General features: G+C 42.4%; 6 protein-coding genes across 11 annotated transcripts; 2 read left to right on the top strand and 4 right to left on the bottom strand.

Moving 5' to 3' along the window:
• Positions 1-30,956: 30,956 nt before the first annotated feature.
• On the bottom strand, positions 30,957-31,245 carry ccdc157 (coiled-coil domain containing 157). Its single transcript, XM_060930656.1, has one exon. The coding sequence runs from the start codon at positions 31,206-31,208 to the stop codon at positions 30,957-30,959; it is 252 nt and encodes an 83-aa protein (XP_060786639.1). The 5' UTR covers positions 31,209-31,245.
• A 504-nt stretch (positions 31,246-31,749) lies between these two features.
• sf3a1 (splicing factor 3a, subunit 1) lies at positions 31,750-42,078 on the top strand. Its single transcript, XM_060931114.1, has 15 exons — positions 31,750-31,967; positions 32,608-32,717; positions 33,757-33,967; positions 34,044-34,301; positions 36,579-36,653; positions 36,822-36,972; positions 37,084-37,280; positions 37,391-37,508; positions 37,600-37,907; positions 37,990-38,235; positions 38,518-38,725; positions 38,820-38,980; positions 39,077-39,178; positions 39,406-39,477; positions 40,873-42,078. The coding sequence occupies exons 1-15, from the start codon at positions 31,926-31,928 to the stop codon at positions 40,972-40,974; spliced, it is 2,361 nt and encodes a 786-aa protein (XP_060787097.1). The 5' UTR covers positions 31,750-31,925; the 3' UTR covers positions 40,975-42,078.
• A 3,134-nt stretch (positions 42,079-45,212) lies between these two features.
• On the top strand, positions 45,213-55,836 carry pold2 (polymerase (DNA directed), delta 2, regulatory subunit). Of its 2 annotated transcripts, none has more exons than XM_060931113.1 (11): positions 45,213-45,359; positions 45,996-46,217; positions 48,851-48,972; positions 51,027-51,150; positions 52,386-52,500; positions 52,577-52,775; positions 52,847-52,927; positions 53,517-53,674; positions 53,992-54,119; positions 54,296-54,397; positions 55,231-55,836. In XM_060931113.1, exons 2-11 carry the CDS (start codon positions 46,004-46,006, stop codon positions 55,389-55,391), a joined length of 1,404 nt encoding a protein of 467 aa, XP_060787096.1. In that variant the 5' UTR covers positions 45,213-45,359; positions 45,996-46,003; the 3' UTR covers positions 55,392-55,836. The 2 variants fall into 2 exon arrangements, with proteins under 2 accessions (XP_060787096.1, XP_060787095.1); XM_060931112.1 differs by having other exon boundaries at positions 48,833-48,972.
• Positions 55,676-98,429, bottom strand: aebp1b (AE binding protein 1b). Of its 2 annotated transcripts, none has more exons than XM_060931110.1 (22): positions 97,961-98,429; positions 82,767-82,841; positions 82,463-82,672; positions 79,633-79,938; positions 79,245-79,358; positions 79,062-79,157; positions 75,363-75,443; positions 74,797-74,856; positions 73,003-73,077; positions 67,046-67,129; positions 62,178-62,287; positions 61,046-61,185; positions 60,880-60,964; positions 60,131-60,275; positions 59,843-59,931; positions 59,600-59,723; positions 59,268-59,464; positions 58,802-58,981; positions 58,068-58,680; positions 57,855-57,994; positions 57,597-57,696; positions 55,676-57,243 (listed from the first exon to the last, which is right to left on the bottom strand). In XM_060931110.1, exons 1-22 carry the CDS (start codon positions 98,094-98,096, stop codon positions 56,621-56,623), a joined length of 3,783 nt encoding a protein of 1,260 aa, XP_060787093.1. In that variant the 5' UTR covers positions 98,097-98,429; the 3' UTR covers positions 55,676-56,620. The 2 variants fall into 2 exon arrangements, with proteins under 2 accessions (XP_060787093.1, XP_060787094.1); XM_060931111.1 differs by having other exon boundaries at positions 74,797-74,853.
• Positions 98,430-110,193: 11,764 nt separating this feature from the next.
• Positions 110,194-123,133, bottom strand: elmod3 (ELMO/CED-12 domain containing 3). Of its 4 annotated transcripts, XM_060931105.1 has the most exons (14): positions 123,077-123,125; positions 122,188-122,288; positions 119,827-120,259; positions 119,353-119,424; positions 119,191-119,253; positions 119,047-119,116; positions 118,890-118,952; positions 118,223-118,311; positions 117,996-118,119; positions 117,435-117,557; positions 115,542-115,672; positions 115,332-115,408; positions 114,445-114,572; positions 110,194-114,336 (listed from the first exon to the last, which is right to left on the bottom strand). In XM_060931105.1, the coding sequence occupies exons 3-14, from the start codon at positions 119,860-119,862 to the stop codon at positions 114,095-114,097; spliced, it is 1,218 nt and encodes a 405-aa protein (XP_060787088.1). In that variant the 5' UTR covers positions 119,863-120,259; positions 122,188-122,288; positions 123,077-123,125; the 3' UTR covers positions 110,194-114,094. The 4 variants fall into 4 exon arrangements, with proteins under 4 accessions (XP_060787088.1, XP_060787089.1, XP_060787092.1 ...); XM_060931106.1 differs by lacking the exon at positions 122,188-122,288 and having other exon boundaries at positions 123,077-123,133; XM_060931109.1 differs by lacking the exon at positions 123,077-123,125 and having other exon boundaries at positions 122,242-122,262.
• A 6,385-nt stretch (positions 123,134-129,518) lies between these two features.
• On the bottom strand, positions 129,519-134,516 carry star (steroidogenic acute regulatory protein). Its single transcript, XM_060930655.1, has 7 exons — positions 134,453-134,516; positions 133,293-133,400; positions 132,866-132,993; positions 132,491-132,649; positions 131,013-131,197; positions 130,812-130,905; positions 129,519-129,638 (listed from the first exon to the last, which is right to left on the bottom strand). Exons 1-7 carry the CDS (start codon positions 134,514-134,516, stop codon positions 129,519-129,521), a joined length of 858 nt encoding a protein of 285 aa, XP_060786638.1.
• Positions 134,517-144,179: the final 9,663 nt, after the last annotated feature.

Raw genomic sequence — 144,179 nt, 5'->3', positions numbered from 1 at the left:
TCCAGTCTGATGAGCATCAACAACGCTTTTTCTAAGATCCTCAGAAATCTCCTTTGTTCGTGCCATGATGCACTTCCACAAACATGTGTTGTGAAGATCAGACTTTGATAGATCCCTGTTCTTTAAATAAAACAGGGTGCCCACTCACACCTGATTGTCATCCCATTGATTGAAAACACCTGACTCTAATTTCACCTTCAAATTAACTGCTAATCCTAGAGGTTCACATACTTTTGCCACTCACAGATATGTAATATTGGATCATTTTCCTCAATAAATAAATGACCAAGTATAATATTTTTGTCTCATTTGTTTAACTGGGTTCTCTTTATCTACTTTTAGGACTTGTGTGAAAATCTGATGATGTTTTAGGTCATATTTATGCAGAAATATAGAAAATTCTAAAGGGTTCACAAACTTTCAAGCACCACTGTAAGCAAGTGATTCACTGCGTGCTGAATCATTTCATGCAATTTGTGTAATTTTCATTTTTAAAACACCTTTTTGAGTCATTTATGTAAACGCTATTTATATAGAATTTGGGGCACAAGTTTTATTTTTGGTTTTCTGAAATCAACACAGGGTCAAAAATATACATACAGTCACCTAATATCTCATCTCATCTCATCTCATCTCATCTCATTATCTCTAGCCGCTTCATCCTGTTCTACAGGGTCGCAGGCAAGCTGGAGCCTATCCCAGCTGACTACGGGCGAAAGGCGGGGTACACCCTGGACAAGTCGCCAGGTCATCACAGGGCTGTCACCTAATATTTGCTTTAAAATCCCTGAGCAAATTTTACCTTTACTAGACGCTTTTGGTCACCATCAACAAGCTTCCGGCAGAATTCCGGTTGGATATTTGACCTCTCTTGCTGACACAGCTGGTAGCGTTTGTGTGTTTCCTGGCATGGATCCAACTTTTTAGCACAATCCAGATATTGTTGATTTATCGTCCTCCCATAAAACAAATCTAGTCAAGATCCATTTCCTGTAAAACACGTGAAACCTCTTCAGTTTTGTCTCAAATAAGGAACACCTCCTTCCAAATAGTGCAGACTTTATGTCAGAGGCCACAATTATGTATTTATTATATTAATTTAATTTAATGCTAGTGCGGCGGCACAGTGGTGTAGTGGTTAGCGCTGTCGCCTCACAGCAAGAAGGTCCGGGTTCGAGCCCCGTGGCTGGCGAGGGCCTTTCTGTGTGGAGTTTGCATGTTCTCCCCGTGTCCGTGTGGGTTTCCTCCGGGTGCTCCGGTTTCCCCCACAGTCCAAAGACATGCAGGTTAGGTTAACTGGTGACTCTAAATTGAGCGTAGGTGTGAATGTGAGTGTGAGTGGTTGTCTGTGTCTATGTGTCAGCCCTGTGATGACCTGGCGACTTGTCCAGGGTGTACCCCGCCTTTCGCCCGTAGTCAGCTGGGATAGGCTCCAGCTTGCCTGCGACCCTATAGAAGGATAAAGCAGCTAGAGATAATGAGATGAGATGAGATAATGTTAGTGCCTCAAATTGATGGAACAAACAATAACCATGTGCAAATAAATAATGCAGGCTAAAGAGTTGTTTCTTTTTCTTTTGTAAATGTTTGTTTGTTTTTCTTTCTTGCCGATCTTAATTTCTTTCTTATTCTCATATTTTAATTTCTTCCTACAGTTTAATTAATAAAATTTAAGCCTATATACTATATAAATTATTATAAAAATTGATCACTTGTGTCACTTCTTCTCACATTCAGGAGAAGGGTGTATAAACTAATGCTCAATACTTCATACTGTCACATTGTTGTGGATAAATAAATCATTCTGTTTCTGTGGCAAAAATAAAAAACAGTCTGTAAATGTTCATGCAAATTTTATCTTGCTTACGCTTTGTACAGGTCAACGTTTAACCTGAGCCTGATTTTCAGGATTTCTGTCCCTGGGCTCAGGGGCGATGTTTTCTGTCACTGAAATATTTGAACATATTTGCATATTGGGAAAATTACAACAAGCGCTGAAACATTCAAAAAATTCTTTTCCTGTACAAAGCCTTTTTTCTCAGTAATAATGGTGTGAGAGTCAAGTTTTAAAATAATCCTGATTTAAAAGCCTGAGAAAGCTGACATGGAAATCTACAAGATGGAGACAGGGCGAGCCATCGTTCTTACCAAAACCGCTTTGATGGGAATTTGTTCTACGTTATTATGGCAAAATCCTGGACATGCGTTCCATCCAAAGGTGAAGTGTTAAGGCTCAGCGAGGGGGGAGTGGAAGGGGTTCAAACACTAATCCCAGCTGGAAAAAAGACCAGAAACACAAACACTGATTACAGGCTTTTTTAGAGACGGAAATGACAATGAATTAGAACAAGCGCATTAATATAAACACCTTCTGACCAAAATGAAGTGTTGTTCTGTAAAGGGAGAGATTACAGAGACACAAGGGTTTTACTGGGAAATACGCCACTGGTATTTTTAATCCGGGACATGGAGAACCAAAACCAGGACATAAATCTCTATCTGTCACTCGTGAGGAAATCGATGAGTGAGTTGTTTTGATAAATTTGGGGACTTTTTGTTTGTGAATGTGACGATATAATAAAAAGAAAATCACATGTTGGCTTAAAGAGATGAAGTTTATCTTCTCGTGTTGAAAAACTCGCATTTTTCATACGAAATACATCACAGATCTGAGGGACATATTTAAATAATATTGAGTGGCTTTTTGTCGTGGTCTATCAGATATATTCCATTCAGCTAGCATGATAGTGAACGAGTCGAAAACGAGCAGCTGAATGGAATATATCTGATAGAGCATGAAAAAAAAAGCCATTATTATTATTATTATACATACACATTCCTTTTGGGTGTTTAACCCATCTTTCTCTTTCAAAATTCTCTCAAAATCAAATGAAGCAAACCTGGCGGCCATGTTTGTTTACAAATTGTTACAGTCGCTTACTTGCTAGCGCAGAAGTTTTACGTCTCCAATGTGTGACGTCATGTTGTCTTGACAACCATGCAACATCATAAACCATATCAACACTCATTCTCCATTGGGTAGAGTGGCGTAATGCACGCAGGATAAGCGATATGCTAACAATATTGCATGCTATCGAACCAAGTGAATGAAACCCGCTAGAAGGAAGTAGAATATGTTTTTATTCCATTGAAAAGGTGTCCTGTATGGATAATAATTCTCGATATTTCACTCTAATGACATCACTCCTAGTGTTTTCCCGCTGACTAGATGTGCGTTGGCAAAATGGTGAACCGGTTCAAAATTAAAATTCTTTTGATTAACTTGTGGCTTTTTGTGTGTGTGTGTGTGTGTGTGTGTGTGTGTGTGTGTGTGTGTGTGTGTGTGTGTCCATATAATATAAAGAACATTACGCAGTGGTGTGAAGATATAAAGTTTATCTTCTTGTGTTGAAAACATTTTCACTCATTTGCTTCACTCACTTGTGGATATGAAGTTTATTTTCGAGTGGGGACTGTATATATGTACATTCACCACTCAAAAATAAACTTCATATCTTCGTGTCACCGTGTAATATTCTCGATGTATTTTGCGGTTACTCTTACTGCTGATTCCCAACTTCACATGTGACCTGTTTTTGTACGTCCTTCCGTACTCTCTTTAAACCTGATATAATGGAATTGCTCATTATCCTGTCTTTATTTATGCTCTCTCTCTCTCTCTCTCTCTCTCGCTCTCCTGGACACTGAAATAATTAATCACAATTTTTTAAACAGCAAATCATGAACAGGAACAAATCAATATCACACAAGCAGCAGCGGCTCATGACCGTAGATTTTGGTGATGCAGGATGACATTAATAACGACATCGCCTCAAATAAAATGGAGTCGAGACGCTCTCACTTGTTCATATATCATGAATGTTTAACCTCACAGTAATAATGTAGTAGACAGTTAAGAGTCGACAGCGTACAGCCATCCAGCGTTGAGTCTCAGCAGCTCATGTTGAGTGCTTTAGATGAACCTTCCTTTGTTAAACTGTGTCAAAAGATCTTTAACAAGAGTCAACTGGTCTCAGGGACATTTTTCAGTGACAGGTGGCAGTAATATTTTTACCCCGACTACATTTCAAAAACCACACAAAAGACCTGAAACTGACTCAAAGCAGTTAGGCATCAGAAAATTCTTGTTTTTCTCAGCTGTTAAGCTGGAACAGAGTGTTCGTGCATACATACAGCGCTTGGTGCAGAGTCTATTGTCGACCACTAGGTGTAATAATAACTGTATGGAAGTGAAGTAAGATGGCAGGACAAGGTCTCCAATGGAGAAGTCCTCAGGCGAGCCAGTACAGTAAGCATCAAAGCCCTTATCACAGCCTCCCAACTTCTTTGGGCTGGACACATCTGGCGTATGCCTGACACACAACTACCCAAAGCCGTTTTCTACGGAGAACTGAGCCGAGGAAAGAGGAGACCAGGAGGACAGAAACTGAGGTACAAAGACGTCTTGAAGAGGAACATGAAGAATGCCGGAGTTATTGATCAGACGTGGGAAAGGGACGCCTGGGATATAGCAACATGGTGAAGCAGAGTTAAAAGCTTAGTGTCTGCAATTGAAAACAAGCGTCAGAGGGAGAACACGAGAGCTCACGAAGCCAGATGTTCCATAGCAGCTGAACCAGACCATTCATGCTACCACTGTGGACGACTCTGTCGCTCTGGTGTGGGCCTCGCAGCCCATCTGCATTTCTGCATATCCTAATGAAGCGGTCATCATCACTAGCGATGGACAGCCAACGACGATGATGATGGAAGTGAAGTGGGGCTGCTGTGTGCTGCTGTGTGGGGGAATAATCAACTAAATTTGAGAGAAAATATTGTGTATGGCTGCAAATAAAAATGAGAACTGATCAGGATTGGTCAGAAGGCAGGAGTGCTATTAAAAATCAAGTCATTTATTAGCTCATCTGTCCATAAGGCCAATTGCCATGGCATGGCGTCCGTCGTCCACAATTCAGTTAACTCGTATCTCCTCCGTCAGTTTTCCACAGATTTCCGTTCTGATTGTTTTGTTTGAAAGAACTCATCACTCCACACAAAACATGATCGTTGTTTTGTCATTTTTTTTGCTAACGAGTTCGTCTCATCTCATCTCATTATCTCTAGCCGCTTTATCCTGTTCTACAGGGTCACAGGCAAGCTGGAGCCTATCCCAGCTGACTACGGGTGAAAGGCGGGGTACACCCTGGACAAGTCGCCAGGTCATCACAGGGCTGACACATAGACACAGACAACCATTCACACTCACATTCACACCTACGCTCAATTTAGAGTCACCAGTTAACCTAACCTGCATGTCTTTGGACTGTGGGGGAAACCGGAGCACCCGGAGGAAACCCACGCGGACACGGGGAGAACATGCACACTCCGCACAGAAAGGCCCTCGCCGGCCACGGGGCTCAAACCCGGACCTTCTTGCTGTGAGGCGACAGCGCTAACCACTACACCACCGTGCCGCATCTAACGAGTTCGTAATTAGGCCAAATTAACAAATTTTCCAGGCCTCACACTAGAATTGTATCTGATTCCAGTTCTGATTGATGTTTTGGGTCGATCTTCCCTCGAGGAATAGAACTTGGTCATTTGTTTGTTGATTTTCCTGTTGTAAACAATTTGTTTATAACTTTGTTTATTTTCAGTTAAATCGTGTCTCCTCCCTCCTTCAGTTCTCAATGGATTTCAGTTCTGATTGTTTTATTTGAAAGAACTCGACCTTCTGGACAAAACTTGCTCATTGTATTGTCAATTTTTTGCAAACAAATTAGTCATTAGATCACTTAACAGATTTCCTTCTGATTAGAATTACATCTCCTCTCATTTATCATGCGAACTCAGTTCTGATGGATGTTTTGGGTCGATCTTCCCTCAGGGAACAAAATTTAGTCCTTTGTTGATGTTCCTGTTGTAAAGAGTTTGTGGTGGCGGTTGGTCCTCTCTCTCTCTCTCTCACATCGTCACATTTCAGTTCTGTTTGATATTTTGGTCGTCGAGGTTTTTTGGATGGCAGGACAGATGAGATACTACACCCCTGATGTTCTGGTATTTAATAACACTCACTCCTATTCATTTTGGAAGGAGTTGCCTAACACAAATACAAAGTTCAACATTGTTGTCCAAATCTGGGATGTCCCACAGCGTGTTCTGGCATGTCCTGGCACAAATTCAGCCCTGCAAAGTTGCACCCAAAACCTTGCCCTTTAAATTACTAGCAGCTTCACAATGAAGATCCAGTCTCTTCAGAGTAAGGCCCAGTCTGAATTTACAGGAGGGAAAATTTTTTCTATAATCGAGTGACATTTCAGTCAGGGTGGGCGTGTCCTTGCCTCGTACGTACCTGCTGTTTCTGGGATCCAAACCGACCCTGATCGCTGCTAATCACTTACTGAAGATGCACAAATGAGTTATTTCATCTTGTTGTTGTTTTTTTCCTGACTGTAAATTCACGTCATCTTATATAAAGATGTTTCAAAAACACCAAAAGCACACTTAGAATTATTTTTTTTAAATATGAAAAACGTACGGAAGCCGAGAGAGGCCCTTCATATAATCCTTTTTTTATTCACCTTGTTATCCCGAGATAACGACATAATTAATTCAGTATCTCGAGAAAACAACACAACTAATTCAAGATCTCGAGAAAACAAAACAATTATTTCATGATTTCGAGTAAACAGCTGAGAAATGGTTCATTCAGGTGTGCCAAGAGACTTGTGATATGCTGACTTTGGGGCTATTTCTCATTCTGTATAGACGCAACTTTGGTCATTAGAATGTCTGGAATAATCGATCACCTAATAAGGCAATATTTTGATCAGGGGTTGGCACAGGGAGAGATTGCATTAAGTCTTTTAATAAGGGATCATTTCAAAATGAGTCCGCGGCACCTCCGCAGAAGACTGGCCCGGCTTCGTCTCTACCGACGGAGATACAGTGATCCAGCTGAGATCATGAAATAATTGTTTTGTTTTCTCGAGATCTCGAATTAGTTGTGTTGTTTTCTCGAGATCCTGAATTAATTATGTCGTTATCTCAGGATAACAAGGTGAATAAAAAAAGATTATATGAAGGGCCTCTCGCGGTTTCCGTAAAAACGAGACCAAAACTTTCAAGTCTCATTTAGTTTAATATAAACATTAAAGTATTCTCCAGTTAATGTCAATACAGAACAAACAGTTTAAGCCATGTTATTTTATTTTATATGTTGTTTTTATAATACTAATATTTATAATGAGGGAAACTAATTGTAAAACGCTTTATGTTTATTTTATGGTGACTTTCTTTAGAGTTTCGTAAGTTGTTATGAATAATGCGACATTGTGTCAACATCTGTGTCAATGTTCTCATTCATCTCATCTCATCTCATTATCTCTAGCCGCTTTATCCTGTTCTACAGGCTCGCAGGCAAGCTGGATCCTATCCCAGCTGACTACGGGCGAAAGGCAGGGTACACCCTGGACAAGTTGCCAGGTCATCACAGGGCTGACACATAGACTCTGTGTCAATGTTTTAACTCAATAAACCATCCCAAGGCACAATAACGGGTTACTATGGAGGTGAAAACACGTAATGTGCAAACAACGGACTCCTGTTTTGTCCTTTTCAGGAGTGGAGAGTGTTTATGAGGTTTGTGAGGTGTGTGAGAGAGATTTATTATTAATATTATTATTATCATATTTTCTTGAAATTTCTGTCCATTATCTGTTCAAAATCAAAGGACTCGGGAGGGCGGGGCATGCACGTGTTTCATCAAGGCATGTGAAGCCAGACAACTGAAACCTCTTTAACCTCTGCCCATGTTGCATCACTATGAGGAAAGCGCTATCTGCCCTCTTCTACATATATGAGCTCACAAACTCAGACTCTCAATTGTCTGTTGTGAGAGATGGTGTTTAGGTCCCGCCCTCCCTGGAAGCATGGCTAATTTTACTCTCTCGGCTCCCAGCCAGTGATATCTTTGGTATTGTTGGCATTTGAACTCATGAACACTTGATGATCAGACAAAAGCATCTTTGTTGTTTCAAAGGAACCTGGTTTGCACCTGTGTACTTACAGCAGCAAGCAGTAAATCACTTTCCCTTCAGGGTTGTTTTTTGTTGGCAAATTCTGTTCTGATAAGACGTAATGCTGCTTTCAAATGCTGCCTCCTTAGAAGTTTGTAGCGGAGCAAAAGTTGGCTGTGTTAACGTGTCCGAAATGGCGCTCGATATTAATTTCTTGTTTATGGAACTATTGTATAAATATTGCACTCACAATTGCATGGTATAGTGGGGATTTTTTTTTATCAATCTCCCAGGTGATAGTTCTGATAAAACATGACAGGGATAGAATGGATACCGAAACACAGCCACTCGGCCTGATGATCAGCTGGCAAAAGACCAAGGTCCAGAGCCTAAGCAACTGTGAACCTCCCCCAGCATGGCCAGTGATCAGACCGTATGGTGGAAGTAGTGGACAGGTTCTGCTATCTTGGTAGCACAATTACCTCGGACTGTAGGAGTATAGTGGACATTCAGATCCGAATCGGGCGTGCTGCAGCAGTCATGGCCAGCCTACAGAATATCTGGTCAGACAAACACCTCTCAACCAGCACCAAGTAAAGCTCTACAACAGCCTGGTCCAACCAATCCTACTGTACAGAGCCGAGTGCTGGACCCTGACAGAGACACAGAAACAGCACCTCTATGCTTTTGAGAACAAGTAGGATTTTTGGTCTCCACTGGCAAGACTTTGTCTCAAACATCACCCTGCATCAGCGTGCCAATCAACCACCTGTCACTAGCAAAATTCTGGCAGCCCGTCTCCGCATATTTGGTCACCCAGCCAGGCTACTTCTAGAACCAGCCCCTGAAAGGAAGAGACCCAGGGGCAAACCCCAGAGTAAGTGGACCGACCAGCTGTCTGCTGACCTTAGGGACCTGAGTCTCGACCTAACATCAGCCTGGGAGGCGGCACAGAACAGGACAGACTGGAGAACCTTGTGCCGAGGCACCATGTTCCTGCAGGAGCAAGCGGACCAATAAGTAAGTAGAATGGGTTTGGGAACTGATTCTGAATTCTGGATGATATGAATGCGGGACAGTGAATCCGCCGTATGCCTTCTCTAAATCCACAAACATACAATGCAGATCCTTCTGGCCTTCTCCACACTTCTCCATCAACATTCTCAAAGCAAATACTGCATTTGTAATCTCAACAGCTCGTATCCACGGACTTATATCCAGGACGTCTTGTCTTATCTTCCTGAGATACTCTGTTCGACTTTTATTTTTTCCTGTCGTACTGTAGATCCACCACTGTTATTGTGATTACTGAAATGGTTTTTAGTCCATTTTTTTATTATAGTATTTGTTTTTGACAGACGTCTGCCCTGGGAAGGGCGGGTGGGGTAACAGGAGGGTGAAAGTTTGTTTCCTATACTTTGTGTGTTGTGTACATTTGTCCATTTATTTGTCATGTGTTAAAAATAAATAAAATAATTGTTCACAAAAAAAAAAGTTTCTTGTGGTGGTTTGCAGACACTACAGGTGTCATTTATATCTAAAATCTGTAGGATGTTCGTACAGAGTGCCAGATTAATACTTTATACATTCTCACCGGCTACTTTAACAGGAACTTGTTGTTGATTCTAAGATCTCTGTTCTTGGCTGCAGGAGTGGAACCCAATGTGTTCTTCTGTTCTGCTGTTGCATGCTGAGATGCTTTTCTGCTCACTACGGTTGTAAAGAGTGATTATATGAGTTACTATATCCTTCCTGGCAGCTTGAACTGCTCACTCTGTCCATTTTCTGATCTCTGACCCTCTCTTATCAACAAGGCGTTTGTTTCCACCCACAGAACTGTCGCTCACTCACTCAGTGTTTTTTGTTTTCTGCACCATTCTGTGTAAACTCTAGAGACTGTTGTGTGTGAAAACCACAGATCAGCAGCTTCTGAAATACTCAAACCAGTCCATCTGGATCAAACCAGCACCCATACCACAGTGAGAGAAAGTCACACTGTGAGATCACCATTGTTCCCATTCTGATGTTTGAACACTGTGAACATTAACTGAAGCTCTTGATTTGTATCTGCGGGATTTGATGCATGAAGGGATCGGCTGATTAGAGAACTGCAGGTGGATGTAGGGGTGTTCCTAATAAAGTGGCTGGGGTGTATGTATTGGATGTACTTTATTATTATTTGTAAACCTGTGGTGTTGCTGTATTATTATTCCATATGTGCCTTGAGTCTGTGTGTACAGATGTGTACCGAGTCCGGCAGCTTGGCGTTGAATCCAGCTGTGTGTAAATCTGTGCTCTTCAGTGCTGCAGCACTTTTTATTCCCCTCATGTTGTTGTTGTGTAGCTCGTGTGAAGGGGCGCTGGAGGTCACCGTGAGACACCACATGGTGGTAATCCAGGCCTGTTAATGGTCCACACCACCCTGCAGAAATCAGCTCTATCCCCTTCGGTCACCGTGTACACCACTGTGTACATCACTACTACAGTAATATAGCGCCCGTATCGTGACCGGAGGGGTTGTGGTAAAGGGGCAGAGCAGAAGGGCAGCGATCTGAACGGCCATGATGAGTTCCGAGCTTCGTTCACACACATCAGGGGAGAAAAAAACACACACATTCCTCACGAGCCATCACTTTGGGTAACGCTCACAGAAAGGGGTTCTCTCGTTCTTGCTCTCTCTCTTGCTCTCTTTCATTCTCTCTCTCTGTCTCTCTCCCCGTCTTTCTTTCTCATTCTCTGTCTGTCTCTCTCTCTTGTTCTCCCATTCTCTCTCTCTCCCCATCTTTCTTTCTTGTTCTCTTTCTCGTTCTCTCTGTCACTCTCATTCTCTCTCTCTCTCCCCCCCACTCACTGTCTCTCCCCGTGTCTCTCTCTCTCCATCTTTCTCTTTCCCCGTCTCTCTCCATCTTTCTCTCTCTTTCCCTCCCCCGTCTCTCTCTCCCTCCCCATCTCTCTCTCTCCCCGTCTCTCTCTCCATCTCTCTCTCCCCATCTTTCTCTCTCTCTCTCCATCTCTCCCCGTCTCTCTCTCCCTCCCCATCTCTCTCTCCATCTTTCTCTCTCTCTCCCCGTCTCTCTCCCCATCTCTCTCTCTCTCCATCTTTCTCTCTCTCTCCGTCTCTCTCCCCATCTCTCTCTCCATCTTTCTCTCTCTCTCCGTCTCTGCCCGTCTCTCTCTCCATCTTTCTCTCTCTCTCCGTCTCTCTCTCCCCATCTCTCTCTCCATCTCTCTCTCCCCATCTTTCTCTCTCTCCATCTCTCCCCGTCTCTCTCTCCCCATCTCTCTCTCTCCGTCTCTCTCCCCATCTCTCTCTCTCCATCTTTCTCTCTCTCCGTCTCTCTCCCCATCTCTCTCTCCATCTTTCTCTCTCTCTCCGTCTCTGCCCGTCTCTCTCTCCATCTTTCTCTCTCTCTCCGTCTCTCCCCGTCTCTCTCCCCATCTTTCTCTCTCTCCATCTCTCCCCGTCTCTCTCTCCCTCCCCATCTCTCTCTCTCTCCGTCTCTCTCCCCATCTCTCTCTCCCTCCCCATCTCTCTCTCTCTCCGTCTCTCTCCCCATCTCTCTCTCCATCTTTCTCTCTCCCCGTCTCTCTCTCCCCATCTCTCTCTCCATCTTTCTCTCTCTCTCTCTCTCCCTCCCCATCTCTCTCTCTCTCCGTCTCTCTCTCCATCTTTCTCTCTCCCCGTCTCTCTCCCCATCTTTCTCTCTCCGTCTCTGCCCGTCTCTCTCTCCATCTTTCTCTCTCTCCGTCTCTCCCCGTCTCTCTCTCCCTCTCTCCGTCTCTCTCTCCCCATCTCTCTCCGTCTCTCTCTCCCCATCGTTCTCTCTCTCTCCATCTCTCCCCGTCTCTCTCTCCCTCCCCATCTCTCTCCCCATCTCTCCATCTTTCTCTCTCTCCCCGTCTCTCTCTCCCCATCTCTCCATCTTTCTCTCTCTCCATCTCTCCCCGTCTCTCTCTCCCTCCCCATCTCTCTCTCTCTCTCCGTCTCTCTCCCCATCTCTCTCTCCATCTTTCTCTCTCTCTCCGTCTCTCCCCGTCTCTCTCTCCCATCTCTCTCTCTCCATCTTTCTCTCTCTCTCCGTCTCCCCCCGTCTCTCTCTCTCCATCTCTCTCTCCCCATCTCTCTCTTTCTCTCTCGCTCTCTCCCCATCTCTCTCTCTCTCTCTCTCTCTCTCCATCTCTCCGTGTCTCTCTCTCCCTCTCTCAGCTTCTAACGGAGTAGTTATTTTGTACCATTTGGGAGTTTATCCCTCACAGGGTCCATATTGAACGGCATCAATAACAAAGTTTCTCTCTCAAACTCCTACAGAAATAAAAATATGATAAACACTTTTTTTAAAAGTGCAATGATTTTTTTTTTACAGAAATGTTTTGTTCCTCTTGTGACATCTTTATTGCCTCCTGTATCGGGACTTTAATAAGAGTGATTTTCCGCAGATGGAGATATGTGCAACTGAACTGTGGTCACAGCACATCTCGGGTCTCAGTCAGAGAAAGGAAAGAAGGTCACGTCCCCTGAGCTGAAGATGGAGCGTGAGCGTGACTGATTTATTCGTATGAGGAATAAACCGTTCATTCGAGTCTGAGTGCAAAAACGGGGCTCAGCTTTTAAATCCAGGATAGAAAACACAGAGAGTCGTGTGCACCGCAGCATTCTAACAGTATTTGTTTGATGTCATGCATGTGAGCGTCAGGTGGTGACATCACGTCCTCCAGCGGTTCATCCCAGAGGAGCGCGTGCGCGCAGCCTGGCGCGGTTTCATGTCCACTCGCTCTGCGTCTGGAACGATAGATAGCTGGAGAGTCTGATGATGAAGAACAGAGGAGGAAGAAGAAGAAGAAGAAGCTGAAGATGTGCTCTGCTTTTCTTTTCTTTTTGCTCTCGTGTTCACGCCTGAGCTTCCTGCGTCGAGACGTGGGATTTGATCTCCTGCACCCGGCTGACTGAGTGTGATGGTCTGAGTGTGTTTCAGTTTTGCGAGGGTGTTAGTCAGAGTCTCGTTCTCCTGCTCGAGAATCCTGATCCTTATCGAGTTCACCTTCAACTGCTGCTCCATATCACACACCACATCACCTGTACCTGAGAGAGGGGGAGGGGGAGATTCTTAATCAGCCTATTAACTACATATTAATAAACTTCATACTGAATTACTGAGTCCGGGGCGTTGCAGATACATCAGCATTCACATCCCCATGTGATTCAACCCCCACAATTTCTGCTCTCAGTGTACCCCGTGACTGACGATCACAAATCACTGAGGGGGGAAAGGGCATTAAAGCGGTCATCTGTCTGCTGCTAAATAACAGGTCTGATACTACGAATCAGCACACGCTCTCGCCATCTACCGGCCGAAATGTGAATCTGTAGAACAGATGAAAGATACTCAAGAAGAGGAGAAATGCGGAACAGAAATCAGGAATGTATTCATACAACTGCCACAAAGTGAGGCCCCATGACGCTGCTACATCTACGACACATAAGACATTTAAAATGCCTCATATGTGAGTGTCGGTTCTCAAAAAAGACCTGATTCAAAGACCCGACTCTTTAGTGAATGACTCATCACCACTCGCTGTTCTCATTTTTAAAAACAGTCGGTTCAAGGAGTCGACACTTCTGTGAACAAATCATCACCACTTGCCTTTCTCATAAAAAAGAGCTTGTTCAAGGAGTCGACTCTTTTGTAAATGAATCATCAACATTTGCTGTTCTCATTTTTAAAAAGAGTCGACTCTTTAGTGAATGAATCATCATTTGCTGTTCTCATTTTTTAAAAGAGGGGCGGCACGGTGGTGTAGTGGTTAGCGCTGTCGCCTCACAGCAAGAAGGTCCTGGGTTCGAGCCCCGGGGCCGGCGAGGGCCTTTCTGTGTGGAGTTTGCATGTTCTCCCCGTGTCCGCGTGGGTTTCCTCCGGGTGCTCCGGTTTCCCCCACAGTCCAAAGACATGCGGTTAGGTTAACTGGTGACTCTAAATTGACCGTAGGTGTGAGTGTGAATGGTTGTATGTGTCAGCCCTGTGATGACCTGGCGACTTGTCCAGGGTGTACCCCGCCTTTCGCCTGTAGTCAGCTGGGATAGGCTCCAGCTTGCCTGCGACCCTGTAGAAGGATAAATAGAAGGATAGAAGGATAGATTTTTTAAAAGAGTCGACTCTTTTGTGAATGAATCATCACCATTTGCTGTTCTCATTTTTTAAAAGAGTCGACTTGTAAATGAATCATCACCATTTGCTGTTCTCATTAAAAAAAGAGAACCGGTTCAAGGAGTCAGCTCTCATCTCATCTCATCTCATTATCTGTAGCCGCTTTATCCTGTTCTACAGGGTCGCAGGCAAGCTGGAGCCTATCCCAGCTGACTACGGGCGAAAGGCGGGGTTCACCCTGGACAAGTCGCCAGGTCATCACAGGGCTGACACATAGACACAGACAACCATTCACACTCACATTCACACCTACGCTCAATTTAGAGTCACCAGTTAACCTAACCTGCATGTCTTTGGACTGTGGGGGAAACCGGAGCACCCGGAGGAAACCCACGCGGACACGGGGAGAACATGCAAACTCCTCACAGAAAGGCCCTCGCCAGCCCCGGGGCTCGAACCCAGGACCTTCTTGCTGTGAGGCGACAGCGCTAACCACTACACCACCGTGCCGCCCCTCGCTGTTCTCATTTTTTTTTTTAAAGCTGGTTCAAGGAGTCGACTCTTTTGTGAACAACTCATCACCACCTGCAGTTCTCATTTAAATAAAAAAAAAAGAGTCAGTTCAAGGAGTTGACTTTTTTGTGAACGACTCATCACTGTTAGCCATTCTCACTTTACAAAGAGCCGGTTCAAGGAGTCAACTCTTTTCTGAACAACTCATTACCACCTGCTGTTCTCATTTTTAAAAAGAGTCAGTTCAAGGAGTCGACTCTTTTGTGAAAGACCTATCACCACGAGATGTTCTCATAAAAAAAGATCCAGTTCAAAGAGCCGACCAGTTTGCTAACGACTCATCACCACTAGCTAGGTTTTATTTCACCAAAACACTAAAATTAAATGGGGGCAAAAGCAGATTGATAGAACTGACCATTTCTTATTGATTCGATCTGAATTAATATGCAAAAAGTAATTAATTATCATTATCTGACAAATCAAACTTTATTTTTAAAAAAATTAATTGATGAGCTCAAGGTGAGTAACATATCTCCCAGGTGTGTGTGTGTGTGTGTGTCTCACTCTGTGGTTTAGTGTGTTTGGGATTAAGTTCAGGAAAAGCCACCAGGATCCTCTCTCTCTCCTCAGACTGCCGTAAATCCTCAGTCAGCTTGGACACACACTCCTCCAGCTCCCGGAGTCGCACACACTGCTTCTCTCCGTCCTCTTTCAGAGACAGGACCTCAGACTGGAGGGACACACACACACACACACACACACACACACACACAAGGATCCCTTAATTTACAGTTGGATTTAAAAGCAGTGTTGTAAACTCTGTTTAAGGGAAAGTAGCTAATACACTCTCAGAATGTCTCCAGATGATGTCAGAGATTGATTTGCATATTCAGTGATTTTGTCATGGTCATTTGCACATCAAAGCATGTTCCAAGAAGAAGGAAAATGTTGGTTACATCACCACAAACTCACTATCGCTCGACGCAAAGGAAAAGGTTATGAATGGAAAACTGGCTAGAAATTAATCAGCACTTATCAGCCAATCAGAACGCAGAACTGTACAGCAGCTCTGATTGGATATTAATGTGCTGGTTCGAACGCGTTTCTATAGCAACAGCTGGTTTGAACACATTTCTACAGCAACAGCTGGTTCAAACGCATTTCCGTAGCAACAGCTGGTCCGAACGTGTTTCTATAGCAACAGCTGGTTCACAGAGACACTCTACATGATGCTGATTTAACACTGATGGAAGGAGTCTCCAGTTTCAGAGGAAAGAGAGGCAGGGGAGGGGGTGACTGCTACAGTGTGTGTGTGTGTGTGTGTGTGTGTACACTACCTCCTGCTGTGTGAGTTGTTCCTGCAGTGTGTTTCTCTCCTGTGTGGTGCGTGTGAGTGTGTCAGTGAGCTCGGCTTTCTCATCCTCACGCTCCTCTAGACGACACCGCAGCTCCTCATCCTGCTGCAGCAACACGTTGATACGCTCCAGCAGGGCGCGCTGCTTCACCACCATCACCTGACACACACACACACACACACACTCTTCTAATGTCATAAACAGAACACCACAACACTGATACACATACAGATGACTAGAACCTGAGAGTTTACACACACACACACCTCATGTTGACGCTGAGTGCTGTGATATTTAGCGCTCTCCTTATCCAGACGTTTCTGTGTGTCACTGAGCTCCACCGCCAGATTTCTCTTCTTCTCCTCCGTCTCCTTCCATCTCACTTCCTCCAGACGAAGCCTGTGCACTTCATCCACCAGGGAGTCTCTCTCACACTCTACACACACACACATATATAAACACACATTTCGTATTATCTCAGTAGGTTAATCAGGTTGCTGGAAGTCGGACTCACCGAGACACCGCTGTGTTTCTCTCAGCAGCTCCAATTCTCCTTTCAGTTCGGAGATTTTCACTTCTGAAGCTGCAGCTCCTGAAAAAGAAACGTTCACAGTCCTGAAAAGGGAGAGAGACAACCAAAGAAAGAAAGAAAGAAATGTTTTTTAAAAACCTGTTAGAAGAATAAAGGGGAAATGTTAATACTGTAGGAGTGAAAACTGAATAAAAGAAAGAATCTGGATGGTTTTTTTTAAAGTACAAGAAAAAGGTGAGGAAAAGAAAGAAAGGAAAAAGAAAAGCTGAAAGCAGTTTAAAGGGAAAACAATAAAAAGAAGCAATAAAAGGAAAGATTAAGAGTAAAAAATGGGGAAAGGACAGACATTTGACCTCACAGTGACCTTGACCTTAGACCTTTTGATCTCAAAATCTAATCAGTTCATGTTTGTCCCAAAGCGTACAAATGGTGAAAGTTTGGTGAAATTCCTTTCATTAGCCTTTGAGATATCGCGTTCACAAGGTTTCGGGACGGACGGAGGCACGCATGGACAGACGCACGCACGCATGCACGGCCGGACAACCCAAAAGCATAATGCCGCCTGCACCTTATGGTGGCGGAGGCATAAAAAAATTGAGAAGCAGAAAATACCTGAAAGGAAAAACAGTGAAAAGAAAGGAATACAAAATAAATAGCAATATAATTTAATTCAGTTTAAAATGAAAAAATGTAAAGGGGAAAGTAATCAGCAGTTAAAGAGAGTAAATTATAAAAACAAAAATTAAAACCATCAAAAGCAGATAAAAGGAAAAGGAAAGAAAAGTGAACATTAAAAAGTGCGAACGCAGTGAAACGAAAAAGTGAAAAGTGCATTGATTTTAAAAGTGGTTAAAAGTGAACGAGTGTGATGTTGCTGTGCACCTCGTCTCAGCTCCTCCTGCAGCCTTCTGAACTCCTCGTCTCGTCTGCACTTCTCCTCCTGCAGCGTTCGGAGCTCCTCGTCTCGTCCGCACTTCTCCTCCTGCAGCGATCGGAGCTCCGCGTCTTGTCTGCACTTCTCCTCCTGCAGCGTTCTCTCCCTCTCCTCTCTCCTCCTCCTCTCCTCTCTCTCTCTCGTGTTCGTCTCCTTCTCTCGCGCCAGCTGTGCTCTGAGCTTGTCTCTCTGCTCCTCTGCTCTCCTCAGTGTGTGTCTGAGCGACTCCACCGTCTCCTGAACCTTCACACACAAACACGTTTCAGCACAGAACAGAACAGAGCCGTGTATTTATTCATAAATAAACAACAATCCTGTTTCTCACGTGAGCGACGTGTTCCTGGATGCATCCCAAATCCCTCTGTTGCTCGCGGGCCCACAGGGTGAGGTCGCAGGCGGAGAGGCGGCCGAGCTGCAGCGTTTCCTCTACGGTCTGCAGGAAGCTCCACAGCGAGCAGGACAGACCCAGAGCCTGGCACAGAGACGCCACGGAGTGAGCGCTGTCCTGCAGCACGGCCTGGACTCTGGCGCAGGCGTCGCACGGTCTCAGGGCCGACTCTGCCGTCTGACAGCTCACGCTGCAGCACGTCACTGAGGGCGTAGGGGAAGTGCGGCGGCTGCGGGAGGGGGACGAGGACGCAGCTGAGCCCCGGAACGTGCAGTTGGAGATCTGGGGGTCACTGCGTGTCCTGCTGCTGCCTCTCCGGCTGGAGGAGGAAGGTTCCGGCCTGGACGCGCTGCTCGTTCTCTAAAAATATAACACTGCGTTAATATTTTACTTTTAAACAAAAACTCTTCTCACAGTCGATAAAATATTCAACATTCTCTTTCATTTATTTATCTGCACCAAACTGCAGAGAAGGGGATTTCTGGACCTGGGAATATTTACGTATAAATGGATTTAACTGACTGATTTCATTTTATTTCTACTTTATTATTATTATTATTATTATTATTATTATCCAGTGGAAGTGATTTATGTGTGAAAGAGTTTAACTGCCCAAGTTAAAATTGTTCTTAAAGTTCAGTATCAGCTGAAGGTCGACGTTTCAGTCTTGAGATCAGAGAAGAAACACCGTCCCGGTGCCGCCTCAAATCATCACTCTGAAACGCAGCTTACAGGAAATAAATCATGTGGAATAAATCAATGTTACGTTTTTATGAGGATTCACCTGTTTCCTCTGCTGGCTGCTGAAGTGGATTATATTTTTCCAGTAGCGTTTCACCACCGGGCCAACACACACCGACCTGCCGGCCTTCCCACAATCCCCAGCTCTCTGTCGTCCTAACATCTGCTCAGTGTAGGTGTTAAAACTCTGCAGCAGGAGTATCAGTCTGCGCACGCACACACACACACACACACACACACACACACACACACACACACTTTAATAAATTGACCATCACTGCAGATGCCACAGAATCCTTTCATCTGTCCACATGTGGTTTATTTGCACTCATTCAGCACGTTACCGTTTCTTTATATCAATAAATTCATATTGAACGCTGACCTTTAAACCGTCTTCAAAACATCAAAACAAGAGTTCAGTATTAGAGGAACGTTTACCTGTTTACTGCTCTTCATTTCCTTTAGTGATATTTAGGACAATAATCAGTAAAAGTCCAAATAAATAATGCAACAAAAAAAAATCACAAAGTTAAAAGAAAAGCAATAAAAGATAATTAAAGGGAAAAAGATAAAAAGAAAAAATTAACAAAAACTTAAAGAAAAAGAAAAGAAAAACAAGACGACAGAGGCATCTATATCCCCCAACCTATAGACCAACTGTAGCCCAAGTTTCAACATATTATTTGTCACATTTTTCAAGTTCTGCTGCAGGAAACCAACCCGACCTCTTTACACTGACCTCAGCAGCCCATGGCATAAACCCACCGGATCTTTGGTCCAGGGGAGCTAAACATTAACATTTCTCACATTTCTTAGTATCAAAAGGCACAAATACATTACTTAATCAACACAGATACCAACTTTCAAGACCAAACCAATCATAGTTTTCAAGTTCTGCTCCGGAAACAAAACCGACCCCTAAGACTAACCTGAAAGACTGAGTCTGAAATTGTTTCCATGGAAACATGAAAAATTTAAAGTTCTCTAATTTCTTAGTATGAAAAGGCACATCTACATCACCTTGTTAACATGTATACCAAGTTTCAAATTCGTATCATGAATAGTTTTGGATATATGCTCCGGAAACCAACATTGCTCTTAGAAACTAAGTCAAAATCTATTTTTATGTAAAAATTTGAAAAAAAAAATTTTAAAAATCCAAAATAGCAAAAAGCACCAGTTCGCATGTTGCTCAATATGTATGCAAAGTTTCATGAAGATATCTTCAGTAGTTTTAAAGATATGGCCCAGAAACAAAAACGTGGCCAGACGGGCGGAACCCGTTTCTATATCCCCCACTAAACTTCCTTTGGGCGGGGGATAAAAAAGAAAAGTTAAAAGAAAAAAGGTGTATAATAAAATAAAAAAAGAACTAGACAGAGACTGACAAAAGTCACTGCAATTTGCGCTAGCTCACCTCTGTCAATTGAAGGTCAAGGTGAAGGTCATTTTGCTGAACAAAATAAAAAATGATTGAAAAAATCATGAAAATTGAGAGAGTTATAAGTGATTGAAAAAAATCCCGTTTTTCATGGATCATTCCGGTTTGGTGATCCGGATCAACACCAAAAGTCAAAGCAACGTAACTCAGCCCAGAGGTGCTCTTCATGTGAAATTTGATGATGATTGGTTGAAAACTGAGGGAGAAATAGCATCCTAAAAAATGTTAGGAGAAGAAGAAGAAGAAAAATAAAGTAGAAAGATCCTGAGTGAGAGTAACAATTTGCATCAGCGCTGCTAGCACAAATTAATTAACAAAACAAAAAATGAAAAACAAAGGGAAAGCGTTAAAAAGTAGAAAAGGGAGAATGTTAAAAATACAATCAATAAAAACAGAAAAAGAAATAAAAGTCCAGTACTGCAGAGACAGACAGACAGCTGCAGGTCGGATGGTGTGACAGGAAGGGTTCTGAAAGACTGTGAAGACAAACTTTTGGAGGTCTTCACAAAGATCTTCAAAATATCCCTGTCCAAATCCATCGTTCCACCATGCCTAAAGTCTGCTCCAATAAGCCCCCTGCTGAAAAACGCCTCAACGGTACCGGCCCAGTTGCACTCACTCCGGTTATCATAAAGTGCTTTGAGAGGCGGGTTCTGCAGCGCATCAAAGCCAGCCTCATCGTTCCAATTTGCCTACAGGGCAGATAGGTCTACAGAAGATGCCATTACCACAGCTCTTTACAATGCAGTGACCCACCTTGAACACCAGGTGGCGCTATGTGAGCATGCTCTTCATGGACTTTAGCTCCTCACTCAAAATAATCACCCTGAGCAGACTGCTCACCAAACTCACTGATGTAGGACTCTCTCAACCCATCGGTTACTGGATCAAGGACTTCCAGACCAACAGCCCCCAGTCTGTTAGAATACGCCCATACCTCTCCCCCACGCTCACACTCAGCACTGGTGCTCCACAGGGCTCTGTGCTGAGTCCCCTCCTCTACACCCCCAACACATATGACCATACCCCCATCTACTAAACAGTTCAGCATCTCCTTTGTCGTATTTTGAGCTTCATAATGCGATAAATGTTTTAAATGGGAGACAGGTCTGGACTGCAGCAGGCCAGTTTAGCATCCAGACTCTTTTACTACGGAGCCATGCAGTTTTAATATGTGTAGAAAGCAGTTTTGTCTTGCTGACAGAAGGAAGGCCTTCCCTGAAAAAGATTTTGTCTGGATTGCAGCATGTTGCTCTGAAACGTGTTTATATCATTCAGCATTAATGATGCCTTCCCAGATGTACAAGCTACCCATGTCATGTGCACTAACGCCCCCTCATACCATCACAGACGCTGCTTTTGAGCTGTACACTGATAACAAGCCGGATGGTCCCTCTCCTCTTTAGCCTGGAGGACGTGGGGTCCATGATTTCTAAAAAGAATTTCTACTTTTGATTTGTCAGACCTCAGGACGGTTTTCCACTTCGCCTCAGTCCATCATAAAAGAGCTCGGGCCCAGAGAAGGGGGCGGGGTTTCTGGATATTGTTTATATCTGGTTTTAACTTGCATTTGTGGATGCAGTAATGAAGTGTTTTCACAGACGATGGTTTTCTGAAGTGTTCCTGAGCCCATACAGTGATTTCCACTGCAGACACATGTCTGCTTTTAATGCAGTGTCTCCTGAGGGCCTGAAGATCACACGCATCCAGTGTCAGTTTTCAGCCTTGTATCTTGCATACAGAGATTTCTCCAGATTCTCTGAATCTTTTAATGATATTATGGACCATAGATGATGTGATCCTCAAATTCTTGCACTGTTTGCCCACGCAGTCTTTCACAGAACGGTGAACCCTGCCCCAATTTTACTTCTAAGAGACTCCGCCTCTCTGGAATGCTCGTTTTATACCCAATCGTCTTACTGACCTGCTGGCAATTAATCTAATTAGTTGTTTTTGGTTTTTTACATTACACAACTTTTTCAGTCTCTTGTTGCCCCTGTCCCAACTTTCTGAAACGTGTTGCTGACATCAAATTAAAAAAAAAAAAAAATTCAGTTTCAATATTTGATATGCTGTCTTTGTACTATTTTCATTGAAATATAGACTTTCCATGATTTGCAAAGTATTGTATTCTGTTTTTATTTACAGTTTACACAGCGTCCCAACTTTTTGTGGATTGGGGTTGGATATAGTTAGTCAGTCGAATGCACCTGGAAAGAGAGAGAGAGAGAGAGAGAGAGAGTGCAAGGTCTTTTGAAACAAGTTTGTATTATGGCTATCGAATTAATGTTTCTTAACTTTTAATTGTAATTATATCTCGCTCCTTCATGTACACAGAGAAGAGCACGCTCAGACTCGAAAGTTTACATTTTATATATATATATATATATATATATATATGTGTGTATATATATATATATATAGTGGTGCTTGAAAGTTTGTGAACCCTTTAGAATGTTCTATATTTCTGCATAAATATGACCTAAAACATCATCAGATTTTCACACAAGTCCTAAAAGTAGATAAAGAGAACCCAGTTAAACAAATGAGACAAAAATATTATACTTGGTCATTTATTTATTGAGGAAAATGATCCAATATTACATATCTGTGAGTGGCAAAAGTATGTGAACCTCTAGGATTAGCAGTTAATTTGAAGGTGAAATTAGAGTCAGGTGTTTTCAATCAATGGGATGACAATCAGGTGTGAGTGGGCACCCTGTTTTATTTAAAGAACAGGGATCTATCAAAGTCTGATCTTCACAACACATGTTTGTGGAAGTGTATCATGGCACGAAAAAAGGAGATTTCTGAGGACCTCAGAAAAAGCGTTGTTGATGCTCATCAGGCTGGAAAAGGTTACAAAACCATCTCTAAAGAGTTTGGACTCCAGCAATCCACAGTCAGACAGATTGTGTACAAATGGAGGAAATTCAAGACCATTGTTACCCTCCCCAGGAGTGGGCGACCAACAAAGATCACTCCAAGAGCAAGGCGTGTAATAGTCGGCGAGGTCACAAAGGACCCCAGGGTAACTTCTAAGCAACTGAAGGCCTCTCACACATTGGCTAATGTTAATGTTTATGAGCCCACCATCAGGAGAACACTGAACAACAATTGTGTGTATGGTAGGGTTGCAAGAAGAAAGCCACTGCTCTCCAAAAACAACATTGCTGCTCATCTGCAGTTTGCTAAAGATCACGTGGACAAGCCAGAAGACTATTGGAAAAATCTTTTGTGGACAGATGAGACCAAAATAGAACTTTTTGGTTTAAACAAGAAGCGTTATGTTTGGAGAAAGGAAAACACTGCATTCCAGCATAAGAACCTTATCCCATCTGTGAAACATGGTGGTGGACCAGCTGGGACTAAACACCTCCCTGTGCAACTGGCTGCTGGACTTCCTGACAGGGAGACCACAGGCTGTACGGGTCGGCAGCAACTCCTCCAGTACCATCACATTGAACACAGGGGCCCCCCAAGGATGTGTGCTAAGCCCCCTCCTCTTCACTCTGCTGACACACAACTGCACACCAACATCCAGCTCCAACCTCTTCATTAAGTTTGCGGATGACACGACTGTGGTGGGTCTCATCAACAATGGCGATGAGACAATCTACAGGAGTGAGGTGAGTAGTAGTAGAGTAGAGTAGAGTGTACTTTATTGAAGTAAAGCCGCTTGGCCATGTGGTGCAAGGACAACAATCTCCGCCTGAACGTGGAGAAGACGAAGGAGATTGTTGTGGACTTCAGGAGAGCGCACACCCAGCATGCTCCACTAACTATCGACGGTGCTGCAGTGGAGAGGGTGAGCAGCACCAAGTTTCTGGGTGTGCACATCTCTGAAGACCTGTCCTGGAACAACAACACCGCATCACTGGCCAAAAAAGCCCAACAGCGTCTGTACTTCCTCTGCAAACTGAGGAGCGCAAGAGCCCCGGCCCCCATCATGCACACATTCTACAGAGGTACCATCGAGAACATCCTGACCAGCTGCATCACCTTGTGGTACGGTGCCTGCACCGTGTCCTGCTGCAAGACTCTGCAGCGCATCATGAGAGCAGCTGAGAGAATCATTGGTATCTCTCTCCCTTCTCTTATGGATATCTATAACTCCCGCCTCACCCGCAAAGCCATCAGGATTGCAGGTGACCCCACCCACCCATCTCACAGCCTCTTCAGTCTGCTGCCGTCGGGGAGGAGACTGCGGAGTCTCCGGGCCAAAACCAGCAGGCTCAAGGACAGTTTCTTTCACCAGGCGGTCAGGAGGCTCAACTCCCTCCCTGTTCTGCCCCTCCTCCCCCCTCTGCCCCCTGCCACAGATTCTGCTCGCACACACCCCTGCCCCCCCTTCAGCATCTGACATCATGTCACCCTCACAGTTCCCCCCCCAACACACACACACACACACACACTCTCAACATTCATTCGCACACTGAACTCAGGGACTGTACATTTCACTTTACCTCGCTCATTTGCACTATTCCGGGCGGCACGGTGGTGTAGTGGTTAGCGCTGTCGCCTCACAGCAAGAAGGTCCTGGGTTCGAGCCCCGGGGCCGGCGAGGGCCTTTCTGTGTGGAGTTTGCATGTTCTCCCCGTGTCCGCGTGGGTTTCCTCCGGGTGCTCCGGTTTCCCCCACAGTCCAAAGACATGCAGGTTAGGTTAACTGGTGACTCTAAATTGACCGTAGGTGTGAATGTGAGTGTGAATGGTTGTCTGTGTCTATGTGTCAGCCCTGTGATGACCTGGCGACTTGTCCAGGGTGTACCCCGCCTTTCGCCCGTAGTCAGCTGGGATAGGCTCCAGCTTGCCTGCGACCCTGTAGAAGGATAAAGCGGCTAGAGATAATGAGATGAGATGAGATTTGCAGTATTCCGCACTACCTCACCTTAACAGCTTTTAGTTTATTGTTTATACTGCTTATCTCATGTTTACCTGCTATACCTCAAGTGCCCTTGACTGTTTATTTTATGTCCTTTTGGTCCAATTTATATGTATGTGTAGATATATATATATATATATATATATATATCAGATAGTACAGTGGTAATGCTCACTGACTACGACGCAGGAGATCGGGGTTCGAATCCCGGTCGGGGCAAAACATCATCCAGTAAGGGTCCTTAGGCAAGACCCCTCATGATATATCAGCCTACCTCAGGAATGAGTGAAGACATAACTGATAGAGTCATACCGGCTCAGACGTCACCCGTCTGTGTCAGTTGCTAGGGAACCAGGGCAAACTGATGAGAAATGAGCTACTGGAACAAGACATCGATGGACGAGGACAGAAAATACGGATTTGCTGGAATGCTTGTTGGATACTTCGAAACCCACAATCAAGGTTACACAATCAAGTGTTATTAGCCCAGTGTTCCGAAATCGAAATACTATCACAACTAGAGATTAATGAAATACAACAACGATGCTACGGCAAGCCAGGAAGACAGGTCAGCGGGGAGATGTCATCATCCCCACAACCAGAGATTGGGTACCAAGCCCTAACAGCCTCAACACAAGAGCTGCTGACCTGAGAAGGAAGATCGTGACCCAACTGGAAACCTGGAGCCCCCGACGAATACTGAAGCTGAGTTGCCAAGTACCTTCAGAAGATCTACTAGTAGATGTGTCAATCTCCACAAGAACCATCACTGAGACCAACAAGCTAATACACAGTACAGCAACAGTAATCATGGAGATGCTTGGACACAAGGTGGGCTCGGGACATAACGAACAGTATCCACCATGGAAGAGACGATTAGAGGCCAAGATAAAGGCAGCACGGAGAGAAGTTAGCCAGCTAGCTGAACTACAGAAAGGGAACATGGTGAATAAAGGGGCACCCAGGAAGTACAACTCACTCTCCATACCAGAGGCACTCGAAACTGCCAAACAGCGACTAACAGCTCTGGCCACCTGGTTGAAGAGATACACCAAGGAGAATAAACAAGCTGTTCTCCACTGAACCAGCCAAGGTGTACTCTCAGTGGCAGGGGAACAACAACCGGTCAGACCCACCAAGAGCTGAGGTGGAAAAATACTGGAAAGACATATGGGAAAGAAAGGCATCACACAACACAGATGCCCAATGGTTAGTGGACCTAAGAGCTGATCACAGCAACCTCCCAGAACAAGAACCAGTAACCATCTCAATGGCAGACGTCCAAGAAAGAGTGTCAAAGATGAAGAGCTGGACAGCACCAGGCCCCAATATGATCCATACGTACTGGCTGAAGAAGCTAACTGCACTCCATGAACGCCTAGCAGCACAGCAACCAGCTGCTGAGGGATGGAACCCACCCAGAATGGCTAATCCAAGGCAGGACAGTCCTAATCATGAAGGACCCCCAGAAGGGACCCATCCCATCCAACTACCGGCCAATTACCTGTCTCTGCACAACATGGAAGGCCCTGTCAGGCATCATTGCAGCAAAAATGAGTAAGCATGTGGCTCAATACATGAGCGAGGCACAGAAAGGAATTGGCAGTAACACCAGAGGAGCCAAGCACCAGCTACTGGTCGATAGAACAGCTGCCCGAGACTGTAAGAAGAGACAGACCAACCTGTGCACTGCCTGGATTGACTACAAGAAAGCCTATGACTCAATGCCACACACATGGATACTGGAATGTCTGGAACTGTATAAGATCAACAGGAACCTAAGGACCTTCATCCATAACTCAATGGAAATGTGGAAGACAACCCTAGAGGCCAACTCAAAACCCATTGCCCAAGTCAACATCAAGTGCGGCATATACCAAGGAGATGCGCTATCACCACTGCTGTTCTGCATAGGCCTGAACCCCCTCAGTCAGATCATCATGAAGAGCGGCTACGGGTACCGATTCCGTAGTGGGGCAACAATCAGCCACCTGCTCTACATGGATGACATCAAGCTGTATGCCAGGAACGAGCGAGAAATAGACTCGCTGATCCACACCACCCGGATCTACAGCGATGACACAGGGATGTCATTCGGACTGGACAAGTGTGGCCGGATGGTCTCAAAGAGAGGCAAGATGATCCAGACTGAGGGGATTGACCTACCAGAGGGCAACATAGGTGATATCCAAGACAGCTACAAGTACCTTGGCATCCCACAGGCTAATGGAAACCATGAAGAAGCCACAAGGAAGTCAACCACAGCCAAATACCTCCAGAGAGTAAGGCAGGTCCTGAAAAGTCAGCTGAATGGTAAGAACAAGGTCCGAGCCATCAACATGTACGCACTACCAGTCATCAGATACCCCGCTGGTATCATAAACTGGCCAAAGGAGGAGATAGAAGCCACAGATATCAAGACTAGAAAGCTCCTCACCATGCATGGAGGGTTCCACCCCAAGTCCAGCACCCTGAGACTATACACTAAGCGGAAAGAGGGAGGCCGAGGGCTAGTGAGCATCAAGACCACGGTCCAGGATGAAACATCGAAAATCCGAGAATACATCAGAAAGATGGCCCCAAAGGATGAACTGCTAAGTGAATGTCTCAGGCAGCAGAACCCTGATGAAAGTGCAGAGGAGGAGGAGGAACAGACAACCTGGAGAGACAAACCCCTACATGGCATGTACCACCGTCAGAGGAAGTGGCTGATATCAAGAAATCCTACCAGTGGCTGGATAATGCAGGACTGACAGACAGCACAGAGGCATTAATCATGGCAGCACAAGAATAGGCCATAAGCACAAGAGCCATAGAGGCCAGGATCTACCAGAGTAGATCAGACCCAAGATGCAGACTGTGCAAAGAAGCCCCTGAAACAGTCCAGCACATAGTAGCAGGGTGTAAGATGCTAGCTGGATCAGCGTACATGGAGAGGCACAACCAAGTGGCTGGGATAGTATACAGGAACATCTGCAACCAGTATGGAATAGAAGTACCCAAGTCCCAATGGGCCATACCACAGAAGGTGGCTGAGAACAACAGGGCCAAGGTTCTGTGGGACTTCAGCTTCCAGACTGACAAACAGATCCTGGCTAACCAACCGGACATAGTGGTGGTGGACAAAGAGCAGAAGAGGGTGGTGGTGATAGATGTGGCGATCCCAGCTGACGCCAACATCAGGAAGAAGGAACATAAGAAACTTGAGAAGTATCAAAGGTTGAAAGAGCAGCTGGAATGGATGTGGAAGGTCAAGGGTTGCGTGGTCCCCGTGGTAGTGGGGGCACTTGGGGCAGTAACCCCCAAACTGGGAGAGTGGCTCCAGCAAATCCCAGGACCAACATCTGAAGCCTCAGTCCAGAACAGCGCAGTCCTAGGAACATCGAAGATACTGCGCAGAACCCTCAAACTCCCAGGCCTCTGGTAGAGGACCTGAGCTTGAGGATGACATGGATACCACACCCCCACCGGGGGTGAGGAGATTTATATATATATATATATATATATATATATATATATATATATACACACACACACATATGTGTGTGTGTACAGTACCAGTCAAAAGTTTGGAAACGCCCTCTAATTCAGTGGTTTTTCATTATTTTAAAATTTTCTCTGAACTGTAGATTAATACTAAAGTCATCGACATTATGAAGAAATATATATGGAATTATTTGGTAAACAAAAAAGTGTTAATCAAACCAGAATATGTTTTATATTTTAGAGTCTTCAAAGTCGGCACCTTTTGCTTAGATGACAGCTTTGCACATCTTGGCATTTTCTCAGTCAGCTTTACGAGGTAGTCACCGGGAATGGCTTTCAGTTTACAGCTGTGCCTTGTCAAGAGTTAATTTCTTGAATTTCTTGACCTCTTAATGTGTTTGAGACCATCAGTTGTGTTGTGAAGAGGTAGAGTTGGTATACAGTGAACGGCCCGATTTGAGTACTGTTCTAATCCATATTATGCCAAGAACTACTCAACTAAGTAAAGAAAAATGACAGCCCATCATTACTTTAAGAAATGAAGCTCAGTCAGTCTGAAAAAGTTTGGGATGAGTTGGACGGCAGAGTGAAGGCAAAGCAGCCAGCGAGTGTGCAGCACCTCTGGGAACTCCTTCAAGACAGTTGGAAAACCATTTCGAGTGATTACCTCATGAAGCTGATTGAGAGAATGTCAAGAGTGTGCAAAGCTGTAATCAAAGCAAAAGGTGCCTACTTTAAGAATCTCATCTCATCTCATTATCTCTAGCCGCTTTATCCTGTTCTACAGGGTCGCAGGCAAGCTGGAGCCTATCCCAGCTGACTACGGGTGAAAGGCGGGGTTCACCCTGGACAAGTCGCCAGGTCATCACAGGGCTGACACATAGACGCAGACAACCATTCACACTCACATTCACACCTACGCTCAATTTAGAGTCACCAGTTAACCTAACCTGCATGTCTTTGGACTGTGGGGGAAACCCACGCGGACACGGGGAGAACATGCAAACTCCACACAGAAAGGCCCTCGCCGGCCACGGGGCTCGAACCCGGACCTTCTTGCTGTGAGGCGACAGCGCTAACCACTACACCACTGTGCCGCCTACTTTAAGAATCTAAAATCTAAAACATATTTTGGTTTGATTAACATTTTAAAGTTTACTAAATGATTCCTTACATGTTGCTGCATAGTCTGGATGACTTCAGTATTAATTTACAATGTAGGGAAAAAAATAAAAACATCGAATTTGAAGGTGTTTCCAAACTTTTGACTGGTACTGTGTGTGTATATATATATATATATATATATATATATATATATATATATATATATATACCTGTGAGTGTTTAGTCTACGTCTATTTCTTATCTAGAGTGTTTATACTGTTTATATTGTTTTATTTCAGTTATTCTATTTTTATTTATTGCATTGCCTGTTTGCACCGTGGGTCAGAGAGGACTGAAATTTCATCTGTTCCGTATGTTGAGCATGTATAGCATATTTGACAATAAAGTTGACTTGACTTGACTTGATGGTTTGGGCCTGTTTTGCTGCATCTGGGCCAGGACGGCTTGCCATCATTGATGGAACAATGAATTCTGAATTATACCAGCGAATTCTAAAGGAAAATGTCAGGACATCTGTCCATGAACTGAATCTCAAGAGAAGGTGGGTCATGCAGCAAGACAACGACCCTAAGCACACAAGTCGTTCGACCAAAGAATGGTTAAAGAAGAATAAAGTTAATGTTTTGGAATGGCCAAGTCAAAGTCCTGACCTTAATCCAATGGAAATGTTGTGGAAGGACCTGAAGCGAGCAGTTCATGTGAGGAAACCCACCAACATCCCAGAGTTGAAGCTGTTCTGTACGGAGGAACGGGCTAAAATTCCTCCAAGCCGGTGTGCAGGACTGATCAACAGTTACCGCAAACGTTTAGTTGCAGTTATTGCTGCACAAGGGGGTCACACCAGATACTGAAAGCAAAGGTTCACATACTTTTGCCACTCACAGATATGTAATATTGGATCATTTTCCTCAATAAATAAATGACCAAGTATAATATTTCTGTCTCATTTGTTTAACTGGGTTCTCTTTATCTACTTTTAGGACTTGTGTGAAAATCTGATGATGTTTTAGGTCATATTTATGCAGAAATATAGAAAATTCTAAAGGGTTCACAAACTTTCAAGCACCACTGTATGCCTATGTATTTTGATCCTGCTCTTTCTTTTTTGTTGTGTCAGTGCACCATTAGGCTCACTAACCACTTTTGTTGTACTCTGTGAGATGAGAATAATGGAATTCTAATTCTGTTTCTGATTCCAACAGAGAGATAGTGTGTGTGTGTTTATAAGACCACGTGGTCTGACAGTTTGTACAGTGTTTTTTAAAGGGTTTGTGTGAGACAGACTTCCATCAGAAACAACTCCTCATTCCCTCTGGATGATCAGATGATGTCTGCAGTCCTCACTACACTGTCCAGTTCAAATCAATCATTTTTGTCAATTAATTGAAGCATGACGTCACCTGTCAATCACCAGTTCAAACAGCACGATGTGTGAGAGCTGGTTGAACTCCTCCTCTCCCTCCACATAGTCATACTGCTCCAGCAGCTGCACCAGGTCCAAATCACACGACTCTTTATCCGGGAACTTCCACGACCGGAAACGGACCGGTCCGGTGCGCGAGAACACTTCCACCAGCGTTTCCTGTAAATCTATCACATCTCTGCGCAGACTCTCCACACAGTCCTGAGTTCCTAACAGATGAGTCATGGTGCAAAACAGATCGATATCATAATAATCCCTGAGATATTACTCTCCGCCACACGCCGAGGGAACCGCGCTCTCCGTTTGCGACTCGTTACCATGGAAACACGTACTCATCCAGCAAGAGAACGTCATTTCCCAGAACCGCGTGCGCTTATTTTTTTAACGGAAGTGAACTTTTTTCTTGTTTTTTTTCTTTTATTTCACACACAAATATATAATTTATTGCATTATATGATCTATTATTGAGTTTAATATTGTCGACATGACTACTAAATAATTAGATTTATTTTATTCAGCCGGAATCAACTCTCGAATGGTTACTGGGATATGTAGTTTGAAAATGCACTAAATAACTTATTCTCATCAAAATGTACATTTTAGAAATTATATAAATAGTCAGTACATCATAATATCTCCTGAGTTCACAGAAAATTATACAGAAACTTGTGTCAGGGTGAAATCTAAACCAAATGCAGGCGCAAAGTTCATTTCCACGACTTCATTTCCCACAATTCTGTGCATATTTAGTTACCGGAAGTGATCTCATATTCAACACCAGCGGCTTCCTTCACGCCGCGAGACGGATTTTTGTTCTCAACGTTTTAAAGTTCTTTAAAAAGTAAACGTATTTTTTGTTACTCAGAAAATAAGTTTACTCTTTAAGGATCATTAAGAAAAAAGTTGTTCGGATCAGGTTGTGGGTTTTATATCCGATCAGCGATGCTGCCTGTACAGATTTCTCAACCGGAAGTCAACAACAAGGTAAGAGCTAACGGTTAGCTTAGCGGCTAATGATCTTTATAAATATATGTATTTTTTAAAAAAACATTTAATCATATGCATTTGTATATAACACTTTAACACTATGGAACATTTTCTGATTCTAAAACCCTTTTAATTGTGTTTAGATGAAGCTGCAGGTTCTGTGGTTTCTCTTAGCTAGATGAGCTAACGTTAGCAAACTGCAGGCGCGAGACTGGAGCTAGGAATGTAGCTTAAAATGTCATTTTGGGGACGTAAAGTCACTTTTTATAGGCGCGAGATACTTTCTGAAATATTTAATATACGTAGCTTTGCTATAATTTTAAAATTGTGCACGTAAAATGTGATTAGTTCTGGGCGATATGACGTTATAATATCGGTGTCGCGATATGTTTACGTCACGATACCGGTTCCTTACTGTTATCGTCAGTAGGTGTGAGTGCGCTTGTGAATCTAACATTAACGTTACAGTTTCCTTTCCTTAAAACGCTTCCAATTTTTGTGGAATTGTGTTGGTTACTGATGCTTTTGTTTTATTTTCGTTCATGCATCATTTGCATGTATTACAAACAATGGACATGGTTACCCTTATATTTGTTACACGCATGTTAAAAGGACAGGTTTTGTGTTTTGTACGCAGGCCGATGAGCAGAAAGAAGAAACTCCGGCCACGAAACCCATCGTGGGGATCATCTACCCTCCTCCTGAAGTGCGCAATATCGTGGACAAGACCGCCAGCTTCGTAGCGAGGTACGGTCCCCGACACCGATCCCCAGCACTGCGGCCTTTCATGCTGTTTGTGATGATTCATCCAGAATCTGAGATTTCTGCAGTCTGTTCGTGTTATTATTCTCTAACAGGCTGTCTGAGGATATGGAAGATCCTCTAACGGAAGACCGATGACTAAAGAACATATTTGTTTGTAGCTCGTTAACTAGGAAACATGAAATGTCTCATCTCATTATCTGTAGCCGCTTTATCCTGTTCTACAGGGTCGCGGGCGAGCTGGATCCTATCCCAGCTGACTACGGTTGAAAGGCGGGGTTCACCCTGGACAAGTCGCCAGGTCATCACAGGGCTGACACAGAGACACAGACAACCATTCACACTCACATTCACACCTACGCTCAATTTAGAGTCACCAGTTAACCTAACCTGCATGTCTTTGGACTGTGGGGGAAACCGGAGCACCCGGAGGAAACCCACGCGGACACGGGGAGAACATGCAAACTCCACACAGAAAGGCCCTCGCCGGCCACGGGGCTCGAACCCAGGACCTTCTTGCTGTGAGGCGACAGCGCTAACCACTACACCACCGTGCCGCCCCGAAACATGAAATGGTTTCACTTTTTTTTTTTTTAATATGATCTGTTTGAGCAGAGCTTTTTTTTTTTTAAATCTGTGCACTGTTGTATTAGAATTCTGGTGAGATGTCTTTTATCTTTTATAAAAATGGTTACATTACATTTCCACCATCACTACTATCATGCTCAAAGCTGTTCCAGAGGTTTTGGTGTCGTGTGATTGGTCCATTTTGGACAAGTGTTGTTTTTTTGCACAAGAATTGTCTCAGATTGGTGTGAAATCATCTTCTGATAATGAAATGGGAACATTATGTATTCTCACAACCAAACACATATTTTTTTTCTTACGTTGGTCGATTATCACCTCTGACAGCGAAACCAGGGCAGAAAATCGTTCACTTGGTTTAATGATTGTGCACAAACCTAAATATCTAGATGCATACGTCATGTTGTGGAAAAAGTTACGACTGAATCGCTCTGTACAGGAACGGGCCGGAGTTTGAAGCGAGAATTCGTCAGAACGAGATCAACAACCCCAAGTTTAACTTCCTGAACCCCAGCGACCCGTACCATGCCTACTACCGCCACAAGGTCAACGAGTTCAAAGAGGGCAAAGGTCAGGAGCCGTCTGCTGCCGTGCCGAAGGTCATGCAGCAGCAGTCCATGCAGCAAGCCCAGCAGCAGCTCCCCCAGAAGGTCTGATTACCGCCTTTCGCCTAGTAACTATAATAATAATAAAAGATTAACCTCCCGTTAATCACGTTTCCTCCAGGTCCAAGCGCAGGTCATCCACGAGACGGTCATTCCCAAGGAGCCTCCACCCGAGTTCGAGTTCATGGCCGACCCGCCCTCCATCTCGGCCTTTGACCTGGACGTGGTGAAGCTGACGGCGCAGTTCGTGGCCCGTAACGGCCGCCAGTTCCTCACGCAGCTCATGCAGAAGGAGCAGAGGAACTACCAGTTCGACTTCCTGCGTCCTCAGCACAGCCTCTTCAACTACTTCACCAAACTGGTGGAACAGTACACCAAGGTGAGTCTATATCGCAGCGTTCCACGTACATTCTCCGCACGCGCTTACACACTCGCTCAGATCATATTCTTAATGTGGGTGCAAAAGTTTGTGCTCCCCTTGGTTACTCAGCAGGAAACATTTACATCTACAGCACCAGAATCTTGTGTTTATAAAGTTTTCATTAATGTTAAAACACAGCCTAAATATTCCAGAATGCTCAGAAGTTTGTACACCCACTCACATACTCCGGTTAGCTGGTTTACTAAATATCCCAATAATCCCCCAAAACAAAATCACAGAAGCAGCCTTTGTCCGTTCTGCACCCAGATTGTGGAATACTTTACCAGAAAGTATGAGGGAGGCAGACGCTGTAAAAATCTTTAAATGTCAGCTAAAAACAGTCCTTTTTACTTTAGCATACAGCTAGTTGTATGCTATATGGTTTTATCTTATTTTTATCTCTTTTTATTTTTCACTGTAATAATTACTTTCTTTCCATTTTGTCAGTGTTGTCTTTTAAAGATTTTATGTCCACTTGTGTTTTTTTTTTTGTCATTCTAGCTTTTAATGTAAAGTATTTTTAGCTGCAGTTTCTGTATGAAAAGTGCTATATAAATAACATTTTTTATTATTATTTGGATTTTTGCCTCATGAGCATTTCTAATGATCTAATCTTATTCAATTAAAAACAAAAACCAAGCAGACACGTTAAGAGTCCGTGGGAGTCAGGAAAAGAGCAGTCACATGACCTGATGCATGAAATACTGAGCCTTCAGAGATTAGAGCGGAAGAAGAAAAAAACTCAACGTAGAGATTCAGAAAAATCCAAACCAAAGAGCAAAAGAGGCAAAAATTCTTTCAAGGGTTCATCCTACAGGTATGAGAGTTTTCCGCTTTTTGGCGGTTTTCTGCTTTTTCTGAGCAAAAATCGATATTATGCCAAATCCGTTGAGATGTTTTTTTCATTGAGGGGGGTTGGGGTATGTTCCTTCGTGATACTCAAGCGTACGACGATGTTACATGTTTACATTTTCGCCATCTTTAGTCTCGCTAAGTCTCGCGGTAGAATACGTGTTATCTACAATGTAATTGGCCAAAACATCGCTGGCGAGAGCATGATAGCCAATCATAACAGTTCTTACAAGAGTGTGGGAGAGAACAAAAGCCAATCATAACAGTTCTTACAAAAGTACCCGCATCGTTCTATTTTATCGAAACTTGCACATGTTCATCGTCGCTGCGCTTCAAAAATACGCTTCTCTTTCGTATCGGCTTTTTTACTCAAAATGCCGAATACAATTGACAAGCGAGACGAAGCGAAGGTACGTGAAATCGATGCTGGTATAAAAAACAGAGAGAGGACTGACAAGCTCTTGTCTTTGGCCAAAAAGCTGAAGAAGTCGTCGAAATGATTAAATGAAAATGAAGTGACTGTGAACTATAAATAATTGTATAAAGTGTACATAGACATTATCCCATAAACTTAGCATTCGTTTGATTTAATACACTGAACATGTATATGATGGTCAGTAAATCTGAATTAATGCTGACAGTTTTGAAAACTTAAATATTTCAAAAGACTTTTTGAAATCATATGCAACTAATGAGGACATAGGGTGACCGACCTTTTCTCCCTAAGAAATGTTATTTAATATATGAACATTTTGATAATAAAACTTACGTTTAATGTGAATTTAGTTTGTCATTTTTGTTGATCATGAATTATAACCATACCCTTGAATGCAGAATGTGATTTTATTTTGAATTCAAACAATACTCCTATTGATTTGAAACATATTTTCATGTAAATATATAAAAAAGACAGCAGATTTTTTATCTACTACAGCTCAGATTGCAGAAAAAGTGGTTTGTAAGGCCTTATTTTTCAAAATTTTCCTGGGGGGTATCCCTCCCAGACCCCCGGCTTCGGGCGCCATCTTGTTTTCTGCTTTTTTGGTGACCACCCACTCTCATCCCTGATCCTATCATGTTTCACAATTAATATTTTAATTAACATGTATATTCTGATCTTTATTGGTGTTTGTGTAAAATGATCTTTTACGATCGCGTCTGGAAAAACTGACTCTGACTGTCGTTTTTGGGACAATTTTGGATGTAAGGGTGCACAAACTTTTGCACTCCACAGTATAACTGGTTCCTGTTCGCTAAGAGAGCCAGACACGGGCTTTTGTGTGACTGTCGCTTCATAAACGCACAGGTTCAGTTTAACCGTCATTTAACTTGTAATGAAACTATTATTTATTTGTTTGTTTGTTCGTTCGTTCATTTTTAAAGATTCTGATCCCTCCGAAAGGACTGCTGCAGAAACTGAAGAGAGAGGCGGAGAATCCCCGTGAGGTCCTGGATCAGGTAACGGGGTGTGAAGAACATGGATCAGGAGAAATAAATAAATTAATATCATTAAACTCCACCGCAGTGTTTATTACAGCGTGAACATTAAAGTTATATTAATATAGATCATATGTAAGGTTGCGTATAATGGTGATAATGTGACGTGTGTGTGTGTGTGTGTGTCAGGTGAAGTACCGAGTGGAGTGGGCCAAGTACCAGGAGCGAGAGAGGAAGAAAGAGGAGGAGGAGAGAGAGAAAGAGCGTGTGGCATACGCTCAGATCGACTGGCACGACTTTGTTGTCGTGGAGACGGTCGACTTCCAGCCCAATGAGCAAGGTGAGGAAGAGATGAGGATGTGTAGTAACCTCGTTTAAGGAGAGAGGGGTGTGTGTGAGTGAACGAGTGTGTCTTGGTGTTGTTCCATTATCTGTGCCCCATTATTCCCAGGCAACTTCCCTCCTCCCACCACTCCGGAGGAACTGGGAGCTCGAATCCTGATCCAGGAGCGTTACGAGAAGTACGGAGAGAGCGAAGAAGTGGAGATGGAGGTGGAAAGCGAGGACGAGGAGGACGAGCGAGACACCAGGGACGAAGGCCACACGGCTCAACTGGACCAGGACACACAGCTGCAGGATATGGACGAGGTGAACCGCTAATTATGATGTCATCATGCTCCAAGAGAACTATAAAATTCTTACGCCGTTTTATTTTGAACTCGTCACGTCTCATGACCTGTGTGTGAAACATCTCGTAGGGTTCGGATGAAGATGAGGAGTCGATGAAGGCTCCACTCCCTCCTGAAAACCCCATGCCTCCTCCTCTGCCTCCTACTCCAGACCAGGTCATCATCCGCAAAGACTACGACCCCAAGGGTGAGAGCTCGAGGTTCTCAGGAGCTCGTTCTGAATCGGTGCACTGAAATTTACTGATCAGTTTAACCCCCCTCCCCTTCTCCATCCCCAGCCTTGAAGTCTCAGGCTGTCGTGCCGCCTGGTGATGAGTTCCTCATCTCTCCGATCACGGGTGAGAAGATCCCGGCCAGTAAGATGCAGGAGCACATGCGTATCGGGCTGCTGGACCCGCGCTGGCTGGAGCAGCGAGACCGAAACCTCCGAGAGCGACAGATCGAAGAGGAGGTGTACGCCCCCGGCCTGGACATCGAGAGCAGCCTGAAGCAGCTGGCTGAGAGAAGAACGGATATCTTCGGTGTGGAAGAAACAGCCATTGGTAAGAAGATTGGCGAGGAGGAGATCCAGAAACCCGAGGAGAAGGTCAGTGATGGAGGACTAACAGTTAACTTTTACAATTTATTCTGTACACTTTTTATTCTGAATCCTGTGTGTGCGTGTGTAGGTGACGTGGGACGGTCACTCAGGCAGCATGGCGCGTACGCAGCAGGCCGCTCAGGCGAACATCACGCTGCAGGAGCAGATCGAAGCCATCCACAAAGCTAAAGGCCTGGTGCAGGAGGACGAGACCAAGGAGAAGATCGGACCCATCAAACCCAACGAGACCGCGCCCCCGCCGCTGCCCACCACCGTGCCCACCCTGCCCAAGCCCAGCCCACCCATCAACACGGCTCCCAGAGTGCCAGCTGCAGTCAGTACCAACCCTCACTTCATACTCTACAGCAGTTTATAGCATTAAAGGGAGAGTGTACACGCACACACACACACACACACACCAAATTTGATTAATAACTGTGGCATTTATGCTCATTTTTAACTTGCACACGGTCTCAATTTAGACATGAATTCAGTTGTAATTAATGCGTCATAATCTGTTTTTATCCCTTTAACACCCCACGGGCCGAGACCGTCCCTTTAACGCTCTGTATTTTATGGTGAAATGTTGAAAGTGGCTGTAATTCTTCTGTCCCAGGTTCCTCCTCCGGTGCGCACCACCCTGCTCTCCGCCGTGCCCGTTATCCCGAGGCCCCCTGTGACCCCCGTGGTACGCTTGGCCCCCGGTCAGGTCCTGACCCCGATGCCCCCCATGGTGCACGCTCCTCGGATCAACGTGGTGCCGATGCCCCCGGCCGCGCCCCACATCATGGCTCCTCGACCTCCACCCATGGTGGTGCCTGCAGGTGAGACGATCAGAAGCACACGCTATACGGCGTCACACTTTTACTCCGGCACAAGTGAGCCTTAGTGAACGCATCACTGTGCTCTGCCCCGTAGCATTCGTACCTGCCCCTCCGGTGCCCCAACCTCCTAGTGCTGTTCCCGCCCCCATGCCTCCTGCCCACCCTCCTGCTCCACACGAGGACGAGCCGGTGAGCAAGAAGATGAAGACGGAGGACAACCTGGTCCCAGAGGACGAGTTCCTACGCAGAAACAAGGTGAACACGCACACAGATCACATGACTTTAAAGTGCAACTATGAGTACTTGATGATGATGATGATGATGATGATTCCACATTGTGTTTATGATCAGGGTCCCGTCGCAGTCAAAGTTCAGGTTCCCAACATGCAGGACAAGACAGAATGGAAGCTGAACGGCCAAGTGCTGAACTTCACACTGCCGCTCACAGACCAGGTAAATCACTGACCACCCCATTTTCTCTCTCTCTCTCTCTCTCTCTCTCTCTCTCTCTCTCTCACACACGCAGTGAGAAATCGTCAGTGTGCTTATTCTTGTTCGTTTCTACATTCGTCATACTGTTTGCTTTGTCACCATAGAAGCACAAAACTGTTCATTTTAAAAGTTTATTCATAAAAATGCTCCTGTTTCAGTTCTCACCTGAGCGCTTTTGTCCATTTTAGGTGTCCGTCATAAAGGTTAAGATCCACGAGGCCACCGGGATGCCGGCCGGCAAACAGAAACTTCAGTACGAGGTAAAATAAACACGTTAGTCAGGTTTAATTTGATATAAACATTTATAAAAACAGAAGGCAATGATTTACAAATCCTTTTGAATACGATACAAAGACAGGAAATTTTAATGTTTAAACTGATAAACTGTGACCACTAGGTGGCGCTGACGCAATTAAAACTCTGCTGTAACGAGCGTCCAAATAGTTTGTTCTACAGAAGAGTTCTACTGTAACGCTGAAGTGGAGGCACTTCTCACGCGGGATGTGAAACTTTTGGCACGTTAAATTCCTTCTGATGAATTTCTCCCGAGTTGCTCTCGCAGTTCACAGAGTTAAAGGATGACGAACGGAGGCGATGATTGATTTCTGCGTCTGTTATGGAAGTGATGGAGATTACCGGTGTATCGTTGTCCTCGCACTGTTTTCTAAATTCTCACCATTCACTTCATTCATGTGGTTCAAATCACTGATGTCGTTTATACGTCGCTGCTGGGCGGGGGGTAAAAAACAAAAAACACTGCCGGTGCGATTTAACTACGTATTTAGTATCAGCAGTCGTTTCGTCTTTTTATCGAGCTTTTGATCAGCATTGTTAATTGTTAGCGATCGACACCTAAATGAAACTCGTTAAGCCTTTGTTTTATGGCATTAACGCGTCTTGTTCACTCGACTGCGGTCTCGATGACTTACTGTTTGTCTCTGGGGGAAGAGGAGCGCATGGATCAGGCTCAGGGGGTTTTGTGTTTTAAAGACTGTCTGTCTCATTGTCATTAAAGGCAGGGGATATAAACTTGGTTTGTTTTATGTGAAAGATTAGATTTAACTTCGTCATGGCACAGGTAGAAGGCAACGAAATGCAGATTGCATCTAACCAGAAATGCACAGCAGTAAATAACAAGTGTAATATACATAAATATAAATGGACAGAAATGACAGGGTATGGAATGGTGTATAGTGATGTATGGATATTTACAGTATGTACAAATGTGCGATGTGAACGTACTGTAATGCAGTGGTATGATAATATTTTGCGGTATAAATAAACAGTAGTACATAATGATAGTGCAGTGACAGTAATAGTGCAGTGAAGTCAGTTCAGGTCAATTCAGTTTGGTCGGGAGGGTTGGGTGTGTGTGTGTGTGTGTGTGTGTGTGGGGGGGGAGCCGTCGGGGTTCGTAGTAAAAGAGTTAGTTATAGCAGGGTTGCAGTGTATCTTGGTGTTTCCAGTTTAAACAGCATTGATCAGAATTTGTGAAATATTTAATCCAGTATTGTGGTGCTAATTGAAAGCTTTAGGATTTACAGTGTGATAAAGTGTGTGTGTGTGTGTGTGTGTGTGTGTGTGTGTGTGTGTGTGTGTGTGTGTGTGTGTGTGTTTGGATTGTGAATGAATCCGTTTGGTCTTTTCGTGTGCAGGGTATTTTCATCAAGGACTCCAACTCTCTGGCCTACTACAACATGAACAACGGGTCTGTGATTCACCTGGCGCTGAAGGAGAGAGGAGGGAGGAAGAAGTAGATCACACCTGTCTCTTGTCCTCTGTCTGTCTCTGTCTCTCAGATCGGGCCGTCTCTGTCTCTTGCACTCGCGCGCTCTCCCTCTCTGTGTGTCTGTCTTTTGTGCTGTCACTCTCTCTCAAATCTGGCTCTGTCACTGTCTTACGCTCTCTCTCTCAAATCTGGCTCTCGCCATCTTGCTCACTCGCTGTCTGTCTCTGTCGCGCTCTCTTTCTCTGTCGCTCGCTGTCTCTCTCACTGTCTCTCTTTCTCTGTTGCTTGCTGTCTCTCTCTCTGTTGCTTGCTCTCTCTGTCGCTCACTCTCTCTGTCACTCACTGTCTCTCTCTCTCTCAAATCTGGCTCTCGCCATCTTGCTCGCGCTCTCTCTCTCTCTGTCGCTTGCTGTCTCTCTCTCTCTCTGTCGCTCGCTGTCTCTCTCTGTCGCTTGCTGTCTCTCTCTCTCTCTCTCTCTCTCTCTCTCTCTCAAATCTGGCTCTCGCTGTCTCTCTCTCTCTCTCTCTCTCTCTCTATCTGTCGCTCGCTGTCTCTCTCTGTTGCTTGCTGTCTCTGTCGCTCACTGTCTCTCTCTCTCTGTTGCTCACTGTCTCATTCTCTCTCTCAAATCTGGCTCTCGTCGTCTTGCTCGCTCGCTGTCTCTCTCTGTCATCTGCTGTCTTGTTCTCTCTCTCTTCTCTGTCGCTCGCTGTCTCTCTCTTGCTCTGTCACTCTCTCTCTCTCTCTCTCTCTCTCTCTGTCTCCTCAGAGTTTTAAGCTTTGATGTTAAACACAGACTATAATCTGAATCCAGATCTGTTTAATTAGTTGTTAATGTTGTAGCTGAAAGTAAAAATGTTCGTTTTAATTACGCAGCTCAGAGTAAATCAGTACATCGTAAAGGGTGTTTTTGTTTTTTGGTTTGTTTTGTGGGGTTTTTTTGTTTGAGTGTTTTACTCTGAATAACGTTTCCTTTCGCAGCTGAAACTCTGACGTGATGTTTGATGAATAAACAAACTGAAATAAATTTGGTAAATCTGAATTTTGTTGGTCCTTGTTTTGTTTTTTTATCTAATGCCTGAGGGTCGGTCTCGGATCAAAAAACAATAAAATTTCTGTTTCAAAATTTGATATGTTGTCTTTGTACTATTTCAGGGATGAGAGTTTTCCGCTTTTCAGCGAATTTCCGCTTTTTCTGAGTAAAAAACTATCTTTTTATATTATGCCAACTCCGTTGAGAATTTTTTTTTTTTATTAATGTCGGGGGGTTGGGGTATGTTCCTTCATGCTGTTCAAACTTTATTAACTCCAGCGATGTTTACACATTATTTGTAAGTCGCCATCTTTAGTCTCGTTTAATCTCGTTGAATGTGATGTAAAATTCGTGTTATCTACATTGTTATTGGTCAAGACATCGATGTCAAGACCATAATAGCCAATCAAAACAGCTTTTACAAAGACACCCGCAGCCGTTTTCTTTTATCAAAACTTACACATGTTCGTGAGCTGCATATCAAAAATACTTTCCTCTAACGGCGTTTTTTCTCAAGACGCCGAATACTATTGACAAGCGAGATGAAGCGAAGGTGCGTGAAATTGATGCTGGGATAAAAAACAAGTTTAGCAAAGCAAAAGGAAAGCGAGAGAGGAGTGTGAGAGAGCAGAAGAGAGCCGGGTTAGAGCATGTAAAAACCCAGGAGGCGCTGGCTAATGAAAGAAAAAGGAAAAAAGAGAGGACTGATGAGCTTTTGGCTTTGGCCAAGAAGCCGAAGTCTAAATGATCAAATGAAAATTTGTTTCAAAAATAACTGGGAACTGTAAATAACTGTAAAAAGTGTAAATAGACATTTTCCTTTTGAAGAAAACATACAAGTGATGTGGACAGTAAGATAAAGACAGTCCCCATAAAATACGCATTTGTTTGATTCAATACATTGAATATATGATAATTTGAATTATCGCTGACAGTGTTTATAACTATAACTTTGTGAAGAAATCATATACAAGTAATGTGGACATTAGGAAAAGGTCAGTTTCCATAAGATATGAATGTTTTTATTTAATTCAATATATTGAATATATGAAAATTTGAATTATTAATGGAAATGTAAATAACTATGAATTTTAATTGACATTTTTTAGAAAAACAAGTGATGTTGGGGCGACATGGTGGTGTAGTGGTTAGCGCTGTCGCCTCACAGCAAGAAGGTCCTGGGTTCGAGCCCCGTAGCCGGCGAGGGCCTTTCTGTGCGGAGTTTGCATGTTCTCCCCGTGTCCGCGTGGGTTTCCTCCGGGTGCTCCGGTTTCCCCCACAGTCCAAAGACATGCAGGTTAGGTTAACTGGTGACTCTAAATTGAGCGTAGGTGTGAATGTGAGTGTGAATGGTTGTCTGTGTCTATGTGTCAGCCCTGTGATGACCTGGCGACTTGTCCAGGGTGAACCCCGCCTTTCGCCCGTAGTCAGCTGGGATAGGCTCCAGCTCGCCTGCGACCCTGTAGAACAGGATAAAGCGGCGACAGATAATGGGATGAGACAGCGTCCCAGCTTTATAGGATTGGAGCTGTATAACAGCCTGACGCAGAGTGTTTTATTCATTACAGTGTGTCAAAGTAAAAACAGGTTTATGTATCAAAACTCAGTTAAGGTTCTTAATCAGTGCTGGGATTTAAGCCTACAACCTTCAAATTGTTACTGCAGTCTGTTTTAAAGTGCTTACCAGGAGTGAGGTTCAAACCCACAAGGACATGTGTCCAACACTTTCACCCCTCAGCCATCCTGGAGAGCTTGGCCCCAGCAGACCTAATGAGACCGCTGTGCCCACCCCCACTGCTGTTGGTGCTTGAATAGCGCCCCCTACTGTCCTTCAGTAAAGTTCCTGCTTGTTAGAAACAGCGTCACGTTCGTGGATTTAATCTTTATGACTATTAGATCTTTCAGCACCACTAAATTAATAATCTGAGTGTGTGTACGTATATTTTTGACCGTGTGTGTATAATCAACTGATTGTAGATGATGATGATTCCACATCGTAACTGATTGTGTGTTTATGATCAGGGTCCCGTCGCAGTCAAAGTTCAGGTTCCCAACATGCAAGACAAGACAGAATGGAAGCTGAATGGACAAGTGCTGAACTTCACACTGCCGCTCACAGACCAGGGGTGGGTTCCCCAGAAGCATCGTAGCACAAAGATCATCGTTAAATGGTAGAGTGAGCATCACAATGAACACTCTCTCTCCTAGTTAAGATGCTCTTAGTGTTAAGAGGCTTTTGGGAAACCCATCACAGGTAAATCACTGACCATCTGTTTCACACACACAAAGTTAACAAATTCATCCTCTGTACTGTATTTGTTTAATCTGCAGGATATTTTCATCAAACCCCAACTCTCTGACCGATCACAACATGATTCATTTAGACCTTCTGTTAAGGAAGAGTTCAATCACACACGTCTCTTTCAACCTTCTAACTCTTACAGTAGTTCGTAAGCATGTTCATCTCTCCTAGCAGATTTGTTGAACAGCATTTACCAGGAGTGGGCTTTGAACCTACAGTACAAGCGCATGTGACTGTTGGCTCTTAGGGCCAGTGCCTGCACCACTCAGCCTTTTAATCTAGTCCAAGTGATGATGTTTTTGTTGTTGTTATTCATTTATTTTTTTTATCCAGTTTTTAAAATGTAAAATATAAATGTTGATCATGAAAGGTTATTTTATTTGCTAAAGATGATACAAATAAGAATTATTTGGGGAAATATCCGTCGATATTGCGTCATAAAAATTGAAATATTCTTAAAATTGTACATGTGCAAGGACAAACAAACCAAATGTAATGGATTTAAGCATAAAGTTGCACCATGTTTTTTAAAATGTTTTATTTATTCATTCCTTCAGATTATAAAGTGCAAAAATATGTTTGAAAGATTGTCAAGAAATTGAAGCAACATAAACATCTACTACATCTAATTTACTTTAATTTCTTTATTCTTGACCAGTATTTTACAATAAACATCACTTTTATATCAGTAAAACAAGAGCAGAGCAATCTCCTTTTCCTGCATCTTTTTTCTCTATAAGTGTTTTATTTTCACGTATTTTTAAATTAATTTATTCCGAATATGGAGTGTATAAATATAAAGTGCAGTTTTGACGCATCATGACGGTTTCATTTCTAAATTAATTATAATTTCGTTCACAGTAATTTACAATAAACCTCACTTTTATACTAGAGGCTTTTATTTTACCGGATGTTACGTCACAAGAGGAAGTGACGGTGGTGAAGGATTTCGCGCGAGAGCCCAAAGCAGTGTCCGGTGTTTCCGGTCTCCTGTGCTTTAATGTCTGTTTATTTCTTCATAACATTTTATTTTAGATTAAAACCAAACTTTAAGTTTGTTTAGAAGTGAAACGGAAGGTAAGAGCATGTTGTTTATTTTCCTACAAACATCACAGCGGTTAGTTTTTATAGCACGAGCCGCAGTTGCTTTAATGAGCACTCAGTGTTTACTGATTAATTTATTCAGGAATATTAAACTCATCATTACAGATTACTCATTAATATTAATACCAAGGTTTTTTTTTAATTGAACACTGTATATTTCTTTATGTTTAAATTAATAAAATTGCTCCTGCTAAATTACACGCTGGTGCAAAAGTTTTTACACCCTTAAGGTAAACTGAAAAGGACAAAAATTGGGTTGCTTTGCTGTTCCTTTATTATCAGTCCTGCTTAAATACTGGAGGGGAAAATAAATCTAAAACCATCTCAGATATTTTCATCTCTGTTTCTTGATATCTGAAAAAAATTAAGTGTATCTACTTTTATATGCTACAATACACACATTTAAAAATATGTATAAAGGTAATTTTGATGAATATGAATTAAGAATTCTTGCTGCTGTGACAGAACTTTTATTTATTAATGTTTATTTCTCCTTCAGTTGCAGTCATAACACATTTATTTTTCTCTCTTAAAAATCCTACATGATGATGATGATGATTTATTATGTATTGCTGATTTATTTATTTGTTTATTTCCCTTTGCTGGCAGTCCCAGTCATGTTCTCAGACGTCATCTTGCCGAAGGAGACTCTGCTCCGTCCTCCGAGCTCCGACGCGCCGGTGTTCGAGCGAGAAGAGCCGTCCTACTCCGGCTGCTCGGAGTGTTTCCGTCTCGGAGAGCGCAGCTTCAGCCGTCAGTACGCTCACATCTACGCCACACGCCTCATGCAGATGCGGGAGATCCTGAGCGAGAGAGCGCAGCAGAAATGGGGTGAGGGCTTTCAGCAGACTCTAATCAACTGCCACATCAGGAGAGCGTCTCGGCTCAGGAACAGATCAGTCCGGGAAAGAGTTTTTAAAAATAGTTTGTCAGGTTTAATCAAACAATGTTATGAGTAAGTTGATTATTTTTCCTAGACAGAATGTCCCCAAGTGTTTTATTCTGTCAAACATAGTTGGGTTCTGTTCTCACTCGCATTAGAGCAGCTGGAATTTTGAGTCATTCAGTCACCTCTCTCTCTCTCTCTCTCTCTCTCTCTCTCTCTCTCACACTTTCTTTCTTTCTCTCTCACTCACACACTTTGTCTTTCTCACACTCTCACTTTCTCTCACACTTTCTCTCACACACACTTTCTCTCTCTCTCACACACTCACACACTCTCACACACACACTTTCTTACTTTCTCTCTCTCGCACACTTTCTCTCACACTCTCTCTCACTCACACTTTCTCTTTCTCTCACACACTTTCTCACTCACTCACACTTTCTTTCTCTCTTGCACACTCTCGCAAACTTTCTCTCACACACACTCTCACTCTCACACTTTCTCTCTCGCACACTTTCTCTCTCTCTCTCGCACACTTTCTCTCTCTCTCTCGCACACTTTCTCTCTCTCTCGCACACTTTCTCTCTCTCTCGCACACTTTCTCTCTCTCTCTCGCACACTTTCCCTCTCTCTCGCACACTTTCTCACTCTCTCGCACACTTTCTTTCTCTCACTCTGTCTCTCACTCTCTCTCTCTCACACACACACACACACATTCTCACTCTCTCACACACTTTCTTTCTCTCTCTCTCTGTCACACACACACACACACACACACACACACACACACACACATACATATATATATATATTAGGGCTGTCAATCAATTAAAAAAAATTAAGTAATTAATTGCACATTTCTGTAATTAATCGCGATTAATCTATCAGATTAATTGCATTTTTCTACTTAAGACTGAATATTTATGTAAAATCATCAAATTAATGTAAACACAGAGAAAGTATATTTAAATTCAAAAACCATTTTAATGGCTTAAGATGCACATGTGCACAGTGCAAATACAAAAAAGAATGAGCAAAGATATTGTTGAAAGTTCAGAACATTGAACATTTTTCACTCCATAGACATAATTTACTGAGTCCTTCTTTACACTCAGCCAGTTACTGAGGCAGACCAGTTCGTTTACGTTATCGGGGGACGAAGAAGCTCGCTTCTTTTGAATGATGTGGCCTGAGAGTGAGAACAACCTCTCACAAGGCACTGTAGTTGCAGGGGTTGACAGGTACTTGCATGCAGTGGGTGCCAGCCTGGCATGTGCTCCCTCTCTCTTTGACCACCATTGTTACGAGCGCTGTCAGTGCCGAGTGTGGTCAACTTTTCCTTGATTTCCCGTTCATTTGCAACATCCAGAAAATGGTTAGCACATGCCTCGGCATAATGTCGCTCCTCGGTTTTACTCACAGTAAGTGCAAACGACTGCAGAGTCCAGTCTTGATCAATGAAATGCGCTGTGACGCCCGAACAATTATCGTTGTTGATAGACGTCCAATGGTCACCCGTGAGAGCGATGTGCTTTGCTTGCGCAAGCATGTTCACCCGCTGTGCCCTCTCATCCTCATACAAAGTGTGTATTCTTGACACGATGGTTCCTCTCAAGGGTAAATTATAAGAGGCATCTCCCGATGCAACACGAATTACTTCTCTCAGTCCATCGTCCTCTACTGTGCTAACTGGGCGGCAGTTTTTAACTATCCAAGCAACCAAGGAATTGGTTAACTTTTCACTTACAGGTTTCGTTATTCGCCCACGAGTGCCACACTCCTGTAGTGTAGACTGGCGAGGTCCAGTGGAGGTAATTTCAGCAGGGTGTTTTGCTTTGAGGTGATACGCTAAAGACATGTTACTTCTGTGGTAATTAAATTCGGCTTTGCAAACTGTGCAAATTGCCTTAGTTTTGTCCAACGAGCCGTCGGGCAACTTTTTAAAATGAAACTTTCCCCCTAAAAGTTCGCCCTTATCCTTCTTTCCGCCATAGACTCTCCTTTAGTTAGGATAGCTGTTTCTGCCCGGTTTTCCCGCACACGTAACCAAAGGTTATGGGTCAGCCGCCACTGGAAGTAAACAAAACCACGTTAATTGCGTTAATTTTTTTAATGTGTTAAATGTTTAAAATTAACCGCCAAAATTAACGCGTTAACTTTGACAGCACTAATATATATAATTTTTTTTTTTTCCTGTCTCCTGAAGTCAATAAGACATGATGATGATGGGAAAACTTAGTCACACCTTCACCTCTGACACTGGAGACTCCTTCCATGAAAGTTAAACAAACATCTCTTTACACGCCAAGTTGTTGTTTTTTTTTAATCAGTTTACTAAAGTCCCGATGAATGAGCCGTTACTAGAGAGACCGTAACGAGCGCATTGATGGTGTATAACCCTGCACTACTGTCCGAGCTGCTGTTCTACAACATTAATCCACACCTTCTGACCAATCAGAGTGCAGAATTAAGCAGCGCCGTGGGGTCACCTGGTGAGAGAGGAGACCCAGAACGGCCTCTGAGGAAAGCGTTGTGTTTGTGTTTTTGTTCCTCGGCGCAGTAAAGGCGTGTGTTTCAGGTTCGGCCGTGCCCATCAGGAAGCTGTGTGACCTGCAGACGGGAGAGAGGTGTGTGATCGTGGGCACGCTGTTCAAACACATGGAGCTGCAGCCGTCCATCCTGAAGGAGATCAGCGAGGAGGTGAGCAGTGGGTTTAAACAAATAATAATCTCTTCTATTCAAAACACAATATGGATATTGTAACCATGGCAACTCTCTTAGCAGTCCTAGCTTGAGTAGCTCTCTCTCTCTCTCTCTCTGAATTAGATTTGTTACTCTCAGTGGTGAGGAGGAGGAGGTTTACCTTCTCTATACCTGAATCCAGAGAGTTTGCGTGAAGCTGAATGTGTAACCTGACGCTCTTATTTATCTTTGGTTTTGATTCGATGTCGTCCTCGTATTCCTTCTGTAAGACACTCCTCAGGACCATGACGTCGTCCTCCTTCCTGTACCGATCACCACTCCGAAAAAAAAAGCTTGTGCGAAGTGGAAAACATCCTGATGGAGGAGCATTTATAAATATTTTATGCAAATTCCAGCATAGTGATAATATCCTGTACTATTTGTTGATTTATTCTCAACGGAAATATCGTAATAAATTTTACAGGAGTTACAGGAGAGTGGGGATGAAGTGAACATTAGTTTTGAGATTTTTTTTTTAATGCAAATTAAATGAGTACATGAAAAACTTGGGCATATTTTACCTTAAACAGCCCTTAAATCCGTCTGTGTTTGCAGTGTTGTGTTTTCAGTGTGATTTGTTGGGCTATAAGCAGGATTGTGGAAAATGTCTCAACTCGATTTCCATGAAACTTGGTGGAAGGGTGCACCATGGGCCAAGAACTCATAACGTTATGGAGCAGCTCCACAAATTTAGTTTCACTGTTGCTCATGATGGATGTAAGAGAGGCGTGTGGCCTTGTTGGAATTCTGCACTCAAAAATGCTGTGCAGCTTAAAATCCAGTAGATGGCAGTAAAGTTCAACAGTGACAAAACATAACCAGTGTAGAAACACGATTACTCTGAATCCGTAATCCTTTGGGATTCACATTTTCGGAACATAATTCTAATATTTTTGGGAATACAGTTCTGTGCACAAGTCTGAGGCGCATGTACAGAAATGCCGTCGACCCAAAATGGCTTAAAAAAATAATGAAATGAAATGTTTCAATTTTAAGTTACTGTAATCAGTGAGCCATAATAAATGAAACAGTCAGTATTTGGTGTGAGACAAAATTCCCTTTGCTTTAAAAATAAATATATATAGGTATATATATTTACACTGGGTGGTGTAGTGGTTAGCGCTGTCGCCTCACAGCAAGAAGGTCCGGGTTTGAGCCCCGGGGCCGGCGAGGGCCTTTCTGTGTGGAGTTTGCATGTTCTCCCCGTGTCCGCGTGGGTTTCCTCCGGGTGCTCCGGTTTCCCCCACAGTCCAAAGACATGCAGGTTAGGTTAACTGGTGACTCTAAATTGAGCGTAGGTGTGAATGTGAGTGTGAATGGTTGTCTGTGTCTATGTGTCAGCCCTGTGATGACCTGGCAACTTGTCCAGGGTGAACCCCGCCTAAGCGGCTAGAGATAATGAGATCAGATGAGATATATATCAGGTCCAGTGAGGTCAGTTTTATGTGGAAATGATCTGTAGGTTTTCCTGAGCATCTTACAGAACCAGCCACAGTTCTTCTGGACACTTTGACTGTCACACTCACTTCTTCATTTTACACCAAAACCCAGCAGCCTTCATCATGGTTTCTTTTTTCATCTGAAAAGTGTCTCTTAAAAGTGGTAATATGCTGCTCAGACATGTTACAAACCTTTTTTTTTCTGTAACATTTAATTTTGTGCTGGAAAAACCCCTGAATGTTTGGAACTCTAAAATATTTTTTATGTAATGTTGTGACTCGGTGATGTAGAAATCATAAAATAGAAATCTATCACAAAGTTTGTGTCTGGGGGGGGGGGCTAATACTTTTGCTGTATAATCAGCGTATAAATTGGTTGCGGTTGCAGATTTTCATGTCATCAGAGAGTCGACTGTTGTCTGTGGTGGAAGTCTGAGCTCTCCGAGTGGTTTTTCCAGTTTACTGTATCATTATTATTTAATAATTAACATCTCGCAGACGCACACACGTGACACTCCGGTCCTCTGCTGTCGCTCACTTCACAGTCGTTTCTGTTTGTCTTTGCCGTTTCAGCACAACCTGCTCCCGCAGCCTCCTCGGGCCAAATACATCAGCCAATCAGACGAGCTCATTCTGGAGGACGAGCTGCAGAGGATCAAACTGGAGGGCAAAATCGAAACCTCCAAGTTCGTTACCGGTAAACAGACGCGCAATCCGATCACAGTATGCTGTCTCATGATCTCCAAATCACCGCAGGATTTAGTAACATTTCATTAATTATTCATTTATTTGTGATTCATGTTTACATAATATATCTACACAAAAATAAGCTTTTAATTCTTCACCCTTCATATTGTTCATCTTTCGGCTCAGTGTTTTTAATCTTTATTCATTTAATCAGAACAAGGGTTTTTGGTTTGTTTTTTTTTATGATTGTGTGTGTGTGTGTGTGTTGCTTTTCTTGTAAAATAAGCAGTATAGTAATGAAGCGGAGTGACTGTTACCGCCCTAAGGTTGATTATTTTCCTGTAACAGCACATCCCTGAGTGTTTTATTCCTCTTACACCTCAGGAATTCACTTATGATTACAGTCTTCTGTCTCTTGAGGTTAATAAGACAAAAAGCACAGTTTATTGGCTCAGCCTGTGTGTGTGTGTGTGTGTGTGTGTGTGTAACCAAGTTCGAGCTTGTTTGAGAATGTAATTGGCGTGCCCGCCTCAGGTAGCGACTCCACAGTCGCTGCGTACCGACTATGGAAGTGCCACGTTGCATCATCTCGAATCGTGGCATCGCTGTATTTCTGAGCCGCCTATTTTTTTCTGTTTATGTACCGTAGCTTCTGTCTCCCAGTCAGATAAAGGCAGAGCTCAGACCTGAACGAGCTGTTACTATAGAAACAATTGTATATAATATTATTATCCATACATGACACTTTTTCGATGGAATAAAACGTGTTCTATTCCCTTCTAGCGGGTTTCATTCACTTGGTTCGATAGCATGCGATATTGTTAGCGTATCGCTTATCCTACGTGTATTATGTCACTCTACGTGATGGAGAATGAGCGTTGAATATGGCTTACGATATTGCACAGTTGTCAAGACAACATGACGTCACACGCCAGAGACGTAAAACTTCCGCGCTAGCGAGTGAGCAGCTGTGACAATGTGTAAACAAACATGGCCGCCAGGTTGGCTTCGTTACAAAATACGTAAGATTTTGAGAGAATTTTGAAAGAGAAAGACGCGTTGAACACCCGAAAGGAATGTGGATGGATAATAATAATAATAATGATGGCTTTTTTCATGGTTTGTAAGATAGACGAGTGGCTGAATGGAATATATCTGATAGACCACTCAACACCAGCCAATATTATTTAATTGAATTGGAGCTGCACTACCGTTCGACATGTTTTCGTGTTTATTCTCCGACAGGAAGTGTGATTGCTGTCCTGGGTGCAGAGAAAAATGACGGTAAATTTACCGTGGAGGATTATTGTCTGGCTGATCTGCCGCCTCAGATGCCCAGAGAACCTTTAAACGCAGACAGGTTCGTTTGTTGTTTTCGTACGGAGTAATAAATTAGTAATGTTGGCGTTTTCTGATTCATGCTGATGGATGTGCAGGTTCGTGCTCCTGGCCTCGGGTCTGGGTTTGGGCAGCAGCAGGGCAGAGAGCTTGCTGGGACTGCAGCTGCTGGTCGACACGGTGTCGGGTCACCTGGGCGACATCGGGGAGCAGAACGGCGCGGCGTCCATCTCTCGCGTCCTGTTGGCTGGAAACCTGCTGAGCCAAAGCACACAGGATAAAGACTCCAGCGTGAAGGTGAGGCTCCGTCAGTGTTTGAGAATCCGTCCCGCGTATGCGCTCTTTTTAAATCGGATTTTTAAATCCAGGCGAAGTATCTGACGAAGAAGACGCAGGCAGGAAGTGTGGAGGCCATCAGACTGCTGGATGAGCTGCTGGTTCAGCTGGTGGTGAGTATCATGTAGAGACGTCTCCGGCTCTGAAACCCCTTTTCCACCAAATCAGTTCCAGGGCTGGTGCTGGTTCACAACTTGTTCAACTTGCGAGCCAGCTGAGAACCAGTTTGCTTTTCCATAGCTCGCGGTGCTAAGCGGAGTCACGTCAGTTACGTCGCTGTATACGTCAGTTACGGCGCTACGTTTACATAAACCTTGGCGCGAATATCCAAGCAAAAACAACACGGAAGAAGCAGCAGCAACAACAGCAGCAATAATAATAATGGATGACTTCGCGTTTGTACAGCTGCTGCTTCTCGCTGCTTAAAAATGGCGATCTTTCACGGTCTTGTTATTGTTGTCGGTCTTAACAACTCCGCCCCCCGCGCTGACGTAAGCGGTTCTTTCCTCTGGCCCAGCAGAGAGTTGGTGCTAGCCTGGAACCGGTTTTTCTGGCCCCAGAGCCAGTTCTTTGTCAGTGGAAACAGAAAACCCGGTTCCAAACTAAGCACTGAACCCGAACCAGCCCTGGAACTGCTTTGGTGGAAAAGGGGCATGAGAGACGCGTCTGCGGTTTTATACACGCGTGTTTTGTCTCGTACAGGCCTCCGTGGCGGTCGACGTGATGCCAGGAGAGTTTGACCCCACGAACTACACTCTGCCTCAACAGCCCCTGCACAGCTGCATGTTCCTTCTGTGCGGCTCGTACCGAACCCTGCACCTCGTCACGAACCCGTACCAGGCCATAGTAGACGGCGTCCGGTGAGCGCAAAACCAACGAACTAAATGATCGTTTTGTTTAAAAGTGATTTTAAGCAAAGCATTTATTTTTAATTCCTGTCTTTCGATTTGATGTTCATGATTTGGGTTGTGTTGTAAGGTCGCCATGGTAACCAACTCGAGAAATTGTGATGAGTTAAAAAAAAAATCATCAAAATTCAGTATTTTCTGATTTAGATGCGAAGCTGGATTAAAGAGCGGGAGGAGGGTGAATGAGTGACTCGGGTCAGTTTGGTTTTTGAGTTATACTGTGTATATATGATGCGTAATGCTTTTCCTATGGGGGTGGGGGGGGTCAGTTTTCTGGGCACATCAGGACAGAATGTGGGTGACATTGTGAAGTACAGCAGCATGGACGATCACCTGGAGATCCTGGAGAACACGCTGCGACTCCGACACCTCGCTCCGACCGCGCCCGACACGCTGGGTATAAAACACACCACACGCCGGAGTTTCAGAGTTATATGACGTTCAGGTTCAGTGATGGATTTTGTTCATCATTAGATCACATTCACAACAGGAAGTACATCTTGAAATGCCCCAATGCATTATGGGTTGGTGGTTGGTGTTTGTACCGTGAGCTAAAGTTTTTAGTGTGCGCAGGTTGTTACCCGTTCTACCAGAAGGACCCGTTCATCCTGAGTGAATGTCCTCATGTGTACTTCAGCGGAAATGCTCCCAAGTACCAGTCTAAACGTGTCACAGGTCAGTACAGGACCATCACACTAACTGTGATAGGTACTGAGGCCACGCCCCCTTAAAGGAGAACTGAAGGCAAAAATTTTTTATTATAAAAATTCTATTTCTCATTTTATTAAATATCGGAATGCATTTTTGATCGCTATTTTGTCGCTGCTATAGCAAGTTCTGAGTGTATGAAATATGCTCTGTAATATATCAGTCCATATGTCAAAGCAACGGCCGTAAACGAGATTCGTTCAGACCTGTGCGAGACATCGTAGGACGGAAGTAAAACGTACAGCGGAAATCAAAGTGACCGACAAAAGACACACGCGCCCTCTTTCGAATGCTGACGTGATCAAGCCGGAAGTTTTGTTTGTTTTGATAGCAATCAGGAAAGTTTGAAAAAAGTAGGCAGTAATCGTCATTTAAACTCGTTTTTGTGCAATACTTCGTTTGGAAAACAGTTTTCAAAATGGCGGCGCTGACACTTGACGTTTCGAAGTCTCGCACAATTCTCGTGAAGATCGCGTGGATAAGCGACGCCTGCCGTGGACCAAACGAACTAAATTCAACACGGCTAAAAACCAAATAGGCCGATAAGTATCATATTTAATTGCGATTAGTTGCCAATACGAGTCGTGATATAAGGTTACTAAAACCCAAAACGTAATCGAATAACAGGTTAATTAAGAAATAAAGCAAGTTTAAAAATGACTTCAGTTCCTCTTTAACTGTGACTGACATGCACATTGATTGGTCATGCCTCCTGCACTGAAACTAATAGGCATATAGGCCACACCTCTTTCACTGGGATTCACCATCGTATTTGTTTTTTTGGTGTCTCCCTCCCCCAGGTCCTGAAGGTCAGGAGGTCCTGCTGCTGACAATCCCAGAATTCAGCAGTACGCAGACGGCCTGCCTGGTGAACCTACGCACGCTTGAGTGTGAGCCGATCAGGTTCTCCGCTTTCTCCACTGACGAGGATGATGAGAGTGAGATGAACGTCAGCCACTAAACGTCCACAGTGCAATTTTTTTTTCTTAGAGAAACTTGAGTGGAAGGGGAAGCCCTCAGTGATGGGCAAGAAGTCGTAAATATTCAAATAAAATAAAAAATCACAGTGGATGAGATCAAGGTACTTGAGCAGGAATTTTAATAATTGCTTAAGTAATTAATAACGTAAACGGCGTCTTGAGTTCCTGGCTAGGAAAATATGTTGGAAAATATAGTGGCTGAACATCCTGTCCATCTTTCTGTGTTGAGAATCGTGTGTTTGGTAAAGAAGATCAAACCGACAAATCCATAAACAAGCCTTTATTGGATGAAACAAAAAAAAAACCAAGTCCATTCGACCGCGAGGTCTCTCTGAGAGAAACATCTCCTGTAGACATTGTGCAGTGCTGACACAGGTGCTTATTTGTGTGAAAGAAGTGTAAATAAAGTCACTTTTTTTGTATAAATGTTCAGTTGTGGCTCTGTGGGAACCGTGTGGGTCGTCGGAGGACACGGGATGGGGACGTTTGTGAAGTTAGAGCCCAGTGTTATAATTGTAAGAAAACAAAATGTGGCAGGCTGTAGAGGAGTCGTTAATGAAAGACGATGGCGACATCTGTAACCTGTTATTGCCTTCGGAAAAACAAAAAAGCTGTAGACGACTGACGGGTGCAGCTTTAAATAACGCCAACAGCAACTAGTTTTATTTCGTCAGTTATCTAATGCATATTTGTTACAGTTAACATGCATCATTTAAAACTAACCAAGACGGCACAGACAAGTTTATATTGCAATGGTGAGTAAGGGCTGTCTCTTGGTCAAAAAGGGGTGGAGCTTCAGTTAAATTTAGTCAGACTTGATCATGTGACATCACACTGGACAGTTTGCCAGAAAGCAGGACGGTAGACATGTAGCTAATGTTGTATTTAAATAGTCGGTTAAGTCAGATTATGTGGTTTATCAAATAAATGATGCTCTTTGGTAGTGCTTAGCATAAAATACGTCTTTGTCACATGACCAGAGCTGATCAAATTTACGATCAAGTCCAACCTTGCTGATCCAGAGATGCCCGTTTTGAACGGTGTTAGTTCCTTGAAACTGATGAAATAACGCAAGTTCTTGGTGGAGCACTTGTACTCGGAGAACTTTGGTAAGTACTTCCTTCAGAACCCATTATGTGATGGTTCAAGAACTTTCCATGAGCACTTGACTGTGCTGGTTGAATATGCCACAGGCGGAGGAGGTCGCACTCTATGTGCTTATAGTCTCATTCGTGACCTCCAGACTCTCCCAGTAATCATCAATCTTGAAGTTATAGTCGTAATCCAACGAGTCTGTGATCTCGAGCTCTGGTTGGATGGGGTTTTCCTCCTCCGGCAGCCATGAATCATACCATGGTGTGAAGGTCGACGTACTTGGTGGAATCGTGGTGGTTGTGGTGGGGATGGCTGTGGTAGTAGTGGGCTCGGTGGTTGTTGGTGGCAATGTTGTCATACTTGGTGTAGTTGACATCTTGGCCATCAGCCTCTGTTGCCGCAATCGACGAAGCCTCATGATCCTTAAGCGTCGTAGACGGGTTCGGTCAGTATATCCACCGTTACCGTTAGGAATCTGGTTGCTGATCTTTCTGTCGCCACGGAAGGTATAGCGACTGCCTTTTCCGGGGTTGAGCAATCGGATGGGCTTGTTGCCATGAAGTGCCATGATCTCTTTGATGCGGTCCCAGTTGGATTTGTTAAGTTCAAAGTTGCACAGGGTGGCACCTGGTTCGAAACCCACCGCACACTTTCGGCTCATGGAGGAATAGCCGTAGGCCCGTGCTGTCACCTGATACTCACCAGGATTCAGCATGCGCCAGTAATCACCAGCCTCACCTGAAAGAGCACATTTAAAGCATTCTTGAGTCTTGTAGTAGTAGGACGAGGTGCTGGACACACCGGACAGCTTGAACCTTAAATTAGACTACGCTATGTATCCAGCCCTTGGTGAAGTGCTCATCAAGCTTCTCAAGGACCAGGTCAAAATCAAAACCTGTGTCTTCAAACTTTATCTTATGATGCATACAATATAAGAACATCCTTAAATATATTACCTCACCATTACCTTTATTCTATTAGGAAACTTGATTAAGGACACCTAGTATTGTCTTGCACAATAACTCATTTGCAATAAATACTTTTATGGCATGGTGCAGAAGGTGATGTTAAAGCAGAACTACAAGTCTCACCTGTGGTGATATCATGATTGACTCCTTCTACAGAAATACTGGCATTTACAATGGGGTTCCCCTCCTTGTCTCGAACAACCCCCTTTATCCCCCGGTGCACCTAAAAAGATCAAGATCAAGGTTCTGATGATGAAAAAGCAGGGCACCAGAGGGTTATCCTGACTGAACCTACACTGTAGATGAGAGCTGTTGAAATCCATTAGAGGCAACATGATCTCTTCTGAAGATGTTTCAAAACAACAACCAAGACTACCTCACCTGATCCATGAGTGTGAGCAGAGCCTCTCTGTTGTACTCCCACTCTCTCTGGAGCTCACTCTGATGGGGATACTTGTCACAGCCCAGGAAGATGGACAACTCCAAACAGTTGGTGTGTAAGTAGCTGAAATCATTCATACCTAAGAAAGGGAGGAGAAAAATTGCACAATTGGTCCTTTAATTTTAGGTAATGTATCCAGGGGCAGTACTCACTTCCTGGAATGGGCTTCCATTTGGCACGGTTGACAATTCCAATTCCACCTGTGGGGTCCTCGGTATGACAACCTCTCCGGAACGTATGGGTCATTGTGCGGTGAGTGGAAGCATAAGATATGGCCAACCAGCGGAACAGAGACTGGTCCTCAATCATCCTGATTTCATCTGGTTCTGCCTGTCCATGCCCTTGTTCATAGCCTTCTTCCTGGTGTCCTTCCTGGTATCCTTCCTGGTATCCCCGATCATGGTACCCTTCGTGGTACCCTTCAGAATGACCCTCATGATCGTACCCCTGATGGTGGTATTCTTGGTTCTCTTGATGGTATCCATAACTTTCTTGGTGGTAGCCATAGTTCTCTTGAGGGTAACCATAGCTTTCTTGATGGTACCCGATGTGGTGGTAAGGATTTGATTCTGGATCTTCCTCATATTGGCGCTTGCGACGATAAGCCCTGTGGTTCAGCTTCTTCTCCAGCTCCTCAGCCTCTTTGGTGAGCCGACGCATGTCGAAAGGGTAGGTGACCATCCGCTCTCCGCCTTGCAGATTGGCTCCTAGGACAAATGGGTGGCTTTCCATCCAGGAGATAAGGGCCCGTGTCTCCACTGCTAACTACATAACACCCAGTTAAAAGGAAATAAGGTTTCTTCACATTTGTCACATGAGTCAATACAGACATTACATGGCACGCCCTAGTCAATAGTGTTAGTATTATTTATAACGTTGTGCTTACGGGTCCATTTTCTGCCAGGTAGCCATCAGGAATGGGCACATGGTGATTTGGGGTCAATTTGGGCACCATGCCTTTGTCCTCTGCATTCCAGTACACAGTGTTAAGGTCTGGAAAGTTCTGGAAGATGTCATGTCCATGCTCAGTCCAATGGCCCAGTGTCCAGCTGCCCAGCTCAGACCCCTGAGACGAACAAAGTAATGCTAAAGCCAAACTGGAGCGTTCTCTGTCAAAACTCAGAGGTCGTTTAAACTTAATCAGGCCTGACCAATTTGATATCGGTTTCGTGGAGTAAATTATGCCAGCAAGCTAAAATTCTGTCTTTCGTTATTCACCTGTTAGTTTGGCATCAGGTTTTGGATTAACTTTTAAATTATGGTCAGTTATCTTCTGATCTAATAGCACTCAGCACAACCCTGGTAGATTCAGACACACGTACAAGGAAAACTGTTTTCCCATCTACACAAACCTTCTCGAAAGCTGTCACATGACCATCGGGGTTGACTGAGGGTACAAGGTGAAGGCGTATTCCATCCACCAGGATGCGCACTCGCGGGTTTCCGTCTTTGTACTCCTTACAGAGGTACTGCATGAGCATCAGCAGGAGTTCTCGACCCAAAGCCTCGTTACCATGGTAACCAGCTGTGTAGCGGAACTCCGGCTCACCTGTTGAGATGGGAACAGGCAGGCAAAGCTGTAAACATGTATTGTAAAGTTTCATTAATTGACTTGAGTGAGATTTCAAGTAATGTTTTAGAATATCAAGGTTTCAATAAAATAGATTTTTCTGGAATTTCTCACCCGTCTCATGGACCCCGGGCTTATCCGTGATCTCCATGGCGTAGATATCTAGGCCTTTTGAACTCTTGCCCAAGCTGTACATCCTGGTGATGGTGGGATACTCGTCTGAAATGGACTTCATCAACTGCAACCACAACAAAAACCTCATTACTCAATCACACCGATTCTGGTTTAAGACGTGGTGAGAAATGACCTCTCCTTATGTCTTAAACACTTTAGTGTCACACCTCTAAAGTACCTCACCTTCTCCATGTCCAGGTAACTGTGGTAGGTGTAGTCCAGGTCATCTCTCGGCATCACCTCGTTCTGCATCTGGTTCTCGTTGAGAGGATCTGAGTTGCAGGAAGACGTCAACGAAAATGATTACAAGTGCTCGTGTAATTCCTTTATTATAATGTGTATTATTATTGGAATGATGTGGATTTTTATAATCATATTTTTATTCCGATTATGTACCGACATTAGAAGAAGGGGAAATATAATAAAGTTGCGTTAGTACTACATTTTGATGTGCAAGTTCCTGTTGCTCACCAGGCACAGGGCAGCCCAAGACCTCTATCCTCATGCATGCGGTACCGTTCCAGCTCTGAGGAAGGATGCGGATGTAACGCGCCACCACCGAATCCATGAACTGAGACATCACGGGGGTGTGTTTGTCAGAGTTCCCGAAAAAAAGCTGATGGAGAGAGAGAATGAGCTGTGATAATATCTCATTAATATTCAAGCGTGGCACGGTGGTGTAGTGGTTAGCACTGTCGCCTCACAGCAAGAAGGTCCTGGGTTCAAGCCCAGCGGCTGACGGAGGCCTTTCTGTGTGGAGCTTGTATGTTCTCCCCGTGTCTGTGTTGGTTTCCCCCACAGTCCAAAGACATGGTTAGATTAACGTGAGGCAGCCGTGGCCTGAGGTTGGGCTGAAGTGCCCTTGAGCGAAGCACCAAACCCACAACTGCTCCCCGGGTGCTATAGCATCGCTGCCCACTGCTCTGGGTGTGTGTGTGCATGTGTGTGTTCACTACTTCAGATGGGTTAAATGCTGGAGTGTACATGTGACAAAGGTTTCTTGGCTTGGCTTCTTCAACAAAATAAATTAATTTCCAGATCTCTTATAAACGTAAAATACAATAAAGTAGACAGTTTGGACATTTATGATGAACAGTAAAGAATGAATTATAATACTTTATAAATGCTTCCTAGAGTTTTAAAATGCTTATAGTGCATTGTCGCCAAATTATAAAAATTATATTTGTTTGTATCTGATTTGCACAGATCTGGCAACCTACCCATTCTGAGTACCCATCATGGAGCACAGTCCATTCTCGACTGTCATTACTGAAGGCCACGTAGTAGGTGGTGACATAATCGTTTCTGAAAGATCAAACAAGAATATGTTTAAACTCATCATTCTATGGTTTTTTTTTTAGTAAAATGTTTTAGAAAGCGTCTCACTCGAGGGGGTCGTCTCGGCCCTGCGTGATGACCCCGGTGAACTCCGTGAGCATGCGAGTGTCCAGTTCGATCCAGTGGTCTTTCTCCTCGGGGTTCGCGCACCAAGCTCCTCCGTTCAGATCATACTCATCTCCTGACGCCTAGAGAAGAAGTTCAGAGATGGAATAAAGGCTTTACAGCAACCTTGCACATAACTCTGAGATTAAGGAGCGTATCAGGGCAGGAAATGCAAAAAGGTTTACAGGCAGACTTCAGGAACATGATGAAGTATCTGATATATATATATATATATATCGTGTGTAATGTATTATAAAAATACTTATTTAAGAATTACATTATTTAATAAAATGTAGTAGTAGACTGAGGTACTACATCAACCTCCTCCTGGAACTACAGGGACTGGTCAGGATATTGTATTAGATGGTGTAAATCTTTCCAAGGTCACTAGATTCAAATATCTTGGCTCAACTGTAACATCAAATAATCGAATTGACACAGAACTCGAGATCCGCATGTCCCATGCATCTCGAGCATTTGGTAGGCTGAAGGAGAGGGTTTGGTATAATAAGGATTTAACTTTAAATACCAAATGTGCAGTGTACTGAGCCATCGTACTTTCCACTCTTCTCTATGGTGTGGAATCCTGGACAGTCTACAAAGCCTCAGCCCAAAAACTCCATGCATACATGATGCAACAGCTACGTCAAATCCTGGGCATAAAATGGTGGCATTATGTCTCGAACAGTACCATTCTCGAAAGGACCTCCCTGCCCAGCATGTATGACATTCTGATTAGTAGAAATCTTCGCTGGACTGGTCATGTTAACAGAATGCCCAACTACAGACTGCCAAAGCCCATCCTCCTCTCCCAACCGGAAGATGGTACCAGAGGAGTTGGTCGTCCCAAGCTCTGGTTCAAAGATACAGTAAAACCCAACTTGAAAGAAAGGAACATTTCCTCTTAACTTTTGGCAGCGACTGTCTAATCAAAGAACAACTTGGAGAGCGACGATTCAGAGGAAGATTTAGTCATCATCGGAATCAATGGACAGCACTACTACTACTACTATTACTACTATATATGTATTTCTAATAGCAAGGTATGAACGTGTGTGTGTGTGTGTGTGTGTACCTGGATGTTGAGGCGAGCTCTGTGAGCACCGTAGCGATGAAGATGCATGGAGGACGTTTGCAGCTGGTCAGCGTCAATGCGATGAGACTCCAGTCCCAGTGGAGGACATGCTGACATCAATCATAATCAAATGAATGATCAAGGAACATTTCAATACAAACATCATCTTTATGATTATTAAATAAAGTGAGCAGGACTGAGATCAAGACACTAAAGTTGCCTCTTGGATCTCCAACTCATTTTCTGCTCCTTAAATTTGTTTGGTGAACATGGTGTCTGTGAGAAATCGTCTCTAACAGATATTTCAGCGATCTACACCAAACCAACACCTTTTACTGAAGTATTAGAACATTAGTGTTTTGATATTCATTCAAATCTCTTCACTATAAAAACATTTACTTGAAAGTGCTTCAAATTCAGCGACGCGAGTTAGTGTTTTGTATTGTATTCATTCAAGGATTCTCTTCCATTTAATCATTTCCTGTAAAGCTTTTTCTTCATCATCGGTTTCTCTTTATGGAGTTAAAGTTCTCCTGAAGGTGCTTCTGTCTTGGCAGGGAAAATCCAACCAAGCAGCGGCATAAAGCCTGACTGGTCCATCATCGTGCGCTGAATCTGTTGTGCATCGAGATCCAGTAGTCTTTCAAATTGTGTCCACTTTGGAGATTTCGTGTCAAACAGCAGTTGTTTCCGTGGTTCATCGTTGCCCGTACGGCAGATGTGTGCAGTGCATCTTCGTTGCTGTCCAGAGCAGAATAGCTTCATGGGAAAAGTCTTCGTTTTCTCACACAGGCCAGCATTTGATATTTTAAAGCTGCAGTCTTGTTCTCCCTCAACATCTCCATCTTGGTTGTTCTTGTCAGGGGCATTTTTGCGCTTCAGTCCACCTTTTACCGTTTTATGAAGAAAGCCGTGCCACACCACTTCGGACACTTTACTCTCGTTGATGGATGGATGCGAGGGTCGGTGAGGATGTGTTTTAGCTCGTCCCGTTTCTGAAACACAGAAATGGTACCAAGGAATGCAGAGTCGTCATCAGAGTGCAGGGTATTTAAAGCTGCGGATGTTTTTGATTTTGTTCTCACCAAGGTGAATGAGACTGTCCTTACTTTTCACCTCCTCGTCCACGTTAAAGGCCGTCGTTTCCGTCTTAACAGAAGACATTTGCAATCCAAAGCAGGTGAAAGCGTTATCATAAAATTGAGTTTATCTGTAATTTATAAACGATTATTAGCTCATCTGTCCATCTGTCCATCCATCATCCACAACTCATCTCATCTCATTATCTGTAGCCGCTTTATCCTGTTCTACAGGGTCGCAGGCGAGCTGGATCCTATCCCAGCTGACTACGGGCGAAAGGCGGGGTTCACCCTGGACAAGTCGCCAGGTCATCACAGGGCTGACACATAGACACAGACAACCATTCACACTCACATTCACACCTACGCTCAATTTAGAGTCACCAGTTAACCTAACCTGCATGTCTTTGGACTGTGGGGGAAACCGGAGCACCCGGAGGAAACCCACGCGGACACGGGGAGAACATGCAAACTCCGCACAGAAAGGCCCTCGCCGGCCACGGGGCTCGAACCCGGACCTTCTTGCTGTGAGGCGACAGCGCTAACCACTACACCACCGTGCCGCCCCATCCACAACTCAGTTAAATCGTATCTCCTCCGTCAGTTCTTCACAGATTTCCGTTCTGATTTTGTTTGAAAGAACTCGTCACTCCGCACAAAACCTGGTCGTTGTTTTGTCAAATTTTTTGCTAGCAAGTTACTAATTAGGTCAAATTTATGAATTTTCCAGGCTTCTCACTAGAATTGTATTTCTTCTCATTTCTCAGCCGATTCCAGTTCAGACTGATGTTTTGGGTCGATCTTCTCTCGGGGAACAAAACTTGGTTGGTTGTTGATTTTTTTTTTTTCTGTTGTAAACAATTTGTAAGCCAGCTGTGCTGTGTAGCACTTGAAAAAAAAATTCTTTGTTTGTTTTTCCCAACTTTCACTTTGTTCATTTTTACGAGACTCTCATCTCCAAATCTTCCAGCTCATCTCTCTCATTCTGGAGCTTTTCCCAGATTTAAAGCTGAAAGTGGGGATTTAAGTGTGTGTTTGTGTATCAAATGCAGCCAGCTCTTAAACTTCTCTCTTTCTCTCCATCTGTCTCTCCTCTCTCTCTCCCTCTTACCCCGTCTCTCTTTCTCTCCCTCTTACCTCATCTGTCTCTCTCTCTCTTACCTCATCTGTCTCTCTCTCTCTCTCTCTCTCTCTCTCTCTCTCCCCTTTACCTCATCTGTCTGTCTGTCTGTCTGTCTCTTCCCCCTTACCTTATGTCTGTCTCTCTCCCTGTTACCTCATCTGTCTCTCTCTCCCTCTTACCTCATCTGTCTCTCTCTCCCCCTTACCTCATCTGTCTGTCTCTCTCCCCCTTACTTTATCTCTCTCTCTCTCTCCTCATCTGTTTCTTTCTCTCTCTCTCTCTCCCCTTACCTCATCTCTCTCTCCTCATCTGTTTCTTTCTCTCTCCCCCCCTTACCTCATCTCTCTCTCTCTTCCCCCTTACCTCATCTGTCTGTCTCTCTCTTCCCCCTTACCTCATCTGTCTGTCTCTAACGCATCGTCACGTTTCAGTTCTGTTTGATGTTTTGGTCGTGGTGGTGGTTTTGATGGCAGGACAGATGAGCTCCTCCACCCCTGACGTTCTGGTTTTACTTTTCAATCCTCGTCTCTGTTCTTTCTGAAGGTCACACGCTCAGGATGTTAAACACGTGCTGGATGTGACATGGCACACTGATCTTCCTCACAGTGTCCACACCGCGAACCACGTTTTCAAATAATTTCACTATTTTATTATTTTATGTAAATGCAGATGAAGATTTGTTGAAAATATGGAATAATGCCACTAACAACACAAATATACAGTGTCACTATTTATAATATATATAAATGAGATTATTTAACTTTTAGGTATTTATCTTTCTCAAGTTTGTGACAAGAAACTTTGACTTGTGTTATTACTGTATTATGGAGCGATCTCTCTCTCTCTCACACACACACACACTCTCTCTTTCCTGTCTTCCAACACGATTCTTTCCTTTCAATTCAGTCCACATTTTCATACACATCTGGATTGTGAACACTCAGGACTTCAGGAATGCTCTAATGTTCCCTTGAAAGGAAACAGCTGTAGGATTGGGACAAGGCCTTGGCAAGAATCCTGGCTGGATGATCAGCGTTGAAAACAAACAGCTTTGCTTCTTTTAAAAACACACAGTGCCGCCTTGCAGATGTTTCAGCACGGGCTCGATCCATCACGTGTGACTCAGAAAAGAGAACTCAGAGATTTGGAGCAGCAGAGAAGAGCTGCTTCACGCTGAGAGCTTCAACACGACGGCGAGGGCGATCAGGAGGACGCAGGGTTTAGATCACAGTACAGTACTGTCATAAAACCCAACTGTTTGGTTTGTAGCTCTGGCAGGGAACAGTGCTGTCTGATCAATCTAAACGTTGGAATGATAATTACACGCATTAATGTACAATAGTGTATAAGTACACACACTCACTGGCCACTTTATTAGGAACACCCATACACCCACCTCCTATTTTGTTTGATGCAGTTCTCTAATCAGCCGATCCCGTGACGCATCAAATCCCGCGGATACAAATCACGAGCTTCAGTTAATGTTCACAACGTTCAAGCATCAGAACGGGAAAAACTGTGATCTCACAGTGTGACTTTCTTTCGCTGCGGTATGGGTGTTGGTTTGAGTATTTCAGAAGCTGCTGATCTCCTGGGGTTTTCACACACAACAGTCTCTAGAGTTTACACAGAATGGGGCGGAAAACAAAAAACACTGAGTGAGCGAGCGAGCGACAGTTCTGTGGGTGGAAAAAACAAACACCTTGTTGTTCAGAGAGGGTCCGAGGGAAATGGACAGATTCAAGATGGTTCGAGCTTTTTTCTAGGAAGGATATTTATAGTAACTCATATAATCACTCTTTACAACCGTGATGAGCAGAAAAGCATCTCAGCATGCAACAGAAGAACACACTGGGTTCCACTCCTGCAGCCAAGAACAGGGATCTTACAATCAACAACACGTCCCTATTAAAGTGGCCGGTGAGTGTAGACTATACACTGTAATCCAGAGCAAAATGTATTGGGATTAATAATTTAGCTCAAACCCAAAACGTTAACAGAACATTAACAAAAATATTCAACAGCTTTGAAGGAATAAAGCGCTGTCTGTGGTGCGGTGACAGTCAAATAATTAACAGCTGTTCAATAAATAATCGATCAAAGTTGATTATTTTCCTAAAACATCACATCCCAAAGCGTTTGAGCAGCTCCAAACAGTCACCAAGGAAGACTAAGATGATCTTAGTCCGGGGGAAAAACTTCAAGTTTCATCGTCACCTCTTATGTTACAAAGCACTGACACTGGAGACTCCTTCCATAAACGCGACGCAAACACATTTCTCCTGACAGAAAACAACTTTTTCATCAGTAGAGCGTTTACTGTACACATCCCTATGAATGAGCTGTTACCATAGAAACCATAACGCATCGGTACAGTATTAATAAACCTGTGATTTGTAACTGTGCTTTTTTTAACCGGAGCCGCTGTTATAGAAAATCAATCATCACTTTCTGACCAATCACAATCCAGAACTCAGCGAAAATAGTACAAATTTCCTGAAATGATTTTACAGCATGCTTTGCTTTACGATCTCGTCAGCGATGGTTTCTTTATGACGTTGCTCGCAAAATGTTACCGATTTTTAGAAATCGACATTTAAATCCGAACCCTAACATTCAGAAAGGATTACAAAAGACAACTCGACCCGTGCATTATGGGTACTCACTTTTCGGCTCTCTGTAGATGCGTGGAGGTTTTTTGAGCCTGCGTTGTCTCTCCTCCTCTTCCTCCTCCTCCTCCCTTCTTCTCTCTGAACAGGTCAAAGGTCACAGTGAAAATATAAATCACCAAATTCTACAACTGGCACAATTACAAACAAATATTTTCTCAAACAGAAACGTGGGAATATTGTTTGGACTGGATTCTGTTTCCATTAGGAGTCTCTTTGGAATTTACAATAATATAATTACTAAAACACAGTGCATTCTTTACTCAAGCTATAGCGATTAGCTTCACTCCGGCGCTGAGCAGCGTGGTGTCGTCCAGCTCCGGTTCTGTTCCAGCGTTCATTAAGAACATGTGTGGATCTGACCACATGGTTCTCCAGCATGTGAAACTCTCCCCAAATATAAATATAAAACTCCCACCAGACCCCAGGACGTCTTCGTTTACTGCTCAGCTCGAATACGTTCACGTTTATTCGCTTAGTTCTGCATTCCTCATACACCGATATTTACAGTACGATCACACAGATCTCATGACAACAAGCTTCGTTTATCAACTTTATTCAGAAATCATTCGTAGGAGCGTTTACAGAAGAAATATGGTATTCTGGAAAAGACCGTATGTTCAGAAAAAAATATTTGCATCCTAATTGTGTTTTTTTTTTTAGCTTTGCCATCAGTACTTAAATTAAGAAAATAAATAATGTAAATATTTACAAGTAAATAAATTAAATTTACAAAAAATACATACATGGAATACCATAAAATTAATTTTTTTGTATTTAAATTTAAAAAAGCTATAAATAAATACAAATTTAAATAAAAAACACTATATATTATAAACAAAAGTAGTCTACCAACAACATAAGACACGACGTCAGTGTGTAGAAATTTATGTACAAGATGTTTAGACGAGCGCGAACCTCGACTGATCGGCTTTACATCAAATCCTTTGCAACAAGTTGCTGCACTTTTATATCCAGATTTTACGTCAAGTTTTAACTTCTGTAGCTCATATATTTTTAGTGGCACGTTTCACATGAACATTTAGTCGTTTCATACGAACATCAACTACAGAAATATTCAATCCGAAAACAGGAAACGCTACAGCGGGCAGAAGCGGAGGACTGGTGTGGTGTGTCAGAAGGTCCTGTTCTCCACACGCTCTGCACTGAGTGACGGATCTGGTGGGTTTCCCGCTGCAGTCAGCTGTAACGTCCCTCGTGTGCTGTGGAGCATCATCGTGTGAGACACTCCTATCTCCAGCATCGAGAGAGTGAGACAGACTTCTGGCGTGAACATTTTCATTTCGCCTCCCGTAACTCACATCTCCTTCGTTTGGCCTGTTCAGGTGCCGTTACTAAACATACCACTCAATAATATATTAGATTTTTATTTGGCATAAACACGAGTCGAAATGTCTTCCACTCGTAGCTCTGAGAGAGAATTTTTACGCCATTTAGTTTTCATTTCAGCGCTGTTAGCTTTTTTGCCTTTTATGGAGTTTTGTAGGCGGGACCAAATGCAAATCAGCTGTGCTGTGTAGCACTTGAAAAAAATATATTTGTCTTTGTTTGTTTTTCCCAACTTTCACTTTGTTCATTTTTACGAGACTCTCATCTCCAAATCTTCCAGCTCATCTCTCTCATTCTGGAGCTTTTCCCAAATTTAAAGCTGAAAGTGGGGATTTAAGTGTGTGTTTGTGTATCAAATGCAGCCAGCTCTTAAACTTCTCTCTTTCTCTCTCCTCCCCCATGTCTCTCCCTCCTTCTGTCCACCCCTCGGTCTCTCTCTCTCTCTCTCTCTCTTCTTCTGTCCACCCCTCCCCCTCTCTTACTTCTGCCGTGTTTCTCTCTTTCTCTCTCTCTCTCCCATGTCTGTCTTGTTTCTCTCTCCGCTCTGTCTGTCTCTCTGTCCCTGTCTGTCTGTCTGTTTCTCTCTCTCTCTCTCTCTCTCTCTCTCTCTCCCCCTCTTCATCCTGTCTGTCTGTCTCTCTCTCTTCCTCCATCTTTCTCTGTCCCTCTCTTCCCCCTGTCTGTCTCTCTCTCTCTCTCTTTTTGGCTTGTCTGTCTCCCTTTCTTTCTTCCTCCATCTCTGTCCCTCTCTCTCTCTCCCCATCTGTCTGTCTCTCTCCCTCCCTCTCTCTCTTTGCCCTCTCTGTCTCTCTCTCCATCTCTCTCTTCCCCTGTCTGTCTCTCCCTCCATCTCTCTCTCTTCCCTGTCTGTCTCTCTCCATCTCTCTCTCTCCACCCTGTCTGTCTGTCTCTCTCCCTCCCTCTCTCTCTTTGCCCTCTCTGTCTCTCTCTTCCCATCTGTCTCTCCCTCCATCTCTCTCTCTTCCCCGTCTGTCTCTCTCTCCATCCTGTCTGTCTGTCTCTCTCCCCCCTTCATCCTGTCTGTCTGTCTCTCTCTTTCTTTCTTCCTCCATCTTTCTCTGTCCCTCTCTCTCTTCCCCATCTGTCTGTCTGTGTGTCTGTCTCTCTCTCTCCACCTTGTCTGTCTGTCTGTCTGTCTCTCTCTTTTCGGCCTGTCTGTCTCTCTTTCTTTCTTCCTCCATCTCTGTCCCTCTCTCTCTCCCCATCTGTCTGTCTCTCTCCCTCCCTCTCTCTCTCTCTTTGCCCTCTCTGTCTCTCTCTCCATCTCTCTCTCTTCCCCTGTCTGTCTCTCCCTCCATCTCTCTCTCTTCCCCATCTGTCTCTCTGTCCCTCTCCCCCCTGTCTGTCTCTCTCTCCATCTCTCTCTCTTCCCCGTCTGTCTGTATCTCTCTCTCTCTCTCTTCCCCCTGTCTGTCTGTGAGTGTGTTACTCATTAAAATTCCTCCTCCGATTCCAACCTCATGCCCAGGGGGCGTTTCCTCACTTCATCTTTTTTATAATGAAACATAAACACTGTGATCAGTTCATCACGGTTTTGTTTAAAACTGCAGGAGGTTAAATCCAGTTCACTTCAGCGCTTATCTTTCCCTAACGATGTATACGTGCTGTTCCACAGACATCCTGCCTATCAGAATCCGGTTCACTTAAACCCCACCCCTCATCCCAGCATTCCAGATTCCACCAGCCTAAAAAAGGGCGTCCTAAAGGCGCCGATTCCGACATTCCCAAAGTCTGAGTGCACTAATAAAATGATTTTAATTTCATCAGTTATTAAATGTCAGTATATTTCCTCTCAGATGTTCTCAGAGCGAAGGAGGGAAGGAACAATGCGGGTCCTACAGCGTGCACTTGTGTTGTATGAGCTTTTAAAGCAAAGCTCCTGATTGGACAGCGGTGAAGTGTTTTGTGATGTCATAATTATCATTAACATCTGGAATGAAAAGGAAATTTCAACCGCCTAAAAAAAACAGAAAATTTGATGGTCATCATGGACCATAACTCAGTACTCAGTACGTAGTTAACGAGCGAGTCAGCAAGTTAGTTGTTCATACAAACCTGAAAGAAAGAAAGAACAGAGATCCGAAACTGTGTTTACGTCTCCAGATACAGTGTCCTGCAAAAGTATTCACCCCCTTGGTGTTTGTCCTGTTTTGTTGCGTTACAAGCTGGAATTAAAATGGATTTTTGGAGGGTTAGCACCGTTTGATTTACACAACATGCCGACCACTTTAAAGGTGCACATTGTTGTTTTATTGTGACACAAACAATAATTAAGATGAAAAAAACAGAAATCTGGAGTGTGCAGAGGTATTCATCCCCAAAGTCAATACTTTGTAGAGCCACCTTTTGCTGCAGTTACAGCTGCAAGTCTCTTGGGGTGTGTCTCTATTAGCTTAGCACATCTAGCCCCTGGGATTTTTGCCCATTCCTCAAGGCAAAACTGCTCCAACTCCTTCAAGTTAGATGGGTTGTGTTGGTGTACAGCAATCTTCAAGTTATGCCACAGAATCTCAATTGGATTGAGGTCTGGGCTTTGACTAGGCCATTCCAAGACATTTAAATGTTTCCCTTTAAACCACTCCAGTGTAGCTTTAGCAGTATGTTTAGGGTCATTGTCCTGCTGGAACGTGAACCTTCGTCCCAGTCTCAAACCTCTGGCCAACTCAAACAGGTTTTCCTCCAGAATTGCCCTGTATTTAGTGCCATCCATCTTTCCTTCAGTCCTGACCAGCTTTCCTGTCCCTGCAGATGAAAAACATCCCCACAGCATGATGCTGCCACCACCATGCTTCACTGTAGGAATGGTGTTCTCAGGGTGTTGGGTTTGTGCCACACATGGCATTTCCCATGATGGCCAAAAAGATCAATTTTAGTCTCATTTGACCAGAGAATCTTCTTCCATGTGTTTGGGGAGTCTGCCACATGCTGTTGGGCAAACTCCAAATATGTTTTTTTAAGCAATGGCTTTTTTTCTGGCCACTCTTCCATAAAGCCCCACCCACTCTGTGGAGTGTACGGCTTAAAATGGTCCTATGGACAGATACTCTCATCTCCGCTGTGGACCTTTGCAGCTCCTTCAGTGTTATCTTTGGTGTCTTTGTTGCATCTCTGATTAATGCCCTCCTTGCCCATTCTGTGAGTTTTGGTGGGCAGGGTCTTCTTTTGTCAGGTTTGTAGTGGTGCCATATTCTTTCCATTTTGCTATAATAATAATAATAATAATAATAATAAAGTTAAATTTATATAGCGCCTTTCAAAAAACCCAAGGACGCTTTACAATTATAGACAAGCAAAGAAAAAAATAACTAAATAAAAAATTAATAATAAATAAATAAATAAATAAAAAAAAAGTAAAAAGTCCACCAAGTAGGGGTCAGGATGTAATTCCCGTGGTGTAGCAGCCACAGTCCCACCAAAAGGCGCACGAAAACAAGTCCCACATCGCCAGCACCGCCGCCATGACGCCGTCAACAACATCGCTCGAACATCATGCCATGGATCCACAAAGTGAGCAGAGAAGCTCCGCCACGCAGACCACTGGTGTGTCCCAAACCACCTGCACAGCCGCTGCGACGCCACCGAGCAACATCGCTCGGAACATCACGCCAAGCGTTAAAGCGCAGAGCGCTGGACAACCACAGTGTAAAATGAGCAACGAGCTCACTGCAGTCCATAGCTGGGAGCGCAGGCATTGCCCACGGCGAACCAAGGCCTGGAGGGAACCGACGCCCAAAACTACTGTAGGTCCAGAGCTACACCACAACCGGCGGACAAAACACTCAAACATCAAACTACACAAACACACAGAAAAAAAAAGAAATAAAATAAAAAAGCTCTGGTGAGAAGCGGCAGCCAGAACGCGCACGACGTACTCTCAACCGGAAACGGAAACGAAAAAAAAAAGGATTTTGTGGATAATGGATTTAATGGAGCTCCGTGGGATATTCAAAGTTTGGGATATGTTTTATAACCCAACCCTGATCTATACTTCTCCACAACTTTGACCTGTTTGGAGGCTCCTTGGTTTTCATGTTGCTTGCTTAGTAGTGCTGCAGAGTCAGGGTCCTTCCAGAACAGGGTGATTTATACAGACATCATGTGACAGATCATGTGACACTTTGATTGCACACAGGTGGATCTTCATCAACTAATTATGTGACTTATGGAGTGAATTGGTTGGATCAGTTCTTATTTAGGGGTTTCATATCCATCCATGGATAGATGGATGGATATGAAAGGTGGTGAATACTTATGCACACTCCAGATTTCTGGGGGGGGGGTTCATCTTAATTATTGTTTGTGTCACAATAAAATGACAATTTGCACCTTTAAAGTGGTCGGCATGTTGTGTAAATCAAATGGTGTTAACCCTCCCAAAAATCCATTTTAATTCCAGCTTGTAATGCGACAAAACAGGACAAACACCAAGGGGGGGTGAATACTTTTCCAAGACACCGTAAGTGTAAATGTTTGTTTCCTCACACAATCACACCAAAAAACAATGTCACCTTTTTAAAATGAATTTCTAACTTATTTTAAATGGTTGCGTTTGTAGTAGAGGTAGAGAAACGTGACGGCCGTACCTCTCTCCTCCATCTCCTTCCACTCTCTCTCCCTCTCTCTCTCTAGTCTCTCCTGCTCATCGTCTTTTTTCTTCTCTGGAAAACAAAAAAACAAAGACATTGCACACCAACAGGATGTCTGTCAAACCCAAATTTAAGGTAAAAAAATAAAAAAAACAAAAGCAAGAAAAGGTCAATTCAAGTTCAAGTCCCTGGTGAACAGAAGAGACGACTCTCAACCGTATTAATAAGCTGCACTCCTGTACTCGCCAAGACGCCATTCGCTTTGTGGAACGAAAAGGAAAAATACACAAAGCTGTCCTTTTGTGACATCATGTCAGGACAGTGAGTTTGAGAAGTATTTGATGTCATGTCAAGAAACTTTTTCATCTATTTTCAGTATTCCTCGGCTCAAAGAACCACTCGAGAACCACTAAGCTCCACCCAGTTCAAGCTCTGTAAAGCGTGAAAAACATGTTTTCTTCATAAAAATTTTGGCTCAAAGCAGGTTTTGCTGATGGAGATCCTACAGGCATTGTGAAGTTGTCCAACAAATATCCGTTTGGCAGTAAGCGTCCGAAAAGCCTCAGTGTAGAACATTCCTTCTTGTTACGGAAAAAAAAAACCTTTTCAGCTGCTTTTATTTTTCAGGTTTTTACACATTTCCTATTCTAACACAAACACATTACACTTCTTCTTACAATTTAGGTATCGAGTCTATCGATAGCTGTTCTGAAGGTGGGTTTTACCACCAGGAATGAGACTAAACATGATTCAGAGGGGGAAAAAAAAAACTATTCTAGATTCTCATCTCATTATCTGTAGCCGCTTTATCCTGTTCTACAGGGTCGCAGGCGAGCTGGAGCCTATCCCAGCTGAATACGGGCGAAAGGCAGGGTACACCCTGGACAAGTCGCCAGGTCATCACAGGGCTGACACATAGACACAGACAACCATTCACACTCACATTCACACCTACGCTCAATTTAGAGTCACCAGTTAACCTAACCTGCATGTCTTTGGACTGTGAGGGAAACTGGAGCACCCGGAGGAAACCCACACGGACACGGGGAGAACATGCAAACTCCGCACAGAAAGGCCCTCGCCGGCCACGGGGCTCAAACCCAGGACCTTCTTGCTGTGAGGCGACAGCGCTAACCACTATACCACCGTGCCGCCCTATTCTAGATTCTACCATCCAAAAAAGTAAGCAAGCAACCATGATGGTCAAGAGCAATCATGATCAGGCCGTCTTTTGAGTACTTATTATCAATTAGTCATTGTTAGGGGTCCAAGCACTTGGTGCTGGAATGTAAAATAAATTGTGCTAAAGTCATAGAGAATAAAACTTGGCACTGTAGAGAAGCGTTTGGTGTCAAGAAGTGTTTTCATCTTTTTCAGCATTACTCAGCTCGAAGAACCACTCAGGAGCTACTAAGCTCCACCCACTTCAAATTGTGTAATATGTTTGCTTCACAAATATTGGCTCAAAGCCGGTTTTCCTGACAAAGATCCTACAGGCATTGTGAAGTTATCCAACAAATATCCATTTGGCAGCAAGCGTCCGAAAAGCCTCAGCGTAGAACATTCCTTCTTGTTTTGATTCGAAGTAACAACAGGACTGAATATTGCAGCTCCCGCTGATGTAAAAACAGGAAGGATAAATTATAGACCTGACGAATTCTAGTGTTCTCTAATTCAATCCATAAATCTCACGCTTTCATGACACGGTTGCTTTGGATCTACCGGTATAGTATACAAGTCTGTTTGCAAAGAAAGATCACAAAGTGTTTGTTTGCTTGATGGTTTTTTTACCGTATTCATAGTCGTACTCCTCATACCACTTGTTTTCGTATGTCGGGACTGTGGGCTCTTCTGAAACAAGATAAAAATAAAGATCAGAGTTCATGTTTCCTTTTCATTTATCCCTCGAGTGTATTTAGAAGAAAATGAGAAAGTAATCTTTTTAGATTTTACTTTGTTAGATGTCTGTGCTACTGATCTCTGTGCCAACACCACCAGGCTTCTCCCCCCCTCCCCCCTTTCCATTTTATGTACTGTATAAAAACAAGCTCTTCTGACTTGGGTATTAAGTTTATGAGGTGCGTAAAGTCACTCTTTATAAAGCCGGATACTAAAACGCAGTCGGGGAATCTTCAACTCAATAAAAAGCCTGCTTAAATTGGGATTTTTCCCATTTCCACTCACCACTAACGTAGACTTTTATGCTGCTGCTTTGTTCTGAATTAGGGATGGGACCATATACCATACACTGAATTATACTACAATACTTTACAAGTTGTAAGCAGATACCACAGTACACTGAAACTATTTTACCCCTATTCTCAATAAAAGGTCGTATATTTCTTTCCCAAGCTCACCCGTAATAGAGTAACTCCAGTCGTGTTCAGTCGGACTGATCTCCTTACCGTCTGGGAATGGTATGTTTTCTGGCACTTCAACTGTTAGTAAAGAAAGCAAAATTTGCATTAATAAAGCATCAAAATCATTTGTCCTTGATTAAATATTACCCAGAGAGTGACTTTATACTTCCCACTCAAGGAAATGATATTTAATTACAAGTAAAATTATATTATGTAAAATATTTAAAGTCTTTGAAATGCTTCATGTTCATGTTAATAAAGTCCAAAGATTAGGATTTCTAGTTGTATACTCAATCCCAACTGATTCCCCCAATACATGTCCCAGTTTAAGGACTCTATACTGTAGGGTTTTTTTTTTTTTTTTTTACATTTTTAGAGCTCTGACTCTTGGTTAGTTCATGTAGGCCATCATTTATGGTTAGTTCCAGTCCTTAGGGCTCTCATTCGTGGTTGCTCCCAATCCTTAGAGATTTGAATCGTGGTTATTCCAGAGCTTTAGTGATCCGACTCTTGGGAGTTCCAATATTTAGGGAACTGCTGTATGGTTGGTCCCAGTCTTTACAAAACCCTGAGCTGGGATTATTTCTGTTTTTCCACCATGATAGATTCTACCATCCAAAAAAAGTAAAAACCAAACATGTTACTTGAGAGTAATCATGATCAATACTTCTTTTGACTAAAAAAAAAAATCCCTCGAGAAAAGCTTTAAATTCCTATCACTGCCCCCTGGTTGGTGACAATCTTTAAGAATCTGATGCTTGGTTAGTCCCAGTCTTTAGGGATCTGACGCTTGGTTAGTCCCAGTCTTTAGGGATCTGACTCTTGGTTAGTGCCAGTCCTTAGGGATCTGATGCTTGGTTAGTGCCAGTCTTTAGGGATCTGACTCTTGGGGAGTCCCAGTCTTTAGGGATCTGACTCTTGGTTAGTGCCAGTCTTTAGGGATCTGACTCTTGGTTAGTGCCAGTCTTTAGGGATCTGACACTTGGTTAGTGCCAGTCTTTAGGGATCTGACGCTTGGTTAGTGCCAGTCTTTAGGGATCTGACGCTTGGTTAGTGCCAGTCTTTAGGGATCTGACTCTTGGTTAGTGCCAGTCTTTAGGGATCTGACACTTGGTTAGTGCCAGTCTTTAGGGATCTGACGCTTGGTTAGTGCCAGTCTTTAGGGATCTGACTCTTGGTTAGTGCCAGTCTTTAGGGATCTGACTCTTGGGGAGTCCCAGTCTTTAGGGATCTGACTCTTGGTTGGTCCCAGTTATGAAGGCTCGAACTCCTTGATAGTTTTGGTCTCTATCTGCAGGGCACCGAATTCTGTCTAATTCCAGTTTTGAGTCATCATTAATCACATTTTTAGGTTTTTAAAAGTTTGGTTAGTCCCAATTTTCAGGCTCTGACTCATGGTTACTATTCATCTTTAGAGTGATGAGTCTTGATAATTCCTTGTCTTTAGAGCTCTGACTCAGAGTTAGTCACAGTCTTTGGGGATTTGATCATCCTTGAGTCTTAAGTTTTGGGTAGTCCAATTCTTGAGGTTGATAACTGCTGGTTAGCCCTATTCTTTAGTGTTATGATTCTTGAATAGTCTCAGTATTAGGGATCTAATAATTGGTCCCACTTTTTTAGGGCTCTGACTCTTGGTTACTTCTAGTCTTTAGGATTCTGTGTTGTGTTAATTTCAATTCTTGGTGTGTCCCAGTGTTTAGGGCTCAATCTTTTAGTTTGGCCCAGCCTTTAGTGCTCTGACATTTGGTTGGTCCTATTCCTTATGGCTTTGGCTCCTAGTCAGGTCACATACAGTCGGAGGAAAATGTTTGTACACCCTTTGGAATTTTTTACATTTCTGCCTAAATTGGTCATAAAACATCATCTGAACTCTCCAGCAATCTTAAGAATGAACAAACAGTGTCTGCTTGAACTAAAACCACCCAAACATTTGCGTTTTATCATATTTTTATTGACCATAAGATGGAATTATTCACAGGATAGGGAGGCATAAGTAAGTACACCCTTTGATTTAGTAGCTGGTTGACCCTCCTCTGGCTGCAATAACTTCAAACAGACGTTTCCTGTAGTTGCAGACTAGACAGGCACAACGATCAGAAGAAATCTTGCACCATTCCTCTTTGCAAAACTGTTGCAATTCAGCAAGATTCCTGGGATGCCTGGAATGAATGGCTTTCTTGAGGTCATGCCACAGCATCTCGATTGGATTGAGGTCGGGACTTTGACTGGGCCATTCCAGAACGTGAATTTTGTTCTTCTGAAACCATTCTAATGTCGACCTGCTTCTGTGTTTAGGGTCATTGTCCTGTTGCAGGACCCATCCTCTCTTGAGTTTCAACTTTTTGACAGATTGCCTCAGGTTTTTCTGCAAAATATCTTGATATAATTGAGAATTCATTTTCCCATTGATTATAGCCAGTTGTCCAGGCCCAGAGGCAGCAAAGCACCCCCACACCATGATGCTACCGCCATCATACTTGACAGTGGGGATGAGGTTTTGCTGATGGTGTGCTGTACCGACTTTCCTCCACACATGATGTGGTGTGTTACCCCCAAACAATTCAACTTTGGTTTCATCAGACCACAATATGTTTTTCCAATGGCGCTGAGGAGCATCCAAATGCTTTTTCGTGAACTCCAAACGAGCAGAAATGTTCTTTCTGGACAGCAGTGGCTTCCTCCATGGCCTTCTCCCATGAATCCCATTCTTGTTCAGTGTCTTTCTTATAGTAGATGTGTCCACAAAGATGTCTGCATGTTTCAGTGATTTCCTCAAGTCTTCAGCGGACACTCTTGGATTCTTTTTTACCTCATTGATGATGACTCGCAGTGCCTTTGGAGTGATCTTCGCAGGGCAGCCACTCCTTGGCAGAGTAATAACCGTTCCAAATTGTCTCCATTTATACACAATTTTTCTAATTGTAGACACATGAACACCAAGGGTCTTAGAGATGGTTTTGTAACCCTTTTTAGCTTTATACAAATCAATTATTTTGTGTCTTAAGTCTTCAGACAGCTCCTTTGAGCGAGGCATGATGCACAGAACATGCCTCTCATCAAAACACACCTTTTAACTGGTTTTCCAGTGGGGTGGGTAGCTTATGACACACCTCAGTGATTGGACATCAGGTTGGCTCACACCTGAGTCAAATTGTTTAATCATCTAATTAGTCTAATTAGCTCTTGGATGAGCCTTAGCTAAGGGTGTACTTACTTATGCCTCCCTATCCTGTCAATATTTCCATCTTATGGCCAATAAAAATATGATAACATGTAATTGTTTGAGTGGTTTTAGTTCAAGCAGACACTGTTTGTTCATTCTTAAAATTGCTGGAGAGTTCAGGCGCTGTTTTATGACCAATTTAGGCAGAAATGTAAAAAATTCCAAAGGGTGTACAAACATTTTCCTCCGACTGTAGGCTCTAATTCTTGTGGAGATCCTATTGTTGCTAATCTTAGGAATCCTGACTCATAGTTGGTCTCAACCTTTGGGTCTCTGGCTCTTGATTTTTCACAGTCTTTAAAGCTCTGACTTTTGGTTATAAAAAAAAGGATATAATTCTTAGTTAGTTACAGTATTTGGAGCTCTGTTTCTTTAATTGCAACTCTTGACTATTTAAATGTAGGATCAGTAAACATCTGAATATTGTTAATTATTGCCAGTTAAATAAAGCAAACCCTCAAGTGTACACTCACATGTCGAGTCCCAGTAATCATCATCATCATCTTTGTCTTTGCCACTGATCACTGGGACTGTGGGTTCAGGATCATCAAACTTCCAGTAGTCATCATCTTTTACAGAAGTAAGGAGAAGATGGAGTTAAATAAAGTAAAACTTTATACTGCTGTGATTCTCTTCAGACATTGGACAGATCGTACCAGGGTCAGTGTACGGCTGTGAATAGTCATCTGTGGGGAAGTGTTCGAGATCGTCTGTAGGCTCCTGCGTCGGGGGGTCAGGGGGTACTGTAGTAGTTTCCGCCGTCAAATATTCTGTAAAAACCAAGCACTTTTGCCATTTAATATAATTTGTAAGCTCATGGTGAAATAAGTGTTCAATAATAAGTATACCCTGTTCCTGATAGTATTTATCCAGAATAATGCATAGGAATGGCAATACTGCAGTTACAAATACTCTAACTTTAAAAAATCAATTATTATAGTGACGTACTTCAAATTATATTGCTATAAAAATGTGTTTCATGTCTAATTACTGTTTTAATGATATGTTTTTGCATTAGTTTAAAAATATAATCAGGTCTCTAACCTTCATCCCAGTAATCATCTGGAAACGGATCCACAAACTCATTGTAATCGATTACGGTGGTGGGCTGCTCGGTGGTGGGCGGCTCGGTGGTGGGTGGCTCCGTGGTGGGCGGCTCCGTGGTGGTCGTAGTTGGAGGTAAAGTGGTGGTGGTGACCATTTTATTCTTCTTGTCTTTCTTCTTCTTATCTTTCTTCTCAGTTTTGGGCTTCTTAGTGGTTTTCGGACGCTTGGGTTTCTTTGTGGGTTTGGGTAATTTCTGTCTTTTCTCTCGTTCCTCCTTCTTCGCTCTTCTCCGGGCTCGTTTCACTGGATGGAGGGATGGGCAGAGAAAGAGAGTGGAGAGAAAGTGAGAAAAAAAATGAGACCGAGACAGACAGACAATATGGACAGAAGACAGCTGGTCAGATAGTTAGACAGATATACAGAAAAATGCATACAGACAGATGGATAGATAGAATGACAGAGATGTAGACAAAGATAGAGAGACAGTGAGATAAAAATATAAAATATAGGCAGATATCAAGAATGAAAGTATGGTAAACAGAAAGATAGACAGAAAAATAGATCAATATACAGAGAGGCAATCATCGTCGGCTGTCCATCGCTAGCAATGATGACTCCTTCATTAGGATGCGCAGAAACGCAGATGGGCCGCAAGGCCCGCACCAGAGCGACAGAATCGCCCACACCAGCAGCACAAACGGCCCAGCTGAGCCGCCATGGAATGTCTGGCCTTGTGAGCTCTCATATACTATTCTCCTTTCCTAATGAAGTCCCTTGCACAGTAAGGTAAGACAAATGATGTCGTGCCCCCATCGTGTTGTCTTTCTGGACCTCCAGACCCGATGCCAAGTAGTCCGCAAAAGTGCCACAGACCTGACAGTGTGGAAGTTTCTCTGTGGTGACAACTGACTTGCCATCCATTGGCCATTTGAGTGGCTCTTCCGCATGCCATCTGGTGGTGTGCCATTGACCCTGTTGGGTTCATCTGCCATATGGCACTGAAAAGCGCCCTGCTGCCAGCACCTTATTGGTGATGTACTATTTAACCCATAGCTGGAACCCAGGCAGGTGCTACCACTCCGGGTCAGAGCGGACCTGGGAGCGATGGTGATTAAGGGGTAACTCCACTTTCCCCAATACTCAAGTCCTCCCAGACCTGAGACTCACCACCGGTTGCAGTTTAAAGTCATATTCAGGACTAACAGAGAGACAATAAGGTCAATCTCTCAATAAAAGTTCTTATTATTAATATCTCAGGAAAATAGTTTTGCATAATTTTGTCTTTATCTGGCAACATCACACTTCCACAAATTTAATACAAGCTCTTCTGACGTAGTGTCGCTGTTCCTGAATGGAGTTTCAGGTTTTGTAAGTAAACTATGAATCTGTTTGCATTGACTCCGCCCCAAAATTGTCTATTCATTAAGACTAAAGACATACTATTTTGCATATGTGAAAGATGCAAATTTTCCAGTTGTTATCGAGTTTGCAGACATGCAAATCTTTCAATATGGATGGATGGAATATAATAGATACATGGAGTCAAATATAAGATACAGATACCGTTCCTTGATGTGACCCGGATACCGATGTGTATGAGGTCATGTACAGTTAATAACCATCTGTTGTTTTTAGTCACACTTCAGAAGATTCACTCCACAGACTCACTCCTACCGATATCATCAGGGTGAGCTCTTCTGCAAACACACTACATGAGATAAAAAATACTGAGTGTCTGAACCCTGACGTATGTTCCATTACTTGACCCTACAGTCAAACACTCCTTCCTGTTAATCTCACTGTCTGATTATTTACAGTCAGCCCGGGACCTGCTGCTCAATCCCACGAGATCACTTACAGCACGATGATTTCAACAGAAAGAAGCCAAACATCCTGCGACTACGTACGAGTCAGAAAAACTGGGTCACATTTTCACGACTGGAAAAAGAAAATGCTGTATAATTCCTTCATCAGTCTGCTGAGCGAATCGAACCAGAGCGAGCAAAAACAATCAGAAAACCAGAGTGGGGTTCAGTCCCGGGAACACACTCAGCATTAAACGTTCATTAATACATTTTAAAACTTTATTTAATGCCATCCTACAGCTGCCAACTTTCCTTGATGTTCCTTGACGTTCCCCAGCCCTCAGGCTTTCATAAAAAAGTTCTGGAGTCTTGCACTGGGGTTTTGGTACCAGCTAAACAATTTAAAAAAAAAAAAACCTCAGACGTGACTCAATATCAGAGATGCACACATCCCCAAATCCCAATATTCAGCATGGGGTGTGAAAATATTTACACAGCTTTGAGATTCTTTCACTGCAGGTCAAAAACGAAAATAAGAAAAGATGAAATCTCGTCATTAAAAATGAAACATTTACACTTTTTCTCTGACCACAGTGAGTTAAATGATATCTTCGGAAATGAGCGTGTGATTATTGAAATGACACAAATCTGGTTGTGATTAGTCTGTGGCGCTCAGAGCGTCTAGTACACTTTTCTGGCCACAAGCTTCAGAATCTTGTTTGGCTACTTCTGTGTACACACACACGCACACGTCTATGTCAGGTGGACAAACTTTTGAACATCTTGGGAAGTTATGGGATGAAATCTGCAATCGTTTGCTCACAATGCTCACAATATCAGCGTTTATTTGATGGTAGCCACGCCCTTCTGCTCCATCAGAGTGCTCAGATTTCTTCCTTTCGGCTGAATTTGGAGCAACAGTTGCTTAGAGACACGACTATAAAGGTTACACTCATAACATATTAAGAACATTGTTATAACACTGTACAGCACCGCGTTAGAGTGTGTTGGGATGCACTTACACGTGACCTCCAGGTTGAGCTGAGCTTGCGCTGTGGTGTGTGCGGTTTCAGCCACACACGTGTACACGCCGGCGTCCTCCACCCGAGCCGAGATGATGACGAGCGAGCTGGTCGACTCGTCATGCCTTTGTGCTTTGATGTTCCTGTCGTTTTCTGAGACGCTCCCTCCATCGGGGCCGATCCAGACGATGCTCTGAGCTCCCCCCATCGCTGAAAACGTGAACAGGTTTTTTTTTTTTTAAAACTGTGAAAACATTAAAATGTTTTAATTTAAGTGTGAAAGTGTGATGAGAAACAGCATCACCTCTGCACAGGACACGCTTCCTCTGTTCTGCCTGGATCTGGACATGTGAGGGTATTACCATGACCTGTAGAGGGCCTACACACACACACACCTTTATTAGGATCAGCACAAACACTAAACATACTGATCATCTGCCTGAGTCCCTATGAATGAGCTGTTACCATCCATCCATCTCATTATCTGTAGCTGCTTTATCCTGTTCTACAGGGTCGCAGGCGAGCTGGAGCCTATCCCAGCTGACTACTGGCGAAAGGCGGGGTACACCCTGGACAAGTCGCCAGGTCATCACAGGGCTGACACATACGCTACGTTCACACTGCAAGGCTTAATGCTCAATTCCGATTTTTTTGTGAAATCCGATTTTTTTTGTGAGGTCGTTCACATTAACAAATATATGCGACTTGTATATGATCCTCAGTATGAACGAAAAGCGACCTAAAAGTGTTCCGCATGCGCAGTGCAGGATACGACGACGTCACACGCAGTGAGCATGGCCAGTGTTTACGGAAGTAAAACCGCCCGGTTGCGGTATGACCCATCCAATCTAGCTTGAATAGCTGCATCCCCCCAAATGGAAATCAGCTCCCTAACCTCTGCGTCCTTCCATTGAGAAGATTCAGAACCTTCACAGCCCGAAGCGTCCCTCGCATTGATGTCATGCGCAGGGGCGCAGATACGTTTTTTGAACTGGGGGGGACAAAAAACTGGGGGGGGTACAAAGCTGCCAGCAAACCAACCCCAATATGCCTGTCAAACTTGTTGTTAGTAACCATAGCAACCAAGCTCGAGCGCGCAACCTGTGCAGTCTGCGCAGCTCAACCAACCGAATATCAGTCTTTGTTTTGTTTTATGTGAGTTATTGCAACTATGTATACACTGCTGTGCACCTCAATAAACCGAATGGTAATTAGTCTTTTGATTTTTCCGTGAGGTTTGCCTTATGCAAAGAAAGACAGCATAGACGTTTTTTCCTCCCTATAAGTGGGGGGGACCGAACGAGGTGAATTTAAATATGACTTGTCCCACCCTCTATCTGCGCCCGTGATTATGCGCCATGTTGTTGTAACTTTTTTGAGAGACCCGCCGCCTACTTCAGCGCAGAATAGTGACGTTTGTGGCTTGTTGATGACGTGTAAGTCGGATGAATGTGACCTGGCGGTTCAGACTGAAGTCGCATATGAAAAGAGCGGATAGGAATCGGAATTAGCACCACATATCCAAACGGCCTGGGTCGGATTTGAAAAAAATCGATCTGTCTCGTTCATATTGTCAATAAAAGATCGGATACGGGTCACATATGGGCGAAAAGATCGGATTTGAGTCACTTCAGCCTGCAGTGTGAATGTAGCCATAGACACAGACAACCATTCACACTCACATTCACACCTACGCTCAATTTAGAGTCACCAGTTAACCTAACCTGCATGTCTTTGGACTGTGGGGGAAACCGGAGCACCCGGAGGAAACCCATGCGGACACGGGGAGAACATGCAAACTCCACACAGAAAGGCCCTCGCCGGCCACGGGGCTCGAACCTGGACCTTCTTGCTGTGAGGCGACAGCGCTAACCACTACACCACCATGACCTTAGAAATGATAATTTGTTCATAAATGAGGGCATTAATATAAACCCACACTGCTGTTATAGAGAATTAGCACCTTTTGACCAATCAGAATGCAGAATTCTGGTCTCTCACACACACACAGTGGTTTTCTGTACGCCTCAGACCCAGACACTCTGGCACTCAATGCTCATCCTGTTCTGTCTCACAGAGAAAGTTTGAAGATTCCAGTTAAACTTCCTCCCCACTGCTGTCTCACACACACACACACACACACACACGGTCATCAGGAGTTGTGTGTTGGAGTGGAACAGTGGGAAAAAAAATCTCTTTATTACTTTCTTACTAAATATTTTTTTACCATTTATTATTTTATTTATTTAGTATTATTTACTTATTTGAAACTAATTTTTTTAATGATCACATTACCTGATTTTTTTAAAAAGAATATTGTTTTTAAAAGGAGGGACTTTAAAGGAACAGTCTACCGTATTTCCATAATGAAATATGCTCTTATCTGAATTGAGACGAGCTGCTCCGTACGTCTCCGAGCTTTGCGCGACCTCCCAGTCAGTCAGACGCAGTCAGACGCGCTGTCACTCCTGTTAGCAATGTAGCTAGGCTCAGCATGGCCAATGGTATTTTTTGGGGCTGTAGTTAGATGCGACCAAACTCTTCCACGTTTTTCCTGTTTACATAGGTTTATATGACCAGTGATATGAAACAAGTTCAGTTACACAAATTGAAACGTGGCGATTTTCTATGCTATGGAAAGTCCGCACTATAATGACAGGCGTACTAACACCTTCTGCGCGCTTCGACAGCGCATTGATACCTTCACTCCTGTTTTCCCCCTCTCCCCCCTCTCCCCCGCCCTCCTGACTAGACTGTGTTCCAAGGAGTGCAGGCTACTTGTCTTGGTGGTCATGTTGGTTGTATTGATGGAAGTTAGGGGGGGGGAGAGAAAAAAAACAGGAGTGAAGGTATCAATGCGCTGCCGAAGCGCGCAGAAGGTGTTAGTACGCCTGTCATTATAGTGCGGACTTTCCATAGCATAGAAAATCGCCACGTTTCAATTTGTGTAACTGAACTTGTTTCTTATCACTGGTCATATAAACCTATGTAAACAGGAAAAACGTGGAAGAGTTTGGTCGCATCTAACTACAGCCCCAAAAAATACCATTGGCCATGCTGAGCCTAGCTACATTGCTAACAGGAGTGACAGCGCGTCTGACTGCGTCTGACTGACTGGGAGGTCGCGCAAAGCTCGGAGAGGTACGGAGCAGCTCGTCTCAATTCAGATAAGAGCATATTTCATTATGGAAGTACGGTGGACTGTTCCTTTAAATCAAGAAACATTTTAATACAAAACATTTCCTCTCATTAACGCTTTATTCTTTTTTTGTTAATGTTGCATTTTGATTTTTTTGTTTAATTTTTTCAATGAAAACTTTCATTTAAAAAACTTTGTTGTATTAAAATATAAAACAATTTACTGTCTAAAGCTGAAGCATTAACACTAAAAATCATGTGTGTGTGGGGGGGATTTTATTTTATGTTATTTATTTGATTCTTTTTCTTGATAACTACACTGAAATTACATCCATTATCAGTGTCGCCTTTTCTGCTCATAACAAATAATATCAAAGTGTAATAAATAAATAAAATAATCAGAAGCCATTTAAAAATGTTCTTTCCTGCTGAAGCATGTGTTAGTGAGAAGAAAAAGAAGCTTTAAAGTGAAATCGGTCAATTAATTTTGCAAATGATGGTCTGTCTGCTTCGTCCACAAAACACACACAGACACTTTTATTCAGACTTTGGAGGAATTAAATTCTGTCGTAAATTAAAAGCTGCTGTTTCTGCTTTATTCATCACTCAGAGGTTTAAATCCTCCATCACAGACACCACAGAGAAGCTCATGGAAAAATCTCGCGGCCTGCTGCCTCTGTAAAACCCCAAATCAGTCATGACCTATATTTACTTAGAGAATATCATTCTCTCTCACACACACACACACACACACACACACACACACAGCGTCTCCTGTTAATCATATCGTCCCACACTGAATCTTTCCTGAATGTGTTTATCTTTTCTACTGCTGAAGCATTCTGATGAGCAAGCAGCCGATTATTCACACTGTTTGTAAAGTAAGTTAGCAGTGAAGTTCAAGGTTACGTTAAGGTTGTGGGATCAAATCCCAGGAACCAACTAAGTATTTGAGGAAGATCTTTAAACTCTTCTGAGTCCTCAAGCTGAAGATTAAATCCCTCTCTCTCTCTCGTTGGTGTCGTCATCCTGCCCTTTTTTCACAATTGTTTAAAAAAAAAGTTCAAATTAGAATTATTTAACAAGACCACACATGACATACTGCATTAAGTGTGTATAAAATGTGATAAACGCTGCTAGTTTTGTTCATGGTTTCTCAGAAAAAGAAAAAAAAAAGAGGCCAAGTGTCCAAGAAATAAACCGCTTCATTTGCATATTTGTCACTGATTGATCTACAGGGTTACCTGATGTCATGTACTCCAAATATAGCCCCGCCCACTTCACACTGACTACGACAAAATAACGTGAAGGTGGAGAAAAAAAAACAAGGTGGTGTCTCATCGATCTTTACGTAAATGAGACTCCACTGCAGTTTTGTGCAAAAATAAGCTTTTTTTTTTAAACCCAAACATGATTGCTAATGGGGGTGGCACGGTGGTGTAGTGGTTAGCGCTGTTGTCTCATAGCAAGAAGGTCCGGGTTCGAGCCCCGTGGCCGGCGAGGGCCTTTCTGTGTGGAGTTTGCATGTTCTCCCCGTGTCCGCGTGGGTTTCCTCCGGGTGCTCCGGTTTCCCCCACAGTCCAAAGACATGCAGGTTAGGTTAACTGGTGACTCTAAATTGAGCGTAGGTGTGAATGTGAGTGTGAATGGTTGTCTGTGTCTATGTGTCAGCCCTGTGATGACCTGGCGACTTGTCCAGGGTGAACCCCGCCTTTCACCCGTAGTCAGCTGGGATAGGATCCAGCTCACCTGTGACCCTGTAGAACAGGATAAAGCGGCTACAGATAATGAGATGAGAGTGAATATTCTGTCTGTCCGAGTGATGATGCACTTAAAGCTGGTTTTCTCTTCTCGCGATAATCATTCCAATTCAACATGGCGATGGGTTTCCAACACCTGATGAGTGAGTGTTAGCACGGTGATATTCCTGCGAAAAACGTGTTTTGATTTCAATTTTGCTCTTTTTTTTGCGGAAGATTTTCAAATTGTCTGAAAAGCCACCTCATGCGAGTGACGGTCACATGTTCCTATTAGACTGCAGTTTCTAATTGCGCATTAAGCAGGTTAACAGAAACACGCCCACGATCGAGATGAAACCTAATTACACTCGGTAAAGTCTATAAAATGTTTTACAGTATTTTTTATGATTCAAATTTTGCCAATGATGATTTTCAGTATTTCTCGTCCTGTATCCTGGAACTATGTCACTTTTTTCATCACGGGTATAACGTTGTAGTTTCTTCACTTTATAAAATGTCTCGTAATTACAATTTAAAAATTAAAATAGGTAACAGTATTATATACACACTCCCCGGCCACTTTAATAGGAATGTGTTGTTGATTGTAAGATCCCTGTTCTTGGCTGCAGGAGTGGAACCCAATGTGTTCTGTTCTGCTGTTGCATGCTGAGATGCTTTTCTGCTCACCACGGCTGTAAAGAGTGATTATATGAGTTACTATATCCTTCCTGGACAAAAAACAAACAAACCTCGAACCACCTCAAATCTGTCCATTTTCTGATCTCTGACCCTCTCTTATCAACAAGGTGTTTGTTTCCACCCACAGAACTGTCGCTCACTCACTCGATGTTTTTTGTCTTTGGCCCCATTCTGTGTAAACTCTAGAGACTGTTGTGTGAAAACCCCAGGAGGAGATCAGCAGCTTCTGAAATACTCAAACCGAAAATATTCATCTGGCTCAAACCAACACCCATACCACAGTGAAAGGAAGTCACACTTCACTGAGAGATCACAAAGGCGATGTCCGATGCTGTAGTATGCTTTGGCCCCATCCCAATGCGGCGTGGCGATGTAGCTTACAGCAGGTTATGGTCGCTGAGCTGCTGGCTGTCCAGGTGGTGCTCTGAAAACAGTGTGGGCTTTATAGATAATTGGGCTAATTTTGAAGGTACTGCTGGCCTGTTAGGGCGGGACGGTATCCATCCCACTCGGGAAGGTGCTGCTCTCATTTCCTGCAGCATAGGTCATAGTCTCAGAACAGGCCTAGTTAATTTCTGACAATCCAGAGCCAAGGCCAGGGAGCAGACGAACAGGCTAAACCGACTGTCTGCTAGCTGCACAGAGTCGTCACTCAGGGCCCACTACATCGAGACTGTGTCTGTTCCCCGAGCTCAACAAAAAGGTAGAAATACTCAGAGAGTTTGTTCCAGTAACCTAATCAATATAAAATTAGATCAGACTGACTGTACAGCTGCTGCCAGCACCTTTGATCTAAAGGTGGGGCTATTAAATATTAGATCTCTTACATCTAAAGCGCTAATGGTTAATGAACTCATTACTGATCAGGAGTTTAATGTACTGTGTTTAACTGAAACATGGATTAAGCCAAATGAATATATAGCATTAAATGAAGCGAGTCCTCCTGGATACAGTTATATACACCAGCCTCGTCTAACTGGCAGAGGAGGAGGCGTCGCGGTTATTTATAATGATTATCTAGGTGTAACACACAAACCTGGTTATAAATTTAATACATTTGAAGTTCTTCATACTCATATAATGTATGTAGCCTCAAAAAATAAGTCTACCCAGTTAATTCCATTGCTTATTATTTACAGGCCCCCGGGGCCATATTCTGAGTTTCTTTCTGAATTTGCAGATTTTATCTCAGATCTTGTTATTTCCTTAGACAAAGCTTTAGTTGTCGGAGATTTTAATATTCACTTCGATAACCCAGAAGACCCTTTAAAAACAGCGTTTGTGTCCATTTTAGATTCAGTAGGGATTAATCAGAATGTCATAGGACCGACCCATAATGGTGGTCACACCCTCGATCTAATACTAACATTCGGGTTAAACATAGAGAATACAGTCATACTTCCACAGTCTGAAGTTATCTCAGATCATTATGTCATCTTATCCAAACTATGTCTGAGTAATAATATATGCACCTCACCACGCTACTGTATTAAACATACTTTCACGTCAACTACTGCACAGAGCTTTATAAATGATCTCCCAGAGTTATCAACTTTGATTGGGTCACTGTCAGCCCCTGCAGAACTTGATCAGGCAACTGAATGCTTAGAGTCAACGTTCCACCATACTTTAGATAATGTAGCTCCTCTTAAAAGGAAAATGGTCAGAGACAAAAAATTAGTACCCTGGTATAATGATGACACTCGCACTTTAAAACAGACCACTCGAAAATTGGAACGTAAATGGCGTCAAACAAAATTGGCAGTGTTCAAATTAGCGTGGAAGGAGAGCTTCCTGAAGTATAGAAAAGCTCTTAGTGCTGCGAGATCAACATATCTCTCCTCCCTAATAGAAGATAACAAAAATAATCCTAGATTTCTATTTAATACTGTAGCAGAATTAACCAGGAATAAGTCCACTATAGACACATGCACACCTGCAGTATGTAGTAGCAACGACTTCATGAATTTTTTTAATGACAAAATTGAGAATATCCGACAAAAAATTCAAACTACTAATTTAAAGTCAATGAAAGTGACCTTGTAGTTAACAATATAACTGTATCAGATCAGCAATTAGAATGTTTTACTCCCCTTAGAGAAACTGAATTACTTTCATTAATCTCGGCATCAAAAGCCTCAACTTGCGTACTAGATCCCTTACCTACACGTCTATTCAAACAGATAATACCTGAAGTAATTGAACCGCTTCTAAAAATAATAAATTCTTCTCTTACGATTGGCTATGTACCCAAATCCTTTAAACTAGCAGTTATCAAACCCTGATTAAAAAACCTGACCTCGATCCCTGTCAGCTGTCCAATTATCAGCCAATATCAAACCTCCCCTTTATCTCCAAGATCCTTGAAAAAGCTGTGGCACAGCAGTTATGCTCATATTTACATAGGAATAACATCCATGAAATGTATCAGTCAGGATTTAGACCTCATCATAGCACAGAGACAGCACTGGTTAAAGTAGTAAACGACCGACTATTGGCGTCTGATCAGGGCTGTGTCTCGCTGCTTGTGTTGCTTGACCTTAGTGCAGCATTTGATACCATTGATCATTCCATTCTTCTGGATAGACTAGAAAATGTTGTGGGAGTTAAGGGAACGGCCCTCTCCTGGCTCAGCTCTTATTTAACTGATCACTATCAGTATGTTGATGTAAATGGTGATTTTTCTAGACATACTGAGGTAAAGTTTGGTGTTCCACAAGGTTCTGTCTTGGGTCCACTGCTTTTTTCTTTATATATGTTCCCTCTGGGTGATATTATTCGTAAACATTGTATTAGTTTCCACTGTTATGCTGATGACACACAGTTGTATGTTTCTGCAAAACCTGATGAGAGACACCAGCTTAATAGAATTGAGGAATGTGTGAAGGACATTAGACACTGGATGCTGATTAACTTCCTTCTGCTTAACTCTGACAAGACTGAAGTACTTGTACGAGGACCACATGCAGCTAGAAGTAAGTTTTCTGATTCCACAGTAACTCTGGATGGCCTTTCTGTTTCTTCACGTGCAGCAGTAAAAGACCTCAGAGTGATTATTGACCCCAGTCTTTCATTCGAAACTCACATTGATAACATCACCCAGATAGCTTTCTTTCATCTCAGAAATATTGCAAAGATAAGAAATTTAATGTTACTACATGACGCAGAAAAACTAGTTCATGCTTTCGTTCCCTCCAGGTTGGATTATTGTAATGCCTTACTGTCTGGATGTTCTAATAAGTGCATAAACAAGCTCCAGTTAGTTCAAAATGCAGCAGCAAGAGTCCTTACTAGAACTAGAAAATACGACCCCATCACGCCTGTCTTATCCACACTGCATTGGCTCCCAATCACATTTCGTATTGATTATATTGACCTTTAAAGCACTGAATGGTCTTGCACCACAGTACCTGAGTGAACTTCTGCTCCTCTATGACCCGCCACGCCTACTTAGATCAAAAGGTGCAGGCTATCTGCTGGTACCTCGTATAGTGAAGGCTACATCAGGGGGTGGAGCCTTTTCTTACAAAGCCCCACAGTTATGGAACAGCCTTCCAAGTAGTGTTCGGGAATCAGACACAGTCTCAGCGTTTAAGTCTCGGCTGAAAACAGATCTGTTTAGTCAAGCCTTGTGTTAATGGTGTTTATGAGGTAAAGGTGTAGATCTGGAGGATCCTCAGACAGAGTGTTTTGGTAAACTGGGATGTATGGATGCTGTCCCCCCCCCATTCGAGTTTGTTGACGGTGTAGTGGCTAATGCTTTATGTCCCGGGGCGCCCTCATGCCTGTGTTACCAAATGAGGATGGGTTCCCTTTTGAGTCTGGTTCCTCTCGAGGTTTCTTCCTCATGTCGTCTGAGGGAGTTTTTCCTTGCCACCGGCTTCATCATTGGGGATAGATTAGGGATAAAATTAGCTCATGTTTTAAGTCGTTCAAATTCTGTAAAGCTGCTTTGCGACAGTTTATTGTTAAAAGCGCTTTACAAATAAACCTGACTTGACAATTTTTCCCATTCTGCAGAAAACAGCAGGTGGATGTAGGGGTGTTCCTAATAAAGTGGCCTGTGAGTGCCGACCATAACAGAGGTCTCTTTACAGTAATCCATCTCCCGTATAAGACTGAACGCTAACAAAAAGACATCAAGTGCAAATTTTTACACAATTCAGTTGAAACCCAACTGAAATAAAGCCTGCTGAAGGTCTTCACTGTAAATATCGTCGTAAAGTCTGAGACAGCGGAGACACACAAGCGGTTCTGATCCAGTTTAGACCAGCGAGCCGTAATCTGTTGATGTTTTACAGTATGATTCGACTTAAGATGTCACTTCAATGTTCAGGAGTGATTGATATAAATATCGAAGTTGTGATGAAGCCGAAAGTAAATACATGTAAAGGAAATTGTTTGCTAGTTAGCTAGAGCCACATGAATTAACCAAAGCTAGCGAGCTAACAAACCGAACCGAGCAAGCTACTGAATCTCCAATGAAGTGATGTTTCGCTAAGTTAGCCAGTCAGCTAACGTTACTTTTCTTAATGTACAGTTGATAATAGACGTGGTGTTCGCTTAAAGTAAGGACAAAACATTCTCAGAAAGAACTTTTCAAATAATTACGCAAGTAGTATTTAATTAGTGACTCTGCGACTGGAGTCATTTTCTTGATGTTTATTCAAGTGAATTATTACGACATTAGCAGGACTTTTTCCTTCTCTCTCTCTCTCTCTCTCTCTCTCTCACACACACACACACACTGCTGCTCGTCTGGATTCTACACTGATGTCATGTTTTCCCCCCAAAATGTTTCCCTCAACGTGGCTTTGACGCTCAATATTTTTAACCCTTGATATTTCATTTCGCCATTTAAAAGCATTTCTAAGCATTCCCATTTAGTCGCTGAACTCCGCCACTCCGACAGCCTGCCACTCAAATACTTGCTGCCACTCGTGCATCAATTCATGCATCCTGGCTGAGTTTTGTGGAAATCTACCAACGGGGCAGTGTGGTAGTTTTTCCTGGAGCTTTCGACTCGACTGTTCGTGTAACCGAGACAAACTTTGGCAACCAATTTCAAATCTAACACGTTTACAGATATAAACTGATCCTGAAGGGAATTACAGATCTGGACTTGATGTACAACCCCGATTCCAAAAAAGTTGGGACAAAGTACAAACTGTAAATAAAAATGGAATGCAATGATGTGGAAGTTTCAAAATTCCATATTTTATTCAGAATAGAACATAGATGACATATCAAATGTTTAAACTGAGAAAATGTATCATTTAAAGAGAAAAATTAGGTGATTTTAAATTTCATGACAACAACACATCTCAAAAAAGTTGGGACAAGGCCATGTTTCCCACTGTGAGACATCCCCTTTTCTCTTTACAACAGTCTGTAAACGTCTGGGGACTGAGGAGACAAGTTGCTCAAGTTTAGGGATAGGAATGTTAACCCATTCTTGTCTAATGGAGGATTCTAGTTGCTCAACTGTCTTAGGTCTTTTTTGTTGTATCTTCCGTTTTATGATGCACCAAATGTTTTCTATGGGTGAAAGATCTGGACTGCAGGCTGGCCAGTTCAGTACCCGGACCCTTCTTCTACGCAGCCATGATGCTGTAATTGATGCAGTATGTGGTTTGGCATTGTCATGTTGGAAAATGCAAGGTCTTCCCTGAAAGAGACGTCGTCTGGATGGGAGCATATGTTGCTCTAGAACCTGGATATACCTTTCAGCATTGATGGTGTCTTTCCAGATGTGTAAGCTGCCCATGCCACACGCACTAATGCAACCCCATACCATCAGAGATGCAGGCTTCTGAACTGAGCGCTGATAACAACTTGGGTCGTCCTTCTCCTCTTTAGTCCGAATGACACGGCGTCCCTGATTTCCATAAAGAACTTCACATTTTGATTCGTCTGACCACAAAACAGTTTTCCACTTTGCCACAGTCCATTTTAAATGAGCCTTGGCCCAGAGAAGACGTCTGCGCTTCTGGATCATGTTTAGATACGGCTTCTTCTTTGAACTATAGAGTTTTAGCTGGCAACGGCGGATGGCACGGTGAATTGTGTTCACAGATAATGTTCTCTGGAAATATTCCTGAGCCCATTTTGTGATTTCCAATACAGAAGCATGCCTGTATGTGATGCAGTGCCGTCTAAGGGCCCGAAGATCACGGGCACCCAGTATGGTTTTCCGGCCTTGACCCTTACGCACAGAGATTCTTCCAGATTCTCTGAATCTTTTGATGATATTATGCACTGTAGATGATGATATGTTCAAACTCTTTGCAATTTTACACTGTCGAACTCCTTTCTGATATTGCTCCACTATTTGTCGGCGCAGAATTAGGGGGATTGGTGATCCTCTTCCCATCTTTACTTCTGAGAGCCGCTGCCACTCCAAGATGCTCTTTTTATACCCAGTCATGTTAATGACCTATTGCCAATTGACCTAATGAGTTGCAATTTGGTCCTCCAGCTGTTCCTTTTTTGTACCTTTAACTTTTCCAGCCTCTTATTGCCCCTGTCCCAACTTTTTTGAGATGTGTTGCTGTCATTAAATTTCAAATGAGCTAATATTTGGCATGAAATTTCAAAATGTCTCACTTTCGACATTTGATATGTTGTCTATGTTCTATTGTGAATACAATATCAGTTTTTGAGATTTGTAAATTATTGCATTCTGTTTTAATTTACAATTTGTACTTTGTCCCAACTTTTTTGGAATCGGGGTTGTAGGAGCATTATGAAACTTGATACAAACGCACAAAGAATCAAGGAGGATTCACTAGAAGTCATTTTTAAATGCAAGTCTTTTTTTTGTTGGTGTTGTTGGATGAAACAGAAGGGTTGTGAACAGACGTCTGTCTCTAAAATTCTCCTGACATTTACAGTGGATTTGTGCCATGTTTCCTCCACTCGGGGTTCAATGGGATTTTTTTGCCAACAGGTGCAGTGTGTTAGTGTTTCCTGGAGCCGTCGGATTTACAGGACAAAACTCCTGTGTGAGTCAAAGCTTCAACTTGGAGGGAGGACATCACCAGCATCACGTCCTCAGTGTGGATTTGTACAATTTGGCCTTCGTTATAGAGAAACTCCAGAGCTGAAATGTTTAATGAATTACTTTTATGTTAAACACACAAGATTTTCTATTAAATCAGTAAATAAAGAGCTACTTGGAGCCTCACACAAGCGACATTGTGAATCAATGCGTGTAAAACTCTATTAAAGCTGTCCTGCCTTTCAGATTTTTCAAGTGTAGGTCATAAAAAGAATTTTCCTGAGACCCAGTTATTTTTGTTGAGTGACCGAAAGCTACTGAATTCAAATCACAGACTTCCAATTTTATTAGTTTTTTTTTTAAATAGAACAGTTAATGAATTTAAGGCCACATGGCCCTAAATTTCATATGAACAGAAAAGACATCAGAAGAGTGAAATGTGACACATGGAATTACATAATTACTTTATGTTTCTGTAATTTAATCCAACGTGCTTAAAGACCTCATTAGCAGTTTTTTCATCATTCTAAGTGAAGATTATCTGTTATCCATCTGTTATCTGCTCCACTTATCCATCAGGGTCAGAGGAGAAGCTGGAGCCAATCCCAGCTGACTTCATGTGAGGGGTGGGGTTCACCCTGGGCGGGTCGCCAAACTATCACAGAGACCAACCACCATCACACACTCACACTGATGAGGGATTTAGAGTCATCAGGTGACTGAATCTACAAGTCTTTGGACTGCAGAAGGAAACCTGAGAACCCAGAGGAACCCACACAGACACGAGGAGAGAACACACAAACTCCACTCAGAAAGACCCCAGTCAGCTGTGAGATTAGAACCCAGGACCACCTCGCTGTGAGGTTGTGAGTGATGCGCACTGCAACACCATGGCGCCCCGGTTAACTCCATCTCTGCACAAACTGAAAACTCACCAACAACAAATTTGGCTTAAAATTAAACTCGTGTATCTGCTTTATGTTGTGATGCAGTGATCAGGTTCAAACGTCCACCATTTGGGTGAAAATATGGAATAAAAATAACAAGTTACAAAACTGTAATTACAAAATATAACTAAATGAAATTACTTTAATTAAACTGAACAGAATGAAGTCAGGTCACTGTCAAGGATGTTAGAAAAAGTGCACAGCCCCCAAGCAAACGACTGCATCTTTAACTGACTGACACTGAATGAACGATTGAACGAATGAATGAATGAATGAATGAATGAATGAATACATTGCGTTTACAGAAGTGAAGCAAAATAAATTTATAAAATTCATATATTTTATGGATGGTCCTGATATTGTGAACTTTGAGGTATGTATTAGTTCAGTGACTAATCTCATTTATTTATTTATTAATAAATAAAATTGAGAGCACATCCTAGCTTATTAGTGGTTGGTGAGTATTTATTTATTTATTTATTAAATGTAATAAAATTTCATCTCATCTCATTATCTGTAGCCGCTTTATCCTGTTCTACAGGGTCGCAGGCGAGCTGGAGCCTATCCCAGCTGACTACGGGCGAAAGGCGGGGTTCACCCTGGACAAGTCGCCAGGTCATCACAGGGCTGACACATAGACACAGACAACCATTCACACTCACATTCACACCTACGCTCAATTTAGAGTCACCAGTTAATCTAACCTGCATGTCTTTGGACTGTGGGGGAAACCGGAGCACCCGGAGGAAACCCACGCGGACACGGGGAGAACATGCAAACTCCGCACAGAAAGGCCCTCGCCGGCCCTGGGGCTCGAACCCAGACCTTCTTGCTGTGAGGCGACAGTGCTAACCACTATACCACCGTGCCGCCCTTCATTTATTTATTTATTAAAAAATAAAACTGAGACCACACCCTGGCTTCTTAGTGGTTGGTGGGTATTTATTTATTTATAAAAATGTACTAAAATTGAGACCACATCCTGGTTTCTTTGTTGTTGTTTTTTATTTTTATTCTTTTTATTTAATATAAAATTGCGGCCACACCCTGGCTTCTTAGTGGTTGGTGGGTATCCATCCATTTATTCACAAATAATTAAAGTGCACACCCTGGTTTCTTGGTTGTTATTTATTTATTTATTTATTTGTATTCTCATATATAAAAAATTGAGCGCACACCTTGGCTTTTTGTTTTTCATTCATTCATTCAAAACTGAGAGCAGACCCTGACTTCATATTGTATTTGTTTGTTTGGCCATTTTCATGCCCAATTTTCTCCTTATCTGCCGATTCTCTCCCCGGCTCGCCCTCGCACAGAAGGCAGCACGTGTACGTCAGCTCCTAACCCCGGAAGGTGAAGGCGAACACGTGCTTCCTCCATGACCAGGTTCTTGTCTTCGATTGGTTCAGACTTGTGAGGTTTGATGAACTTTTGTGCCAATTTTAGAAGTGACTTCCTTGCCCGTGTTCTCACATCTCGGTCAGGTGACTTTTTTTCCCTTGAATTTGTTCTGAATACTTGATTAGCATCGTCACTGCTGTATGAATGAGGAGGATGGTATCATCACAGATGGCCTGAGAAGGGTCCAGCCTCATGGAGCTGCTTCATTTCAAAGAAGAGCTTCATTGAAAGAAGCTCTTCTTTCAGGAAATTCTGGGCTTTAGTGACCACAGTATAATGGACATCTGTGTTATTTGATAGTTGTGATGCTGTTGTGATTGTTCCCAGGTCCAGACACAGATGAACCTCACTGTATTGATCTCCTAACCTTCACGAGTTGTGTGTGGTCAAAACTTATTTCTGTACTACAAGAAAAACTCGACCGTCTCTTGAACCCAGTAAAGTCCCAGGATGTGGTGCATTCAGACTCATTCTAATAATGACACACTTTCTTTACTAAACACCGTCAATCCCAGCAGTTCTATAAACCCAGTGTGTGGAGATGAACAGATAAGGCGTGAATATTGATCAGTACCTGCTGCAGTGTCTTTGTTCCTCTCCTCCTCATCTCCCCGCGTTTCTCCGATCACAGATCCTCCAACTTTAGTGATGTCCAGCAGCAGGAACACAGCAGTGAGAGAGAGAGCAGCCCGGGCTGCGTGTGTCCGCATGGTGCTCCTTACTGATACTCACACACTGCTCTCCTCAAAGGACATCGAGAGAGACAGAGGGGATGAGAGGGACAGAGAGAAGGAGGAGAGACGGGGAGGAGAATCTGGTGTGATGTCAGAGAGAGAGAAATAGTGAGAAAGAGAGAGAGAGCAAGAGAAATGGTGAGAAAGAGGGGGAGGGAGAGAATGTTTTGAATCTGTAAGACAGTAAGAAGAGAGTAAAAGAAAAGAAGTGAGAGACAGAGAGAAAGAGAGAGAGATCAAGAAATTGTGTGTGTGTGTTCAAGAACTTGTAAGAAAGAGAGATTGATCGATCGAGAGAGAGAGATCAAGAAATTGTGTGTGTGTGTGTGTGTGTGTGTGTGTGTGTGTGTGTGTGTGTGTGTGTGTGTGTGTTCAAGAACTTGTAAGAAAGAGAGAGATTGATCGAGAGAGTGAGATGGTGAGAAAGAGGGGGAGGGAGAGAGAGAGAGAATGTTTTGATTTTGTAAGACAGTACAAAGAAGAGAGAAAAAGAAGTGAGAGAAAAATCAAGAACTTTGTGTGTGTTCAAGAACTTTTGAGAAAGAGACAGATCAAGAAATAGAGTGAGAGACAGAGAGAGAGAGAGAGAATGAGAGAGAGAGAACAGCAGGAGAGACAGATCAATAAATTGTGTGTGAGAGAGAGAGATGGTGAGAAAGAAGAGGAGGAGGAGGAGAGAGAGAGAGAGAGAGAGAGAACACGGCAGGAGAGACAGATCAAGAAATTGTGTGTGTGAGAGAGAGAGAGAGAGAGAGAGAGAGAGAGAGAACGGCAGGAGAGACAGATCAAGAAATTGTGTGTGTGAGAGAGAGATGGTGAGAAAGAGGGGGAGGAGGAGGAGAAAGAGAGAACAGCAGGAGAGACAGATCAAGAAATTGTGTGTGTGTGTGTGTGTGTGTGAGAGAGAGAGAGAGAGAGCGAGAGAGAGATGGTGAGAAAGAGGGGGAGGAGGAGAGAGAACAGCAGGAGAGACAGATCAAGAAATTGTGTGTGTGTGAGAGAGAGATGGTGAGAAAGAGGGGGAGGAGGAGGAGAAAGAGAGAACAGCAGGAGAGACAGATCAAGAAATTGTGTGTGTGTGTGTGTGTGTGTGTGTGTGTGAGAGAGAGAGAGAGAGAGAGAGCGAGAGAGAGATGGTGAGAAAGAGGGGGAGGAGGAGGAGAAAGAGAGAACAGCAGGAGAGACAGATCAAGAAATTGTGTGTGTGTGTGTGTGTGTGTGTGTGTGTGTGTGTGTGTGTGTGTGTGAGAGAGAGAGAGAGAGAGAGCGAGAGAGAGATGGTGAGAAAGAGGGGGAGGAGGAGAGAGAACAGCAGGAGAGACAGATCAAGAAATTGTGTGTGTGTGAGAGAGAGATGGTGAGAAAGAGGGGGAGGAGGAGAGAGAACAGCAGGAGAGACAGATCAAGAAATTGTGTGTGTGTGAGAGAGATAGAGAGAGAGAGAGATGGTGAGAAAGAGGGGGAGGAGGAGAGAGAACAGCAGGAGAGACAGATCAAGAAATTGTGTGTGTGAGACAGAGAGAGAGAGATGGTGAGAAAGAGGGGGAGGAGGAGGAGGAGGAGAGAGAGAGAACGGTGGGAGAGACAGATCAAGAAATTTTGTGTGTGTGTGTGTGTGTGTGTGAGAGACAGAGACAGAGGGAGAGAGAGAGAGAGAGAGATGGTGAGAAAAAGGCGGGAGAGACAGATTAAGAAATTACGTGTGTGTGTGTGTGTGAGAGCTCGATCAAGAACTTTGTATGTGTGTTCAAGAACTTTTGAGAGAGAGAGAGAGAGAGAGAGAGAGAGAGAGAGAGAGAGAGAGAATGTGTGAGGGGGATGTTTTGATTTTATCAGATTGTTGAGGTTTCTCAGTATGGCCAAACTCTTCGACATTAGCATTTGATGCTAACAGTGTAAATTAGTTACACAAAGTTATTAATTCATATTTTACCGGCGTTTCTGAGGTAAATGTTGACATTCCATCCTCATTTCTCTCCTCACTGTGGACACTGAAGGAGACTTTAATATCCAGCAGTCATTATAAACTCCGTACATCACACGACAGCGAGCGTGGAAACAGAACAGAACCATCAGAACCGCCGTTTACCTCAACATTTACCTCAGACATGTTGGTAATCACTGAAAACAGCTTCCCTACAACTAACATTACACTAATTACACCCAGCATCGACCACTAATCGTCTCGTGAACTCTGTGCAACACCTGTGAACACCACGAGTGAACCATGTGCACAATCTGCAGTAAAAACACGCACATGTGTACAATGTGTGCGAGTGTGGATGAGTGAAAAAGAGTTCTTGTAGCACGAATAATACAATACTGCAGACACGCTAGCCATGACACGACCTGCTGAGAGGACGGGGGAGGGGAGAGATAATGATGGAAGGATGGAAAGAAGGAGAAAGAATCGAGGAAAGTAGAAAAAAGGAGGGAGGGGGAGGGGGATATTCACCGGAAGGTTCCACAGGCTCAGATGGAGGAGGACCTGTAGGTTTAAACACAATTTACATTCCTCAGTCAAGTAGAACTGATCTCTCTCTCTCTCTCTCTTTCACACTCACACACACACACAGAGAAGAAAGGAGTAAATAAGAAATAAGAGAGAACTAGGAAGACAAGGAAAGTACGCAAAAGAGAGAGAAATAGAGGTAGAAAAAGAGAAAGAAGTAAAGAAAGGTAGGGAACGAGATAAACACAGAGATGGAATAAGAAACAGATAGATAGATAGATAGATAGATAGATAGATAGATAGATAGATAGATAGATAGATAGATAGATAGATAGATAGATAGATAGATAGATAGATAGATAGATAAAGACAAAGGGAAAGAAAAGAGAAAACAGAAAAAGACAAGAAAATAATGGGAAAGAATTATACGTACAAAGGAAGAAAGGAGAGAGAGAAGAAAGCAGCAAATAAGAAATAAGAGAGAACTAGGAAGAGAAGGAAAGTATGCAAAAGAAAGAGAAATAGAAATACAGGCAGAAAAAGAGAAAAAGAAGTAAAGAAAGGCAGGGAGCAAGATAAATACAGAAATGGAATAAGAAACACAGATACAGAGAAACCCACAGACAGACAGACAGACAGATAAGACAAAGGGAAAGAAAAAGGAGAATAGAAAAAGACAAGAAAATAATGGGGAAGAAATATACGTAAAAAGGAAGAAAGGAGAGAGAGAGAGAGAGAGAGAGAGAAGAGCAAATAGGAGACACTAAGACAAAGAAAGAAGAAAAGAAGAGAACGCAAGAGAAATACTTGTAGAAGAGAGAGAGAAAGGTAAAGAATACAGTCAGCTGTAATAGTAAATAAATATGGACTGATGGAAGGAGCGAGAAAGATAAAGTTAAATAAATATTTTATTATTGAATATAACGTTAATACATTTCTGCTGTGCTGCTGCTGAACTCGAGCCCACGTCTCCACTTCCTGTGTAATACTGGAAACTGAGACGTGTCTCTGACTCACGGCCGCCACACGACTATACTGCAGCTCAGAGATTCTGCTGAACCACAGGGGTGGATGGTGGGATCAGATACAGCTTCTGACTGAAGGGATGAGTGGACAGAGGGAGGACAAGTGTGATTGGTTTAGCAGTGCTGCTAGCTCAGATGCTCTGAAAGAGAAAAAGACTGCCTGCCTACACCTCTGGATTTCCAGAGCTGATCATGCACAGATGGAGGAATCTGGCAGAAGAGTCATGTGGCGAGAAAAGCACACTTATTCCATTCCATAATTATTAGCATGCTAATATGTTAATGTTCACAACCTAATGGTAGGTAGTAGTTAGGAGCACACCCTGATCTTGCCTGATCTCTTCTTGATTGGTTGATCAAATCCACCTCGTGGTTGGTGTTTTAGGATATGGGAGGTTTCATAAAATGGCTGCCGGCATGAGATCACAAAGTTGAACCATGACAATGCTACAGTAATCCATACCTGGGAGAGTCTAGACAGCAAAACTGGAAATGCTGTCTGGGTGGGAGGGGCATAGTCTGCCTCCCCTGCCAATCACAGCAACAATAGCCAATCATAGGCATCCATGAGCTCATGTATGCAGAAGAGGGCAGACAGCACTTTCCTCTGAGACAGTTATGCTGCTCTGCAATGCAGCAGTTTGAAAAGATGTAGCTGTCTGCTTTCACATGTCTCGTGTTAGCTTTCACTCTGCACGTGGCTGATGGGTGGAAAACATCTGGCACTGTAGTACAAACACAACATAATGCAGAAATTCATTTCATAGTTTAGAAGACATTAGCTTTATTAGCATGGATATACGATACACAACTAGAGTTCTGAGTTCCCAGGGTTCTGTGCTAGGCCCGGTTACTTTTACAATGCCAGCCCATGCAATGTAATTGCCCCTCGGCACCCTCTTTGAAACCCATTAGCAGTACATCATCCCTACAGCTGAGATTCCCTGGGCCAAGCAGGTTTCTGCCTCTTTGATGTGTTTGGTATAATTAGATCATAACTGAGTCCAGAACCAACCAAGGCAGTAAAATTTACTTCAAGCAAAAAGCACTAATGCTGTCAGTTCTAAAACTAAACCCCTCTCCTCCACAGCATCTTTCATTCCCGTGCCATCACCAGCATTATTCATTGGTGGACATCCTCCAGGTCCTGATCCAGAGTTTTACAGTAGCACCTGAATTGTGTAAATCAAACCAAATAATGCTGAACAGTAGCTGGAGTTTGGGAATCCCACATCTGGAGAAGTGCTTAAGCTTGAGAGCTGTGCTGTGTTGATATTTCTCCAGTCTTTCATGGCCTGGAGATCTCATCAACGACAGACATCTTATGATGAAGATCTTCTAAACTAGGCTCTCGCGACCAAGACATCATCAAACCTAAAACGAGCCTCTTTAGGTCACCAGTCACAGCGGTGTAGTCAACAAATCCTACTAAAAAAGTGAAAGTGTGGACATCCCGTTGATCTGTGGCAGACATTTTGAGGATGAAGAGATCTTCTTCAAGCCAGAAATGAGACGTGTTGAAAATGAGAACTGGAATGGGTTTTGTTGAAGCAGCTCGTATAACCGTGCTGCTGGGATTAACAAGACTTGTTATAAATTCTCATTCAGTTAATTATGCATATAAAAATACCACATGACACACAGACTGGATCAGACTACTCGGTCCACACCTCGTGGTTGTGTCTCTGTAACGCTAGCAGAAACGCAACTAGTAATTAAAACAAAATGTTGGTGAAGTAGCCTATTAGTGATCAAAGCTGTGTCTGTGGCCAGAGTATGACATTCAGGATTAGAAAAGATACCCGTGTCACTGTCCTGGACCCTTGAGCAAAGCTCTTACCCCCTTAACCTGGGGTTCAGCAACTGGCGGACCATCATCTGGATGTGGATCCAGCCAGGTGTTTCATCCGACTGAACCAAGAATGTGAATAAACACTAACAGAACTGATGCAACGTATTAAAAAACTGTCCATGGTTCAGTGGATGTAGTTTTATAAACACGAACCAGTGTGGATTCTGGAGCAGATCCGCTGTTGTGTTTTATGCAAATCACATGCATTTAAATATTACAGATGTAAATACTTTAGCTACATGGATAGCTACAAAGCAGAGATTTCACAGACTTTTTCATTTTATTTACTCTTTCTGATCAGTTCACGAAATATCACCGTGGCTTGCTGAAAAACGTTGAAGATAAAAACAGAACAGTAAAAAACTAAAAAGGCAAAATAAGTAATGTATTACAGGTGTGTCATCTGTTCACAGTCCATAGTGTTAGTCAAAAGTGGTAACATGGAGCTTCACTTTGACACAGAACATAACCATTAGAAATTAAAACATCACCAAAATGCCAATAAAATCACGAAACGCTAATCGCCATCACCATTCGGTCACGTTAGTCACTTATTCTGCTCTTTATACAGCATATAGCTTTACTGTTGAAGTTCGAAGTTGAAATTTAGTTTGTTGAATACCCCTGATCTCCTGAGGTTCCCAGGGTTCCTAAGGTTCCCACCCAACCTTATCTCTGACCCAGTACTGTAGCATGTAAGAAGTCGCCCAAGCACAATAATGCAATAACTGTTTAAAAAAAAAAAAGAAAAAAAATTGATGGCATGGATCCATAACTTTTATATATAGAAGGTGTAGACATGAAGCCAAAATTAATTTGCCATTTTGTCAAATTTGGAGCCAGAGTTTCCGCAGAAGAGACAAGATGCAAAGTCAGATACGCCTACTCGTTTGGTAAGCCCTGCCCCCTTCTCCCAATATGAAGGCCCAAGGCTATTATTCACTTCATTCCCAAGTGTATCCATGCCTTCTTACGAGTATACAGTAAAATATTTTTAAAACGTTAAAAAGAAATGCTCGGATACCAGCACAGGGAAAACTAACGGTTCGACTTAGACCCTGTAGATGAAAAGACAGCTTAGATAAGAAAAGTGACATCAAAAAAGGCTACTTTGTTATTGAAACACATGGGAATGGGTGGGGCTAGATGTTATACTGCAGCCAGCCAGCAGGGACGCTAGACCTGGAGTGGATTCACAATTCTTTTTTTTTTATTTTAAGGACGATATGCTGTCCATGTTTTTTACAGTCACTGGTGAAACCTAAAATAAAATGTATACACCTTACACTAAAATGTGTCTGGACTATTAGCTTTTTTTTAAACAGTAGTTTTCCAGCAGATGTAAAGTTCAACAACCAGGAAAATTCCAAACTCATCATTAAGGTTCATTCACAAAACAAAAGTAGTCGTTTGGTATGTAATTATGCTTAAACGCAACTTGTTTCATGGTGTTGATACACACCTCAACGCTATATCTGTAGTTAATGCTGGTCGTTTGGAATCCCACCACCTGCTGCACTACACACATTATGTCGTTTTTTTTTTTTTTTTGACCAGCCGTATTACGAGCCAATCTTTTCTGAATCAGGAAGACACAGGGACGTTTAAACACTGATGAACGTGAGCAAAAGAAAGTGTAGCTCAAATCCTCTTCTTGCAACACAAGAGAAAATAACGATGCTAAGAAGAGTCGAATAAAAGAGCTTAACTCGCACACTGTGTATTATTACATGACATTAGCAACCACTTTTTAAAGGGGAACTGAAGGCAATTTTTTTATTATCAAAATTCCATTTCTCATTTTATTAAATATAGGAATGCATGTTTGATCGCCATTTTGTCGCTGCTATAGCAAGTTCTGAGTGTTTGAGATATGCTCTGTAATATATCAGTCCATATGTCAAAGCAATGGCTGTAAACGAGATTTGTTGAGACCTGTGCGAGATATCGTAGGACGGAAGTTAAATGTACAGCGGAAGTCAAAGTGACCAACATCTGCCAACATTCCGTATCCGAAATCACTCACTCGTTCACTACTCCCTACATAGGGAATTACTATATAGAGGACTGTATAGTGAGCTCATTGGTAAAATGTAAAAACGCTTTCGGACACAAGTCCGTCGCGCTGGTATTTACGTCATTACTGTCACACGATTAAAACATGCCAGATCAGTCGGCTGGTGGGTTTCAAAATAATAAATACATGCATGTGTTTTTGTGATAAATCCATATTATACTGAGCGCATTTCACACATTAATCAATACAAAGTCCCTGCAGCTTTCAGTTCTTTTAAATCAAGGCTGAATCCTTTCTTCTTCGACGCTGCCTTTTATTAAATCACATTTCAGACTTTTAATTTGATTTCTTTCAGCGTGACCGCAATGCATGATGGGATATACTGCTTTGGTTAGTGACCATCGTTGTACACTACTTTTCATGATGCATTGTGGGATACTTTGAGTGCACTATATAGAGTGTAAATAATCCTCACTAAGGTTTCGGACAACACTACAAAATGGCGTCCCCACTATACAGTGCACTATATAGTGATTAGGGAGTGATTTCGGACACGAGTTGTTAAAAGACTCGCGCGCCATCTTTCGAATGCTGATGTAATCAAGCCGGAAGTTTTGTTTGTTTTGATAGCAATCAGGAAAGTTTGAAAAAAGTAGGCAGTAATTGTCATTTAAACTCGTTTTTGTGCAATATTTCGTTTGGAAAACAGTTTTCAAAATGGCGGCACTGACACCTGACTGACACTTCACGTTTTGAAGTCTCGTACAAGTCTCGTGAAGATCGCGCGGATAAGCGACGCCTGCCGTGGAACAAACTAACTAAATTCAGCATAGCTAAAAACCGAATAGGCCGATAAGTATAATATTTAATTGCGAATAGTTGCCAGTATGAGTCACGATATAAGGTTACTAAAACCCAAAACGTAATTGAATAACATGTTAATTAAGAAATAAAGCAAGTTTAAAAATGACTTCAGTTCTCCTTTAACCTTGACACAGTGAGGTTACCATGGGAACCAAAACTTGAAAACATAAGACTGGGTTGCATTCTGGAGCTTTTCCTTTGCTCTAGTGAATATACGACGATCTGCACTGTTCTCTGTCAACATGACCAAAAGGTATCAGGCTCAGGTAAGGGGCGTGGCCTAACAATTTGAAAGCAGGGATGTTTGTAAGAAGTAATTTGGATAATAACGAAGGATTTGTATCCTGTACCATGCTCTTAGCAATGTTAGCTAACACTGTGTGAAACTAAAGAATCAGACTTTAGATGCCAAACATGTTTTGGCGGATGAAGTGTATTTGGAGTATTTTTTTGTTTTACTGTAGTCATTTCCCAGAAAAAAATCTCTCTACAGTTACTCTCCTACAACCGTTGGCTGCTTTACACACCCCTGGATCTTTCTTTCGTCTTCAGTGGGATCCTGCAGGCCAAATGGAACTCTGCAACGAATTCCAGTTCAATCTGGATTGATTCAGTGATTCCTACAAGAAAAAAAAAAAAAAAGAAGAAAAACACCCAAGCCTTCACTCTTTAAGTGCTGGTGTGTGATGGAACAGTGTGCATTCATAAATCACTAGAAGTGTGCGTTTGTTAGAAATTGTGCTTACAAAGCATTTAATAAAGCTGAATAATGTCTCATAACGCTGCAGTAAAGTGTCATTATTAATATCCACATGGTTTATGAAGGAGAAGAAGGCAGTCAGGGAGATTTATCAGGATGTGCATTCGCTTGTTTTGCAGAGGTTGAGAAGTAGCACCAGTGTGTGTACCGTATGCACTTTTACTTGCTACATATTGAGGACCAGAATGTTTTGTTTTTTAACCAACAAAGTGAGGACATGTTTGTGAAGTGAGGACATTTTGGCTGGTCCTTGTGTCTTCAAAGGACTATTTGAGGGTTAAGACTTAGTTACAGTGAGGTTTAGGTTAAGGTTTGGGTAAGGGGTTAGGGAACGTATTATATCAATGAGAGTCCCCACAATGACAGAAGTACAGGAATGTGTGTGTATGTGCGTGCTTGTGCCGAAGCAGCAGGTTTGCATTTGAAACATAAGTTAGTAAGACGAGGGTGTGTGAGCCAAAGAAGCCACTCAGGAAACAGAACTAAAGCATGTTTGTAGAAATTCACTCTCATACACACACACACGTTACTTCTGAGGACCTTCCACTAACAATTATTAAATGTAGCTAATTAATGCTATGGTGGACCCAAATCTAACCTTAAGCACAGAAACCAAAAGAAAACATTTCACTTTTTTTTTTTTAAATATAAAAGCCATTTTTCCTTACAGGAAGCAGCCAATTTCCCCAACAAGGTCAAAATCATCAAAAATTCCTTTCCTTATTGGACATTTCATATCCACCAAGATATAAAAACACACGGATCTTGATACTAATCCATGTCTATAAACATGTTATAAACACTATTACAGATAGGAATGTCTATTGTAATGAGCATGCGTACATCATGAAGAGACACGCCCACCTCTGTGGTTTACACAGTACAAATCGTACGTAAATCATCCTCCACCTGAAATATCTTATCGTTTATTCTGAATAACACTACAGACAGGCAAAGAGGAAAACAAAAAGAGTTGGTTCAGTCAGCTGGAGTCAAATGAGCTGAGATTGCCATCAATACTGCACTAACTGCAGGAGGAGCAGATTAGGCACAGATCGCCCCCTAGTGGTGAAGTGGATCCATTACAGGCCAAACCTGCTGGGAAAGAGAGCAGGATGGAGTCACTACGTTTATTTATGTGCGCAGAATATTCCGGTTTTTATCCGGACGCCATTCCTACTAAGCTGTTTACACGGCTCATGAAAACGAAAATTCCACTAATATTCAACCGTACAAAGTCCAACTGTCTTGTTGGTTTGTGTACAACGTAAACAGGCAGGACGCTGTCGTGTGTCGCAAACCGACACGAAATTCCCCAACTGAGACGCATATTCCGAATGTGTTGTATACATGTCCAACAAATGCTCCCAAAACCTGGATAATACCAGAATATCCCACGTCTTGATCAGAAAATAATAAATTCAGAATATCCTAATGGAATATATAGGGAAGCCACGGCCTAATGGTTAGAGAAACAGCTTTGGGACCAAAAGGTTACTGGATCGATTCCCTGGACCAGCAGCACTGGCTTAAGTGCCCTTGAGCAAGGTGTCTAACCCCCATCTGCTCTGGCAAGAGTGGTGATGTACCTTGTGTCTGATTAGCCAGAGAAAAACCTGATGTGATGATCAGTTCAGGCATTGAACCTGACCAACTGAATTAATGGAATATGATGTTTGTATAATCTGCATCATGTTCGAAATATTGTCTTTTTCAGAATATTAGTACTGAGTGAATGAAGAGACACTAGAAAACAAGAGCTGTGAACATCAATATTAAAGCAAGACAGTGTTTCGATTTCATAAAATCAGTGAAATTTAGTTCCGTCTGAAATGTGGTGATTGTGATATCTGTTTATTTCTGTAATATCTCATAAAATATCAGGCCATTCTGTGGCTGGGAAGTTATTTAATTTGAGGGGATTAAAGCAAATAATGTGCATGAAATCGCTCGCTTGGCGCAGTCAAGCAGACAGAGGAAGTCCGTGTGCGCAGGCTTACCTTCTTCTTCTTCTTCTTTTGGGTTTGACAGCAGCTGGCATCCACAGTGTTGCATTACTGCCATCTACAGGTTTCCCTTTGAGCGTGCACTGACAGTTCCATCATTCTGTCACTAAACGAACAGCTGATCACACCGAGGTGCTCGCTGAGCGCCCATATTTATTAGTTTGGTCCTGCGTTTCCTTTCCTTCGTATAGAACATAACGTCTTTTCTTCTCTTTCTTTCCATTACTGTAGTCGCTCTTTCACGTTTCATTCGCACACTCACGTCCTCTATTTTTCTCTCCCGTTTCAAATTTGTATCCCACAATGCCTTGTGTGAACGGGGAAAGCCCACCACATGATGCATGACGTAGTATCTTGAATTGGGTCATGGTGAAGCAGGAAAAAATTGTGGAGAATTTAGGGCCATGTGGAGATAAATTCATTAATTGTTCCATTTTTTAAAAAATACTAAAATTGGAAGTCTGTGATTTGAATTCAGTAGCTTTCAGTCACTAAACAAAAATAACTGGGTGTCGGGAAAATTCTTTTTATGACCTACACTTGAAAAATCTGAAAGGCAGTACAGCTTTAATTAATTAGATGTGTTAATTAGTATGCTTCAGGTAGCTAATAAACCTGTGACTGTTCTCGTGTACATGTTTCGTCTAGATTTACTTATGAAAAATATTTAATACAAACAAATGGGTCAAAAATAATCATTAAAAAAAATAAAAGATATACGACCCATGAAGCTGTGCGCCATTCCAAGTTCTGGTAATTTGTTTTAATTTAATCCACTTTGGAATTTTTTTTTTTTTTTAAAGGAGAAATAAGGTCATTTTGCTTTTACAAGACAGAACGAGAAGAATTTCATATATTAATGCACTCATTGAAACATGTTATGGTTTCTATAGCAACAGCTGATTCAGAGGGACGTGTCCAGCAGACGCTCTGGGAAAAATAAACAGATTAATGTAATGTCATGAATAGAAGGAGTCTCCAGTGTCAGAGGTAAAACTTTAAAGCAACACAAACGTCATGCATTCTAACAATTCTGTGTAATTCAAATGGTTTTACTGAAAGTGATGTTTATATAATTTTAGGAATAAAGCAAAAAATATGACATGAAATTTCCTTTTTCCATTTTGCATGTATTTATTACTCTGTAACACCACTGTACAATCGCATCTCATCTGAAACGGACTCTTTATAAAATAGAGCTTCTACAATCAATCAATCAATCACACACCAAGTGCAAAAGATTCAGACTGGTGGATTTACGACGTGTGTGTGTGAGAGAGAGAGAAATGGAGGCTTCACGTAAAAGCAGAAAAATAAAGAGGAAATGATTTAGAATTTCAATCCTGGAGCTGTGCTGATGATCAGTTCTACGATACATCACGATATTTACAATACTGTCAGTACGGAGCTTCAGAGAGAACATTAAACTCTTAAGTACAGCAGGCATCCTGATTTTGGACCAATCTGGAGTACAATCAACGAAATCCACCAGCTGAATTCACAAAAAAAAAAAAAAGTGAAGAGGAATGTCGTGTTTTGAATATAAAACTGGTAAACTGATGAAATGCTGATTGCGCGCTTTCATTGTGTCTTAAACATTAAATAATGTTTTGCTGTTTATATTAAAATCAGAGGCTCCATAATCCAGCACAACAGATTACACAGTAACACTCGATCCAAAGCCGAGCTACATGACGACTTCATAACGCACACACAAGCTCTGAATCACGCTCGAACTAAATCACGACGTCACACCGAGCTGCTTCTTCTGAAAGCCTTGGATTTGAAGCTACGCCACGACTTCGTAACACGTGCACACTGTGAGCGCTGAAGAACATTAATACGTAGTGCAAAACCACACAAACAGGATATACAGTGTTCACGAGCGCGTTATGTAACCTCTAATCACACGGACATCACACCCAGACTGCTGTACAGGGTTCAGAGGGTTTCTCATGTAGTCGTAGTTTAAGTGTTTTTACTTTAATAGTTTTTTTTAATTCTCTCCACATTCACTGGATGTGAGCAATCACGTGCTCTGATTGGCTACTCTACTACTAGGATATCAGCTCATATACCGTGAGTAGAGAAAAACAAAATATGGAATGAAAATATTTGATGCTAAAAACTTATTTTTTTTCCCCAATTATTATCACATTTTTCACAAATTGCTCCTGTCATTTCACTGGTTTGTTTACATTTTAAGTGGAAATGATTTTGTTGGACATTTTTTATAAAAAGTTATTTATTGAACTTGCAAAAAATAAAAAATAAAAGGTGTTCTGTTTCTCAAAATCCAGTGAATATGGAGAGAATAAAACAGTTATTCCACTCAATCTCGTTGTACATGGATTATAGACAACTCGGTGCTACGTGCCTCGTCGACTATCAGCTCATGTACGACTCGATTTCATGGAATAACTTAATTGTCACCTGTTTTACTATGAATTTGAAAAAAAAAAGTTTTAGTTTGTAAAATTAACAATGCTTTGTAAAGTGCAATGTAACATTAAATTTAAAACATCAAAGACGTCGACTTTGTTTTTAAAGATTTTGTACAGCGTTCAGGAACACGTGTGAGATGTGCTACATGTTTAGAAAGAAAAGAAAAAAGATAGAAATGTGCTTTAGGTTTGTCAGTACAGTAAGGCCTCAGTATTCGCGGGGGTTAGGGACCGAACATGGCCGCGAATAAGCCAAAATCGCGAATACTTGTAATCCCCCCCCCATAAAACTGCTCTTTATGTAGCGCACGGTACTCTCGTTGATGCCGTAATGACGAGCCACTGCCGCAAAACTCTTCCCTTCCTTTAGCATATCGAGAAGTCCTACCTTCTCCTGCAGCGTCATTACCTTCTTCTGCCGCTTAGGTTCCTTGGAAGGAGCCTTAGAAGATGCAGAGCGTAAAAATTATTGAAAAATACCAAGAACGCACAACACGTGAACAAGTCTGAACTACAGGAACCGCGAGAGTGTACTGCACAATGCGCTCATTCGTATCAGCCAATGAGCAGCAGCCCACCATTCAAACTTCAGTCAATAGCGAGTGAGCATTCGGCTCCGAGAATGTAGCAGTGCGTAAATGTTCGATATGTTCGCCGCAAATGACCGCGAATCGCTGAGATTTCCGCGAATGTATAGGAGATATGTTCTATATAAAATCCCGCGAATATGTGAATTCGCGAATACTGAACCGCGAATAGGCAGGGCTCTACTGTACTGTGTTTATCATAAAATACATAATTATTTACGCAATGAAATGTGACGGCACTCAGAGGTTTTGACGTGATCGTGGCTTTACGAGAAAATCTAAAAAAATAAATAAATAAAAGGAAAAAGTACAAAAATTAGTGCGTGCGTGTTTATGGTTCAACAGCAGCATAGAAAAAAATATTTTCTGATCTTACAAGACCTCGTGTCTCATTTCTGTTTTTTTTTTTATTTTATTAAGCAGTAAACATTAAGAATTTACATTATTTAAAAAAATAAAATAAATTTTTCTTCACCATAGTGTTTATTAATACGGTATTTTCAGCTGACGAATTAAAAACGATCCTGATGCGATTCGGTGCTGCTCAGAAACGGCGTATGCAGTTTATACAGAACGTTATTCACTGCTTACGAGTGCGTTATGAAGTTTGAATGTCAATCGGCTTCACAAGTGTTACAACACAACATCCAATAAACTCATCTGTCAATCATTTACACTTACAACAACAGAAATAATCTTTCTTATAAAAACACACACACACACACACACACACACACACACACACACACACACACACCATCTTCATGCTATAATTAGTGAGTTAGTGTGCTGATAATCAGTTATACGATACACTGCAATATTCAATGTTATCGTGATCACATCGGAAACCCTGAGTGGGGAAAAACTAAACACTGAATACCGAATAAACGAGTGAAGGTGTTCTCAACGTGACCATGTGATTGTTCTAAAAGCCCACGATATTAATGTACTGTGCATTAAATATCACAATATATCAAACACCTGATGGATCGGAACGAGACTGGAACAGAGACGGCCAAGATGAAGCTCTTTAACACTGCTTCAAACAAAACATTCACAAAAAAAAAATGTAAATATCATCAGATGCTACATTGCTAGTGCTGCCTGCCATGCTAACAACACGCGAGGGCAGAGTTACAGAAACGACCCTGAAATTTCAGCCGCAGAACAAACGCAGTGAGTTAATATCAGTCAGACTTCAGCACTTCCTGTCTGAGCTCTGTGCATCGATGGATTTATTTATTTTTTAAATCTAGAATTTGTGTTCACACTAGCAGGCATATATTCTAGAGTGTTCTCAAGAGGGCGTGGCCTGTGCTGTGTGTTCCTCGTCTGGATATAAAACTGTAATTAGATTGTTGTCCGTTACGTCACGTTTCTGTCAGTCGCCGGGAGTAAAGAGGAGTCACAACCTCAGGCTGCGTCTCAGATCACACGTCCTGCACCGGATTCATCCACTTACTGACACAGCAGGGTCAGGGGGCGGGGCATGTGTGTGTGTGTGTGTGTGTGTGTGTGTGTGTGTGTGTGGGGTGCAAATTGTACACTCCCTTCAGTGTGCTGAAGCAGTTCAGTCGTTCACTCACTTTCTGTCGGAGTTCGGTTTCATTTCCTGGTGCTTTTGGATAAAATCAGTGTAGGATCTGTCTCTCTCTCTCTCCATCTGTCTGTCAGTCTCACTCTCTGACCCTCTCACTCTCCTGTGTCTCTCTCACACTCTCTCCCAGCCTGTCTCTCTCATCTCTGTCCATCTCTAAATTTATTACTCTCTCTCTGACTGACTCTCTCTATCTCTTTCTCTTGTCTGTCTCCCTCTCTCGTCTGTCTCTCCCGTGTCTCCTGTCTGTCTCTTTCTCTCTCCTGTCTCTCTCTCCATGTGTCTGTCTGTCTCTTTCTCTCTCTCCCCATGTGTCTGTCTGTCTGTCTCTCTCTCTGTCTCTGTGTATCTCTCTCTGTCTATCTCTCTCTCAGATGAGTCTGGCCTCTCCCTCCATCTCAGGTGGAAGTTCACACACTCCGGTGAAGTTCATCTTCCCCTCCTTCCCTCTGTGGTTGTGTGTGAGAGACGCTCCGTTGTCGAGGGAACGGTTGCTGTGTGACAGCGGGTCAGGTGACGTGCGGTGGTCAAACCCGGTGCGTCTCTCCTGCAGGTAACAGTGCAGGTGCTTGAGGAGCTGCTTTGGGTTCTTCTTAGCGTAGTGCTCCACATCTGTAACACACACACACACACACACACACACACATATATACACTACATTTAAATATAAAGATGTTATAAAGTGGTGATAAATGTTAGAGAGTTTTGGTGAACTCTGACCTTTGAGGACGTATCCCGAGTCGGAGATGGTCTTCCTCTGACTCCTCCACACCTCATACAGGTGCAGAAACATCGCCACGTAAAACTCGTTCAGCACCCCGACCACCTGCTGCCGACGGTTACACTCCCTGAGTGACGTTACCAAGCAACGGTTATTACCACAGCAACCAGGAACACAGTCAGAAATAAACACACTGAAAAACTGAACATTAATCATCATTTAATAAATAAAACTTTTACAAATCTCATCTCATCTCATTATCTCTAGCCGCTTTATCCTGTTCTACAGGGTCGCAGGCGGGCTGGAGCCTATCCCAGCTGACTACGGGCGAAAGGCGGGGTTCACCCTGGACAAGTCGCCAGGTCATCACAGGGCTGACACATAGACACAGACAACCATTCACACTCACATTCACACCTACGCTCAATTTAGAGTCACCAGTTAACCTAACCTGCATGTCTTTGGACTGTGGGGGAAACCGGAGCACCCGGAGGAAACCCACGCGGACACGGGGAGAACATGCACACTCTGCACAGAAAGGCCCTCGCCGGCCACGGGGCTCGAACCCGGACCTTCTTGCTGTGAGGCGACAGCGCTAACCACTACACCACCGTGCCACCCACTTTTACAAATATATAATTAAAATAAATAATTTAAGCTGATAAAAATAAAGCTGACAAAACCTGACTCAAATAATTTTTAAAAAGTCAATAAAAGCACTGTTTGAAAAATAAAAATGTGATAAAATTAAGATTTGATTTCAACTTATAAAAAATTCTAATAGAATGGATTAAAGATTCAAAACACTAAATACTTAAACAAGCTAACCAAATCCAACAATTTGTTTGTGTGTGTGTGTGTGTGTGTGTACGCCCCACGCACTCACTTGGTCAGAACCTCCTCCCTGAGCGCGTGCAGGACGATGCGTGTCAGATTGATGGACATCACACTGAACGGAAAATTCTGGAAAAGAGGAATGTTACGTAGAACACGCCAGAACATTACGGACCTCCAGGTGTTAATGAATACGACAGTGATGATTATTTAATACTGTAGTTCTGTGTGTGTGTGTGTGTGTGTGTGTGTGTGTGTGTACCTGTACTGGATGCTGAGAGAGTTTGTAGATGTCTCTAGCGAGAGGTAGCGTCTCTGGGTCCATGACCAGATAAAGTGTGTGCATCAGACCCAGAAACCCAGTTCCTCTCAGATCTGTAGCAGGATCAGTACCTGGGTAACACACACACACACACACACACACACACAAAGAGAACCCTGGTCCAAGCTCTTTTAGGTAAATTTACAACCCCGATTCCAAAAAAGTTGGGACAAAGTACAAATTGTAAATAAAAACGGAATGCAATAATGTGGAAGTTTCAAAATTCCATATTTTATTCAGAATAGAACATAGATGACATATCAAATGTTTAAACTGAGAAAATGTATCATTTAAAGAGAAAAATTAGGTGATTTTTAAATTTCATGACAACAACACATCTCAAAAAAGTTGGGACAAGGCCATGTTTCCCACTGTGAGACATCCCCTTTTCTCTTTACAACAGTCTGTAAACGTCTGGGGACTGAGGAGACAAGTTGCTCAAGTTTAGGGATAGGAATGTTAACCCATCCTTGTCTAATGTAGGATTCTAGTTGCTCAACTGTCTTAGGTCTTTTTTGTCGTATCTTCCATTTTATGATGCGCCAAATGTTTTCTATGGGTGAAAGATCTGGACTGCAGGCTGGCCAGTTCAGTACCCGGACCCTTCTTCTACGCAGCCATGATGCTGTAATTGATGCAGTATGTGGTTTGGCATTGTCATGTTGGAAAATGCAAGGTCTTCCCTGAAAGAGACGTCGTCTGGATGGGAGCATATGTTGCTCTAGAACCTGGATATACCTTTCAGCATTGATGGTGTCTTTCCAGATGTGTAAGCTGCCCATGCTACACGCGCTAATGCAACCCCATACCATCAGAGATGCAGGCTTCTGAACTGAGCGCTGATAACAACTTGGGTCGTCCTTCTCCTCTTTAGTCCGAATGACACGGCGTCCCTGATTTCCATAAAGAACTTCAAATTTTGATTCGTCTGACCACAGAACAGTTTTCCACTTTGCCACAGTCCATTTTAAATAAGCCTTGGCCCAGAGAAGACGTCTGCGCTTCTGGATTGTGTTTAGATACGGCTGCTTCTTTGAACTATAGAGTTTTAGCTGGCAACGGCGGATGGCACGGTGAATTGTGTTCACAGATAATGTTCTCTGGAAATATTCCTGAGCCCATTTTGTGATTTCCAATACAGAAGCATGCCTGTATGTGATGCAGTGCCGTCTAAGGGCCCGAAGATCACGGGCACCCAGTATGGTTTTCCGGCCTTGACCCTTACGCACAGAGATTCTTCCAGATTCTCTGAATCTTTTGATGATATTATGCACTGTAGATGATGATATGTTCAAACTCTTTGCAATTTTACACTGTCGAACTCCTTTCTGATATTGCTCCACTATTTGTCGGTGCAGAATTAGGGGGATTGGTGATCCTCTTGCCATCTTTACTTCTGAGAGCCGCTGCCACTCCAAGATGCTCTTTTTATACCCAGTCATGTTAATGACCTATTGCCAATTGACCTAATGAGTTGCAATTTGGTCCTCCAGCTGTTCCTTTTTTGTACCTTTAACTTTTCCAGCCTCTTATTGCCCCTGTCCCAACTTTTTTGAGATGTGTTGCTGTCATGAAATTTCAAATGAGCCAATATTTGGCATGAAATTTCAAAATGTCTCACTTTCGACATTTGATATGTTGTCTATGTTCTATTGTGAATACAATATCAGTTTTTGAGATTTGTAAATTATTGCATTCTGTTTTTATTTACAATTTGTACTTTGTCCCAACTTTTTTGGAATCGGGGTTGTATGACCAATTACACAGCTGCCATTTGCCCCACCCCTTACACACATTGCCCTACCCCCTGTTTTTGCTCCGCCCCCTCCATACCCTGGAAGCCGATATTCTCCCAGTGCGGCCCGTATCGAGGGCAGTCTGCTTTCGTACATGTCAGTTTGCGGTAGATTGTCTGTAGCACACGCATGTGCACCGGCTGTGTGTTATCCAGAGAACCTACACACACACACACACACACACACACACTTTAAATACAAACATTTAAGCCCTTATACTCTGCGTTAGTCATTGAACACAAGTCTAATAAACCAAACACACACACGCTACCTAAACTGTTTGTATCATTTGACGTTGAGTTCTGGACTCTGATTGGTCAGAAGGTGTTGATTAATTCTCTATAACAGCATTTAAGGTGCAAAATTACGTTTATATTCATGTGCTCATTTGAATACATTATCGTTTCTATAGTAACAGCAACTTGCATAACAGACACTCCACTGATAAACTGATTAACCTGAAGTTATCCAACATTTATAAAAATGCCGTGGTAGAAGAAGAAAGAACTCCTGCTGTTCTAGGAAAAAAGAAAAAACCTTCGTCACAGTGGACTTTACTGTAAACAGATGTTGTGGATTTTGAGCGTGTTGCACTCACACTGCGCGATGGCGAACACCAGGTCTCTCTCCTCCATCAGCTCCTTGTGTAGGCGTGGCGGCCCAAACAGGAAGTGTGCGATGACAGCCAATCCTGTCCTGCGAATGGTAGGCTGTATGTTTCTCTGGAAATAATGGAAAAAAGAGATTACACACACACACACACACACACACACACACACACACACACACACAGGAATAGTCTCTCTCTCACACACACACACTCACCAGTAGGTTGGTGAGGTCTGTGGTCTGAAAGTGCTGCAGCGCCTCGTTGAAAGAAATCAGAGCCGATGGAGCCAGATCTTCTACAGGAACTGCACAGGAAATGACATCACCACTTAACTTGCTGATCAGTTGGCGCATGTTGCCATGGAAACACGGACAAACATCTCAAGAGTTTTATCTCAGACCCACCATCTTGTATTTACTCCAGCATGATCTGAACTACAACATTAACTCCTCGTAGGTTACCCTTTGAAGGAAAAAGGGGCGGGGATTTCTGGATGTGACCCTCAGTTCCACAAAGGGGGCGGAGCTAAGCTAATCTCTTTAAAATGACATCATGACAACTAGAAAGGAAAATCTTTATAATAAACTTCATAAGCTTCTTCTAACCAGTAAATACTAGCTATATCTCACACACACAAAAATCATCCACTCCTGTTTCTATGGCAACAACAACCAGGAAGAAGTCAAGCTATAATTTCTTATTCAGCTAAATGGACATTTATTTTAAAATGTGAAATCAGATTTATTCCACAAGAGAGGAGAACTAGAGCACAAGGCTCATCACAGTGTGATGATGTAATGCTGACTCGTAGCCATGGTGACAGAGCACGGCCCGCATCCGGGTGAGGTTACCGTGGAGACGAGGTGCAGCAACCAGTCTCACCTGGTTGGATGCTCTCGAGGGCGTCCCATTCCTGCTTCGCACACTCCAGCTCCGAGTCCACCTCTACACACACACACACACACACACACACACACAAAATCTATAGTATTTTATTCTTCCATATTTTTATACAATATATATTTATTTTATTTTTTACCGTCCGCTTCCGTTTGTTCTCCACCTGCAGCCAGTGACTGTAGAAGGCCATTGTGCTTCAACGCTGAAATCTGAAAACACACACATCACACTGAGCACAGAAAACACACACACACAGATCTGAGTTGACCGTCTCTTCACTCACGGGGACGGATTTGAGATACGAGCTGCCGTTGATGCTGCTGCTCTCCTTGATGCCGTTACACACCTGTGGAAGATCACCACAGTAAAGATTGGAAAACACACACACACACACACTATAGATGTAAATCATTTCTGTTGAGTGTGTGTTAGAGAGATGTGGTACCAGTGTGTGTGTGGAATGTCCACTGGTGAGATCCTCAGGCTGATTCCATTCCTGTGCAAAACCATTCGAGCTCTGAAACATAAATAAAAAAAAATAATAATAAAAAAAATCCAGACACCTTCTCACTACATGGGGGGGGAAAAACCTGGGGGCGGGGCTACATGAGCACCTGGTTTATGATGTCACTAAAAGGCATGAACTTCTACCAATCATGGCTGATGTACAAATTATTCGAAGGAAAAATAATAAATGTATCTGGAAACTTCTATCCACAGAACCACAATATAAAGCTAGCTGTGTAACTCGGCTAACGTTAGCGATGAAACAGTTGTCATATTTTTGAAGTGGGAAGCTAACATTAGGAGGTATTTATGCTACAGTGTTGACATAAGGCAGATCCAGTATTATTAAAAGATGTTCAGCTAAACAAATATCATGATATTCTGCGTTTTAGAACCGATTTACGATACAGACCTCTGTGTGGACTGCGACTGCAACGTCTCCTTCCATGGCGCGAGTCCTGAGCTACTGTCCACTCATCATCCTGCATCCCGAGTCCTCGCTCATCCTGCTGCTGAGTGAGATGTGTGATGAAATAATGCTGCTGTTTTCACCGAGCGCTCATCACTCGGATCCTGCAGTGTTGTGTGAAAGAAGTGGAGGACCAACCACAGGACCACCTCAGGACCCAGAGCAGTTCTCAGAGACGCGGGCCAGTCACACAGTGGCGCAGTTCTCTGATCCCTGGTCAGTGTTCCTCACTAGGCCTTGCCTTGGACGAGCTGAGGTTCGGAGTCACACAGGCCCAGACGGCTGGTGATGAGTGAGACGGATCAGGGTGCGGACTGACCATGATATCCTAGAAGGGACGGCGACTTCGGACGGTCAGTCACCGGAACACCAGAGTCTAAAAACACACCGAGGAAACAAAGTGCCACTTTAGTACCAATGCCACTGCATCCAATCAAAACATTGATTCAGAACTATCAGGACCACAGGTCCCACCCGTAAATCCAATACGACCAATCAAGAACCCAGTCACCCAACTCAAATATATCCAATCAGGACCACAGTTCCCAATCAATTTGGACAATACATCCCGCCCCCAATGCTACTGTAACTAGTCAGGACTGCAGTTCCCACCCTCAATGCCATTGTCAAATCATACATCAGTCCCACCCCTCCTTCAAAAAAAGACCACAGTCCCCACCCCCAAAAAATTAGGAATGCAATCCCTGCCCGAAACACCATTGTAGGCAATCATACAAATCAGGCTCAGCCTCCACCAAAAAAAAAAAAAAAACACAATCCCCACCCCAACACTAGTGTGACCAATCATCCCACAGTTCCCACTCCAGAATTCACTGTAACCAAGCAAGACCAGAGTCCCCGCTCCAACACTTCCCACCACCCACCTAATCAAGATCACACACCCCATCCCCAACAGTTTCAGACAACAATCCCTGCCCCAAAAACCACTAACAAGTCAATCAGATCAGTCCCCCCTCCCCCCATATCACTGCAGAATTAAAAAAAACAAACAACAACAACATCTACTACACCAGTGTTGGACATGCAACAACAAATTCTTTGTTTGCAATCACGTGACTTTTTGCCTCCTGGTTCACTTCCGGTTTCCAAGTGATGGGCAACAACCAAAGATGGCGTTGACGTTAGAATAAGATTTCTAAAGGACAATAATCGTCTTATATTTGCGAGGGTCAGTAACGTAAGCTGAAGTGTAGTGTGTGATTCGAGTCGGAGCTGCTGTAGGCATTTTTTGCAATGATAACTTACATTTTATTTCATGACATTTCAAACTAACGTAGCTCAGGTTTACTAATCGACATCATTGGACAACCTGAAAAAAAAAAACATTTGAGTTTCAATCGAGGCTGACCTACAAACTAGTTTCATCATTTCATTAATGGTTTGTTTTAGGGAGCTCCAAAACATAAGAAAACTCGTCATGATGTCTCATCTCATCTCATTATCTGTAGCCGCTTTATCCTTCTACAGGGTCGCAGGCGAGCTGGATCCTATCCCAGCTGACTACGGGCGAAAGGCGGGGTTCACCCTGGACAAGTCGCCAGGTCATCACAGGGCTGACACATAGACACAGACAACCATTCACACTCACATTCACACCTACGCTCAATTTAGAGTCACCAGTTAACCTAACCTGCATGTCTTTGGACTGTGGGGGAAACCGGAGCACCCGGAGGAAACCCACGCGGACACGGGGAGAACATGCAAACTCCACACAGAAAGGCCCTCGCCGGCCACGGGGCTCGAACCCGGACCTTCTTGCTGTGAGGTGACAGCGCTAACCACTACACCACCGTGCCGCCTCGTCATGATGGACGTACTTTTAACAAAACGATCGCCGCAAACACAAGCACATGGACTCTCGATTCATTTCAAACACAGTGAAAGGTTTATGAGCCGTTTTCCGTGGTGTATTTTTGAGATTTTTTTCGTTCTTTCACCCTTGTGCACAAGTTCTTTGGGTTCTTTGTCTTTTTCTCAATCTGATCGGTTTGAACATCCAAATACAGAGCAACAATCTGACATATTTGGAGGCGAAACAGAAGAAACCATTGCAAAATTACTGCAAACAAATACGAAGCCTGACCATCAGCTGGAAATCTGAATACATCACGAGGCGGATCACTACCGGAAGTGACATCTATTGCAAACAAAGAGTATACATTATTACATCAAAACATCAAGCCAATCAAGGGCTAATATGCAAATATAGACCACACCTCCCCAGTTTACTATGCATACACAGCATTTAAAAAAACAATATATTAAAAAAAAAAAAACACACACCTCATCCAGAACACCAGCTTACTGTCTAACACAAGTCTGACGTCATGGACACACCTCATTATCACCCTCCCACCGCTCTCTATAGGGATGACGTCATCTCTCTCCAAACAGAAAGAAAAAAAAACACACACACAGGAAGTGATTAAACACCCTCACATCACCTCTGTGTTTCTCATTTCAGTTTTTTTCTCCCATTTTTGCACTCAGATGCACTGCAGAGACATTTTTATTTCCTCATATTGACTCGTCCGGGTCGCACTGATGAGCAATTGGTCGGCGGTGACGTCATCGGATGATTTAAACTTCTCATTAAAATATCAAAGGGGGAAAAAAAAAGCCCGTTACCTGGATACAGAACACAATCTGTGCGCGTGCACGCACTGTACAGTATGTATTTATTTATGAATGTGCATTGCTTTAGAAATAAATAATAATAATAATAATAATAATAAGACAGGATTATGGGTTTAAGTGTAAATGTACAGATTTATACTTTATCTTCAACACACACTTTTAGTGTCAATACAAACAATATACTGGATTTTATGTTTGTTTGTTTGTTTGTTTGTTTGTTTAAATGCATGTTGTCATGCAACTGACCCGGATGTTTTGTAGCTTTAATTTCACTCGAACGCATCTTCAACCTGAAACTAATCCGTGTGTTTATGAGCTTTATTATAACCGACTCACATTAACACGCATTAATAACTGCAGATTTGGCTAACAGGCTAACTTTCTGCCCTCGCGCTCACACAGGACTGTTTTTCAAAATGAAATCACATTAACACGCAAATAACCACCGAACCGAACCGAACCGAACCGGACCCCGCTCGGCCTAAACACACACCGAAAGCAAAACAATAAACTCATATTGTCATGTTATTTTTACCTTCTTGTCTTTCTCCCCTCCAATCTCAGCTTCCCTTTCCGACGCTGCGCAATGCCTCATGGGAATTGTAGTTTTCATCGCGTCAAGCACTTCCGGTATTGAACTTGTCGGCGATTATCTGAACTACACGCGTAGAAATAAATGCCTTTATTTAAAAAAAAAAGTAAACAGTATGCTTTCTTAGTCACTGTAAAAATCATTATATAAGGGTTCCTAATGTGTTTCTCAGGGTCTCTAATGGCAGTTTAATGGAATGTCGTGTTGTTAAAGGGGCCTTTATGACATGCTACGATGCTAATGTAACTAAGAAATATAATATCACACAAATCAGTCACACAATATCTTATCCATAAGCACAGAAATCTTCATATATTTGCTTCAAATAACAAATAAAATACAATTTGTTGGTTTTTTTTGTTTCTATGTATGTTCAAAATACGTTAACGTCATTGAGTCATGAGGGGAAAATATGTCATCGCGCCTGAAAGTATCCATCCTTCCATCCATCCTTTCATTATCTCTAGCTGCTTTATCCTGTTCTACAGGGTCACGGGCAAGCGGGATCCTATCCCAGCTGACTACGGGCGAAAGGCGGGATACAGCCTGGACAAGTCGCCAGGTCATCACAGGGCGACACACAGAAACTCACAGCCGATTTAGAGCCACCAATTATCCTAACCTGCATGTCTTTGGACTGTGGGGGAAACTGGAGCACCCGGAGGAAACCCACACGGACATGGGGAGAACATGCAAACTCCGCACAGAAAGGCCCTCGCCGGCCGCTGGGCTCGAACCCAGAACCTTCTTGCTGTGAGGCGACAGTGTCAGTCCTTGGATCGAGATGCTGAACGTCTTCTGCTCCTCAGACCTGCCGGATCCATCCTGGTGCCCTGTGTCTGGTTGGAGTCTCATCGCATCGCTCCTGTGGAGGGCGGCCCCATATGGACAGTTGAGGGTCCTGGAGGATGCTCTGGACTCTTGCAGTTGGGGACTGCAGTTGACTTGCTGACTTTGGGGCTGCGGTTGTCGTGAACGGTTTTGCGCTCGGGTTTCCATCGGTGGGGGGTTTATAGCATCAACGAAGCTGACTTTATGTTCGGACTGTTAATGTCATGTTGTCTGTTGTTGCCCAAATGAGGATGGGTTCCCTTTTGAGTCTGGTTCCTCTCGAGGTTTCTTCCTCATGTCGTCTGAGGGAGTTTTTCCTTGCCATCGTCGCCACAGGCTTCATCATTGGGGATAGATTAGGGATAAAATTAGCTCATGTTTAAAGTCATTCAAATTCTGTAAAGCTGCTTTGCGACAATGTTTATTGTTAAAAGCGCAATACAAATAAACTTGACTTGACTTGACAGTGCTAACCACTACACCACTGTACCGCCCCACCTGAAAGTAGTTGAGCCAAAATGTTGCCTATCACTAGATTTAGCCACTTTTTGACCTTTTTGATCTAGTGACTAACAACAAATTTAGCAACTTCTCACAACTTTGGCACCGTCCATTCTCACGGTCAAGCAATAGCAAAAATCACCTTTCACTGATTTGCAAATGATGCAGTTAGCAAGATTTCTGAGAGCTGGTGGGATTTTTTTTTGTTTGTTTTGTTTTTGCTAACATTGAATACATCCCAAAATTTATTCAACAGCTTCCAGAGGCGGGCAGTAACGAAGTACATTTACTTAAGTACTGTACTTAAGTACAGTTTTTGAGTATTTGTACTTCACTTGAGTTTATTTTTTTTTAAATACTTTGACTTTCACTTCACTACATCTGAATGACAAATACCATACTTTTAACTTCACTACATTTCTGTTAAGGCTCTCGTTACTCGTTACTTTCTCTGTCCCCCCCCCCCCCCCCCCCCCCCCCCCCCCGGTGAGAGCCTATCACTAATCAGGGCTGCATCACGTCTATGCGTGGGCCATAAAAACAAGTTCAAAGTCGTTTCCATCTCTTTTCCTACTGCGAGATGGACGAAGATAGAGATGATGGCGGATGCTCATATGAGCAAGCACATCCATGGCCATACCTTACATGTACAGCTGAGGGTGTGACCATGTTAACAGCTTATTCTGCTGTATGTAGCCTGTCTCTTAAATTGAACACAGCCCTGCCTGCCTCTGCAGCTTGTGAGAGGCTTTTTAGTGCAGCTGGCTTGATCTTCAGGCCAAAGCGGGCAGCCATCAGCTCCCGCAACTTTGAGAATCAGCTTCTGCTTAAGTTGAATAAGGACTTTTACAACTTCGACTGACTTGACAATTGAGATTTGATGCATCTGACTCTATAATGTAAACACTAGCCATGTGTGTTCTGTTTACTTAAATGGCTACCTGTTGAGTAGATTGTCACTGTTGGACATGTGATAAATTGTTTGTTGCATTAACAGCTGTCTGTTTAGTTTAAATGTCAAACCAGTTTAAATGTACATTGATTTATACAGCCAGTACACAAATGTATATCTGCTAGAGACCCTTGAAAAGGTCACATTTTTCCTGTCTTCAAGCAGAGTTGATGGAGATGGCAGGATTTTTTTTGTTTGTCATTAGCTGGCACTTGTTTTTTTGTTTTACTTAATCCGTTTAATCCCCAAAAAAAATCAAAAACAGATCTTACTCTTAGACCTTGCCAATAAACAAACAATATGCCTTTTTAATTTTTTATGTTGGTTAAGTTGGTGAAATTTCAAGTTTTATAGTCGGTGACCGCTGGGATAATAGTGTCAGTTTTCAGGCTGAAAGTGGTGTTCTCCATAGGGATGCATTTCAGCCTTTGTGTACACAATAGGTGTATGCATAACAAATTCAAATATGACCCATGATTCTGTGCCTAATGGGCAATGTTATCACCATTTTCATTTTAAATGAGCAGTATTGATGGAAAATAAACATTTTCTATTTCATTTGGATTGCTTCATTCTGTAACATTCTATTGTTCCTTATTCTGCAGCTTCTACAAGCTAGTCAGGCATACCTCTTAAGTATAAGAAACAAATGCAATTTCAAATTGTACTTTAATACTTAAGTATTTTTTAAAGCAAGTACTTCAGTACTTTCACTTAAGTAGAGTTTTGAACATGCAACTTTCACTTGTAGCGGAGTAACATTTGACCAGTAGTATCTGTACTTTCACTTAAGTACTGAAGTTGAGTACTTCGCCCACCTCTGACAGCTTCACACTGAGCCGCAGGCATCATAACAGAGAACGTCTTGTGGTTTAGACAGCATTAGCTAACTGCTTCTCTACCATGGGCTTTTTTCTTGGGTAATTATTTTGATGATTCATAAACACAGCACTCTGAGTTCACAATAAAGCACAAACCAAGCCGAAATGATGCTAGCATGCTAGCTAAGAAAGTATGAGTGACATAGATTAGCATTACTTGCTAGCATTGTTAAGCTTGTAGCTCTAATGGCAAACTAATCAAGAAAAATGTGGACATTTTGGATTGGGACCTTTTTTTTTAAGTTAAACTGTTAGTTTTATATGTTTTTCCTGACATTTGAGTAAATAAGAAAACTTTATCCAAGTAGGAAAATCAGACTTTAGACCGAACAACACTCTTCTCACTCTCCCTGAAATATATCCACTTCTAACAGAGACAGTTTGATGGTTTATATATTTTATTTAACAGACATGCAGTTACAGAATCACATACAGGCAAAATAAATATGTAACTTTTCTCAAAAACACAAACCCAAATCAGAAAATGTTGGGACGATATGGAAAATACAAAAAATAAATAAATAAATACATAAATAAATAAATACAATTTTAAAAGCAGTGCTTTCTAAATGTACTTTGACTTGTATTTCATTGCAGACCCAGAATGAACCCAAGATATTTCATGTTTTGTTGGTCAACTTCATTTCATTTGTTAATATACAGCCATTCCTGTGTTTCAGACCTGCAACACATTCCAAGAAAAGTTGGGGCGGGGCAATTTAGGGCGAGTAATGAGGTAAAACAATTAAATAATGATGTGATTTGAAACAGGTGATGACAACAGGTGACTGTAACCATGATTTGGTACAAAATCAGTCTCCAGGAAAGGCCGAGTCTTTGAGGAGTAAAGACGAGACGAGGATCTCCAGTTTGTCAACAACTGAGTGAGGAAATTATTGAAATGTTTAAAAACAATGTTCCTCAAAGAAAGAGAGGAAGGGATTTGGATATTTCACCCTCTACGGTGCATAATATCATTAAACCATTGAAGGAATCTGGAGGAATTTCAGTGTGTAAAGGGCTCAAGCCTAATCTGAACCCCCGTGATCTCCGATCCTTCAGATGGCATCAAGAACAGTCATTCATCTACAGCTGATAGAACCACATGGGCTCAGGATTACTTTGGCAAACCTTTATCAAGCTACAATACGGAGTTATATCCACAAACACCAGTTAAAACTTTACTGTGCAAAAAGGAAACCTTATGTTAACCATGTCCAGAAGTGCCGTTGACTTCTCTGGGCTCGGAGGCGTCTGGGACGGACCATCACACAGTGGGAACGGGTATTGTGGTCAGATGGATCAATATTCCAGGTCTTTTTTTGGAAGAAACGGACTCTGTGTGCTCTGAAGACGAAAAGGACCATCCAGACTGTTAGCAAGAACAAGTCCAGAAGCCAGTGTGTGTCATGGTATGGTGTTGGGTCAGTGCCCTTAGCGAAGGTAACTTACACTTCTGTGATGGAGCATTAATGCAGAAAAGTACACTGAGATTTTGGAGCAACATCTGTTGTCTTCAAGACGACGTCTTTTCCAGGGAGATTTCAACAAGACGATGCAAAACCACATTCTGCTCACATTACAAAGGCGTGGCTGTGGAAGAAGAGGGCGTGTCCCCTCCATCCCCAATAGAGAATGTGTGGAGAATTTAGAAATGAAAAATATGACAGTGACGACCCCGAACTGTTACACACCTTAAGACCTGTTTACAGGAAGAACGGGACAAAAATAACACCTGAAACACTTCATCACTTGGAGTCTTCCGTCCATAAACAGCTTTTAAGTGTTGGGAGAAGGAACGGGAACATTATAAAGTGAGAAATGCTTTACCGTCCCGACTTTTTTAAAATGTGTTGCAAGAATCAAAATTGAAATGAGTGTTTATTTTGGGGAAAAAAAATCATGAGGTAAAATATCAAATAATGTGCTGTTGTATTGTTTTTAGTGCAATACAGGTCAAAGATTATTTACAAGTCATTGTTTTGAGTTTTAATTTCAATTTCAACATAGCGTCCCAACTTTATCTGATTTGGGGTTGTACAATAGCAGCTTGGAATCAGGAGGAATATGGTTTGGAATAAAAATAGACTCAATAAACAATATTACAACGTCTATAAAAGGGGGGAAATGGCTCCAAATACTTCTGATCTTTCATGCCTTCAGTGTAACTGATCAACCCTGACATGTTCGGTCTTTGGTGTTGCACTGAAACTATGAGGCTAATGTAAAACTACGAATGCTCTCAGTTTAGCATGGTGTAATCTGTCACAAACTCTAACAGAGTCAACTACAAATCAACTGAGTCGACTTAATTGATTCCTAACACAATGAATCTAAATCAGAGATTTTAATATAAAAGGGTTTAATATTAAAAAAAGTGAAATTATCATGCAAATCACTTCTAATGAGCAGCTCCGCCTTCAAATCATAAGCCACGCCCCCAGACAAGTCCCAGAAGTGATTCAGCTTCAAAATGGAGACCGTTTTTATCGCTGTGATGAATGTTATTTTACTTATTTTTATATATAACGGTGATCCTTATAGTGGTTGTTTTTCCTAATAATAATTAAGTTTTTGTTAATTGTTTTGAACAAACAGTTCCGATGTGTGACGCTAAACTGGAGGCCATAGACTTCTGTTACTTGTTAGAAACTGAGAGACTCAGGCGTAGGGGATCCCAAGAACCCAGAATTAGTTTTTTTTTTTTTAGCAGCTATGAAACCTTTCAGGACCACAGAACCTAGTAATGAGTTCTTGTTTAGGAACCCAGGAACCTTCTTACAGGAACCCAGGAAGCTTTTCAAGAACTAGAAGCTATAGACCTCTATTACTTGTTGGCTACATTAACCTCACAGGTTCAGTGCAGTCATGTGTTGTCTGATTGTTTGCATTTGGTTCCAAGCTGTTCCATAAAACATGCGATAGGAATTAGCAAAAATCTTCGAAATAAATAAACGTCGGAATGTTAGACTTCCTGTTTAATAGCAGCTGAGGAAAATCGAGTTTGGATTAACTGTAAAGTCTGGTGCTGTATGTGAGTGTTATGCCTTAACTATTAACTCAGATATGCAGGTTGTGTAGTTCTCAGAGCGAATACACGTACATACTCCAGCTCTGTCTTCTCTTACACTCAACTTGTGATGTCATAATAAGTGATATTATGAGTGGGCGGAGTTTAATCCCTAATCAGAGCTTGCCGTGTGTGTATTTAGGTATGATGTCAGCAAGCCATCACTGCCTCCGTGCTGTTGTTGTTAGCCATTCTGTCTCGGAGATGATTAGCAAAGTCCAACTGGGTCTGAGAGAGAACTCGATTGATCACGGTTTTGGGAATCCAGCCCTGAAAAAGAGAGTAAAATATACATTATACATTATCTCATTAAATTCTGAGCTCCAAAACCTGGTTTATAACACGTTCTCATCAACTTCTCATCACACCTCAGAAGCGTGTTGTAACTGCTCAACCAAACCACCTGGAAATCTCAAGAAATGTTTATATTCAGCCATGTTTGAGATATTTCCACTGCAAGAGCCTTTTTAGGGCATGAGGAACCTTTAACAAAAGATATGGAACCTTTTCAAGGATAATTTTAGGAACATACGTACTTTTTTTTAGGAAGGAAGGAATTTTTCAGGAACAGAGAAGGATTCTCATAAACACAGGAACCTTTTCAGGAACCTGAGAAGGATTCTCAAACACAGGAACCTTTTCAGGAACCTGAGAAGGATTCTCAGAAACACAGGAACTTTTTCAGGAACCTGAGAAGGATTCTCAGAAACACAGGAACCTTTTCAGGAACCTGAGAAGGATTCTCAGAAACACAAGAACCTTTTCAGGAACAGAGAAGGATTCTCAGAAACACAGGAACTTTTTCAGGAATCCAAGTGAAATTAATTACAACCCAATTTTTTTCAGTTAGGAACTTTTTTCAAACCCAGAGATATTTTTGGGAGCACAGGAACCTTTTTAGGAACCCAGAAACATTAAAAAAAAAAAAAAAACACAGGTACTTTTTCAAGAAGGGACAAAACTTTTCTGTAACACTTTTGAGAACCCCAGAATGTTTTCAGGTACCCAGAAGGATTTTCAGGGACTCTCAGAAAAGCTATGAATTGTTTGTTGGTTCATCTAAGCAACCACGAGTCTCTTTAAGAACATGAAGAACACAAGAACCTTTTCAGGAACCCAGGATTTTTTCAGAAGTCAGGGACTTCTACAGCATTCTAGGAACCTTTTTTAGAAACCACACAATCTGTTCAAGAACTCAGGAGCACTGAAATAGTTTAATTCGCTCAGAACCTGTTGAGGAACACAGGAACATTTTCAGGAACTATTTTTTAGTTCTTCTTCAGAGCTTGCTTTCCCTGTGAAATGTTGCTGATTGGTCAAAACACAAGCTCCACAAACTCTCCAACTCACTAAATGATATTTTTAGCCATATTAAATAATTGTACTAACTAAATATAGCATGAGCTAAATGTAGAAAGTTAAATAAATCTGGGGTAGTCATACCTTCAGGTCTAAACTGAGTAACCAGGTGAACTTTGTCTTGTTGGGATCATTTGCGCTCGGCTTCATCACGATGCATGTTGGCCCGTTCTCCGCTCTGAGGGATTTAATGCAAACAACTGAATTAGTGGACCTTACATCACTTCCTGGATATGAGCCGTGTTTTGTACGTATTAGAAATTTAAGTTGTATTTTTAAACCCACCGAATGAAGCCCTTCTGTTCAGGCATGCTGGGATGTTGGGTCGCCATCCCAGCCAGGAAGCAGGTTGAGCCTCGGCGTTTAGTACAGCGCACACTAACAAAATCCCGCGGACCCACCACATTCCCCGGGGTCTCCGCCGAAACCTCGTGGGTCACCATGGTGTCCTGATTGATCTTCTGTAGGATCTGAGAAACACAGAGATCTGATTTCTCAAATTAAAACCTCCAGCAGCATTAACATACAGTACAGACATGTACAGTAAAGGTTGTTATATACTTAACTAGCTTAGTGCTGGTTTTTACTTGCTAAGCTATTTAGCTAGCCGCTATGCTCTGAAATGCAAAATCAGTTCACTTCCTGTAAACACCAATCATTAATAATTATTTATTTATTTGTTTGTTTGTCGTGTACTGAATAATCTTCCAACTTATTATGACAGCTAATCCACTTGCTAACCATTAGCACACAACTTAAACACGTTAGCTAGCAGCTATGCTAGGACATTCTCGCTCTCTGTCCATGCTAAATGTTTCCCTCATGACAGAATAACTTAAAGCCAAGTCACATCCTGTATTCACTACGTTTATTAACGGCTTACTAAATGATATTCTAGCAATACTAAGTAAGGTAATGCTAGTTTGTTTGTTGTTTCATGCAGATGTACATCGCGTATTGTTTAACTGATAAAATAGAGCTTTAGTTATTTAGCTAACTGCTATGCTATGAAATGACGACGCCGTGTCTTGGCTCATAACTTCGGTCATAACTTTAACTCCATTAACTTCATCGCTTTAAATGAAAATAAATTAAGAAGTGGAATTTATGTTCCAAAGAGGAATTATGACATTTGTGCTTTAAAAAAATTACCAAAAAAAGAATGCTGAGCTGAAGAATATTTAATATTTCTCCATTTAAAAAAAATCACTAAATATGTTTTGCATGTTAGAAGTGATTCAAATTGACTCTGATTCAGATTCAGTGTCCTGGGAATAATTTCACTCAGTCGACTCGTCCTGGAATGATTCTGTTGATGGACCAGTGAGCGCCTGAACATTGAGCCATGCGCTGACATTCGTAAGAGGACAAACTGGAGGCTGTTAGCTGTCATGACTTGTCATCAGAGAGACAGACAAAACTTTATTTATCCCCGAAGGGCAATTAGAAGGGCGAAGAGCGGTACCAAGAGAATGAAATCACAAAAAGAATAAAATCACAAAAGTGGGTGGGCAAAAAAAACCCAAACAAACAGCGTATTATGTACAATGTACAATGGCAGACCTGCTGCCAGTAACAAAGTAAAAAAAATTTTAAAAAGCAGCAGATAAAATATGGCAAATAAATAAAATGAAGCATGGATAAAATTAAAGTGACAATATGATTAGAGTGACATTGTAGTGTCACTTATAGTCTGCTTAGATTAGTCTCACAGCTCTGATGAACCAATGATTGGACATGAAACACTAATGGAGTCTTCTCACCTTGACTTGTTTGACGTTGGGGTTCCACTCGCCCATGCGCTCCATGTTCTCCACCAGCTCCTCATACAGATTGTCAGGCTGCTGGTCCAGAACCACCTCCAACCTGAAGACCTTGCCAATGTCTGGAAGAACTTTACTGAGCACTTTATCTCCTGTCGACTGGATCAGAGGAAAAGCAAATCAGAACTCGCGATTAGATCCAAAGCTGAAACCCAAACACGGCTCATCTGAAATGTTTTGACTTTTTACTTTCTAGGTCCTGTGACATTTGAGTGTTTGATGATAAGAAAAAATATGAGACACCACAAACAGAGAAAACGTGTATGCTCTCTCTTTCTCTCTCTCTCTCTCTCTCTCACACACACACACACTCACGGTCTCAATCTCAGTTTGCCAGCCATCTGGGTCACTGAGGATATTGATGGACTTCTGTAGTGCCTCTTGACCTTGTTGTGCATAACCCCGCTCTGATTCACTCAGAATCTCCTCCTCGAGCCTGCTGCCTACACACACACACACACACACACACACACACACACACACACACACACACACACACACACACACACACATATATACATACAGTTTTCAAGGATGCACAACGACCATGAATAAGGTGTCATTCACAGATATAACTTATATAAAGTTATATATCACTTATATTCTAAGTTTCTGTGGAGAACCTCCACAGAAAGAACCCAAAGAACCCTTACAGAACCATTACAGAACATTTGGAGGTTTTGTAATGAGATACACATGTGTTTTTGATGAACATTCTTTGTGTGTGTATGTCTTCTCTCACAGAGCAGTGAGCTCCTGCGGCGGATGTTTCTGACCCACGTGCTTGGTCCAGGGCCGGACAGTTTGCTCAGCTCATGGTGGATGGCCAGCATGGTGTTCTTCCTCAAACCTGCAAACACACAGCAAAGGTTTTATCACATGGATTCCAACTTGGTGTGTGTGTTTATGGTTCTGACTACTGTCACACTTGTTTCTGTTCACTTATTCTTGCACTTCGATCCCATACACATTTGAGTCGACTCTGATTCAGATTCATAGTGCTGAGAATCCAATGAGTTGACTCTTATACAGATTCAACACTGTCGATTCCCAGAACCCTGAATCTTAACCAGACTCAACTCCAGAACTGTGTAGAACGTGTGGAACTTAACAACGCTTACTGTTCAGTTGATTCCCAACACTATAAATTTAAATCAGAGTCAACTGATTCAGATTCGGAGTGTTGGGCATCAGCTGAGTCGTCTGATACAGATCCAGCACAAGTGATTCTCATGACTCTGAATCTTAATCAGTGTTGACTCCATGTTGTATAGAATGAGTGGGACTGAACAACATTGAGTGCTCACTCGACTCCTAACACTCTGAATCTGAATCAGAGTCAATTGATTCAGATTCAGACTGTTGGGAATCAATTGATCCAATTAACTGAAACCCACATGTTGCTGTAGGGTTTTATGTTTGTTTGTTTTAAAAATTAACTTAGTGAACATTTTGGTCCATTTCTGAATGAACAACGTAAATACATAAATGCAGCAAAACACAATTTAGAGACAGCAACAATTTTAAACATCAGGCAAAATGAACAGAAATATATTTTGCAAATATGTTTTGGTATCAACTTAATCTTTTATACTGATATAATTTTAATAATATTAACATGCACTATTCGATCAAGTCGCTATAAATGAAATGTTCCAAGGGTGCACAAACTTTTGCTTACCACTATATAATGTATATAAGTTAGTTTTTGTGCATTTCTTGTAGATTCATGTTTCTCTGTGATGTTTACTTGGTTAATAAGTGATGTTTCTAGAATGTTCTGATCAAATACTGATTAATTACTGGAGTATTTGCTATCAGCTCGAAATCAAGAACCGTAATGTCGGATTAAACAGATGTTTAACATGTTGGAAGTAGATGAAATTAAATCGTGGTTCTTACCCGTCATGTTCCTCATGTGTCTGTAGGAAATGCCGGCACACAGTTTGAAAGTCGCAGGCAGCATCGTGTCACTTTCTGATTCACTGAATCACTGAATCGTACCTCTGTGTTTTTGGACCCCAGCGTCCCTCACACTCTTTATATGTCCTGAATGAGACGAGGCCACGGGCGTGTCAGCTCACAGATAAACGCTCTGGAGCGGAGGTGGCCTTGAGAGTCAAGGATGAGCATTGAACACACTGAGCCTGTCTTCACACGCCGTAAACACGCTGTCTCAGATAACAGAACATGGCCCACAGAGAGAGAACATGGAAGTGCAACTATGGCTTTATTTTAATTAATAATAAAGTAAACAGGAGCAGGAAGTGGGCTGCTTTCCACAAGCGCATACATTCTGAATCATGAGGACAAAGGGTCAAGTTTTCACTTGGAAGTGTGTTTTATTACGTCACGGTGTCATTTGGACTGTTCTGGTTTCCGAGCTTCAGTCAGAATAAACACAATGTCCAAAATTAATGTTATTTCATTAATTCAACAAACTCATATTCATGTTGTAAATATTTTTTTAAGGCTCAATTTCATCCTGAGGGGAACAAAGTGGAAAAATATAAATAAAAATGACACGTTTGTAAATGTAGACTTGTACTTCTTGTACAGTTGGAAAGCGTACCTTTATTTTACAATTTATCGTAAACAAGTTAGAAATGGGCGGCACGGTGGTGTAGTGGTTAGCGCTGTCACATCACAGCAAGAAGGTCCGGGTTCGAGCCCCGTGGCCGGCGAGGGCCTTTCTGTGTGGAGTTTGCATGTTCTCCCCGTGTCCGCGTGGGTTTCCTCCGGGTGCTCCGGTTTCCCCCACAGTCCAAAGACATGCAGGTTAGGTTAACTGGTGACTCTAAATTGAGCGTAGGTGTGAATGTGGGTGTGAATGGTTGTCTGTGTCTATGTGTCAGCCCTGTGATGACCTGGCGACTTGTCCAGGGTGTACCCCGCCTTTCACCCGTAGTCAGCTGGGATAGGATCCAGCTTGCCTGCGACCCTGTAGAACAGGATAAAGCGGCTACAGATAATGAGATGAGATGAAGTTAGAAATGAAATGTGGGTGTGCTGTATAGAAGACAACAAACAGAAATATAAATTTGGAAAGTTTTTCCATCACGCTGACCTTTTACACTGATATACTTTTGTTTTTGTTTTTTTAAATATCTAAACACACTATTTTTTGGACGCTGAAGCTCCGAAGCCCAACACTACAGATATCTTACTGTAAATAAAACATCTTCCTAATTCTGTTCTGAAGGATGCACAAACATTTGCACACTCCTGTCTGTCTATTTGTCTATATATTTTTTTATTTAGTTCTTTATCATGTTTAATGCATTTCTTGGAACTTTCTGTCCCTGTGTGAGTGTGTACCTGTAATGTAATGTTATTTAAAGGAAAATTTTAGGATTTTTTAACCTGGGTTCTATTTTCCCGTCTCTTTGGGTCGAAATATTTACTAAGGATAAAAATGATTAAAATCGGTCCAGTACTGAGTTACAGCACTATAACCAGCAAGTGCAACATGGCTATATAATGTAGCCCTATGGGTCATGGTGGTGTAGTGGTTATCACTGTGACCTTACAGCAAGAAGGTTCTGGGTTCGAGCCCAGTGGTCGACAGGGGCCTTTCTGTGTGGATTTTGCATGTTCTCTCCATGTCTGTGTGGGTTTTGTCCGGGTGCTCCGGTTTCCAGTGTGGGATTTATCTTCGTACGTCTTTTGGTGGGACTGTGGGCGACTACGCCACTGGAATTACATCCTGACCCTCTTTTGGTGGACTTTTTTTTGTAACGCAACCTTGGGAGTTAGAAAGGCGCTATATAAGTTGAAATTATTATTATTATTATTATTATTATTATTATTAAAACTGGCATTTGTGTTGTAAATATTTTATTCACTATCATTTTGCGAGGAAACAATGTTCATTAGAAAAAAAAAGGCTGGCATCTGTAAATGTAGAGCAAAAAAAAATGACTTTAGTAGTGTCCTATAACCACCATCACTTATTTGTATGTGTGATTTGGGACACACCCTCAGTGGAGTGATGGTGTTTATCTCTCCATACCGTGCTCACCGACCTGGAACAGCGGAACACATATGTTCATTGATTTCAGCTCAGCATTCAACACCTTTGTGATCTCCCAATTGGTGACCAAAGTCCAGGATGTAGGATTCAACACTGCCCTGCCCTCTGCAGCTGGATTCTAGACTTCCTGAGCAGTAGACACCAAGTGGTGTGGGTCGAAACCATCACATCCTCCAAACTGACACTCAACACCAGGGTCCCCAAGGGCTGGGTGCTCAGCCATGTCCTGTATTCCCTGTTCACGCATGACTAGAGCTCCAACAGCACTATCAAATTTATTCACGGTGCCCTGATCATTGGCCAAATTAGCGATAGCAATGGAACGGTCTTCAGGGAGCAGGTGAGAGCCCTGGCTGAACGTCAGAAAGAATAAGGAGGTGGTAGTGTACTTCAGAAGGACATAAAGAACACATTCACCCATCTTCATCCAGGGGATGGCAGTGGAGATGGTCATCATCTTCAGGTACCTTGGCGTACACATCAGCGGGGACCTGAAATGGACCACACGCACAAACACTGTGGTGAAATCAGCCAGACAGTGTCTCTTCTTCCTCAGCAGACTGAAGAGATTCAGCATGGACTCCAGGATATTGTACAACTTCTACCTGTGCTCCATGGAGAGTATCCTGGCTGTTGCCATCATGGCATCACAGCTCTGAGCAGGACCACAAGATCACCCAGAGAGCAGTCAGAGCTGCAGAGCACATCACCAGGTCCAAATTGCCAACCATACAGGGCCTCCACACCCAGAGGAGTGGCAGGAAGGCCTTAGGATCATCAGGGTCACCCAGCCATGGACTGATTACCCTACTACCATCCAACAGGAGCTACAGGGGCATCCAGTCCAGAACCAGCAGGCTCAGAGACAATTTTTATCCCCAAGCCATCAGGATACTGAACTCCACCATTAGTGAGGGTATCAGGTTGGAGATTAATCATTATTTACAGATCACACACTTTTCCACTTTGCACTTTATTCACTTTGCAATTTGCACTACTTACACACATTCTAGAATTAATTATTTTAGTAAATATTTATATATTCTATCTTCCTATTTTATTCTTATTACTAGTTTATTCTTTTTAGTACGTTATGGGGGATTTGAGAAGGTTAAGAATTTCATTGTATAAAATGTTGCCTTGTGGTGTTGATGTGTATCTGACAATAAAGCCTTGAATTCAAAATGAATTGAACGGATGGTGTTTATGTGGCCTGTATAGTGAACAGAGTGTGTGGTTTGGGACACACCCTCAGTGGAGTGACGACAGTGTTTATGTGGCCTGTATAGTGAACAGAGTGTATGGTTTGGGACACACCCTCAGTGGAGTGACGACAGTGTTTATGTGGCCTGTATAGTGAACAGAGCGTGTGGTTTGGGACACAACCTCAGTGGAGTGACGACAGTGTTTATGTGGCCTGTATAGTGAACAGAGTGTGTGGTTTGGGACACACCCTCAGTGGAGTGACGACAGTGTTTATGTGGCCTGTATAGTGAACAGAGTATGTGGTTTGGGACACGTCCACATGGTCTCAGAGCATTTTTTAAGGATTTTCCACTAGGAGACCAACTGGTCTGGGCAATACAATCACAGGCCCCAGAGTCCATGCGGCTGCACCGCTGCGGCATATTCTGTGATGCAAATTGCCGCATTACGAATCCTCGTTTCAGCCAGCATAATATCAGCATAGTTAATGTAGTGCCAAGTTTTCCTTGTTAAATGTATACTTACATGGTACTTGGTTAATTAATTGCAACTGATTGAACCAAATGATAAGACATAACTTGGTTTAAGATTTGGTCTCCCAGTGAAGCTGGTTTGGCATTGACTAGGAGACCAAATCTGGCCACTGGGAGACCATTTGGTCTCAGTAACTATGTTAAAAAATGCTCTGGATGGTCTGATAACAGCGTCTATGTGGCCTGCCATACAGTAGTGACTAGTAAGTGTTCTTTGAAACATGTCCACAGTGGACTAATGATCTTTCTCTTCTTTCATGAAGTAATTTGACCTCTATGTAAACACTGGTGTGATTTACCCAGAACTTCTAAGCTGTTTACTGTATTATGGTTCTGTCTCAAATGCCTAAAGTGGTGTATTTAGTGCTCTTACTATAACATCAGTCTTTTTATGAATGAGCTACAACACTTGCTGTCTATTACCTTTAACTAGAGGTCATATGTGTTTAGTATCCTTGTACAAATGATTCATTAGCTGATTAGCAAGCAGGGTGTTAGCTAGCTATTAAATAATCTTCAGTATTTTTTAGTGAATTTTTAGTATCAACGATGATAAGAATTCTCTCGAACACTAGTTGTTGGTCTATGGCCTATAAAACCACTCGATCAGTAACAGCCGAGTCATCGCCAGCGTCCTCTTGTGCAACCGGAGCACCAGCCTTGCTCTCTGTGTTTATCAGACTCTTTGGGAAATATTAGCTTAGTGACTTGGAACCTTTACACACACACACACACACACACACACACATATCTGACATGTTCAAGACCGTCAGAGAGAGAAATGAACAAGTCTCGTGGGTGAAATAACCTTAACCCTTATCCCAACGTCCCTCCAGCCCAAAGACATGATTTATATCTCAGACCTTCTGTGGTAAGAGAGAGAGAAATAAAAGAGTGTGTCTCAGCTTGTCCATAAAGCAACCGTTTAGAAAAATATGCCTGGTCTGCCATTCTGTAATGGTTTGTTATCAAAAACTAAGATAAATATGACTGGTATCGTTCGTCGTGCCATGCTGTGATATCACTAACTAACGCTACATTCATTTGGAACTTATGCAGACAAATACACAACACCCTTAAATGTTTAAATGACGAGAACTACAGTATGTGAGAACATTGTTGCTAGGCAACCAGGAAATGCAAACGCTGAGTATAAGGTAGCTAAAGAGTATTCCAAACAATTTTTCTAGTTAGCACATAACCGTTAAATAATTTATCCAGACAAAGTGACTGAGGAAATAAGACAGAACCGTCACAAATATCAATGTGTTCCTAAGATGTGTTGGAAAAAGTTTTTCTATGACTAAAATTACACTATAATTACATTTAGCTAGCTTGTGCTCAATGCTAATATTTCCATGTTCTCACATAAGTCTCACAACCACTTCAACATCACATACATGTCAACCTTTGGTCAATCAAACCTGTATAACCAACCTCCAAAATCCGTATTTCCCTTATAAAATCCTTATAAGATGCAAATTAAAATAATTTACCTAAAATTTGAATGATAATTAACAATTATATATCCAAGTTACTTTTTATTCAATATTAATAACAATAAACCTTCAGAATGAATACAAAGCTCCAATGTTCGACAAAAACACAAAGTGTCACTCTAATGTTCTGAATTGTACTCCATGACAGCTTTTTTTAGCGCTCTGCACCAACACCTCACGAGGCTGCATGTCACAGCAAGTGTCTGTGTTGATCTTGCCGGAGTGCCCATTCAGAATCTTTTCAGTTGCTAGTGAAAGTCGCTCAGGTGGAAATACGCGTTTCAAACAAAATGTTACTTCCTGGTTGGCGGGATTCTCGCAATGTGGTGTGCGCATGATCAAAAGTGGAACGAAGTCTCGCTACCACAAGATAACGCACGATTTCATAAGACTCTTTACTGGCTGTTTGTGCTGTCTGTGGTGTACAGTACATTTGTAAATGTTATGCACTCTTTTATCATTGTGGGAACTGATTATAGCTCTAAATAAATATTTACTTTTTTTAAAGAATCCGTATAACTTTATTTGTACGCCCGTATACTACGTTTATTGAATCAAATCCGTATAAAATACGGACATTCCGTATAGGTTGACATGTATGACATCGCAAATTTGATTTTCGAGTTAACTTGAGTAAACCAGTATAAGATTGTGAATATAAACACTAAGCACAAGCTCACTTAGCTAACTGATGTTAACCATTTTTCTAGCTGGAGAATAGATGATAAGACTCTTATACAGACATAGAAAATAAAAGAAAAATGAGACAGAACCATCAGGAGGATCAAGATCAACATGCACCTCAGATATGTTGGAAAAGCCTCTAAAATTACATTGTACTTACACTTAGCATTGACTGCTCACTGAGCTCAGAAAATTTCACAATTTCTACAAAAGTTAGCTGTTCATGTGATAAGCTTCACAGTAAAGAAACACCTCTGTTTTTAAACCTAGCATATGATAATGACCAATCAGAGATACTCTGAGCTGATGTATCCTCATACTTCATAATTAGCTGTTGCTAAATCTATAGCAATGTGTGTACACAGACCGATCTCCCTGCTGAGTATCATCTCTAAAACGCTAGAACGGAGTGTCTTCAGTCATTATCACCATTTGTTTCCTTATCTGTACCACCTACAACATGGATTCCAAAAGAGGAAATCAACAGTGATGCAGCTAATTACAGTCTATCATGATATCGTGGAAAATATAGCTAGTGGTAATGAAGTTGATGTGGTTCATCTTGATTTATCAAAGGCATTTGATAAGGTATCACATCAATTGCTGTTATTCAAACTGGAGTCATACGGGATCTCAGGATCTCTACTTCAATGGTTCAAGAGCTATTTGCGTGACAGACAGCAGCGTGTCGTCTTGGATGGTGCTTATTCTGACTGGTTACCCGTATCATCTGGTGTTCCTCAAGGCTCCATACTTGGACCACTTCTTTTTCTTATATGTCAATGATATGCCAGATTATGTACAAGGTGACTCCAAACTTGCCCTCTTTGCTGATGACTCAAAGCTGTATAAAGTTATCAAATCTGAACCATGTAAGAAATCCCTTCAAGATGACATTGATTGTATTCACCGCTGGAGTGTTGACTCGCACGTCATTCAACGCTTCCAAATGCAAAGTCGTCAACATGTCTAAGAAAAGAATCCAAACCGCTAATTACCAGTACCATCTTGGTAATCAGGTCCTTGAATATGCAACTGAAACAAAAGACCTAAGTGTTATTGTGTCAAGTGGCCTAAAATGGAACAAGCACATCGAGGATAAGTGTGCGAAGGCGAATAAGACCCTAGGACTGGTGAAGAGAACTTGTGGAAGACACATTAAAGAGGTGGCAACGAGGAAGACTTTATATTGCTCGCTGGTAAGACCGCAGCTTGAGTACGCCTCCAGTGTATGGTCACCATACACTGTAAAACACATCAAGCTAATTGAAGATATTCAACGTAGGGCAACAAAGTTTATTCTGAACTGTCCAGAAGATGTGCTACACTGAAAGACTCTGCATACTCGAGCTCCAACCATTGGAGCATAGAAGGAACGTCACTGACCTTATTCACCTATACAAGATAAGAAACAACTTAATTGACAATGACCTCAAACAGCACCTCCTACCTTCTGCATCCTCCTACAACACAAGGAACTTTGACAGAAATAACTATATTCAGCCTCAACACCACAAGCAAACCTACTACAGAGCCACCTTCCTCCCAAGAACAGTTGGTCTCTGGAATAAACTTCCAACTGAAGCTAAGTCAACGAAATTGAAACTATCGCAATTTAAGAAACATGTAATTAGCTACTATCATAATCAACTGTCACAGTACAAACCTCATTAACTCTTTACTTGACTATTGAACCCTATTTTATAGCCCATAAACTTTGATAATTTTGAAGAATAAGATCAAATTATATAAATACTTATTAATATATATATATATATATATATATATATATATATATATATATATATATATATATATATTATATATATATATATATATTTTTTTTAAATTATTATTTATAGGAGAAGTTTATCAATTGGGACGAAAGTCCTGTAGCTTCCACCTGTCACAAGATTTAGTTTTAGAAATTTTATCACTACCTGCTTCTCGTTTTATTTTATTGTAACTGTATTTATATATATTGTGACAAAAAAAAGTCAAAATGGATCCACTCACTATTATGGTATATCGCTAACAGCTAGCTAAACTATACATGAACGTCCAGTACTGGTTTTAACAAGGCAAGCTACAACCCCAATTCCAAAAAAGTTGGGACAAAGTACAAATTGTAAATAAAAACAGAATGCAATGATGTGGAAGTTTCAAAATTCCATATTTTATTCAGAATAGAACATAGATGACATATCAAATGTTTAAACTGAGAAAATGTATCATTTAAAGAGAAAAATTAGGTGATTTTAAATTTCATGACAACAACACGTCTCAAAAAAGTTGGGACAAGACCATGTTTACCACTGTGAGACATCCCCTTTTCTCTTTACAACAGTCTGTAAACGTCTGGGGACTGAGGAGACAAGTTGCTCAAGTTTAGGGATAGGAATGTTAACCCATTCTTGTCTAATGTAGGATTCTAGTTGCTCAACTGTCTTAGGTCTTTTTTGTCGTATCTTCCATTTTATGATGCGCCAAATGTTTTCTGTGGGTGAAAGATCTGGACTGCAGGCTGGCCAGTTCAGTACCCGGACCCTTCTTCTACGCAGCCATGATGCTGTAATTGATGCAGTATGTGGTTTGGCATTGTCATGTTGGAAAATGCAAGGTCTTCCCTGAAAGAGATGTCGTCTGGATGGGAGCATATGTTGCTCTAGAACCTGGATATACCTTTCAGCATTGATGGTGTCTTTCCAGATGTGTAAGCTGCCCATGCCACACGCACTAATGCAACCCCATACCATCAGAGATGCAGGCTTCTGAACTGAGCGCTGATAACAACTCGGGTCGTCCTTCTCCTCTTTAGTCCGAATGACACGGCGTCCCTGATTTCCATAAAGAACTTCAAATTTTGATTCGTCTGACCACAGAACAGTTTTCCACTTTGCCACAGTCCATTTTAAATGAGCCTTGGCCCAGAGAAGACGTCTGCGCTTCTGGATCGTGTTTAGATACGGCTTCTTCTTTGAACTATAGAGTTTTAGCTGGCAGCGGCGGATGGCACGGTGAATTGTGTTCACAAATAATGTTCTCTGGAAATATTCCTGAGCCCATTTTGTGATTTCCAATACAGAAGCATGCCTGTATGTGATGCAGTGCCGTCTAAGGGCCCGAAGATCACGGGCACCCAGTATGGTTTTCCGGCCTTGACCCTTACGCACAGAGATTCTTCCAGATTCTCTGAATCTTTTGATGATATTATGCACTGTAGATGATGATATGTTCAAACTCTTTGCAATTTTACACTGTCGAACTCCTTTCTGATATTGCTCCACTATTTGTCGGCGCAGAATTAGGGGGATTGGTGATCCTCTTCCCATCTTTACTTCTGAGAGCCGCTGCCACTCCAAGATGCTCTTTTTATACCCAGTCATGTTAATGACCTATTGCCAATTGACCTAATGAGTTGCAATTTGGTCCTCCAGCTGTTCCTTTTTTGTATCTTTAACTTTTCCATCCTCTTATTGCCCCTGTCCCAACTTTTTTGAGATGTGTTGCTGTCATGAAATTTCAAATGAGCCAATATTTGGCATGAAATTTCAAAATGTCTCACTTTCAACATTTGATATGTTGTCTATGTTCTATTGTGAATACAATATCAGTTTTTGAGATTTGTAAATTATTGCATTCCATTTTTATTTATAATTTGTACTTTGTCCCAA

Source organism: Neoarius graeffei, chromosome 10 (assembly GCF_027579695.1).
Source record: "Neoarius graeffei isolate fNeoGra1 chromosome 10, fNeoGra1.pri, whole genome shotgun sequence".
Lineage (NCBI taxonomy): Eukaryota > Metazoa > Chordata > Actinopteri > Siluriformes > Ariidae > Neoarius > Neoarius graeffei.
Note: the sequence above shows the minus strand (reverse complement) of the source record. Positions and strands in the feature narration are given on the sequence as shown.

Bases quoted from the DNA above. Each gene is read 5' to 3' on its own strand.
- ccdc157 (XM_060930656.1), bottom strand. From the start codon at position 31,208: ATGACTCATCTGTTAGGAACTCAGGACTGTGTGGAGAGTCTGCGCAGA.
- sf3a1 (XM_060931114.1), top strand. From the start codon at position 31,926: ATGCTGCCTGTACAGATTTCTCAACCGGAAGTCAACAACAAG. The intron at 32,718-33,756 runs GTACGGTCCCCG...CGCTCTGTACAG, and splicing joins ACCGCCAGCTTCGTAGCGAG to GAACGGGCCGGAGTTTGAAG. The intron at 39,478-40,872 runs GTAAAATAAACA...TTTCGTGTGCAG, and splicing joins AACAGAAACTTCAGTACGAG to GGTATTTTCATCAAGGACTC.
- pold2 (XM_060931112.1), top strand. From the start codon at position 46,004: ATGTTCTCAGACGTCATCTTGCCGAAGGAGACTCTGCTCCGTCCTCCG. The intron at 48,973-51,026 runs GTGAGCAGTGGG...TTGCCGTTTCAG, and splicing joins TGAAGGAGATCAGCGAGGAG to CACAACCTGCTCCCGCAGCC. The intron at 53,675-53,991 runs GTGAGCGCAAAA...GGGGGGGGTCAG, and splicing joins GCCATAGTAGACGGCGTCCG to TTTTCTGGGCACATCAGGAC.
- aebp1b (XM_060931110.1), bottom strand. From the start codon at position 98,096: ATGCGGACACACGCAGCCCGGGCTGCTCTCTCTCTCACTGCTGTGTTC. The intron at 60,276-60,879 runs GTAGGTTGCCAG...TCTCTCCATCAG, and splicing joins ATGATGGGTACTCAGAATGG to CTTTTTTTCGGGAACTCTGA. The intron at 57,244-57,596 runs GTGAGACTTGTA...GTGCTCTTTCAG, and splicing joins CAATCATGATATCACCACAG to GTGAGGCTGGTGATTACTGG.
- elmod3 (XM_060931106.1), bottom strand. From the start codon at position 119,862: ATGGAAGGAGACGTTGCAGTCGCAGTCCACACAGAG. The intron at 119,117-119,190 runs GTGAGTGAAGAG...GTGTGTTTTCAG, and splicing joins CGTATCTCAAATCCGTCCCC to ATTTCAGCGTTGAAGCACAA. The intron at 118,312-118,889 runs GTGAGACTGGTT...TTTCCTGTGCAG, and splicing joins CCTCGAGAGCATCCAACCAG to TTCCTGTAGAAGATCTGGCT.
- star (XM_060930655.1), bottom strand. From the start codon at position 134,516: ATGCTGCCTGCGACTTTCAAACTGTGTGCCGGCATTTCCTACAGACAC. The intron at 132,650-132,865 runs GTGAGTGTGTGT...CCTCTGATCCAG, and splicing joins GGCAAACTGAGATTGAGACC to TCGACAGGAGATAAAGTGCT. The intron at 131,198-132,490 runs GTGAGAAGACTC...TGTGTTTCTCAG, and splicing joins CCAACGTCAAACAAGTCAAG to ATCCTACAGAAGATCAATCA.